Source organism: Ruditapes philippinarum, unplaced genomic scaffold, assembly GCF_026571515.1.
Source record: "Ruditapes philippinarum isolate M1 unplaced genomic scaffold, ASM2657151v2 ctg882_1_1_1_1, whole genome shotgun sequence".
NCBI lineage: Eukaryota > Metazoa > Mollusca > Bivalvia > Venerida > Veneridae > Ruditapes > Ruditapes philippinarum.
In genome coordinates, this window is record NW_026854959.1 from 22241 (window position 1) to 152675 (window position 130435).

Here is a 130435-nt window from a genome sequence, read left to right on the forward strand (position 1 = left end):
GTAAATATTAAAGGGCTTTTTACATGATGAGACTGAAAATATTTTTTCCAGATAAATGTACCATTTGATGTAGGTTAATACCACTAATCTTTGTGCAAAATTTCAGATCATTCGCACACATCGTTTTTCCTGAATAATTATTCAAATTGTAAAAAATAACCCAAAATGAAAAGCGTTTAAATGCTTTTCACTCAAATCCGGCTAAGAAAAGCATAAAAATATGATTTTGAATTTATTTCAAAGTATATTTCTTATCTATCTTTGCATATATTTCTGTTTAAAAGTTCCCCTGTTCATTTATGTAAGAAATTCAAATGTTATGTTTTTAGGCTTTCAAACCTCAGTGGAGTCCCTTTAACGAGAGAAAATATAATCAAAAGGTTTTATAGAATAAAAAAAAATTCTGAATAAATTGTAATCAAACTTATGGTTCATATAATAAACTTTATTTTCACTCATTCTTTATTTCGGGAATGGGGGCGGCAACGGGGGGGGGAGGGGGGGGTGGGGGGGTGGGGGGGCTATTATTACAATATTAAGTGTAATCAAAATCAATCAATTTTCTTTTCTGAAATGTTAGATATTATTTTTTCAAAACAGTTTGAATAATTTAAAACATTTATGATAATACATAAAAGCAACACTGAATAATACAAATAGTTTAAAATATCATATTCAGCATAGAGTTCAAATAAATATGAAAATAAAACAATAAACATTTTTTGTAGCAATAGAGTCTAAGTTCAGTACATCTCGTCCATTAAAGGGAAAAGAATTGTTTGAAATGTAATTAAAACATTTGAAGACTCGTAGAATTTCTTATTTCCGAAGAAATATTATGCCATATCTTTTATATTATAGATATCTTGTCCTTATTAAGATTCAAGGGATAAAAATTGAAATAATTGCTTCACAGACAATAAAAATGTGTAAATTTTATAATGCAGTAATCTTTTTAAAAAACGGGAACCCGTTACCCCATAACATCTGGGCGTTTGACCTCACGGGTCAAGTTACTGTTAGACAGTCGCAATTATTTTGTCAGAAGTTAAAAACCCGATCCCCTGATTATCGAAATTACCCATCATGCATGCATTGTCCCATCTTGCCGTCGGGTAAAATTAAGCTTGTTTTTAGAACCTGACATTATAGAACTTTGGCGTAAGAAGCAATTTCGTCAAAATTAATGCGAATCCGACAGTGTAAAATCATGACCGTTTTTGTTGTTTTTTCATTATTCCCGAAATTGATGTAAAAGATAAGGTGGCTGAATGAACTTTATGAATTAACAGAAGTGTTATCGTCCCCTTGGCAAAATATTAATGTCTTTATGACAGTTTGCAAATATTAAGTGTTCTATGAAAGGATGTCATTTTATTTGATGGCATGCACATTTGTATGATGTAATGGAATACAAAAATAGTCATTAATTTTCATGCAGAAATTTTGTCCTTGAAATTTCTTTATTTGCTAAGGATTGTCAGAGATTATGTAAGAACAACTTGTTGTTGATTTATTAAAAGAATATTCAGAATTTAAATTCCAGTAAAACATTTATTTTTCCAGAAATGGTTTGATTGTATCACAAACACTAATATACTAAAGTTTGGTCTATTGAAACAACAGCATATATATTAATTGTTCAAGAAATGTGTACAAAATTTGCTGTCCAAAGAACATTTTGCTAATTTTATGCACGCTCGATCCATGGTTGAGGCGAAATTTCTCTGTGACCATTGTATTTGAACGTTACAATGTAATTTTAATGGACTGCCAGAATGTTACCAAAAAGATGTATAAAATCTGCATTAAAACCAAACAAATAAATATAATGTATAATATCAGATATAGCAAATATTATCTAATGGTTGAGTTATATAAAGCTTACTTAAATCACTTTATTGATACACTTTGCAACAATTTTACTGATTTGAACAATGTGTAAATTTTCATAAAAATTAGCACAAATCTTAATGTTTGCCACTTTATGAACAACTAAAATGAGTATAATATATACAAAAAAATGTGTCTGGTGATTATATAACATGTAAATAGTCATCAATACAAATCCAGCCCTGTTAATAGAAAAATCTTTCAGTTAATATAAACTTTGAGTCCTTAAAAAGTAACAGATGTACAAATGGTTACCTGTAATTGGTGCTGTCCCATATATCTTCATTTGTAATAATAATGTGGGCTAATAATTATGGGGTCAGACACATGTCTTGCACATTACCTGGGCGGGTATGAGAATAGTTTTGTTTAAATTTCATTAAATGCAGAGACTAAAGAGAATAATATATGAGTCACTGTTAAAGCTGCAATTACCTCCAAATTAGTGTAGTCAGAATTTTAAAATGTTTAATTTTATAAAAATTTATTGAGCAAATCTTGCCCCTCGGCTTGCTTGCAGACAATTAAAATCTGGCCAGACCAGGATCATCCGGTATGACTGTGCTGTCTAATCATGGTCTGCACTCACAGTTTTGCCTTTTCAGTCAGTGCATAATCATATTTTCAAATTTTCTCTAAAAATGATGAATGGTTTTGTCCAGATTGAAAGATGGACTAATCAATTTAAGATATTTAGAGTTTTAAAGGTTAAATTGATGGCAAAGGAAAGACATTATAATAATAATGTCACCGTGTTCCTTTGAGAAACCTGTAAAGAAAGGTCACTTGTAAATACAGACCACTTATAGATAACCTGTCTTTAGAGGTAATCCTGTAATATTCCATCATGAATCTTAATATCTGTTCAAAATTACGAGATATCTGTTTAAAGGGACTACAATCTTGTCAGCTGAGGTCACTTTCCATCTCTTACTGCTAGTTTACATTGTTTGACTGACTGCACTTTCGTCAAGTCTTTTACAATATCAGCTCATTTCCCTTTAATGCCGCCATGGAAAATAAAAACAAACATGTTTTTTTCTATGAAATGATAATTCACCGCATTGCTGGCAATTTATCATTTTGCTATCTGTGTGAAATCATAATGATATCATTTTTTTACAGCAACAATGCAGCAAAAAAAACAAAAAATGGTCCCAGATTTCAGAGACTTCCTGAGAGTGTCATCAATTATAATGCATGCAAAAATGCAACAATAGCGCGCACTGTTTGAAATGATTGTTTGATTCTCAACATTTTTTTCCCAGCTTTATTCTATATTTTGTCAATTACTGGTGGGTGATATTTTTTTTCAACCATTTGACAACCTGCTATTTCTCCGGAAATGAGAGTGTGCAGAAGTTGAAATCTGATACTGTATCCCGGCCTCATGAGACTGACCACTTTCTCTGGGCACCGCTGGAATAGATCACTTTCATCCGTTTATACATGGCAGGAAATTTATAATATGAATAGGGGACATAACACCCCAGGGTGACAAACAATTGTTAGGAAATTATTTCCGTGCTAGTAGTATGGTAGTTAACACGGAGATGAACGTTTTGGTCAAAATTTACACTTTTATTACTGGACACATGTTTAAGGCGTATTTAATACATGCTTGTGTCAGAATTGGCACTCATCTTTATTGGCTGTCTGCTACTACAACATTTTTTTTTGTATGGAAATTAATATAACTAATTAGCACAAGACAATAAGAAATAAAGTTTTATTTTTCTACCCCACCCCTCACTGTATATAGAGTAATTTTTCATGAAATCTGGTCTTACAATCATTCTCAAATTATTAAAATGATCAGGGGTAAGTGATATGAGTTAATATGATTTTTTTTAGATGTACAGCTATTTGATATGTTTAAATATCTGTTAGAGAAAATTGTAATGCTTTTTTTTCTGTAAAATCTGTTAAAACATTCCCCATGTTAAGATATGTAAGAGAAAATCGTAAATTCTATTTGTCTACTCTTTTCGTATAATGTCTGGAAACTATCTTTAATTTAATATGTTAAAAGTCTTTTAAAGACTTTAAGAGTTGACTTGTGATTCAGTGACCCGATGATTGGCTCCTTAAGCATTGTTTTTGGTCTATGATTTTGCTTGCTTTAGCTGTTAAAATAGGTCTACAATTTCCCTAATGTCAGTTTATAGGCGGCTAGTCTAAATGATATGTGTCGTTGGCACCAGAATGACTAAAGCGGAGCAGAGCAATATTTTGTAAACACACATAAAAAACGCAACAGGAGGGTATATTCCATACTGTTGTTTTATAAACCTGTCAGATTAAATAGATAAAGGTCAAAGTCAATTAACATGTATACGTCTTTATATGTTTATTGATTGTTCCGACAGTACTGTAAAATACGAGGTAACATTTTACATTGGTGCAAACTGCAGTATGTTGAATAATACATGCAAGGGAACAATTTTGTTCGGTCCAATTGACGTAATTCCGTGTGATGCTTTGAAACCCCTTTGCAATTTCCTTGTAATATGAGAAGTTTCCACATTGCTTTAAATTGGAGCAGTGTTGTAATTTAATTTCTCAGGGGTGGAATTTGTTTCATTGGTCCGCTGCCGTGACAGTGACGGTAACCAATGAGAATGCCCGGTAACCTCGCTCTTAAAATCCATGTCATATATCATTGTTTTGTGTAATCAATGTTAATTAACAATGTATTACAGTACGGGTTTTTTCCTTCTGGAACTCAATTGCTTAGAATCATATGGTTCAAACGATGGCAAATAGCGCCAGAAATGTTGATGGAACATTTCATCTGTTTTCCCGCCTGGGGCGATAAAAGTTTGAAATAGAAATTACAGTTCTTCATAATAGCCAATAGAAAGTTGGATTTAGCACATGATATATCTTTCTGCAGTAGCTATCTTTGTTGCAGACGCAAAATTAGCAAAACTTGTCAGAATGAATGTATGCGGGTTTTGCATGTTTTTAAGTGCAGACGACAAAGTTAAGTGCATATTATGTCGGATAAGTCTCTCTAAAGAACCATTTTCGTTGTGAATATTTTCAGATTGCCTGGCATGAGATTTCATTTTAGTTTGCTTAATATGATTTTAACTTCAATGTTTATGCGGGTAGCATGAATTTAGACAATTCTAACAAGAATTTATTATGACAAGTATTCAGAAGATTTGGTTTATGACATTCATTTTTGCTTTCGTTAGGGAATGCATTCAGTACCCTCATAATTCCGGTCTATTTCTCCTTCTAGTTAAACTGTTAATTTTACCCCCTCATACAATAATTTTCATGTGTGAGGTTGTAAATCAAGTATTTATTTTTTCTTACATCGAACCCCATTTTAACGAACAAAATGTTTTTGCAAGGAACAGTACTTTTTCATAGAATCATCCTTAAATTGTTTCATTTGCAACGTAGATTATGAAATTCAAAGCAGGCCAGATTCATTTCGAAAGGTATGATCATTAAGTAAGAAAATCTCCTGACTGAAAATGTCATTAGTTAACTAATATTCATATTCTAGGGACAGGCAAATTTATATCGTTATATATATCTGAGAGGCAACCTCGAATTTGAAAACAAAAGTCGGGACCTCGGCAACAGCATCATTTTAAGAGGTTATATTGTTATAAGTAATATCTTTATAAGTGGATTTTTAGATTTATGCAACTACCATATAAGATTTATTTATTGTGATAATAAATTATTGCAAAACTGAAGAAAATCTAGTAACTGCTAGATGGGCATTTTAAATGTAATATCTTAATTATTAACCAGTTATCATTGAATTAAAAATGAAGAAAGAATGCGGCATGAGGCTTGAACGTTTTCAGACAATGCCCATAGTTTCGCCTCATCAAAATCTCGTTCATTATAGTTTCCAATCAATTTGGACAACGTTTCATTACATTACGAGTAACTGCTTACAATAGAAAAATGTCAGTAGGGTTCACATTTTTAATTTGTGGTAGTTTCCCTCAGTTGGGTTAATTTTAGAGCAATGTTAATGTGGGCCTCCCAATGTTTAAATGTTTAATCAGACTCGTACTGCATAAATGTACTGATAGATTTGTGTTCACGGCCATTTCATTTTGATAATTTGATTTGCATTCTCAGTAAGGGGTTGACATCTGTATCATCTAAATGCTTTTTTTTCTGATTCTTTATTTGGTAATTATTTTTGTGAAACAGTTATTTCTGTGAGACGATTTATAAATACAGGGAGTTCATCCGTGAAAATTATGATTTGATTGGCTGGCTTCTAGCTTAATATTACAGAGCACAGGAAATGTATGTGAAAAGAAATACATGTATACATATTTTCATTTTAGGTAGCAGACCCTCCAATAGTTTCGCAGCTCCAGATTAGTGAACAAATTCCTTGGGAAAAAAATAATTTATGAAATTCAGACACTTTTAACTTGACTATTTGTAGAATAGGGAGGTCTGTTTTACTCAACCAGGCGTTGCGAGAATACTATCACACTTTGGTTAAGTTTTTGCGTGCAACTTATTATCTCATAAACTAATAAAGGGAATGTGTGAAAATTTTACACACTTCTTTGAGAGCATAATAGAGGGTCACATCCAAAGATCATAACTCTAACATTGATTATGACAGAGTTATGGCCCATTTAGAATTTAGAAAATTCTGCATTATCCAGGCTCTTGTTTTATAATCAAGTACTGAGAATAGAGGAGCAAGCTATCCTACTGACAGATCTTGTTTAAATAAATGATGCATTCTAAATAGGTATGAGTCTCAAAGCAATTGGTGCTTTAAAGAAAATGTCTGTAAGTTCTAATCTTTTCCATGAATTTATGCTATCTTTTAAAAAACAATTTCCATGGACTCATCAGCATGATTTTCTGCCTCCCATGATGCATCGTAACCATCTCCCAAGCTCGTCTACATCTTCTAAACTTGTATAATGAATAGACAAATGTTGAGGAAAACTGCTTAACAAGAGAACATTATGAAAAATTAATATACCATTTAAACAAGCAATTTGTGATGCATAGCGTTAAATATGATGGAATGCGTTCACGCTAAATATAACACGTTATTTTGTGTTCTTTTAAAATTCGGTCCACATCTGTCATCTCTGCAGCGTTACTAAGTAAAGAATCTTTGACTGTAATTTTCAGCACTTGATTAAAGTCCCATGAGTTATGACAATATAGTTTATTATTATTCCTCTACATAACCAGTTCAAAGGAGAAGAGTAATTATTTGAATCAATGTTTAACCTACAAAAGTGGAGAGTTTGTCACTTTTCCCTCCCTTTTCTAAACAAAGGGTAGTTTGCCTGTCTTTATACCATTAGCATTATACAGATGCAAGTCGCGGAATTCCGTTGGGCAGCTTCCTAATGGCAATTCTAAAATTGATAGGAATTCACCGTCCGACGGCCACTTGAACGTGGCAGGAAATTGCTGGTAGTTTAGAAAGGCCGTCATAAAAACAATGCCAATCAAAAGCGTTTCCAGTGACAACTGGTTTAATGAAGTGTAACTGATAGAGTACAGCTTCGACTACGGAACACGGAATGTATTTTATAAACATGCCCCATAAAATAGCTATTCCTTCTTTAATAATTCTAAGTGCTCGGTCCTTTGCGACATAAAAAGGTCTTGAAGTTCTTTGTCCCACTTGTTATTATGCAAATAAAGATTTTCACAAGCTTCAGTGACACCAATATCTTGATCTGAATTTTCTCAAGATGCGAATAAATTCTTTCGAAAGAATTTATTGTAGTAAAAAAAAGCCAAGATCCTGTAAGGGGATGTGATGAAATTCGGTTTCCATTGTTGCTAGGGACGATGTTGTGTCGTACAAGTGTCATTACTGTTATAAAATCGCCATTAAATCATCGGTCACACTTTGTGACTATAAAAATTTAGACAAAATGACATGAGATGAGATAATTCTATTTTAAGATTTTTTATTTCTATATCGTAATCAATATTCCAAAGATGTAAAACAAATGTAATAATACTTGTTCCTAAAGACTATAACTAATCTGATCAAAGAGCAAAATATTATAAAGCAGCATGCCTCCAGATTCAAGGTAATTTTCATGAAAATTTTGAATTGTATTAAATTTTGTAAAAGTAAATTATTGTAAAGTGAACGAAGCAAAAAAATTTACACATTGCAAACAGCACTTAAATTCACAATAATTACCAAAAAGAGGTTGAAATATGCAAAAATAGCACTTACTACATTGCTTATATAATCCAAAGCAAAGTAAAATATCTTTATTCTTTTGATGATGATTCAAAGACTTGGTTAAAAAATCATATTGAAACCATTTTATGTGATATTATATCCCTCCTATCTAAAAACAATAATAGTAAAAAAATGTTTGCTTTAGAGACAGAAATAATATTTGCTTTAGAGACATTAATATTATTTGCTTTTAAAACAGAGATAAAGAAAAGCAAAAATATTTGCTCTAGAAACAGAAATAATATTTGATCAAAAGACATAAATAAATATTTGTATTTGAGACAGAGATGATACTTGTTTTAGAGACTTAAGTAATATTTGGTTTAGAGACTAAAATGATAAAATGTATTATAGTTTTGAGACAGAAAATTTTATGATATTGGCTTTTTAGACAGAAATAATTTTTGCTTTATAAATTATAATAATATTATTTTGCTTAATTTCCTAAGATGATATTTGCTTTAGAGACTGAAAAAATATTTGTTTTTGAGACTGAAATAATATTTTCTATGTTCTTCCCCCCTCCCCCAGTGTTAGCAATCTTTATAAAATGATGTTTAAAGCAACACCAAATTTATTCTGGTGTGAAATTTATTTTCTTTTTTATTTTAATGTCTTGTTTTCTTTCTGAAGAAAAAATTTAAAGATTTTAAAACAAAAGTTGTATTTTTAGATTATCTTCAAGAATGAAACAAAACAATGCAGATAAAAAGTCCAATAGCAAGTTGTCTCAAATGGGAATAAAAAATAATGTTCTAAAAGTCGTTTTAAATTTCTGAAAAAAAAGTCATACAAATAACAAGGTAAAAAAGAGGGAATTCTTTATAAACTTTATAAGCATTTTGAATGTTTCTTTTTGGTTAAAAAAGAATAGGGCTGCAACAGCCATATTGTAGTTATCGTAAGTATAATGTACCGGTAAATACATTTTATAAAAAACATTTAAGACAAAGTTTACAGCATAAAAGTCAATTCCACTACAATGAAGCGTCATAAGAAATGAATAACAGTATTGCAATACAAATGTAATTAAAGCTACATGTACAAATTTCCTGCCCCTTTGCTCAGTTAGGGAGAGCATCATATTTGTATTCAAGGGTAGATTTTTTGGTCCTTGAAGGATGTTAAATTTCTCTGTGACAATTGATCTTGGGCAAAGAGTTTTATGGCCATTTATCTGTCACTGTTGTTTCAGAAATCATGACTTTGGGATAAGTAGTATGTGACTTGTAGTTAGTTATCCAGGGATGTCGGTTAGGTGGATCGGCTGATGTACAACCAAAATTATCTTAAAATCAGCGTAATAACTACTAACAAACAAATTTATGGGATAAAACTTATATCTTATAATTTGTTAATTTCATGTATAGACAATAAAAATAACTACATACATACAAAACTAGTTCTAGTAACATAAGTTTCATACATTTATAGTTAAAGTTAAGCGGACATGTAAAAAACTAATGCTAAATGTTATTTATTTTTTTAGTACCATAACATTATCCCTTGCAGCTGTATTCACTAATATTAAAGTTATTTACAGCTATCATCTCATTGAATCAGAACCAATCTCAAATTATCTGTGTGACCACAGGGTAAATCTCAGGTCCATAAACTACCAAACAACAAATTGAGATAATGAAAACGACAAAGAAATCATTTTAAAGGAAGTTGTAATTGGCTTTACTGGGGCTATGAATTCATAATGAACCGGTACACTCTGTCATTATGTCAATTAAATCCATCCTTCTATTTTGGCTTAAGTTTTTTTTTGTCCTACAAAGTGATTTTATTGTGCTTCATTGTTTTTGTTAAGGATTTGATTTTCTTTTAAAGAAAATTGAGAAGAAACAGGAAATTTCCATGCAAATTTGTCATTATAGTTCTTAATGTTATTTAAGAAACGTCATTTTATTTTTACCATTTGACTTTGATCCTGTGAATGATAAAAGCAGAGGAAACAGATCTTCTTCTGTACATTTTAATCAAATGAAAGTTGTAAAATCATAATTTTTTAAGAAAATCTTTACAGCCCAATATAAGAGGCTATGACATTTAATGTGATCAAGTATATTTCTTGTTTTTCATGGCGGCATGGCCAAGTGGTTATCATGTCGAACCATGGATTTAAGGATTGCTGTCTGCATGGGTTCAAACCCCATCAAGGGCGAGCCATTGTTTCCCTGAGCAAGAAACTTTACACTCATTGCTCAGTACTGTTTAGTTACAGGAACGGATTCGAGAATGTTTCTATAAGGTTTAAGCTTCCTACAAAATTGAATTTTATTTCTGTTTAACCCTAAGCTTGGTTGCAGCAGCAAAGTCTAACCATGCACCCAGTGCAGAATAAATACCATGGTCTTGCACTATTCGCTATTCAGTCAGTACTGGATTTCCATAGTTTTGTCCAGATCAAAAGATGGACAAGTCCATTTAAGATATCTAGCTGAGAAAGCCTTAGGGTTACTGACAGTAAAGATCAAAATAGTGATCACCCCTGAAACTTTGGCCATTTCATTCTGCCTTAAGAGAAAAAAAATAGTATTGAATATTTAATCATGCTTTAGTAATAACTGTCCCCTAAGAATTTCAAGAACAAGCAGTAAATGGAGAATTAATAGCCTTAGTCTTTTTGTTCTACTAATTGACCACTTTAAATGATAACAGGTCCTGGTTTTATAAATGGTGTAACATGGGACACAGATGTTTGACCATCTCCTGGACATATTAATCTCAAATCTGCATCTTATTTAAGTCCAGTTTGATCTTAGCCAAAAAAATTAGTCATGCTTTTTTCATCAGTAACTAGATTATTCCACTTAAGAACATATTCTATGATTAAGTTTTTGATTGCCTGCTTGTTTTGTTTATTTCCAGGGAATTAAGTTAGATGCAAAAGACATTGAACAGAGATTGGACAGATACTGAGCTATTTTTTAAGGCATACCATGAATATCTCCACTACCAAGGAATACACCAGGGGTCAGTTTTATGCTCTTTATTGTTTGTGTAATTTATGTGTTTTGGGACAATAACTTAAATTTGTGATAGTAGCTACAGATTACAGTGGAAACTTAACCCAGCCCTGTATTGCTGTTTCACTTACATAATGTGCAGTATAAGTATTGATATAATACCCCCATCAAGTCACATTTTACTGACTTATCTCTGTCATAGATTTACTATCCCCTCATTTCAAACTTAGAGCTGTCTCCTTGTTCTTGTTTTAGAACTATCCCCTCATGCTGTCTTATAACTATACCTTCATCACAGTGTTTGAATTGTCCCCTTTTTCCATTTGAGAACATCTTCTTCCAGTCTTAAATATTTGCCCTCATTCTAGTTTCAAAACCATCTTTTAATTCATGTGTATGAACTAACCCCCTATCTTAGTCTTTGAATATTCCCCACTCAAGTATTAAGACTACATCATCAGTCATAGAACATTTCCCTTCACCAACTCTCCCCTAGTCATGACAGTCTTAGGAATATCCCCTTATGTTGAGCACCATACCGTGAAGAAAGAATCAGTTTGTTCAGTCAGGGAGTTGAACCCATGAGGCATATATTTTCAGAGTTACCTCCCTTACCACCTGAATATGAAGATGATAATCATTAAAGGGTTTCCTACAGTCATGCTACCATGATAATGTGATTTAACCATTTTTAAAAGATCGTACATGCTGCATTTTCATAGGAGGTCCTTTTTGTATGTTATAAAGAAGTACAAAACATCAAAAAAATTAAAAATACATTCATCCATCTGTACTCAGATTAGAACTGCATGGTATGAAATTAAGAATGGAAACTGTAAGCTGTTTTGTTTGTTAATTTGTAAGAAACATTAATTATAAGTCAGGGCACACAATGTGAGATTAAAGACTTATAAACTTTTTGCAACAAATGTTTGATGTGATGGACATTAAAATTTAATCTGTTGAAGAACGCTTCAAGAAAAGTGTCACTTTTTGTCCTTACTTTGTAATGATCCATTTGTGCAAGATTGCACGAGTTATTTTATCATGCGATTATTTGTCACCAAATTACACGGCATGCTGATTCACTCTATGGCTTGTAACTTGAAATAACCGGTTATTATTTTCATTTAAACACTGTATCGGTAGCCCATTTTTCGAAAGCATTACCAACTAGTGGGACTCTTTTTATGGAAAATAAAGCGCTAAAATTTGACTATCGGTGAGCAAATATTTCCTTGCAAATATCTTCGCAATTGAATTTTTCACTCAGAGCATCAGTGAGACACATTAAAAAGGGTCGTTATGTGTATCAAAGATGAAATAATGTTGCAATTACTCGTCTATGGTTTCTTTTTAATGTTTCATTTGAAATGATAATCAGTTTTTTTGTGCGTCTGCTGATGCAATCGCGAGTAAATTACCCATTTCTTTTGTGTTAGAAGTGAACATTAAGAAAATGAGATTTTATGAAAAATTGATATGATTTTCAACTGAATATGACGAAAATGTACAAGCCAAATGTGTTGATATAATAATTATATTTATGTGTATTAAGTTATAGGAGTTTGAGATAAATATTTTTAAACCAGACAAGCAGTAGATTTTTGACACTGCTCTGGTAGATTTTTGTCGTTTTTGGGAGTGATCTGGGTGTATATTGATTGATAATAACCCAATCAGCTAATGTTAACCTAATATGGACGTACCGTCCTTCTTTGAAAAAATTCATGAGACAAAAAAAACAGCTTCAGCAAATTATTTTTAATAAATACCATCCGATTATTAAGGTAGTTAAATGATGTTAGCTATTCCTGTTTAACTATCCAGGAGAAGTGAGATTTCCTGTGTTTGAAAAATAACTTTTGTAACTTTTATTGATAAGCACTAAAACATTTTGAATGTATGGGAAAAGCTTGCAATTTGCCTGAAATTTAGAAACAGGGGTACTAAAGTTAAGTTTAATAACTCTTGTGTACATTTTCTTTTATCCCTATGTTAAGAAATCTTGTTTGGTTTGTCTTGTAGGTGAATAGACTTTTGGTGACATTACACAAGATGACAATTTCCACATAACATATCTCAATTGTAAATTTTCAAAATCATGCCCCTTTTGATCTTTTTGATATTAAAATTTTAATGATATTTGATGTGATATTGACAGCTTCATAACTTTTTGATCACATTTAAATTTTGCAAGATTTACATTACATAACATACGGTCATGACTTTATCAATAGTAATCTGCAGTTTGAAAACAATACCATTATAAATCATTAATAATGTGTTTTATTCCATTTCATCTCAGAAGATGCAGCAAAATGGCTTTCCCCTGTCAGCATAAAACAAAGATAAAAGATGTCTAAAGATCAAAGAAAAACATCAAAGGGTCCACCCCTAATTAGGTAATCAATTTAAAGGAGATTGTATACACTTTAATTGCATCACTAATCAATATGAATGTTGACATTAAAATTCATAAAATGATCCAGTGTATTTGTTTTAGTGTAAGCTAATATTTGCCTATAGGTTGTGAGTGAAAGTTATCAATAATTTTATACTTATTAATTACAGGGTATTTTGTTATCAGCCGATAGATGGATAAATAGTTCATAAAAAGACGCTCTGTCAGTTTTCACATGACTGCTTAAATGTCATAGGCAAGCTGTATCCAAGGTTTATGATAAACATAATCTATTTCAAAAATATCTGGATCTTGATAATATGTATCATAATTTTTTTGAAACTAGACTGGTCCCAAGATTTATATTTGGCTTCATCTGAATCCAAAGAAACATTGTATTGAATACCAGTCTTGATTTAAGAATTTTAAATTCTAAATTCTATACCAGTCTGGATTTGATAATGTAAATGTTTGAAAACTAGTATGAATTTGGATCTGGTATTCTCCTTTTTGTTGAAACCATTATTAGGTAATGTAAAATATGATTATTGTCATACTGAAAACCAGTCTGTGTCGATATCCAGTCTGAATTGAAATACAAATAGAAAACCAGCCTGTATCTGGATCCTGGAAAACTGACTGGTCAGTGCAAAAGGTAGAGTACTGTAGGACTGAGTGGCGTCCATGGCTGAGTGGATAAAGTTGTCAAACCACCTGTCACTGTTGTAGGTTCGAGCTGTGAGAGAAGCCATATGTGTGTGAATCTGGCAAACTGGGTTTGATTTTGTATGGTGCAGGTCACTTTTGGTTTGATTGATCATGAAATAATTTCTAAAGTCAATCACACTGTATCTCTGCTCTGGCATGTTCAGAAGTTATTAGTTCCTTGTGAAAATGAAGGCAACTAGTACTGGTTAACTGCTGAACAGCCTGCCCAGGAACGATGCAGTGGCTGAACTGTGCTCTGATGAATTCGTGATGTCTTACTGTCATGATCTTGAGGGTAAACTACCAACTACCAACAGCCCCACCATATCTTGATCCTGGATAATTTGGTTAGGTTGAAATCAATTCATCAGTATTTTAATATATTGTTTTCTTCCTTGACCATAAGGGGGCAATTTTAATTTCACCAAAAAAAAAGAAAAAGAAGTCAGTTTTGACAACTCTTTTTTTTTTCAGATTTTTTTTTTTTCTGAATATTATATTAATCAAGGAAAAAAACAGCATACTTTATTTAAGTTAGGCTGTACCGTTTATTTATATCCAGTGTATGTCCTAGATAAAATAAAGATCTATAGTAATGGGATGTAAATTGTTGACCATTACAAGATGGTCAGTTGTTGGTCAACTAATTTGTCATATTTCACGCAGGTTGACAGTTCATAAGGTGATATAGATGCTGAAATTGCCAACAATATAAACAAGTGTTTAATAGCCTTCTCATGTTTGTGTTGGTAATTTTATACTCTTGTTCTGATAAAACATGTTTATTTATTTTGGATTTTATATATTACTGGATTGAAGTAGGGAAATATTTTGTTATTTAATTGGATATTAATATTTTATTGGATTGGATATTAATATTTTATTGGGTAAGTATTATTCTGAAAATGATTAATTTAAGTTTGCGATGTTTGTTTTGGAATTTATTAGATTTCTCAGAATTGAAAAAAAGAGGTCATTGGTATTGAGGAGGTTACATTTAGATTAATTAATGTTAAAATTTATTTTATATTGGTGAATTATACAATTTTATTGTTTTGTTTTTTTTGCATTATTTCTACTTGTGCACAGTTAAAGTACATATAACCAGTGTTAGTTGCCTTCATGTTAGCATGGATCTAATAACTTCTGTCCATGCCAGGGCAGAGGTACAATGCAAATGATTGAGATCAGTCACAACCACGTGACCAGAACCATCAGGGTTGTCCAATTTACAAACCAAAGTCCTACCTATTCAGCTAAGTTACCAGATGGAAATGAACTAACATTCTTTAAGTTGGTATGTAATAATATACACCTATTTCTTGCTGGTTGTTTGGAAATGACGTTGAGGATCATATTGCAAACAAGGGTTTATATATGGTCATATAACCTTAACAAATTTATATCACAGCAAACTTCCTTTTTTATAGAAAAAAAGTGAGATTTCTTCATATATTGACAGCACCTGTTTATATAAAACTAAATAAACATCACAATAATTATTGTCCAATGAAAAGCAATGTTACAAACCTGCAGTAGTATAATAAGAACTTTAAACTACCAGCATCTTTAGGCTACTGCAATTATTATGGAGCCATGCTGGCCTTTTGACCAAAATCAATATTGTTGGAATATTTTATTTTAGCTTTCTTATATCGGTTTAAACATATTTATTGATATATATATACATTTTGCATGGTGAACAATATTTACACAATACATTTTAGGGATTGAGCAGAAAGATATGAAAGCTTAAGAGTGTACTCTTTTTCTTAATTTGAAATTCCTCTTATTAACAGTGGACAATCCATAATTCAAAACAAAGACATGGCCTTTATAGGAATTTAGTAAGTAAAAGGTTAATGTAAAAGTGTCAGGTGCACCTTAAAACTAAAACTTTTAAGACAAATTTTCACTGACATATTTTTTCTCAGAAGGGTATGGTAGCTGTCAAAAGGGTGTTCTAATTAATAGCTAATTGTCATAGTATGACAATATTAATTATTAAGACAATCTAGTATAACTGTATAACTGCACTGTATTATTAGGCTGTGGGTTGTCACATCAAAGTGACCATGTACCGGTCAGATATGTCATTCTGGACACTAACTTCACACCAAAGGTGTCTGCCTTAACATTCCTCAAAGCAAGCCTGTCTTAGATCATATAAATATTACATGTCCGGCCAGGCAATAAAAGGTGATATTGTCCCCTTTGTTGTATATTAAAAAATTTTCTTTGTCTTCTCTCTTTAATTATAGTTTGGCATTTGCTTACCCCTTTCTCTTCTCTCTTAATTATAGTTTGGCATTTAAATTTTTTTTTACCCCACTCTAGGTGGAGCATTTAGATAAGCCCCCGTCCATCCATCTGTGTATGCTTTTGTCCGTCTGTTCCAAAATGTTGTGTCATGTGTCGCTCTAAAAGTACTTGAGCTAGAGTCAACAAACTTTCCAAGAATGTTGATCAGCATGTGAAGTTGTGCACCTTGGCTTTTGCATGTGGATAAATTCAGTTTTGTTAGAGTGATTGCCCTTGACTTAGTAAAAATTAGCATTTTTCAGATTGTGTCTTGAATAGCCCAAAAGTATTTGACCTGGAGTCATGAAACTTTTCAGAAATGTTGGTCAGCATGTGTAGTTGTGAATTATTATACAGAATTTATCAGTTCCTTATCAGTGCAGGCAACCAGTACTAGTTAACAGCTCAGCCTGCCCAGGAACGATGCCGTGGCTGAACTGTGCTCTGATGAATTCAAAGTGGCATACATAACATTACATTACAACATCGAGAAGGTCGATGGTTCTACTCTGATGCCAACTTGTGCCTGAAATAATTTTAAAGTAACACGTTAGGTCTTCCACCACCAGTAAAGCTGGATTGTAGCTATAGGTATCTGGACCTTTTTCGTGTTTTGATTCGACCTGAATCGAAATTAATTGAAAATTTCTGAAAAGTTCATCTCATGGTGAATTCTATAGTGTATATTTAAAAAATTTTCAGACTTGGCAAAAAGATTTATCAACACTTGTAGGATAGTACTTATGAAGACTAATTCGGTTTTCGTGTCTAGTTCCCTAAAATTGAATTACCGAAACTGAGGAGACGCCACGTAATGAAAATATATACAATGAATCACTTGGTAATATGTTGTTATTAAAGGAAAATTGTATTAAATATATTTTATGACTACATATTGAAACAAGAGTAGTAAAAATGTCTTTTTAGCATAGTTAGGATGTTGATAAGTGATTTTTTATTGCTCTGTGGCGCGTACGAAATTTGATCATATCGGTACCTTAATATGCATTTTATGACGGCTCATAATGGTATAGAAAACCACAAATTAATAACATGAAGTCTTATTGTCAGGGTTTATGTGAGAATAAAAAACCCATCCTTTGAAACATCATTATTATCTGAAATGCAAAAAAAGAATACTCGTCAGAAAATAAGAGGCTTGTTGGTTTGAGATTTTGAACTTTTGGGCTATATAATTTGGGAATATTGGGCTGTGCCACAGCCATGTTGCCTTTATGTGATCAGTGCACTTTGACAAGATTCAATACTGTTAGAAGCCCAGTTGTCACATCTTGATAATGAAATACCTTAATAAACAACAAATTATTAAAAAATGGAAGTATTCAGGGCAGGTCCATCGTATGACAGTCATAAGTTGTAGATAAAAATGTTAAAATGTTAATTGTAGTCCTATTTTAAGATTGTCTAAATTTTACTGAAGCAAATATGATAAAGAGAAGCTTAAAAGTTGTAAAATATAAAACATGTAATTATTTTCGGAGAAGACATTAAGTTGTCATTTAACAATATGATAAGAATTTTCCTTTTTCTAATAAAATATTCTAAAAAAATCAATTTGTCACTTAAATGTAAGAATTTTACCAAAAACAGGAAACATACACATTTAATACGCGCCTTTAGTGTAACACTAGCATTTAGCGCACTCTTACGCTATGATTGTATAATGCGATGATGTCACGTCCAAAATATATCAATGAGCGTGCCATACCATTTTTATGGAGTCGCAAAAGCCAAATTGGTACAATATGTGATAAAAGAAGTTAACCTATCACAACACTTAGGTGACAATATGAACTAAAAAGAAAAGAAAAATGTTATTAACGAGAACAGTTAGCAAGAAGCAAAAGAAAGGTGTTGTAAGAAAATAACTGGAGAAAAGGGTTATAATGAGGTTAAAGATACGCAAATCAAAAAAAATAATAAATAAACAAATTATTCAATCTATGAGAGAGAAGCTTTAACTAAAATGATGAACGAGGATTCGTTTTTAGTAGATTTTAATCTTGAAAATCAAACGACTCTATTTAACAAGGTAAATGACTAAGTTTTTGGGGTAGATTGGCAGATATTTAATCATCGTGATTCATAATGAATTCATTTCACTGTGGAAATTGAATTAATTATCATATTTCTTCATACCATACGAGCACAGAATGTGTTACTTTGAATTTTGTATTTGGTTACAAATTGAAAATTTTTATCTCGTTTTTTCCATTACTAGTATTTGATGTTTTGAGTCTATAATATTTTATAGCTACTGTATATGGCAAGTAAATTTGTATAATGTTTGTATGAAAGAACTGCTGACATGCCTTTGTGATGCAGCGTGGTCCTCCCATACATGTATTGCTGGATGTGTTGACATGACAGTGCTGGTTTGAATTCAAATCCCAAATTATCCTCTCCATTTATTAATAGCACTTCATTTTTTAGCTGCAAAAAATATATACACCACCAGTGATTTTCAAAGAAAGTAGAATGATATATAAAAGTGTCAGTGAAGTTTATAACAACATAATGCTAGTGAAATATCAATTTAGATATGTAGCAAAAGTTATAGTGAAATTTCCAGTACTTTGAGAATTTGAACTGAGGGTCAAGGTAATTTTGGGTCAAGGTTATATCTCTTTATATCAGACAAATTGTCTTGTTTAACCCTTATTCTGCTTCAACCCAAGTGACCAGTGCAGACAAAGATCAGACGGCAAATCTGTGCAGTCATGCATGTGGCAAATGCTCATTGAAATTCAAGACGATAAAAAATCCAGTTTTGAGCCCCCAAATTCTACTGGTAATCCAGTTTTAGGCCATTTTTGTCACATGTATATGTGCCATTTGATCTAATGGTCTGCACTATTTGGTATTCAATCTGTTCTTATTTTGTAAATTTCCCTAAAAAATGATGAAATGGAAGATGGACAAGTCCCTTTAAGTAATTCAGTGTTGTTAGAGTAAAAACACAATTTTCTGGACATGTTTTGCATAAAGGGAATTATCTGAATAATTCAGAGAATTATTGACATGTATAGAATGATACTGATATTTTCAAGTATCGTATTATCCTTATTAAATATTGAAATAAAACTGCTCTGTCTGCTGCACTACATCAGTCCTAATTATTCATGCATAGACACCCAGTATTGTCACGATCTAATTACATAATACACTTTAACCAATTGATACTTTAACATACTAGTTTATCATATATTGCCATGGTATAACATCAATGTCACAAAACTATCAAAATTAAAATTCCGATAATTATTAGATGTCATTCAAACAAAGACTCGTTAAAATAATATAGATGCATTATAAATAATTATATTATATAAATTATATCAATTTAAAATTCCAATTATAATTATTATATATCATTCAAACTAAGAGTAGTAAAAAATAATATACTTTATATATGCACGTATATATAATTATTTTCATTACAAAAGTGCTGTTTTGAGCCAGTTTGCAATATCAAACGCTTATAGATGATTAATTGATTTTTTCAGTGAATTCGATATATGACATTACTGCATGTTTCCGGTCTGTTGAACTCCGGCTTATGTCTCTGGTACTGTGTTTATGTCTGTAGTAGGCAGGTTTGGTAGCGCAGGTCGCGGGGTGATTTGGAGCAATATGATATGGTAATAATTATATCAGTTCATTAAAGATGTAATATGAGCATTTACTGTCTGGTATGACATGAGTTAATGCTGACAATTGTGTCAAATTAGCCAGATATTTGACACATCATTGTGTTTTGTTTATGCCCCCGCCATGTAATGGCCGGGGCATATAGTGTTACCCTGTTCCGTCCTTCTGTCATTCCGTCATTCCGTCCTTCCGTCATTCTGTCATTCCGTCATCATCAGTTTCCGTTCATTATCTTAGTAACGGTTGCACATATTCAACTCAAATTTGACATATGGATATGTCATTAGAAAATACAGGTCAAGTTCGAATTTGGTCATGGTTCGATGATTTTTGGCAGAGTTATGCCCCTTTTACTTTGAAAATAATATGAAATTTTGAGTTTCCGTTCATTATCTCCACAACGGTACAACACATTCAACTCAAATTTGACATATGGATATGTCATTAAAAAATACAGGTCAAGTTCCAATTTTGTCATGGTTCGATGATTTTTGGCAGAGTTATGCTCCTTTTACTTTGAAAATAATATGAAATTTTTAGTTTCTGTTTATTATCTCCCCAACAGTACAACACATTCAACTCAAATTTGACATATGGATATGTTTTTGGAATGCCCAGGCCCAGTTCGAATTTGTTCATTGTTCAATGATTTTTGGCAGAGTAATGCCCCTTTCACTTTGAAATTAATATGAAATTTACAGTTTCTGTTCATTATCTACCCAGCAGTGTTACATATTCAACTCAAATTTGACATATGGATATGTCAAAGGAATGGGCAGGTCAAGTTGGAATTTGGTCATGGTTCGATGATTTTTTTGGCAGAGTTATGTCCCTTTCACTTTGAAAATAATATAGATACAGCAGTTTAAGTTTGAATTTGGTCGTGGTTCAATGATTTTGGACAAACTTATCTTTCTTGAATATTGGAAAATTTTTGAACTTTCAGTTTCAGCACTCATACTTTTGTGGAAATGTATGTAGCCATTATTTTGGCTACAAATATGAAATATGCTATTTTCAAAAGGTTAAGACTGAATAATTTCAGTGCCTTGAACATTGTATGGAAATGGTTTGTGTTAACATTGAAAAGTTTTAAGGGCTTTGAACTTTAAATGAAAACAATAATTTGTGCAAACAAATTTGGAACTAAATATTATAACATCTGAAATTTTGGCTGCATGCGGGGGCATCCGTGGCATGATGACACATTTCTAGTTTATACAGAATTAAAGGGTTTTTTTCTGACAATAGGTAAAGAATTTTTTTATATATAAATGTCAGATATTATGAATTTCCTCTAGTGGTGATCAGACTTATAATTTTGGAAGTAGTGTGAAATGTGTTTGGTTTATTCACTCCAATTTTAGAGTTTATGCCAAACAGGATACCATATAAAATAACATTGAAGTTTTCAGTATTAAAGATTTCTTGAATGCATCCTTATGTAAATTCATGGTATTATTTTAAATTTGGGTTTTACGTGGCACCAATTCAGTAAAGGGTCATAATTATGGCAACTTTCTTGCTTGACTGAAAGAGGAAGACCTCAGGTGCCCATCTCTGCATTATTTCAGGTACGAACTGGCCGCCAAGTGGAACCACCGTCTTTCCAAACTTTATTTTTCAACCAATTTAAGTTTTGAAATCTGCCAAAGCTGGTTCTAGTGGGCTCCTAAGAAGCATGGACCCCACTTATAGACAGTTGCCACAATTTTTCAGAAAATACAGTCTCGTCCCATGTTTATACACAAATTAGACCATACATGTAGTAGAAAATATGTAATAATATTTATAATATTTGATCTAATTATAGTACATTGTGTATTTCAATAAGAAATAACTGAAGTAGAAAGATAAAAAACCTTCAGGTTTTGGCATGAAGGTCGGGCAATTTGATACTTAATTTTACTGATATCATCATACCGATACAAAATTATGCAGAAAGATTTTTCAATCGTGTCGACTGTTTAATTGAGATTTTCAGATATCCAGAGCTTTTTTATTCATACCGAATTAGACTTTACATGTATATACATCATTTATAAAAATAATCTATTTTTAGGTTATTTGTTTTCTTATGTAATAGAATATTCTCTTGGATGTTGAAGTGTTTAATCTCTGAATTTGGATTAAATTTGTTTTTCTATGAAGGTTAGAATAATGTTTTGAAATTGCTTTTTATACCGAGTTGGTGAGATGTAAAAATCTACCCTCAAAAAAGGAAATAATTTTTCTATATGAAATGATATTTGAATGAATTGTTGAATGAATCTGAAAATTTTTTGCCTTCATTCTGAAGATATCATAAATTATTTCTATTTTTGTACCACTGGTATGTTAAGTCATAATGGCAATGAGTACCACAGACTGGGCAAAGCTTAATGCACTAGACTATAGTAATGATGGACCTCCATCTGAGGAAATTAAATTAACCCATACTTCTACATTTGGATTTTTAAACCATTGGTAAAGGCCACACCCTAATATGGAAAACTATTGCTGCTAAAAGTACCAGCAGTGTGATTGGACATATCCCTAAGTATTTTGGCTGCTAAATAAAATTTCCATAGCACAGGAACAGAAGGAATGTAAACCATTTGCTCATTTTCCTGCTTTTCCCCCTACCTTTTCCAAGGGGTGGAAAGGTGCTATGGTTACAATATACTTGTGCATAAATAGACCCTTGACTGTTGCCTGCATTTTGACAGTAATTATTCACATTTTAATTCTTCTGAAATTGACAATGGATAGTTCAAGATTTGAAGCTGGGCTAGTCTATTACGTAAGTTAAGTTGTGGTAAAGTTCAATTCCACAAAACAATCGCCACTTTTTTACACTTCTGTATGTTTTTGATGAAATATTTGAAGAAAATCCTTGCACACCAGATGATCTGTGGCTCTGCCCAATTTTAATATTGTAGGACAAAATTGTCACATTTTTGTTCAGGTGTAATGTAATTTATAACCTGAAATAGAGTCGTTTAAATGCAGGCGTAAGATATAGATGATAGTGTTTTGTGAGCGGGAGGGGTAATTACGACAGTATATTGTGAAGAGCTCAATACTTCAATGATTACCAACATGCTAATGTTGATTTCAGGCTACCCGAACCCCTTTGAATTTAAATTGATGGTTAATGGCCTGATTTTTCAGACTGTTACATGAGCATTAATTATTTCGATGTTATCTTAATGCGTCTGTCTTCCTTCAAGAATAATGAAAGCATAATGTAATAGGAAACCGGCCATAATTGCTACAATATTTCTAACTTTCAATGTCATGTTTTGAATGAAGTCATACTGATTTATGCTAAAAGAAGGCAACAATTGAAACCAGCATTGAAATTATTTCAAAAGGAATATAAAGTATGTTTTGAATTACATTGTACATGCATGCAAGAGCTTGCGGCTATAAGCCATTGTCACAAATAGTAAGTAAGGCAAGCCAATGTCTCCAATAGTAAGTAAGGAAGGCCAATGTCTCCAATAGTAAGTAAGGAAGGCCAATGTCTCCAATAGTAAGTAAGGAAGGCCAATGTCTCCAATAGTAAGTAAAATGTCTCCAATAGTAAGTAAGGCAAGTCAATCTCACCAATAGTAAGTAAGGAAGGCCAGTGTTACCAACAGTAAGGCAAGGCAATGTCACCTATAGTAAGCAAAGAAGGCCAATGTCACTAATAGTAAGCAGAGAGGGTCAATGTCACCTGTAGTAGGTAAGCCAAGCCAATGTCACAAAATTAGTAAGTAAGGCAAGCCAATGTCACCAATAGTAAGTAAGGCAAGCCAATGTCACTGATAGTAAGTAAGGCAAGCAAATGTCACAAATAGTAAGCAAAAAAGGCCAATGTCACCAATAGTAAGCAAGGCAAGTCTGCTCATCTGAATAGCCAGATATCATGTACTCTATCTTTCAACAGCTTTTTGTGCCCCCACTTTAGTGGCGGGCATTTAGATTTAACCCTTGTCTGTCTGTCCGTCCGTCCTTCCGTCTGTCCGTTCACTTTTGTGTCGCACATAACTCAAAAAGGATTTGACCTAGAGTCATGAAACTTTACAGGAATGTTGATCAGCATGTGTAGTTGTGCACCTGGGTATTTTCGTCTGGATATTTTAAGTATTTTTAGAGTTATTGCCCTTGTCTTAGTAAAATTTTGCAATTTTCAATTTGTGTCGCATGTAACTCAAAAAGTATTTGACCTAGAGTCATGAAACTTAACAGGAATGTTGATCAGCATGTCTAGTTGTGCACCTGGGTATTTTCGACTGGATATTTTTAGTATTTTTAGAGTTATTGCCCTTGACTTAGTAAAATTTTGCAATTTTCAACTTGTGTCACATGTAACTCAAAAAGGATTTGACATAGAGTCATGAAACTTTACAGGAATGTTGATCAGCATGTGTAGTTGTGCACCTGGGTATTTTTGTCTGGATTTATATAGTATTTTTAGAGTTATAGCCCTTGACTTTGAAAATTTTTGCAATTTTCAATTTGCGTCGCATGTTACTCAAAAAGGATTTGACATAGAGTCATTGAACCTTATGGGAAGGTTGCTCAGCATATTTAGTTTTGCACCTGGGGTTTCGCTTGTGGATTTATCCAGTATTTGTAGAGTTATTACCCTTGACTTAGTAAAAACCGTTTCATTATGTTGTTATTTGTTCCTTGAGTGCTTGAGTTAGAATCAACCAACTTTACAGGAATAATGATCAACATCACTAAATTACAGGAATATTGATTCACATCTCTGTGAAGCTATGAACCTGGGACTTTGCATGTGGATTTTTTTTCAGTTTTGTTAGAGTTATTGCCCTTGACTAACAGTAGTATAAATTTGCAATTTTCAACTTGTTCATGCATAGCTCAAAAAGTATTTCACTTGTAGGCCTGAAAGTTTACAAGAATGTTGGTCAGCATGTGTACTTATGCACCTTGGGGTTTGCTCGTGGATTTATTCAGTATTTGTAAAGTTCTTGCCCTTTAATTAGTAAAAGATTTTTAGTTTTCAAAAAATATTTGCCCTAGAGTCATAAGATTGACAGAACAGTGGCGCGGTGGGGGCACCCGTGTCCTATGGACACATTTCTAGTTTTGAACAATTTGATATTGAAATCCCAAAATTAACAATGGTCAGGCTATAACATAATGATAGGGTACCTGTGTGTAGATTTTCAAAGGTTTTTGCTCAAAATCACCCGAGTTGCACAGTCTGCTTTTGATATTTCCTAAAATAATAACTCTGTTGGTGTTATTCCTTGAGCTTAGTGAATTTTCATGGTCCTTGAATTCACTCTCAAGACATCTTATATGCTTGTTTATTTCAGTATTTACTAAGCATAAGAAAATGTTTCTTGTCATGACTCTTGTTCATTGCTTTCCAAGCTCTGGTAAACACTGATTACAACAAAGAGTTGTGAATCACAATTTGAAATGTTCCAGACGTTTAATATTGTATTGGTTTCATCATGGTCTCATGATTGTATTGCAATAATTGAGTTAGTCCGTCAAAATAAATGACTATTAATTCTTTGCCTGTCAGAACCCAATGAACTTCCAATGAAACAAGTTTCATAGATATGTTTTTATAGATAAAACAGACATATTTCAGGCAATGCTTTATTTTGTGGGATTTTACCTTGACTGACAGCAGCCTCATTCTGATTTAGGTCTGAGACCACTAATAGTGACATGTGGAGCACATTTTGACTTTCGTTGAAAAATTGGTCATGTGATACCAATTTCTTTATACTATATATATTTAACCAGGTTTTCAACAAAAACCGGGTTATTGTAATGCCGAAGCAGCGGGCGGGCAGGCGGGCGGGCGGGTGTCAACTTTTGGTTTCCGGTCAATAACTTGAGTTTGCTTTGGCCTATTGACACCAAACTTGGTGTTTAGGTAGCTTATGTCAAAAGGCAGCTTGGGATTGCTACCCAGGTGTCTGTGATCAAGGTCAAGGTCGCTGTTACTAAAAATAGAAATTCAGTTTCCGCTTAATAACTTGAGTTTGCTTTGGCCTATTGACACCAAACATGGTGTGTAGGTAGCTTATATCAAGACGCAGCTTGGGATTGCTACCCAGGTGTCTGTGATCAAGATCAAGGTCACTGTAACTAAAAATAGAAATTCAGTTTCCGCTCAATAATGAGTTTGCTTTGGCCTATTGACACCAAACTTGATAAATGGAAAGCTTATATGAAGAGGCAGCTTGGGATTGCTACCCATGTGTCTGTGATCAAGGTTAATGTATTTAGTTTTCATGTTTTAACTTGAGTTTGCTTTGACCTTTCACCAAACTTGCTGAGTCTCAGGCAGCTTTGGATTGCCACTTAGATATCTAGGAGCAAGTTCAAGATCATTTGCTTACAATATAATTTTCAGCTTCTACTCAATTACTTCAGTGCACTTTAACCTATTGATTGCTGTCACATCAAAACTTAATCGTTGAAAACCTGGTTTTCGTTGCATTGCGGCGCTTCTTGTTTTATATATCTGAAATGATGAAATGGTTTTGGAAAGGTATTTTGAAAGAAGAATTTGATTACTTAGGATGTTGGTGCTTTAGAATCATTGATGTGCCTTTGTAGCAATGTCCTAAATGTCATAAAAGCGCGCCAATTGAATACACCTAGTTCTCTTGGCTCTGTTCTACCAGATGCTTAAAAGAGTTATCTGGCCCAAGGATCAAACAAGTTCAAATCAGATGCTCCCATTATTGAGTTAAGCAGTGGACCACTAATATAAGGAAGAAATAAACAGGCTTTCTCTATATATTTTAAGGTAAATTTTATTGATTTATGAATAAATGGCAGCATGGCTGAGTGGTTAACATGTCAGACTAGTAATGGAATGATCGTTAGCTGCATGGGTTCAAACCCTGTCAGGAGTCCTTTAGCAAGAAACTTTACTCTCTTTGCACAGTACTGGTTTGTATCAAACAACGGATTCGAAAGTGTGACTGTAAGCTTATTGCTTAATTTATACACAATCAAACTAAAATAAATTCTGAATATACCAACAACATAATTTTTCCTATTTGGTTAACATGTTAGAGCTTTTCCCAACTTGAGACAAAACATACCCTGGAATTTGAAAATTGCAGCCATGTTTATTATAGGTTACATAATATTTTACACAAATGCTCAAACAAATGAGCCGTGTCACGACAAAACCAATATAATGAGTTTGCGACCAGCATGGATCCAGACCAGCCTGCGCATCCGCGCAGTCTGATCAGGATCCATGCTGTTCGCTATCAGTTTCTTTACTTGTTATAGGGTTTGTAAGCGAACAGCATGGATCCTGATCAGACTGCATGGAGGCTGGTCTGGATCCATGCTGGTCGCAAACCCATTATGTTGGTTTTGTCATGACACGGCTCAAATAAATTTGATCAAAATCATGCATATCACTGAATTGTAATCCATTTAGAGTAAGCTTAATTAGATGAAAAAGGCAACATAGTGTAATATAACCTCAATTTTGTTAATAAATTGTACCAGGCGTCCTACTGTTTCAGGCATAAAACATCTTTTAAAATGTTATAATGTCACTGCGAAATATCTGGTTAACACATACATTATTTAGTTACTGCGTTACACCAGAAAATGCTTTTAGAAAACCCATTTCGGTCCCATGCTTTCACGTGTTTTGACGGAGAATTGTGTTTGATGGTGACGCCAAAGTTCTGTGGGTAGCCCGCCATCTGACAGCATAGGGCCATACATTATCGCAGCAAAGTGTATTTATTCTATACTTCAAAATCAATTAACACTGATCACATCCAGAAGAGTGGTTGTCCAATTATATACATTAATCATAATGCCCTCACAACTAACTGATAAAACTCCTTAATTGATTTTTTACTCGGGGAAAATTTATAGAGAACGATTCCCAAGATAAGGGTAGACCTTCGCTGAGAGCATTGTGTTGTGTTTTTTCTAAGTTACTATGTCAGATTTGGTTTAATATACCGTATTTTTTTTCTAGAAAATACATAGAAACAAGTCCCAAGAGTGAGCAAGCTCATAGTTTGGTACTTTGGACATGATTGTAAAAGATACAGTAAAATGAATAGGGGAAAAAAAAGAGGGGGAAGTATTGGGGTTCTTTTAAGGGTCATATTGAAATTGGAAAGATCAGTTGGTGACTTTTCAGCTTTGAGTAGAGGGAGAAATACCTCCTGGGGGCCCCATGATGCAGCATTGCAAGTGTGAGGAGGTATATTTCTCTTTAAAAACATAAGACCTTTGGAAATCTTCCTCCCTGTCAACGAGTTTGATGTCTCTTTTGGGCTTCAAACCAATAGCATTGAGTGGCAAATATACAAATGTACAGAATTTGGAAACCAGTAAAAGGACTTGATATTTCATTGGCTCATAACAGTGTCTTATAAGGTCAACTTCATTACCCGTTTATTAAGACAAACGCGAGTAACATACATCAATGCAAAGTAGATAATTTTGTTCCAGTGTTTATATTTCTGTCTATTTCAGTCCACTGATTTGATGTATCCATTCTCTGACTGTCATTTCTTTGAAATATTGGTGATTGAGTTCCATAAAAAGCTCTTGTGACTACTATCGGCTACTTGTGGCTCATTTACTTCCCATTTCCTGGACTGTCCATCATTTAGTGCTGGAAATTCATCATACTTGATAAAATATCTTTGATACAATGAATCTTGTCAGCTTAGTTCTAGATTTTGTTGTGTAACTCTTTTAAATACAAAATTTACTGTCAAAATTTGCTGTCACAGAACTTTGTATCTATTGAATGTAGTTACATTTTCAAATTATTTTTACTATTTCACATTTGTTGAAGGGATGAAAGACTTCACAAGTGATAAAACCTTAATAAGACTGATTTATAAAAAAAAGGAACGCAAAAAAAAAGAAAGAAAAACAGCCGCCTATTATTATTTTATTTCAATGGATTCAGCCACTTTCTACTTATTTTGGATAAATGTACATACTTTTGGTTACATTTTTATGTCCTATGGGGAACACATTTTTTCTAATTTCCTTAAAGTATCATATCCAGAGATCATCATTAGTGACATGGATATAGCAATAAATAAAGAAGAAAGCATATCGATTCCCGATTTTAAAGATTTCCGTTAACTGTAACATTATATACATTTAGGCATATCATGGGTCCCGGCAGCAGCAACAAAGTTCATATTTGGTGTACATTTACTGCAGAACTGTCATATAATGGTCAGTTTTAATAAGCATAATGAACATAACGGGCAATACCGGTCAGTAGCAATCAATAACAATGGGCTATGAGAGACAATCAGTAAAGTCCAGATGTCCGCTGATGTCCAGCGATAAGGCTATGATTCAGCCTTAAGTACAGGATGACCAGTGGTCAATTGTAGCGAAATAACAATGGAATGATAATGGACGGAAAGTGATAGCCCAACATTAATCGTGCAAAACGTGACACAACTCCTGTCAAATGCAAATGGAAGTTCTGTAAGAAAAATGAGTTTGTAGCAGGCTAAATTAAACCTCCTACATTTATTTTTCGCTTGTCATCGCTACATTTTGTTACTTTATTTCTCTATTTTCCATGATGCTTTTGATAAGCATTCAGAATTGTTCTCAGTAAAGATTTAGGATTTTCCCTATTTCTCATATATTTATAATCAACTTAGGGATTTTATGTACATGTATATCATCTGTGGAAATCAAGCTTCTTATTGATATAGATTCATAGACTGCTTCCATATCTTCTTGTGAAAAACACAGTCTTTCTACCTGTTTTTTGAGAATAGGTTAAGGTTAGCCTATTGGAACTTTTTTTCTTTTCTCTTTTTTTGAGCAATATTTATCATTAATGAAAAATTGATTTGAAATATCAATAAGTTTTAATAAGATCGTTAGATTCTCCTTACAACTTATACACTTGATGTAACTAGCCATTCAAGCAAGAATAAAATGTGCATTAAAATGCCAATTCCTACAATGGCAGTGCTTAATGTTCAATAAAATTGTCATTTTGATTTATGAATTTTATCATTTCTGCCTGGTTAGTGAGAGATTGCATTATCAAATTTTGCATGCAGTAGAATTCATTTATGGTCATTGATTGAGGATAATTGAAATAATTAGAGAGATAACTCGCAATGACCATTGAGCTATGGTTGACCACTATAGGGCCTGTTTCCCACATTTAATTATCAATTTACATAATTTATACATTTATGATCAGAATATAATTGATTAATTGATTGATTCATCATACTTGAACAATGATTGCTTTATTTTCCATTGCAGTAGTCGCAAAAAAGATGACTGTATCTGTATTAAAAAAAAAGAATGGAGCTTTTATTAATTTCATTTTGAAGAGTTCTTTTATGTAATAAACAACTTTAGCCAAGTATTATGGAAATAATGTTTTACTCACATTAATTCAGAATTAAGCTGATCTAGATTAGTTGTGTGTGTGTATTTTTTTTTAATAGAACACTGTTATTTGGTTGTTTTCTTCAAATTCGAAGGAATAGGGATTTTGCTTCTTTCTGGACATGAACTATGTGTCTTGTATTTGGCCACATTTTGATTCATTTTGTAAAGGATACTGTCTTTGAGTGACCATATGTCTTGGACGGTGACAGTGGTCATCTTCTTTATAATGCTTGCGGGTAAAATATGTGAAAACTGATAGTGTTATAATGCTTTTTTGCTGCGTGCCCTGTGGCCATTTTATAGTTTGTCCAGTCCATTTAAGGTGTTGAATTAGACTGATCATTGTTTTAGAAATGGGTTTCTGTGAAATACGGCAATTTTACGCCATTTGCCCTCGACTTAAAAACATTTATTGTCAATTATCGTGGGCCATTTCGGAAATATCATTTCCCTGATTTAAATGGGCTTAATTACTGAAATGAGAGAACTTAATGAAACGGTTTTGTCAGAAAGAATAATGTTTACTTTTGACGGTGAAATATTTTTAAAAGTGATACCGTAACCTTCCGCCAATATCAAAGAAGCCACCATCATTTGAAATGTGTAGATATTAACAGTTAATTATATGGTGCATTTAATTGTAAATTTCTCATTTAGTTTTTGATACGATATTTAAACTGTGCAGATGAAACCAAAATTGTTTTTGCATAATTATATTGGAATGTACAAATAAATTTTTTTCTTTTTATCACTTAGATAACATATTCAATATCTTTTGATGAGCGGAAATGAAACACTCTTGTTATTTTTTGTTTCTCAATTAATATTCATAAAGAATAAATCATTTTCCTGACATATGACATCTTTTTTTCTTGAGGACGTGTGTCCAGCATTTTCATATTGACAGTTTTTTCAATGCCCTTATTTCATGTTTAAAAAATCACTAGATTATACGTCTGCGGAGAATTTGGTTATTTATAGACCATGATTAATGAGATTTGTTCAAACATCAACAAACGTGTGTCCAGTCTAAATATTTTTAATTGTTCCCTGTCCGAGCATAAATCACAACAAAGAAACGAGGATTTGTCATAATTCACAAGTATCGCCACCAATTAAAACTTTCACTGGACCTTAATTAACTAATTATCGTTGCGATTAGCCCAGTATGAACTTTTGTCCAGTTACATTTCAATAAATCCACTTGGTACAATGTCCGCTATTTAGCATCTCTGTTTAAGAACGAATCTCATTTGGGTTTCATTGTATTGTTTGAATGAATCAAGTGAAATGATCGGCGGTCACCCAGGGAGTACTACGGGTGCGTTTTCCTTAGTTCTTCCGACCTGGGTCAAGTGTGATTATTGTTTGGCATGTGAATTATAAACACTGACCAGCGTCCAGTTGATCTATCGAGGAAGTTGTCACATTCTGGACAAATGCAGATGAGTATTTGCAGAAAATGCAATCACATGGAATCGTTTGCAGATTTTAAATCAATTTTGTGTCAGAATTGACGTCTGTGTTACAATCGTTGGTCAGTATCGTTGATCGGAATTTGTTCAGCTGTGAAAATGTAAATTTGCTCTGGTGTTTCAAAATTAACCCTGCGCCTGCAAAACAAAAGCACACAATCATTGCATGTAGACGAATTAGCTCTCACTTTTATTTTCTCTATTTTGACCTAAGCTTGTACGAACCAACCATTTTAAAATGGTCTTCAAATGCAAGCTTTTGATTGGCTGATTCAGAGCTTATTAAATTGTACGTAGATTAAATTGTAAGTAGGGTAGGTTGAGAAGTGTCTTCTAAATTGATTTATAGCATTTGAAATCAAGTAAAGTATCTATATTTAAGTTTTGATAGCCATTAAACTTATATAGACGGTTCATAATTCTTATCCATGTATAATCAGGGGTTTTTTTCTCCTGGGGTTGGGAGGGGTCTGTTAAATATATTATTAATTAAATAAATCTCACCTGCGTAAACTGTTTCTGTACTTACATTGAGTTACAATTATTGTTTCATTATTCAGATTAATTTTACTGCTGCTACCCATCTGTATGACATCAGCTTTCATTTATTACATGTATATCGGTATTCAGTTTTAAAAAATATTTTTTTTAACCCTTATCACACTATACATCTTAAATATTGATCTTACAATCAAGACAAAACTATTCATCATTAAAAATGGACTGCCTGAATTGTGAACAGTGCAGACCATGATCAGACGGTACAGATGTGTTGGGTGATCTTGGCCTGCACTGGTTGCACCAGTAGAATGCTGGCCAAAAGTTAATCAAGTGTTTTGTGTTTGTTTTCAGATATAAGTGCTGCAAGCTACAGGCATGGTGGATAAGGTGCAAATTTGACTATACAGTGGCTTTCTGAGTATTTAACAAGGTATGTTCTGGTGTTTTTTTGGTGTATTAGGGTAAAAAGGCACTACTGGTGGTGTTTTGGTTTGTTAAAAGATTTAATTCATGCTAAGATATCCATGTTGAAAAAAAATATGGTGTATAAAAAAGACATAAAATTAATGTTTTAGATGCTGATCCATATGTGAGCATATGATTGTACAATTTAGTTTCATTGACATAGTTTCATCTCTGCAATGCACTTGCTATGAACACTCTTTCGCTAAAAATAATAGACCTGAATTGTTTGTGCAATATCAAAATATAAATGGGTTTGCCACCCTTTCCCTTAGCTTGCTGGTGGGAACAGATTTTACCTATATTGCCATCTGATCATGGTCTGCACTGTTTGCTGTTTAGTCATGTACTTATTTTGATTAAAAGATGGAAAAGTCCATTTAATAAAAGATGGAAAAGTCCATTTCAGATTATTTTTTATGGTAAGGGTTAAATTTATTTCAAGCTTTTTCTTATTCTTCCTTTGAGTCAGCTTCTTTGTCAAATATTTGCCCAAAGACAGGTGCTTCACGAAACAAAAGAAAATGCTTTATATCCTTTTTGATCTTTTTTTGATAAAGGATTTTTCTTTATGAAAATAAAAATACCTTGAAAAATTTGATCATAGTTATTTAAATCATATTAAACTGCCAAAATGATAATGTCACGGGCCTTTTTGTGACTTTGAATAATCGGGGGATCATCTTTCAATAGCCTCGCATGGCATTTCTGTTTTGAAATATTTTAATAATGGACAAAAGGTATGCATTCATAATTATGAGATCACTTTTGTATGAAAGGCGTTTAATGGTATAAGTTATATAGGAGCTACTTGTTTGTAGTAAAAGGAAAAGAATGAAATTTCGGCTAATGTGCACCTTAAACGGTCTTTGGTTAGACTTTGATATCACAAAAAAGTATTTTTCATTTGTTGTGGTGATTAAAAAATATGGTTAATAAGTGGTGTTTCTAAAAATAGAAGCAGGCCTCTATCCCAATTGGCACCATTGTTGTGGTGTTGAAAATTAAAAGCCTTATGTTTTCTATATATAGAATTTAGTTACTTATTACCTAATGTTCTTAGTTTGCTCAGGAGGACTCTTTAATAGGGAAAAATTTAATCGTCAGGATGACACCACCCTTTGAATGCAAAGGGAAATAAAACACAAATGTTGAATAAATTTAAATCAACCAAATTTTTAATGAACTAAGTTTTTATTTACACTAAAAGTTACTTAAAACTAAACAAGTTGACAAAATGTACTTTAATATAAACTGTCTGTAATTAACCAAAAATATGAGAATAAAAATAAACTAGTGAATAAAAGATTTAAACCAGTTGAAAGTTGTTTAAACTGTTATAAATGAAAGTATGAAAAATAACCTTAATGATTCTGTGCTGTTAAACTAATAAATCTGAATAGTAGCAAGCCCTGTTTTAATCTATATGAACAAAAATAAAGATCTAATAATTCAAGATGGCTGCCACTTAAAACAAAGAAAAGATATTAATTAATCTTAATTAATTCTGTAAAAAATAATTACTTAAATTACTTACAAATTTATCAAAAATGTTTCAGTGAATTTAGATAATCTCTAAGGTTCATTTAAATGCCAAAGTGCCTAAAATAAATTAAATAATTAATTAATTAACCTTAGAGAGCTTTTAGAGATCTTACTTTTCCAAAAATTAGCAGCAGAATGACAAAACTGTTTGAGATGCTTGTATAAATGGACTTCTGAATCCCAGAGGGAGCTAGCATCTACCTACAGGTGGCACTGTATGTAACAACTTATCTGATTGGTCAAATTACAGCCAACCAGAGCTTACTTAACAAATGCTCTAGGCTTATCAGTTCTTTACATAACTATTCTAAAAATAGATTATGATTCATGGAAAATTTTGCAACAGTATCAATTGACCATGATCACAAAAATAATAAAGTGATAAACTTTATCAAAAATATTCTAAACAATAAAACTAGAAACTAATATCAACTAAACATATTTACAAACATATATAAATGCTAAATCAGTAACTTGTATCTCACTAAATTTAAAGGCCAGTGTAATTAAAAGTAGAACCATTCTCTATATGTTGTATATAAAGAGTCTTAGGCCATGCTAAGTAACTGTTAATGAGTGTATCAATAAGTTCTACAAACTATAATCAACATTAAACTAATGAATGATAAGAATGAAATGTCTATAAAACAATACAATATTCAATATGATTAAACTTTAAAATAAACTTAAATCTAAGTTAAAGTTTAAAGACTTTAATATTTCTTGAAAAATATTCCTTAAGATTATACATGTTATACTTCTTGAGTAATATTATGCAATATTATATAATAATTATATAACCTGTTGTAGTTGGAATCCAACTTTACAACACATTCAATAATATCATTCCATCAAAGATCATAGAAATTGATGCCCTTAGATCGAAATATTGTGTAATAACATTTGAAAATAAAACTACATCTTTTTGAGAAGGAAAAATATCTTAGTATTTATATTGATGGTCTAAAGGTTTGAAGTCTGGATGACAATATTTTGAAATGAGGAGCTTTTGTTTCAATTTGTTTTGTTTTTTGTTAGATTTAAGTCACATTACAACACACTAAAAGTGTTATGGCAACTTTCCAGCTTAGCTAGTTGGAGGACACTCCGAGAAGACTTTAGGTGCTCCTCTGTGCATTATTTGAGACACAAACCTGAGTAGCACCACAGAAATTCCGTAACCTAAGCTGGATAGCTTCCCCACATGGAAGAATCCAAAGTCCCTGGAAGGATTCAAACCCACAGTGGTGAAAGGCAAATAGTTTGAAATATGAAGTGGCGGATAGCTTCCTTCACAGTTAAAATAAATTCTTTATATTAAACTGATATTTTTAAACTTATCATTGTGACATAGAAATCGAATAATTATAGAATGCTTAGTTTATAATTATACTCAACAAAAGTTTTTGCTCTTACATAAATTCATGTTAATTATCTATTGGAAAGTGCCATTTGAAATTGCTTTGAGTCTGTTTATTTTTAACATACCCCATTCTTTTATTTATTTACCAGCATTTTCAATTTTCATAATTCTTGAATAAACATACTGCACCATCAAGGAATGTTATCTTATAATTTGTAAAAATTGTCCTTGAATGGCAAAAAAAATGCTTGCTGCATAATTCTTTATTTACTTTCCATTTACAATTAACAACAGAGAAATTTTATTTAATTAAATTTCTGGAAACCTGCCACTTTAAATACAACAGGCAATTTGTTGTTCTTACATATTTTGTTTTGTTTAACAGTCCTGACATCTTAATGATGAAAATTAGCAAAAAAAATAATTTATACACCTTAGCTTTTCAGTGTGATTATTTGCTGATGCGTTTACAATGCTGGTATACAGCCTTCGTTTTCAAAAACCAGGAAACCAAAATAATAAAACGAGATCGAACATCGCATAGCTTCAATTAACGACACAAAAGATTTATATTTTGCAATTCAGTAGATGGCGCTGTTTTTTTTATTCTCGAAAATTGACTTTCACGCTTTAACCATGTTCGGTATTTTTCCCGATTTCCTGATGAAATGTAAAACCCTCCCATCCACACGATTGAGCTAACGACAAAACAAACGTCAATGATTAGCTGCTAGTCGATCGCGGAGCATGTTCTCGGCCCGTCCCATTGTCAAGTAACGTGAAATTATTTGCACTTGATTGAAACACTGTTTACCTGTGCTAAACGACTAGAGATAAACCTATTTGGGTGATATCATATGGATCAGTAGAAGTTACACTTTGCCAGTTTTATAAATTTTGATAACGGACAGATAGTGTTCAGTTAAATAAGGACGTAAAAATGCGTATTAAAAAGGAGTAACATCTATGGGTATATAATTAACTCAAATGACTAAATTATATGGTTTCGGAATACAAGCAGTTTTCTGACTTACATTCAGATTCGGGTAATTGAGTTTTGTGAATAGTGAATAATGTATGTTTGTCATAAGGCCTGCAGCAAGAAATTGAAATTAAAGAATTGAAGTAGGCGTTTAGAAATTTTACGTTTTATCTTGAAAACAATAAGTGATTACAAATCAGACGGACTACGTGTCATGAAATATGTTCAAGGCTCTTGAGTGCACTCGTGAATTATCAATCCGATAGTCGAGTACTGAAAATATTTCATAATTGTATGTTTATAAGATCTTGGATGTTTATTTAGTGAAATTGTGATTGATTTTGGTGGCAGTCTGTGGCTGAAATTCGATATATTTGATGCGGAGTAATTTAAAGGTAGCGTGTAATTAGGGCCGCCTTTTTGAAATAAAGTTAACAGTTTAAACCAGTAATACAGCCTCCATGATTGTGACAAATGCTTTTCGGAAATTGAATTTCTAGGATTGACATTCTGTTATATACGAATAATTCTTGAGTGTGATATTTCTAATTTGTGTTTTTCTGGAATATATTTCACATAAGAAGGGAGCTGACTTCAGGTAATATTCTCATGTTTTTTAGCATCATAATGTTATAAATTAATGTTATATGAAAATCCAATAAAGAACTGCAGCCATTGTAAATAATCAAGAAAGTGTCACCTAAAAACAGAAGATCTTTGATTTAAAGCTGTCATGCCGACCGATGAAAAAAAAAAGGTTAAATATAAAAACTGTAGAAAGATAATTAAAAGGGTTAAAAAATGCATGGTAAATATTCAGGACCAATGGAAGGCTTTGCATGGTTTATTTGTAATATTATTTATTTACTATTCCCTCATCATATTTCTGTTTTTCCTGAATAATATTTTATTGCATAATTATATGAACATACATCATTCATACATAAACACATGTCTACACAATATACAAATGGGTTGGGCCAAAAATTTCTGTTATATTGTAAGACATGATTGTGCTTTTATGGATGCCATAAACTAGATAAAATCACTTATTTTGTTCACATGACAAATTTTGTTGTTGTTGTTTTTTAACAGTTTCTAAATATTAATAAAAAATTTCATGGATCTGGAGACAATTGCTGCTTTAAGTGTTTAATCAGAAACCAGGTGGACAAAGAATTAAAATATTTCATAAAAATAAGTGATTGTTAGTATTTTACTAGTTCAATATTGACTCAAAGTCTGCATTTTAACTTTGTAGACAGAAAAGCTTAATATTGCCCAATTTTAGCATATAACGTTAAATATTATCTTGTTAGTATTCTGATGTAAGTGTAAATAAATGGCGAAACTTAAAATGGTGGTATGCAAGATACTGCCATTTCTACCTTATCTTTACCTTGTACATGTACTATAAATATGATGTTTCTTTATGATATTGTTAACTTTTTGGTTAAAAAAATAAAGAATATCGATCACAAAATGCTTTACCTCATTCCAAACTTTCATTTTATTCCAAATATGGTCAGTACATAAATATACATGTAATATAAAGGCCAAAGCATCACTTTTAAATTCAATTTGAAGATGGATTTTTATTACATGTTTTGCAGTAGATTACTGAATTATAACGGTTAATTATATTCTGATAATTTCACAGTAATGATTACCAAATATAATTTCACAGTAGCCGAACTATATTTGGCGTAAAAATAAAATATTTATCATTAATGAATGTTTTTTTCAGCGGAAATGTAGTCAATCATAATAAAAAATGTACGTGATAACTGTAGTTCGTAAATATTTACGAACGTTGTGCTGAAAAAACATCTAAAATCTAAAAATAATCATGGAATAATATTTTGCTTCAACATTGTGACGTCATTATTTGATGACGTCATGAAGATAAGAGCATGGCGTTACGCGGCAAAAATCAGTAAAATGGTGTAAAAATCGTTAAAAAATCATGAAATAAACAGAAAATTTGTTTGTTTTACATGTAAGATCAAATAATATTTCACTCGTGAACCCCAGCTATTATATTTTCACTCGTGGCTACGCCACTCGTGGAAAATATTGCATCTGGTGTTCACTCGGTGAAATATTTTTCGATCTTACACTGAAACAAACAAATATCCTCTATATAAATTGTTTTAAAAATGTACCAGTATCAGGTCCATTTGTGCTAAAAAAAATTTAAATATAAATTTTAATAATAATATGTGAAGGTACAAAATTAATGTGATATTAACATTATGGTATAAAATGTATTTACCCTGACTTATGCTTTTATATAACAAATATCCAGGATCGGAAATTTGATCATGCAATTCTTAAAAATTTCTTTTTTTTTAAGGCTTTTAATAACGATGTAATAAAGAATGGGAACACATTTGTTGAGCCCTATATCTTATTCTGTCTTTGTCAGGTGATTTAGCATACAATTTATTTTTAAATACAATTTTATTTTTTTTAAGCGAGATGGTAAATTTCGATTCTAAAATAGCGTTTAAACAATATTTTGATATTTAATGTTTATATTTTTTATTGTAAATTAGCGTGATATGGATATCATATGGACATGTATATTTTTAATATCAGTTCTATCATTATTTTTTGTAACTTTTTCTTTTCTTTAGTATATGGCAAAGAAGTTAATTTTTCGGCTTTTTACATAATGACGAGACACGTTGATAGAGATTAACACGAAGGGGTCATTGTACACGGAGACATACTCATGTTGCAGTTTGAATGTGTTACCATTCAATTGAAACATTATTTTTTAAATGGGTCGGCCCGCCAACTGTTTGTTAAAGCTGTTATTGACGCGAAGGTACGGGAAAGATTGATTTCTGTTTAAATACTCGTATTACAAATAACTCGATGACACTTTTTGTAACGTCTTTTAATTCATCCACTTCACATTGTCATTAAGGATTATTCATTATAAAGTGGGCTTCTCTTATATGTTGACAATTTTAAGCGACTCATTCAGTAAAAATAGAAAGAAAACATTGTGTCGTATTTTAATTTTTCTGAAAATGAACCAGCAGGGTTTTTTTTGTGTTATTATTTTTTGTATTGAGGGTGTCAGTTCGTTTTAACATTGCAGAATTATTACCCTCATTTTAATTTTTGTTTACACATTTTCAATGTGTATGAAAGAAGTGCATTGTTGATTTTCGAGGCCATTTAACGAAATGTGTTTTAAATATTGTTGCCTAGTAATTATTATACCTTAAAAAGATAGCAGAAAACTCAAAAATTATACAAACCATTATTTATTTCATAAGATAAAATAATGTAATTTTAATTCTGAATAACCAAAATTTCATATATATATATTAACTTATTATACAGGCATTTTAATAGTTTTCATTTTTTTCTGCGTAGTATTTAATATATATTCAAATTATCTGGATGATTTTTTGTTTGTTGTTTTTTTATTGTTGTTTTTTTTCTGATTAAAATTCATTTATGTTGTTCTTTTTCTGATTAAAATTCATTTATGTTAAATACTTTTTAATGCTAGTCTGTTCCAAGAAATGACTGAATTTATGTATATACAAGATAATTCTAACAATATCTCAAGTGTGGAGAATTGGATACATATATTATAGGATGTAATATAATTTATTGTTTTATATAAACAAGTATAGTGACAAAAATAACTACTGAAAGATAATATGGGAGGAATCAATGAAAACATTGGAACAAGAAATTAGTTAAAATTTTATTTAATTCCAACTACCGGTAGATTCGGGTATGCACTACCTTTTTCCAAAGTAAAAAAATATAAGAATTTGACCCTGAAAGTACATTAAATCAGCGTGACCTTATTCAAATGTTTCTAAATATAGATTCTTGTTCTAAAAATAGTATATTAATAAAGTATAGTAAAAATCTGCTGGCTGGGACAGATTGTATCCATACCACCAGTGCAGACCAAGACCAGTCATCTAATCAAAAAATTGGTCTGTTGGGTTTGCTATTTAGTCAGTAAATGTTTTGAAATTTTCCCTAAAAAAGATAAATGGTTTCATTCCACATTGAAAGATTGACAAGTTCGTTTAATAAGATATTTAGGGGTGGTGAAGGTTAAATACATCAATGTTTGGAACAAGTTAAATGCAAGAACATTTGAAATCATTAAACTTTTTAAATAAGCAAAAAAATGTTGAAAAATTAGCAAAATTCACTATTTTGCAGGCTGTTTTAATATTGCATGCATGTATTCCGATATAAAACTGCCTATATGTAATGTCACTTTTCATTGGATAATAGAGATGTTTTTATTATTTATATACACAGCTGCCATTAAAGTATGGAGTTATTTATTTTATTTCTTTCTCAAATAAAGTAATTAGGTTGTTAGCTGTGTATAAACAGTTGTTTGCAATACAATCTGAGGTGCCATATAAGCTAACAACTGTTAATACTAAACCATATAAAATGACTGTCAGACATCTTTATAAATAATTTTGTAATGTCACTTTTCATTGGATAATCATGACAGTTATATAGCTATATATACACGGTTTAGAAATCACACTTTTTTCCATAAAAAAGAAAGTTGACTGTACTATAAATTCATTATAAATATTCCTGACATGTTATATGAAAATATATAAACAGTTGTTTGCAATATAACCCTTGCAGCAAACAACTATTTCTATAGGGCCATATAACCAGGTGTCAAAAATCTTTATATCTAATGATATAAAGGAATACATAACAGTTATAATACAGAAGAAAACAGAAAATTTCTATTTATTATGGTACACACTGCGGACATCATGCGATTTATGTATTTTCAAAAATATTTTTTTAAGCTTAATTATTATTATAACTATCTCTTACATTATTAGTCCCCTACCGGTTTACCGGAGGGGACTTTAGGTTTACCCTCCGTCCGTCTGTCCGTCCGTCCGTCTGTCCGTCCGTCTGTCCGTCTGTCAGTCCGTCAGTCCGTCCGTCCACAAAACTGGATCCCGCCATAACTTGAAAAGTACTGAAAATATTTTTATGAAACTTGGTATATGGATAGATGGCAGTATGGTGATTATGCACGTCTTTTTCTTTTCTTCCTATGTTGAAAATTCTGGTTGCTATGGCAACAAATAGGCTGAAAATATGGCAAATTTTACACATAAACTGGATCCAGTGATAACGCAAAAAGTGCTGGAAATATTTTTATGAAACTTGACATATGGGTAGATGGCAGTCTTGAGATTATGCACGTCTTTTTCTTTTCTTCCTATGTTGAAAATTCTGGTTGCTATGGCAACAAATAGGCTGAAAATATGGCAAATTTTACACATAAACTGGATCCAGTGATAAAGCAAAAAGTACTGGAAATATTTTTATGAAACTTGACATATGGGTAGATGGCAGTCTTGAGATTATGCACGTCTTTTTCTTTTCTTCCTATGTTGAAAATTCTGGTTGCTATGGCAACACATAGACTGAAAATATGGCAAATTTTACACATAAACTGAATCCAGTGATAACTCAAAAAGTACTGGAAATATTTTTATGAAACTTGACATATGGGTAGATGGCAGTCTTGAGATTATGCATGTCTTATCTGTTCTTCCTTTTTTGAAAAAATATCAGTTGCCTTGGCAACAAATAGGCTTAAAAAATGGCAAATATAACAATATTTGTGATAAGTCAAAAAGAGCTGAAAATTTTTATGAAATTGCATCTTTAATTCAAGAGTAATCTCCTGTTTAAGAATTTTGCTTTTAAAATGTTATATTTTGGTAACAGGGATGTTTCAAATATTAACTTTAGAGTGTCCTTCAGTCCGTCTGTCTGTCTGTCTGTTCATAAAAACTGTTTCCTGTGATCACTTTTAAAGAACTTTTCCAACAAATTTACTTAAAATAGAGAAAAATTGAAACATTAGTGAATGGCCCTTCAGAATGTTGATGGGGTTCTCACCGGTAGGGGACTTATGGATTGCTTGCAATACTATGATAATTGCTTGTTATAAAAGGGATGCTTGAATAAATTTGAATTTCTTGCATGAAACATTTATATCAGCGTTATATTTTATTTTGCCGCCAAATGACTTTGATTTTGTGATTTGATGTCATGTCACTTGTGTAATTATATAGTGTTATTTTTTTGGTGTGAAAAAGGAAAATAAGTAAAAAAAAAAATAAATCAGTTGTTAAGTTGCCGGAATATTAATGTTTGCTAAAAACATCAAAAAGATTATATGATTCAAAATTTACAAGTACTTATTAAAATCAGTCATAAAAATTGTTAAATAGGTCACCAATATTTCTTTAATCTGTACTTTTATCATCTGTGTTTTGTTTTTAAGATTTAAAAGTACTAGACATGTCATTGATGATTACATTTATAATATCCAAATAGTTTTATCATATTTTGTCAGGTGTGGGGTGTACACGGATAAAAACAGGGGTCAGATTTTGATCTTATATAGGCTCAAATATTTGTACAATATTACGACAGGTAATTGAGAACACAAACCCCGAGATAAGGCCATATGGCATTAAAGGCATCGAAGGTCGTTAATTCAACCTAGGCGATTTTGTCAGGTATTTAAATTAACTCAAGATATTTCTTATTTTTTGTCGCAATTTTATTTTTTTTAATTTTATTGTTTTACAATTAATTTTCTTATCGCAGGTGTTGATTTTTTTGAAAGAATTTCAATTGAAACAGTTCAGTTTTATTCACAAGGTCAAAGAGTAAAACGATTCGATTTTTTTTAAGCCAAAAAATTGAAAAATGCGAATGCAAATATGCACCATGCATAAGTCTTTCATGTTGTAAATCGATTTACCATTTTATAGATATTAACCTTTAGCCTTCAAGCAGCACCTGAAATTTTGCGACCTGACTATAGCCCAAGATCACTCAATAAGTACTTATATTAATTTTGATATTTTCTCAACAAATGATGAGCAGCCTGCATTTAAGTTCACTGGTGTGTCCGGTAGGTTAATGTTGTTGATTTTAAATTGCTTGCTCGTCACTGCTGTAGGTTTGAATCCCACCAGAGACTGTGAATTCTTTCATGTGAGGAATTTAATTGGCCAGCATACGGAATGGAACGTTGGTGGTTCAACTCAGGTGACTGCTTGTGCCTGAAATAATGGTGACATAAAATGACAACTGAAGTCTTCCTCCCCATTGAAGCTGTGCGAAGATATCTCGTTAGACAACAACAAAAAAGCAGACAGTATACTGTTAAAATGTTAATAAATCTTATTTCAATGTATTTTGCTATTGAAATACCTTAAATTAACAATGGAATAATTTGTAATCAAAACAGGAAAAGTCCATTATACAATTATTATTATTATACAATTATTATTAGACTCAATCCAAAAAGCAGTGAAGTGAAACATATTATTAAATTGATTTTCAAAAAAAATTAAAAGTTTATGAATTAAACTCTTGATATATGGAAAATTATTTTAGTTATGAACTAAAAAAAGAAAATAACCTGAAAGTAGGAGAATTTTAAGAATGTTACGTAATGGTAAAGGCGATGGCTGGCTGCTTCTTATTATATTCATAATCAAAGTTTTACTGTCTAAAAATGATTAAAGATTTAAAAAAAATATTAAAGTTGAGACACTTGTTAACGAAATCCCTCATTTTTTTATGCGTTAACTCGAGTGATTTTCATAACAATGATTGTCATCTTCTCCAGAAAAAGCTCGAAGACAGCTTTATTTTTAGAACATTGTGTCAGATTATTACGCAGTTTTAAATGTCAAACCTCTCGTGTAATTTTGGCAGAAGATGATGTAGTAGCTGTGGCAAAAATAAAAAAGACAAGTTCGAACATGATCGGCAAATCTTGCATAATTGTACATCGTACAAAAAGTGTCCGAGTTAATGTAAAAAAAATATAACGCCTGTTGTCTTTGGTATTCATGAAAAATAAGGGTGTTTTTTTATCGAAAAGAAAATGTTTAGTTTCCGAAACCTAATGAGCTGTTTGAAAAGTTTCGGTTTTTCGATGCATCACAGAAAATGTGGCCGCAAGTGAATACTGTCTTTTGAAATTTCTTGAAAAGTAATTTAGTAATTACTGCATAAATGATATTAATAAGATTGATGTGATTGGTTAACATAATAAAACGTTCTAAAATTTTTGTTGTTGTCAGTAGCGATTTTGTTTGAACCAAAGAATTTTGGGTAAAAAAACAAAAGCAGCAAAATTTTCAATTCAGAGTAACACAATTTGATGTTGTTAGAATTTGTAAAGTGACACTTGTGGTTTTTCAAACACAAGACAGGTGCCTCTAGTGAAAGCTTTAAGGAATGATTGGAATTTGCATGCAATTTTCTTGTTTTTTTGGTCTTTGTTTTTGTACTTCTTCACAAGTGATGTGAACAGCCTTATTGAGCCTTATTTGGTCAGTGTTTTAATTATTTTCATGATCTGGTATACATTTTTGATTACAAAATGAAACAAATTGAAACTTTCTCCATAATATAACTGATTGTTTTTGCAAGAATATACTATGTTGAACATTCTTTAAGTTATATTCAAAATATAATTATAGAAAGTTCCTTCTGAAATTCATCAGGGGTGACCTTTTTTAGCTTTTTCAAGATATTCCGAAGTCCGAATTGAAAGAGATATAAACATACGATAATCACCGTCCTTGGATTATTTTTATAACATTTTTACACATAGGATGCAGACAACCCTGTAGCCAATCAGAAGACAGGATCATGAATGCATTGACAAGACAATGCATTTAGTGATTTAAGAGCTTTTCATTGGTTGGCAAAAAGTGTTGGATGCACAAAAAAGTCATGTAATTTTTCATGCAAAAGAACAAACCAATCTTTTGTTAGCTAATTTGAACTTGCATATTCATAGATTTGAAATATGTTTATCAATGTAAATACTTAAGTCTAAGGGAGGTCCACTTAATGTGGGGTCCATTATGTCTCTTCCTTAATTTTGTTGTCACAACAGTATTGTTTAGTGTTATGTGGCGGGTTTTGTGTTATGTGGCGGCTGTAAAAATTCTCCCCACTTTGGTAGATACAGGTATGAGTAACTTGGAAAAGATAAATTGATATCATAATGTCATCTAGAAAACAGGATGACATTAGGGTCGTAAAATGTGAGTAAAGATTGATAAAAACTAGCAAACTTTACCACAATCTGTTTGCATAACACAGACAGGATGTTGCTAAAGTCCCGCAAGAATTTCAATAAAGTTGAATAAAATGAATAACGTAAACCAAAAGCAAACACTTTAAAATGGTACTAATCTCCCCTATAACAAAACATGGGTACTTTGCCCTCGAGTTTCAAGTACTTAAAAACAATAACTGTTAAGAAACGGGAACATATGTACCTTTTTAATTAAAGATATGATAGTTTATTATGCAAATTGAGAATTTTTTTACCAATGTGCTGCCATTTATAGTAAAAAGATTTCATCGTTTCTATGTTAACCAATAGTTGGTTTGAACATTTTGAATTGCTGAACTTCTTAAATGGAATTGTTCATGTAACATTGTTTGGAATGTCAATCTGAAAACTTATAAATAAGTAAGCTTACAGTATAGAGTCTGATCAGAGTGCATGGGCGCGCAGGCTTACCTGGCTTGATACTGCTGGCAAGGTTTAAATCACTTTCGATTCCAGCAGGATTTAGACTCATTAATCATTTTATTTGTTCAATTTTTAACGTGTTTAATTTTCATTTTATAGCTTGAAAAGTATGCTTCTTTTTAAACTTTCCATCAGTTAGACAAGTTCACTTGTTATTTTTAATTTTCATGGTATATGTCCCGAATGACCAAAAGTATGTTGTCTGGTTTTTTAAAATGACTTGACTTTCTGAACATTGAAGTACGATATTAACTCATTTTCTGTTAAAAAAAATAATCATTACCTTTTATGTATACTTTATACAATTCAGTGTTTTGGCTCAACAAATAGCCGTGACAAAGCATTATTTAAATTTTCTGGTGATATTTTATTGATTGATTTTAAGATATAATGTTGAATTCTTTCAGTGTTGAAATATTGGACTATCCTTTATTGTAATATAATCATCTATTAAAAACTGTCTAATGGGGGAGTCCTTTCATTCACGATGTGTCAATTTATTATAATATGAAATTTATACCTTTTAACACATTAGTATTGAAAACATTTTAAAAGGGTACTTCAACTTATAAAACTGATGTTTCAATGGTATGATTATTAAAAAGTTTTCAATTTTTGAGTGTCTATATATTCCTACTGATATCCGGCCTCATTTTATATCTAAAGGTAATCAATTACACAAAACTACATGTATAACTAAAATATATAAAATGTTTGAAAATATCATTGAAAGTAATAAATTTAACTCTTTCTTGCCTTCTCTTAAATGAGAAAATACGGTTTATTTTTTGTTAATTATGATTACTATTTCATAATTAAGATTTAATGGTTTGTCTTTTAGTTGACCCAGTGATTCCAGTCTTAAGTGGCGGAGAAAAGTGTTCTGCATTTCTAAACCAGTACTGACCAATTTGTATGCCATATTTACACATATTTTGTCCTTACCACACTAAATATCTTCAATGGACTGGTACATCTATTTATGTGGACAAAACTAATTCATCAATTTTAGGAAAATTTTCAAATTTAGTACTGACTGAATAGTGAACAGTGCAGACCATGATCTGCCGGATGATCTTGGTCTGAACCGATCAGTAAATTCAGTTTCTGCCAGCTGCGTTAGGGTTTAAATCATTTAACAAAGCATCATAGTTTACTACATTCATAAAAATGACCTTGAACTGCCGTGACATTACATTACATATGCTTTTAAATTATGATTCAAGCCTATTATTTTCGGATATATTCCCTTATTTGACCGGTTCTGAAAAGGACATTTGTTTGCGACACTAGAAAAAAGCAGTGGGAATCCATTACAAGTGGCAGATCATTTCATATCGACAAATTAAGCGCTCAACGCAGTAATGGCATAAGTCAATGGAGGTGAAGAAGGAGCTGAGACCATGTTATCCTAAATGGAAGATTTTATATTGTCATTTGTCCCCGCTCAGCAGTTAGTGAAACGATTTATTCAGACCACTTAGGAAGTAAATAAGCGCTTTGTTAAATTTAACTGACCATTAAGGTGGACACTCTAATAATAAAACCAATTGATATAGAATGACCCTTCGGTTAGGGTCGTAATAAATTATGTTTTTCGAATCGAAAGCGATAAAACATGTGTGGGGAAGAATTTAAAATGGATAAATATTGATATTAAATGCAATTTAAAAACAGATTATAGTGGAGTTTTAAAATTGTGTGAAAAAGCCGTTACTTTTGCTTTTTGCGACACTTATAATATGGCGTTCATGTGATGTCATATTAGGAGATTAGTAAATTATATCTTTAAGTATCTAAGCTTTTAATGTTAAACTGTGATTTTGCAGTTTTTTGACGGATTTGTTTACAAGATACAAATGTGTTTCTGTTTGGCCTTTGTTAACATAAAATTATATAGTAGTTTGAATAAATAAAGTGAAAGAATTGTGAAATATAAATATATTGTGAAATTGGAATTTTCCAAATGGATTAAATATGAATTATTTAGAAGTACATTGACTTATATTCAGTGGAATTAAGAAGAATCTTACAGCTCTTCAAGTGATTGAAGGTAATGTTTCTTTAAAATAAATAGATGTTTAACATTTATATACAAATTGTGTATTCGAAAAATAAGGAAGGATGAAAACAAAAAATTGAATATAAAAATAAAATCTTGGTAAAAGTTATATAAATTTAAGCATAGGAAATGATAACTAAAATTTTATCACTCTGAAGAAAGAAAAAAAACAAACAAAAAAAACAAAAAAACAAAACAACACAACAACAACAGTGAATTACTTTTATCATAAATACATTTGGGGCACTTTATGAAGAAAATGCTATTCCTTTTATCACAATTCTGGATCATTGTTTTGTGATTATTAAATGGATTTAAATAATTGCTTAGTCATACTGACTGAAAGCATATTTTGTACAGAATGGTGACTTATAAGCCCATTGGGCTGTGTGGGTTTTTTTTGTAAGGATATAGGTCTTATAAGCCTATTCGGCTGGATTTTTTTCATATTTAGTATTTCATCTAGTCACTTTGATAACCAATTTACATGTACAGGTACTTTTTGATGACTTGACTATTATTTTGTGACCTGAGGACAATATCTTTGGGACATACCAGTTTATATAGCATATTGCCCAGTTGTAAGTAATTTATTAACAAATTAAGAGAACTGTCAGAATGACCTGGTGTTTATATACAACCATGTTATTACTGTCAAATGGTCATTAGTAAACTGACCACTATCTAAATTACTTACATGCCCAGGAGCGAAACCTTTGACACTAAAACTGTGATTTGACTTGGGATATCACTAAATTAAATAAGAAATGAAATGCTAACAATTTGAAATTGGCTTTTAGATAAGTTTGGGCAGACCAATGGGATTTTTTTCATGGTTTAATTAGCTACTTGTTTAATTTATTCACTTGATATATTCATTGGAATGTTTCAAGGTAAAAATCTTTGTTCGAAATACTAAGAGAAGTCTCTCTGAAAAATGATAAAATGGTTCCAGAACTCTTTTGGTTCATTAAAGATATTACCTTGGCTTTTTTTTCAGTTTTTTTTTTCTTTCTTTTTTTTTAACTTTTTTCCCTTCTTTTTTTTTAAATTTCTTTTTCCCCTAATTTTATATTAGTTGGTAAAATAAACATTTGAGATTGGGTGAAATGTTATGAAATGGGTTTCGTATATATTCAATTTTAATTTAATTTTTGTGAATTGAATAAAAAATCGACATTGAAATATGGTTATAAAATTGCAATTTCATTTAATACCAATTCAATTCATGAAATTAATTAAAGTTCGCTTTTTTATTTGTAACAAAATAGTTCATCAATGACTCGGATGATGTCTGTTTACCATCTTTTATACACTTGTTTCATATCAAATATTTGTGAAGCGGTGAACATATGGCTTCTGCTAACATATGGATAGAAATTCAATATTTGAGATTCATTTGATAGCAAAATTGGACATAATTATTGTATTATATCATAGTGATTTAGACTTGAGGTGTTGAATTCAGTGTAATTTTATAGATCGTAGATTACGATGAAAAAACATTGAATTTAGGTGCATTAAAATGGAAAAAAAAGTAGGCGACAAGCCTCATGTTTGGGCTTTATCTAATCTTTAGGGATAAATTTTGTTTGTTTTTTGGTGTAATATAGGGTTGTTTTTATTTTTACGAGCGAACGGGTGATCCGATGATTATGCCACAAATAACCACACATTTTATATGTAAATGCCAATTTCCTTTAGAAATATAAATAAAGCTTGTTTCATGCTAGATTTTATTAAGACTATAAAGTTAATGTTAAGTACTAAGTAAATATACCCAAACATTTAGATATTTGTTATAATATGATGTCATCCCAATATTGGAAAAATCCATGCTAAACCGTTCTGCAACATAAAGGGGAAATACTCCTGATATCATGTTACAGGTTACTAAGTCAATAAAGAGTTGTCTTTCTTAATGATTTGCAGAGTTCCTATAATTCATACCATTGTTGGATTGTCTGTTAGCATTTTAATAGCGATATAAATTGATTCCATCTTCATCAAATGTAAGTTTAAATTCAATATCCATTTTACTTTGAGACCGTTTTCCTTTTTTCACCCTTTCATTCCCATTCCCCATGTGTTTCTTTTCCTTTCCGATATTTGAAGATGATTTGGCCACTGTATGAATGTAGCGAAATATGCAAATTTAAGAGAAACAAGTGCAAGCCTTGGCAGCAGAAATATTCCCTCGAGGTCTTTATAGAATATACAGTAGTAAACACTTGGCAAACACTTTGCATATTTATAAGTGTTGGAGGTGTCGAACGTGAGAAATAGACCCAGCATATAGGAGAAACTTTGTCGGAAAAGAAGAAAAACAGCAAAAAAACATTAATTTTATGGTGCCGAAGGTATTGCGGAAAATTACTTTGACAAAGTAGCGGGAGAAAAAGTGGTACAAAGGACTTGTACGTAATTGTTTGGACTACATATAGGTGTCAACAATTAACATAAAATATCGGAACTGTCAATGTCGAGAAGTAGCCAACTTGAAGATAATTGAGTCATTGAATACGTCTATTGTCTTAGTCGTTTATTGAATAATGGTTTTATATCAGTCTGTTACATTCCAAGATGTTTTGGCATGTTGTTGTAACGGCCAGGTTAAACAGACCAAGTTAATATCTCGTCAATGAAATAATGCATAGAGATATACAGTTTGTTCAGTTGAAGAGATAGAATGTTAAAGTCGATAATTTGGCATCCATCTTGCATAGAACATAATAATTCTAACAAAATGCATTTCGATGTAAGACATTCCTGTAAATATGTCGCAAATTAGCGAAGTGTACCCAAAATTTTCTTTGAAATTTTAAAAACTATCTGTAGTGAATGTGACAGATTTTAATGTTAATTAAGCAGCCGACAATAAAGTGCCGGCCAAACTTTACGTCTCTAAATTGGTGACTAATATGGTAGATGTTATAATCGCCTCTAGAGTTCCGGTAAGGAAACTGCTTATAAAACGAAACATCAACATATACAGGATGACTATTATTTTTTCACCCAAACCCTTTGATGTTTTTAAACATTTTAAAAACCAAAAACTAAAAATCTCACCCTCTGTGCTTTTTTAGTTCCAATTTTCAGTGGAGATTTTAAATTTATTTTCTGACTCTGAGTCACCTAGGGGGACGGGAACTCAAACTCAAAATATTCTAAAACCTTTTCCCGGGGTTTTTGGTCTAAAAGCAATTAATGAGGGGGTGGTTTTCAAAGCTGGGAAAAAAAAAACCGATTTCAAATTGCTTTTTTAAACCTGTTTTAAAAATTTTGGGGAAAAGTTTTTGAGCATCTGATTTCCCGATGTGTATAATATAGAAAAGATTTCAGTACAGGAAGTTTCCGTTAAAAGATATTTTTCGCTGTTGCAAATGGTTTGGGAGTAAAAATTTTAAAACTTTTTCAGATAAAATTTGTTTTCTGCTCAGTCTAAGGCAAAGTAGTGTTGCTTCACATGCGAAGACAAAAGCATGTCAAAAATCATTTCTATTTTTTTTCCAACTTTTAGCAAAAAATAATAATGAAGTTTTGAATAATGTGACAATAATGGCTGAGAGTAGACAGTTTGGCAATCAGAAAAATCATTTTGAATAGATGATTTGGACTTGACAGAATTGTGTGGTCATTATATCATGCTCTTGATATCAAAATACCCATAATATCTCCCCTGCTTCCTGCTTAATGATTGAATATTTTCATGAAAATGGCGTCAATATTTTCAGATTTCTTCCTCTGTGTTGTCCCGATATGACTTTAAGAGTTGTTTTTTTTAATCAAATAAATTTCGTAGTTATACCATGAGAAAAGTTTTATCGAGCTGTTTCATTTGAAAAGGCGCCGTGAAAATTTCTAATCTTGCACAATTTGTCTGATTGATTAAATGAACCCAACTTGCAGAAAATGATCCCAATGTGCAAGAAAAAAAAATGAACTCAACTCTCAGGAAATGAACCTAACTTGCACATTTTGTAAATATTTGCAGATGAATTGATGTTTATACAAGTGAATTTTATAACTGATTTGGATTGATTCTTTTTTCTTATTTATTGCAAGTTAAAAATGGAAAGGATTATCTGAAATTTATAGAATATTTCTCTTTTGCAGAGATTATATTCAAATTCTCATATTTAGTAGAATTATTCATATCTAATTGTGGTAAACTTAAGTTAATTTGTGATTCATTTATTTGAACTAGGACTATAAAAGCAAAAATTACTGATTTTATTCTTACTGAGTAAACATGAGAGAGTAAATTTAGATTTCATTATTTTCCATATATAATGCTATGGAAATTCTGTACTGCTATGGAATTTCAATGATGTTTCTGAAAGTAATTGCTAGCTATGAATATTATAGCTAAATGATGTTGTTTTGTCAGTATGTCAGTAGAACTCCCATAAAGTCCCATAGATCTAGATGTTGTTTAACCTCCAGATCACAGCTGTAAGGCACACTGTGACAGAATGCAGCCGCATTGTTCCTGGGCAGGCTGTCAAGCAGTTTACTAGTTCTAGTTGCCACTGTTCATGCCAGATCAGAGATAGAGTGTGAATTACCATAGAAAGGATTTTAATATGATCAAATTAATAGCACATTGAAAGTGACCTGCACTGTCCAGTGCCAGAAATGCACAAGTTTTCCTCCACCAGTTCCATATGGCATTTACAATGTCTGTGTTACTTAAAATCCAACAAAACAGACAAACCCCTGTCATGCAGCCATTCTCCAATAGGTAGAAAGTCATCTCCATTTTGCCACGATGTTCGAAAAGTTAAATCCAATTTCATTTGTTGCCATAAACCTTTAAAAGTATTTCTAATTCATTATGTTTGACTGTAAAAAAATGCTAATTTGCAGGTATCTTTTTACTCATGATAGTATGAACTCTTCAGTTGAGAAGGAAGGAAAGGGGGTATCGCAATTAGATCAAATGGTATCCCATTTCACTCCGATGTAAATAATTCATGAGATCTGAGGGAAATTTTCCCTTTTGTGCAATTGTTCCCGTCAGTATCAGAAGGTATTAATGGGGGCGATCGGGTTTCATTTGTTTTAACTTTTGCATGAACCCAGGATAAAAGCGATTTTGATGTGATTAAAATAGTTTCTTTTTGTATAAAATGAAACTTTGGCATGATTCAGACATCTGACACATTTTTGTTATGACTAAAAGTTTTACAATTATGTATCCAATGTTTAGAAGAAGGAAACAATACTTCAGGAAGCAGATACCATGACATTTGTGGAATCAATTTAGTCAAACAAATTTTTTTAAGTCGAAAATTTTTTTACATGAAGAGAATAATATATAGGATGATTACACTTCAGGAATATAATTGCCATAATTATATATATATAAAAATCGTGCAATTAGACTATGTGTGATTTCCTGTTCATGACTTCCTTTCATATATAATATATATTATAATATATATAATCAGCTCTGAATGTAATTTATTCTGAACTAAACAGAAACAATAGGTAGGGATGCTTTCATCTTTTAAAATAGCAGTATTTATTTGTCATTCATTGTTAATAACAGATTAAATGCTGTGGAGATGGGACAATACAGTTACAATCATTATGTTACTAAAAGTACAGAATTTCTGAGTGCTGGAAATAACATGCATGTATGAATCCAAAGAAATGGTGAGCAACAAGTATCACAATATTTCAGAACTTAGGATTTAGAAGTTTTAGAAGTTCGAAATATATATATATGAATGGCTTTTTATCAATTTTGAATTCTTCAATTTTAAAATAGTTTTGATTTACCCTTTATCTATGTTCAGCCAAACCAGGCTCTTTACTCTCGACTTACTGCATGTATTTTCAAATTTATATCATGATATGTATTGATAAGATATACTACATTTCTTAATATGAGGAAGCTGGTCAATATCAGGGGGGGTGGGGAGTGATCCCTCAGAAGCATTAAAAACTGCAAAATTACATGAAAATTGCAGACTCGGTTTGATTGCAAGTCTGTACATGAGGGATAATGAAAAAGTGCAACATCCCTCATACCCCCTTAGCACCGGCTTGAGGAGTACTCAATTCTCAACTCTTTAAAAGTGCTTGACTCATTGAAAAAAAAATCAGCAGATTTACGATGAATAGCTCAAAAGTACAAGAGAAGTCATTTACATATCTCCAGTAGAGCGAAGGTTAAATAACCTATCAAACAAAAATGATCGAACGAGATTATGTAAGAGACTGCCTTTTGAAAACAAATAATATTGACACTAATGTCATATTTTAATGACACAAACGCAAAAGGTTTTTGCGAACTGTTATGAAGATGCGAGGCAGTCGCGGAGACATAAAGTCTAAGCTATTAACCCGTTTTCACTTGATTAGATATTTCCAATACTGAAATGATTGCTAAGGAAAAAAGCATTAATTGAATTTCTTCAATATTTTATTGCATTCTAATTAAATACTGCTGTTATAGATTTCATATTAAAGCTTTGCATACACACCAGATTTATTATCTGTTGAGATAAATGAGATTTTAATGGTATCGAAGGTAACAAGAATGGCTGGCTGGGAGGCGTGTCATTTTCATAAGGGGTGTGTCATCTGTAATTAGTAATGAATGCATGAATGTAGGTTTTTGTTTTATATATCCATGTTTTATATAAGAGATAAATGTTTAGCGTGACTAAAGAAAAAGTTAGTTTTCTCAATTGAAAGGGAGTGAAAGTGTAACCTTATTCTGTTTGTTTGTATCTAACATTTACTTCTTTGATTTATTGCAATGTGCTTTCTTGCTTTGAACTTAGCCTTTGAATTTCATTGCTAAGTTTAAATACTCTTCATTACCAGAAATGCTGGAGCAGAACATGGTTAATACCCTGTGAGGGGCCAGCCATGGTTTCCTTGAGCAAGAAACTTCACATTCGTTGCTCAGTACTGGTTGGTTCCAAGAATGGATTGGAGAGTTTGTTTATAAGCTGATAGCTTCATATGAAATGAATTATAAATTCTGAAGTTACTAAATTCTTGATTTTTAAGCTAGACTCATTAGAATAACTTTTACTTTTTTATAAAAATAAATACAAAATTGAAGGCATGCGGCTTTAAAGAATATTGCAATAGTTAGAGTTGCCCTTAATAACAAGTAGTGGTCGGCCATTAGAGGGGAAAAATCAAAATTTGGTTGTCTAAAATGCAAGGGATTTTGACGTGAATGGGAAATGTAAAGAGGCTATTCTGATCAGTTTTTTTCTTCTTCTGAATCAAATATGCCCATATTAGGACACATGCATAATGCAAGGTCAGTTATCATCTATTGAACTATTTTTTTTCTTGTGTGGGGTTAATTACCACCATATAAAAATTCTGTAGCACTCTCTAAAAGAGTTCACGGACAAACACAGATAATGGAAAACAGCCACAGTCTCCGAGGCCGGCCGGGTTCAACAACGTCTCTCTGACACGTTCCATTGTTTGTCGACGTAATGCGATAGCAAATATGGATTATTACCTCTCATTTAGCTCTGTTGACAAGATATTTGTTTCGTCTACTTCACCTAAGAGTTTCTCTTTGAACAAAGGCTTTCTAGATTTTATTGTAAACTTTGAAAAATTCATAATTTAGTTCCGCATTGTGTATCGGACACGTTCTATTGTTTGCTCACATGTTAATAACAATTTCCCTAGGCAAAATCTGAAACCAGAAGGAAAAATTTCATTTTCTCATTTCAGGGCAGCGTCTTTGAAGTACGTTTTTTAGCGTCACTGATACGAGTATTCATTATCATTAATTGGTCATGTGACTCCTCCCTATCTTCCGTTTCTACGGTTTTTTATTTACGATAAAAGCATGAGATTGTCCCCAAAAATTCATTGAACCCTTTTTCTCTTGATCATTGCTCGCAAATATAATCAGCGAAGTTTTACATTTCTGCAGCTTCACTTAAACGGTTATTATCGGGAGACTATACGGGGACTATACGGCTGATACCTTATCCTGTCATATTTGTACGGCACGTTTTATTGTTTGTGTTCATAATTATGATGATTCATAATCGGTTAAGATAACGGCTATCCTCCGTTTGACTGGATGTAGTATAAAAAAGGATGATTCAAAATCATTGTCGTATGACAGGTTGTTCACCTTTTGTAATCAAAGGGGTGTTGAATGAAATTGTTAACATCAATACTTTACTGGTCAATCACACTTTACTTCCTTACTCTTTTATGGCTGCAAAATGTTACTTGTTGTCACCTTGTGACTTTTGTCTCATCAGACAGTGTTCCTTACCCTACTAAATGTCTTAAATGGATTTGCACATCTTTCAATGATATGGACAAAACCATTAATAATTTTAAATGAAAATTTCAAATTATTTACTGAATGAATAGCTAACAGTGCAGACCACAACTATGGTAAATTGGTCTGCACTGGTCACATTGGTAAAATCTGTTGCTGCTAACACTAAGTAAACTTCGTGATAACTAGAATTATCAAAAGTAAATGGTGACCAAATGATATAGTTGGTAAAACTTTAGTTAAGCATGAATTATTAAGAAATTACTAATGGATATTGTTCTTGTAAAAGCCCATATCAGTTTTTAGAATGGCCAGTGGTAGAAGTTTTAAGTTGACAGAGACTTCTCTTCCAAGGATATATAGCTATAAGTGGCAAAGTATATATGAGCCGCATCACGACAAAACCAACATAGTGCGTTTGCGACCAGCATGGATCCAGACCAGCCTGCGCATCCAGGCAGTCTGATCAGGATCCATGCTGTTCGCTATCTGTTTCTCTACTTGTAATAGGGTTGGTAAGCAACAGCATGGATCCTGATCAGACTGCGCGGATGCTGGTCGCAAACGCACTATGTTGATTTTGTCATGACGCTGCTCATATCAAGAAATTTGAAAATGTGTACAATTATGTTTTCATAATTCATTAGACCAAACCTGGAGTAAGTTTTTATTAAAAGTCTGCCTGTTATGTTTATTATTATTTTATGAATTATGATTATACAGTCGACATTGTATTAAGAGACCACTCAAGGGACTGCCAAAAAGTGGTCTCTTAATAAAGTGGTCTCTCAATAGAATTCTGGAAAATTCGAGACTTTTTATTAATTTACAAGTCATAGATATAATAACATCTTTTTTATAAAAACAAAAGCTATACAATATTATGTATGTATTACAGTTTTATAATTACATTTATGCCTTTTTAAAAAAAAGTCATCAATATTGTTTGTTTTTTGTTTTTTAGTAGAATTTGTGTACAAATGTCATTTTGACCATGAAACAAAGCATAATGTCTTATATTTTTAATATGTTCATACTCATCTCCTGCTGAACATACTTTAGAATCATCAGCCAGAGCTCCAGATAATTTTTTATGCAATGAGTTTTAAACTTCTTGATTTTTTCAACAATTAGTTTTCACACTACCCCGATTTCAAATTCAATAAGATTTTTAGAGATCTAGGATTTTTTGTCTTTTTTTTAACGAAGGGTTATATTTAATGGGGTACTACATGTATTTTATAAAGCATTAGAGGAGCACCTACACCATCAGCAATGAAAGGTTCGGTTCTGTAATGTTTAGTCCACTACGTTTCACGATTTTATTTCGACTACAATCGATGACATTTGCTATTTACTCAGACTCAATTACATGCACGATTTCCTCATACAATTTATCCGGTCTTATTAGTTGTCTGTCTTTTTTTTCGCTCAATCCGACGTCATTTTCGATAAGGGGGGTCACTCTGAACACATGACAAAACTATGCAAATGCGGTGTTGTGATACGTTATTGCTCTGACAAAATATGTCACAATAAATATTACGATCGGAAAATCCGATTTTGAAACGATTGCAATTGCTTTTCATTTCGTTTTAAAACGACAACTATTTGTGACCAATGACCATGAAAAATATTTGTTTGTTTGCTTGTACACATCTAACCTACTCGCTAATTACACAGGTGAGAATGCCCGCAGGGACGATTGTTTGTCACGGCCGTTTAATAGATACTTTAACACTTAATTTTGTACATTTGGGCCGACATTCAGTGGCCGCTGGCCGCGATATAAAATAGTCGTTTAATGGAATTAAATTTAATAGTAAAAATCATCGGGAGGGATTTTATGCGGCCGCTAAATAAAAAAGTCGCTTAATAAAGGTGGACGCAAGTACGATGCCGACTGTATACGAAATTCATTCAGCATTGATATATTTAATTGTTTTAGCCATGATAGGTAGCTTAAACATGACATTCCAAACACTGCATTCCTTCAATTAATGAATTTTGGGTTTCAGTTTTTAGCTCACCTGTCACAAAGTGACAGGGTGAGCTTTTGTGATCGCTTTTCGTCCGGCGTCCGTCCGTCGTCCATCCGTAAACTTTTGCTTTAAATGACATCTTCTCATAAACCACTGAGCCAATTTCATCCAAACTTCACAGGAATGTTCCTTTGGTGGTCACCTTTAAAAATTGTTCAAAGAATTTGATTCCATGCAGAACTCTGGTTGCCATGGCAACCGAAAGAAAAATCTTTAAATATCTTCTTTTAAACAACCCTAAGAGCTAGAGCTTAGATATTTGGCATGAATCATCTTCTAATGAGTGTCTACCAAGTTTGTTCAAATAAAAGCCCTGGGGTCAAAATTGGCCCCGCCCCAGGGGGGTCATTGATTTTCCCTATATGCATATAGTAAAAACTTAAAAAATCTTCTTTTAAAGAACCCAAAGAGCTAGAGCTAAGATATTTGGCATGAAACATCTTCTAGTGAGTGTCTACCAAGTTTGTTCAAATAAAAGCCCTGGGGTCAAAATTGGCCCCGCCCGGGGGGGGGGGGTCATTGATTTTCCCTATATGCATTAGGTAAAAACTTAAAAAACTTCTTTTAAAGAACTGTTAGAGCTAGAGCTTAGATGTTTGGCATGAAACATCTTCTAGTGCATGTCTACCAAGTTTGTACAAATAAAAGCCCTGGGGTCAAAATTGGCCCCGCCCCAGGGGGTCATTGATTTTCCCTATATGCATATAGTAAAAACTTAAAAAATCTTCTTTTAAAGAACCCAAAGAGCTAGAGCTAAGATATTTAGCATGAAACATCTTCTAGTGAGTGTCTACCAAGTTTGTTCAAATAAAAGCCCTGGGGTCAAAATTGGCCCCGCCCCGGGGGGTCATTAATTTTCCCTATTGCATTAGGTAAAAACTTAAAAAATCTTCTTTTAAAGAACCGTAAGAGCTAGAGCTTAGATATTTGGCATGAAACATCTTCTAGTGAATGTCTAGCAAGTTTGTTCAAATAAAAGCCCTGGGGTCAAAATTGGCTCTGCCCCAGGGGGTCATTGATTTTCCTATATGCATATAGTAAAAACTTAAAAAATCTTCTTTTAAAGAACCCAAAGAGCTAGAGCTAAGATATTTAGCATGAAACATGTTCTAATGGGTGTCTACCAAGTATGTTCAAATAAAAGCCCTGGGGTCAAAACTGGCCCCGCCCCAGGGGGTCATTGATTTTCCTTATATGTGTATAGCAAAAACTTAAAAATCTTCTTTGAAAAAACTTTGAAAAAATAGCTAGAGTTTAGATATTAAGCATGAAACATCTTTAAGTAAATATCTACAAAGTTTGTTCAAATAAAAGCCTTGGGGTCAAAACTGGCCCTGCCCCAGGGGTGTCATTGTTTTTAACTATACATGTATGTGTATAGTGAAACTTAAAAAATCTTCTTTTAAAAAACCCAATGAGCTAGAACTTAGATGTTTAGCATGAAACATCTTCTTATGGGTGTCTACCAAGTCTGTTCAAATAAACAAATAAAAGCCCTTGGGTAAAAATTGGCCCGGGGGGGATGGGGGGGGGGGCTGTATACAGGTAAGCGACCTCAGGGCCATCATGGCCCTCTTGTATTAATAAAGATACAAACAAATACTCTATCACTTATACAGACAGTCCAAGCTCTATGTCCTTTAATTTTTGTTTTCTCGGTTTGGAATATATTAGTTCATGGAATTAAAGACAGTTGAAGGTCTACGTTTATAGTCTCAATATAGATTTATACAATGTCAAGATGATTTGATTTGTGCTAATAATATTGACTATGCGGTTTATTGAAAAGTTATTTATTCTTTGTCCAGTATATTATATAAGAAAAACAAATCCAGACCTTCGGAGAAATGTTGATTTCCATAAACCTCTCTGGAAGTACTCCTACGTGAAGAGTAAATTCGGGTTTTATTTTGGAATTATTTAGTGTTTCACAACCTTTTAATAGTGTTTTCACCATAACTGTAATGCCAGTTTATTGTCGAAACCTCAAAAATGCCCGAGCTTCTTTATTATCTTTATTATCATCCTGTCAGAAAAAAACTTTCCGTATCCTGATAGTGCCGGCCCGATTGAACAATAAAAGGGCAATAAGAGATACCCAGTTAATCCCTGTTAGTGTCTAAACACAAATCCACTCCAATACTAAGCTGGTCAGAACCCCTGTTATTAATGGCCGTCGCCACAATTAAATTAAGCAAACAGCGGTGAGATTTGGAAAATAAAACTGCGTTTGGTAATCACAATGGTAATGTTTCAAAATCTAATATCTCACCCAACGTCTCTTTGATCCTTTAAGTCCAGTTTTATCCAATTTCGGACCCGTAATTTAAATTAAAAAGACTTGTAGTGGCATTAAACAAAACAGCTTCGGTATTGCTGTCGACAGCTGTTGACGACTGAAGCACTTCAAATGGTCTCGAAACTGATTTTAGATAACCGTATATACGTAGTTTTCAGTCTCGTCATGATGGATTTTAATTTAATAGTTATGTCTATTACCGTCTGCGATTTGGCTTTTCTTGTATCCTAGTTTATTTAACTGTCAGCTACACAGCCGAAATTAAATAAAAGAGGTGAAAGTAAAATCAAATTAAATGATACAAGAAATTTTTTTACCATTAATGTAGTTAGATTAGAGATGTTATCGGAATGGGAAAAAGATATTGTGAAGAATACAAAAGTTCATAGCATGACTTTATATTAATAACTTTAGCTGTTACTAAATGCTGATATGCAAATTATTTCGATAAACTAGTTTTTCAAAAGAATTCCAATTGTCTCTGATGAAAGTTCGGTATAGAATTGTCATATTTCTTAAAATTAAAATTATTTCAAAAATTCAATTGTCAAAATACTTAAGTACAAAATATTTAAGCATTTATTTCAAAAGATGTTTTTTCAGCAGAGTTATGTAAATATGTAACCTATCGGTTCAAGTTTAAGTTGGGGATTCTGGGGATTCATGCAGGATTGCATTCGAAAGTAAAACATTGTCTTGCAATTGTGAAAGCGCACTATATATTTTTACCATTGCAACTTTAAAATTGAAATAAAAAATGATTTAGCTTTCATTTAATGTTACGACCCAGATCTATTTAGAGAATAATCCGCTTTATTGTTCGATAAATGTTTATATGTAATGTTTTGCGTTCATTATATTTTTTTCGCCTCTTCCATCCTTCCATTTGGTAAGGTCAATCATTACCACTTTAGCAACTTCTCGGAATTACCTCTGACAATGTCATGTGAATCGCAAAAGCAGTGAGGAGTAAATGACGAAAACATTTATTGACCATTTCGACGGCTTCTGTAGAGATAGACACAATTAGGCGAAAAGCTGATTAAGTAAGCTTAAATAAGGTCTTCATACGGCATGTGAGGAGATTGGATTTTGTGACGCGCAATTATCTCAGTAGTTTTATGTTTTGTTTACAAAAAAGCTAGATTTTCTTGTTTAATTGAATAGTTTAACCACATTTTTATTGAATCTGTGTTAATACCTTAATAGTATGAATTGCTTCGGGTTTTTAGTTGTTGATGTTTTTTATGAGGTAGAAAGAGAGCATTGAAGGAAAAAAATAATTCTATATCATTATAAATTATGTGCTATTTCATTTTAAGGTTATATCTTAAAAAAGGTCTAAAATAGGTTCCATTTCAAACCTTAACAACACCCTATACCACTCAAACCCCTTATACCCCTCTACCCCTTAATATGTGAAATGGCCATGTCCTATTTTCTATCGTGGAACAGTCTATTAATATTAGTTGAAGTGATTTCAATATCAAAATACTAACATTATCAAGTCACATATATAATATATGGTCAACTAGCAGCATATTTCATAAAACTTCACTCAGAATTAATTACATACTTCCTTTCTTAGTATTGGTGGCATTCCATGTTAAACACCTTCTGGCCCCATATGATGGCTATGCTTGGTAAAAACAGTAAAGAACAAAAAGTATATTAAGAAATAGAAAAACATCGGTCAGTCTTTAGAAAGAGAAGTTGCCATGTACCTATTGTTGATAAACATGTGCTTGCAGCAATGGGTTCAGGCTCGGATATCTTAGTCTGCACTTAGTTGGCTATTGAATCAGTACATATTTTGAACCTTTCCCCTAAAATTGATGAATAGTTTTGTCCAGATTGAAAGATGGCCAAGTCCATTTAAGATATTAAATGGGGTAAGGATGAAATTAAAACATAGCTGACAAACTGAATGATAACATCCTAAAAAAATAAATCCTTTAAGTTTAACTGTGTTGATAAAATTGTAATTTTTGTCTAAGCAAGCGTGATAGAAGGCAGCTTACTCCCTCTGGTAATACGACATTTTCCGAGAAAATTCTCGAGCCAGTGAAAATTTGGTAAAAAAAATATGTTGATTTAAATTGCTTTGGCGTGCCTTTAAGACAAATTTGAGTTTTTTTCGCTCTCATGAATAAATAGCGACTTGATCAGAATATGTTGGAATAAGAGGTATTTGTTTTGGTTCCTTGTACAGAAATTTAAAATAATGCAAGCGGAAAACCTCAGCAATGGTAGTATTATAAAGGGAAGCTTTTCTACAAGGGGTTTATTATGTACACTAATGGAAGAAATCTGATAAGGGATCTGAGAATCTTTCTTCTTTCTTTGAATAAGCTAGATTTTAACCCTGTGACCTTGATACTAACTATGGTCAAAGCCCAAGATGTATTGTTTGGCGTGGCCGAGTGGTTAACATGTCAGGCTAATAATATAAGGATTGTTGGCTGCATGGGTTTAAACCCCATCAGGGGTAAGCCGTTGTTTCTATTAGCAAGAAACTTTACTCTCATTGCTTAGTACTGGTTGGTTCCAGGAACAAATTCAAATGTATTTCAATAAGCTTATAGCTTCCAACACAATCAAACTGAAAAAAAAAAAATATATAAACTAAGATGTAATAAAGAGATTCCAATAACTTGGCAGTACCAAACTCCCAAGTATTTGACATCAATATTTTGTACAATTTGTGCATTAGCACAAAATGTTGAGACATATAGATTACGATACTTAAGCTTGTTTAACAAATTTCCTCCTTTAATTTTCTGTCTCAATGATATTTACCGACAAATATTAAGTCCTTTTTTAATAATGTTCACCACAGAGAGAAAAAAAAAATACGATATAAATTTGTAGACTTGTCATATATTGTTAATTAAATTCAGAAAGTGCTGAAGAAAAATAATTAATAATTGAAATGCTCCTAAGTTTGTCTAATGATTAAGGACCGTATTCACATAATTTATAATTCATGACAGATATGGTGTTCTCATGATTCTTTAATCTATTTGAACCAATTTCAAAAGCGGTATTTTCTGATATTTTCTTACGTTAAACAGTTGTACTGTTGTCCGATCAAATTGAATATTTGAAAACGACGTGTTACTTTAATCAGTAAAAGCAATATGTTTTTGTATTGTCAAGCATCTCCTGACAAGAGTTACAAATCGGGGACAACATCAATTAGGTACTGCAGTAGCTACTAACTTTGGCTTTACAATTTGATAATTGATTATTGTTCGAACAAGTGAAAGAGTTCCTATTAAACACCATAAATCGTCATATTGATCTCTTTTACTCTCGCTTTGTCATTTCACAAGCTTGGACGCCTTCGAGAGCATCTTTTCAAGAGCTACAAGTTTGGTGTTTAATGTAAATAAATCAGACTTGGATATATTGGACTCGTACAGTGACGGCGATACAGCGCCAGCGTTCACTCATTCTCGTGACGATCGGCTACGATTTTCATTTGATTTTTATTTCCCCGAGTATTGAAGGATGGATGAGCATCTGGTATAAAATCGTAGAGCTGCGGCAAGATTTGCTCATGTTACAACTTATTTATTAAGTTTCGGTCGAACGAGTCAAAGTGAATGTGGTAATGGAGAAGTATGAAGGAAACTGATATAACGTTAGTTTAGTGTCGCTTTAATGAAAATTTCTCGGGTTAGGGACAAGTGTGTTGTGTTATTGAAAAATGATTGGACGATTTTCGCAACAGTATATACTTATTTTAACGTGTTAGGGTGAAAATACTGTAACATTAAACATGTGATAACAAATTAAAATGAAATAAATGGGAGATTTTGAAGCGTAAAAGAATTTTAGAGTGTGTTTACATTGTGAAAGCAATAGGTAGTATTAAACAGAAAATACCTTCTTTGCAAAATTAATTTTTGTTTATCCGAATATGGATTTATTAACCTTTCTACAGTAAAATCTGGAGAGTGTTTTGATTAGAGGTTGAATCATTTACTGGAATATTATGACCGTTATAATAAAATACATAAATATATATATATATATGGAAACAAATTATAGTGGAAGTACTTTTCAATTAATGCTGGAAACATAATGGTAGTGTTACTGCGGGAGATTTGATTAAGTGGCTGGTAGAACCAGTTGTCTCTAATGTTAAGATGCTTAAAAAAAATCTTGTGGTTGAAAATAAATCTTCTGGTGTGAAAATATAGATTGTAAAATGATGTAATCAGGATTTCTGTGTGAAAACGGGAAATCATTTCTTCTTGATATAACAGCTTTATTTGGATTAATAATTGACTCAAAGGTAAGCTGTTATTTTTGCTAAATGAGGTTCTTTGTTTTGTTTCTTTAATCTTTATCTGGCTTTTACTGTCGAATGTGATATTTTCCTTAATATGTGGTTTTTTGTCGAACTGGAAGTGATTTTCCTATCTCACCAGTATAGAGCCATGCCAGCATTCACATCCAGACAGTCTGAACAGGCTCATAATACTTCAAATTTACTTTTTGACATCCCTTAAACTGATAATGGACAGTTCCAAAATGAAAGATGGACAAGTCTATTTGTAAATTTTGAGAAGGTTTTAAAGAAGGCTTGAATTACATGTCCCCAGTATGTTGAGAAGTGTAATTTTTTTTCACAATAGGAAATGCTGGAGATCTGATTTTTCTTATTTACCATTTTTGTCAAGTCGGCATGCATTGTAGAATTGATTTTAAAAAAAGCTGATTTTATTCAGTCTCTCTCTCTATTTTTTTTTTTGGTTTATGAGGTTTAAATGGAAAATTTGGCTGTCTGTATGGCAATTTAATTTCAAGGCAAGTTTGTTTTATACAATTCTGTTTTGTTATGAAACAATTCAATCCAAGTTGATCTTCTGGGAGTTTTTTTTTTTAAGGAAAGGTTCTCATAATAGTTTGAAAGGAGATTTTATAAAGATTGGTCAATGATTTTGTTCAAAATCTAATTTCAGAAATTTTCTTGAAATAGTTTTGTGTGATGATTTTGCTTAAAAGATAAAAATTGATTACTGGAACAATGATATAGTTTTTTCAAAGGTGAAATTTTCTTTATGATATTATATAATTAAAGAGAAAATAGAAGAGCTATTTTGTGAGTTAGTATTGCCTTATTTTGTGAACTAATGAGAAACTTCACTCTGCAAGCCAATGTATTTGGTTTTAAGCTTGTTTGGTTTGAAAATTAATGCACAAATATACTTTGTCAGAGAGTGATTTTCTTGCATTATTTTATTAAAATTAAAATTAATGTAATTTTATTCATACTGCCAATTTTTAAAAGATGATTAATTTTGATCATCATATATTTATTATGGATTAATTCAGTTTTTACACTTGTGATAAAATTTCATAATAAAAAATTAAGAAATTTAAAAAATAACCCCACCCAGTAAAAAAAATAAAATAAACCCCCAGATTCTGAGAGTGGATAGCACAAACCTGAAATGAAATTTAAAAGGTAAATGGGCAAGGTTTCAGACTCCAAGTGATTGCCAGGTGTGTATACAGGAAATTAGCTTAATGGCCAAGAATAAAATACACAAATAATGAATTTAAAAGTTCAAAGTCACACTTTTCCAATCGTTTTCATCTAAGATGTGTAATAACTCACCTGTTGGTTTTCATTTCTAGATCTCATTTCCATCATTTCTATTCAATTACATGTTTTTGGTTTGGATGACAGATAGGAATTTGCATAAACAATATTGACAAATAGTCTTAATGTATTGGGGGTACACGGTTCAGAAGATTTTAATAAAAGGGTCGATGGTCGGAGCATGAAGGATCGTTAAATTAAGCAAGCAAATCTGACAAGATACAGTATTGGTCAATTGGTACGGTCGGATTGTTGGTGACAACACGGGAACCGGAGGTGGTGTTTTGAATTCAAATCTTCCGAACGTGTTTCTTACTCATGGTCAAGAATGTGATAGAAAATTATATGTACATACCAGTATATATATTTATCCTTTCCGCTTCTTAAACTTAAAATGTTTACGGATGGTTTTCCTTATTAAAATATTGACAGATGATTTAAAGTATAGATTATTTTTAGGTGTCTCCTTAAAATTCAAGTTTTTGTTTTAAAAGAACATTATGCCTTTGAATTAGATATATTTTTCCTTCCTTGAAAAGGGCCAATTTGTGTTTTTAAGGTATATTCAATGGTTTTAGAGCATGGATATAGTATCACCTGAGAAAAGTAATGATTTGTCAGCAGAAAGAAGCAAAATGTAAATAAAGTGGGTTTTTTTGACTTTCATACAAAATACTAAAACACTTTAACTGTTGTAATTGCCAAGGTAAAAAATTCAGGTAATTTAATTGGCCAATGAGGAAACTATAACAGGACACTAAAAATGAAAAACCTTTTGAGAAATAAAAGCATTTCCTGGGCATTATGGGCCTATAACAAGTAATTTTGTAATTTTATTTATTTATGAAGTTTCAGTATCAAATGTTCAAAGATTTTTGTTCATCAGAAAAAAATATGAGAATGAATGTCTCTGACGAAGTTTTATTGGAAAGTTATGAATGGAAAACAAAGTGACCTTTTATAGATACATATGGAAAATATATTATTTGGATTCATAAGCCTGATTTCATTATGTTTAACAAAAATGAATACTGTCATTTAAGGTCAAGTTAGGCTTCTGGAATGTCATTTAGACATCATTTAGACCTTCTCTAGCAGCTGGTTCCTAACTTTGACTTATATATTACATACTCAATAAATAAATCTTGGAAAATATAATCATGTTAAAAGCTTTTATTTTCCTATGTATTACACCAGCGTTTGACAGGTATCAGTTTCAGATGGGGAGCTAGGCTAGACACCTACTTTGTTAAATCTCCGTAATGGCTCCCCCCACATCGGCTAATTGAATGTATAGTATGTATTTTCTGAGCCCACAAGTGCTTATTAAAGAAGTCTGTAAAATGAACATGTTGTTTACTGAAACTACAAATTGTTTCCACCATTACGTTATATAGAACTGAAAATTATCTGGAAATGTACCGCCACTAAAGACTATCATTTTCTAGTGATGTATGTATGTATATAGATATACCATCGGAAATTGGATAGCATTAAGACATAAGACAATATTGTGTCCTGCTCTCCTTTTCTCTCTCTCGGAAAAAGAGCAATCAAAATGGCTATTTAAGTGTCTTGAACAATTTGTAGACAAAATAATGCTTAAGTGATCTTGAATAAGAGACTGGTTTTTCAGACTTTACCATTGCTTGGATGCTTGAAAGTTTTGGTACCAGTCAAGCTGATATGGGGTATATGGGAGTGATTACAGTCTGTGAGTCCGATCACTTCATACTGGACTTATCCCTAAAAAAGAAAAGATGTTTTGACCCTTGCTACTAGAGCAAACCAATCTTTGTTGTCTATTTATTATACCCGTTATTATGCATTGCTTATATATATTTTAAAATTTTTCCCTAAAAATGATGAATGGTTTTGATCAGACAAATCTTTTGTTCAAGTCGACATATCTGTTTAAGTTATGAACTGTTCTAAATTTAAATTACAAGTTGTTATACAAATTCAGCAGGGTAAAAGGGGTTGAAAGAATTGTGCCAAACTTTCCAGCGTGGAAATAATGGTAACATATTTAAGAAACAATGCATGCAGGGAAGCTTGTCTTATTTGATTCAGTTTAACCCAAGCGAAAAAAAATCTCTTCTTTTTTCGTCTCAGAACTCCCCCGATACCCATTGTACGCTCTCAGATCAAGGGCTTTCTTAAAAGCCAAGTAGAATGTTTTCATTTACGAGATATTCCGCTGAATATCGACTTTGCCATTTTGTCATTTCAGAACTTTTGATTTCTTCAGTCTTCATAGTCAAGATCTGGTCCAGTTTTACTGAGTCAAATGGAAACTTGTTTTGGATTTGTGAAGAAAACATCTTATTTTGTTCTGTATCCATGTCATAGTCAACGAAATTACAGTAATTTTGACACTCTTTCAAACATATTCGTGCTCATTTTCTGATGCAAACTTAGATGCAGGGGACTGCAATGTTTGAATTGAATTCACATACCTTTAAAATTATTAATACAATGTCTGTCAGGAACGTGATTCTTAGAGATTAGCGTTTGCACGCCGGAGGACATGAGTTTGAATTCCAGATGTAGCAGAAGATTTTTTTCTGTTGCATTTGCATCTTTGCGCTTCTTTTTAAAAGAAATTAAATTCATTGTGAAAATTAAACAATTTAATTAAGTATTTAATCTTAAATTCGCTTGAGGAGTAAAACAGTGTGAGTTTCATTTTTATTGACCTGTCATATTTTCTTGGAAAATCGTAAAACATTTCTTCACTGTTTGTTGATATTTCATTTTCATCTCAATCTAAAATGGGTCCAAATTTGACATCTGCATGTCCACAGTATGTCCCCACTGAGGTTACTTAGTTAAAGACTGCTCATGAATATTCATGAAGTATCCATGATTAATGATTCCTCAGATAGGATGTTATCAGGTCAAAATCATAACGTTGTCTGCAATAACAGGCCAAAACTATCTAAGAAGTTGGTTTCTGCGTGTCCAAGAAATTGGTCAATTGTGAAATTTGACTAACTTTTCTAAGCAAATCTCTTATTCATTTTACGCATTTGATAGTTATGATTACAGACTTCTAGTAGTCTCTTGCTACTGGGAATTCTGTCAGATAGTTTTGTTTTACTTCTTTGCCCTTTCTATAATGTTGGTAATCCACAAAAAAGAAAAAAAAAATCATAATTTCTTTTTATATTATAAGTTTTATTGTTGCATATTGGTGAAATAAAAGTCAAGCTTTGAAGGTGGCATCGTCATATACATTTGTCATATGATCTATTCAGATTGATTAACTTGGTTGAGTGTAAAGTTGCATGACACTTTTTAAGGTCATATAATTCCTCTAAGGACGACATAAGGTCACATGTCCTATCTTAATCATATGGCTACTTTATAGTTTATAGTTTTATAGTGGAAAAAGACCCCCAGCTGCCTTTTGATGTAAAGCATTTGAGCTCATATATTTTCTACAGTGGATTTTGAATCTACAGGTCATAAGTTAAGCGATTTTAAGAAAGCAACACTATTCATATACTCAGCTTCAGTTTTACTTTAAACAACTTCTTGCAACTTAAATAATCGCATAATCACTTTTCAGTACCACTTCTTGGATATTACACATGAGTACTGGTGTAATATAATTACATATAACTGTGACCCAAGTAAGATTCAAGCCCATGATCCCTGAATGTAGAGTAGACTTAGGATATAGTTCCTATTAAATGCCTCATTTGTAAGAGGGACAATTTCAAATCAAAGAGTAATTAATTAAGATGGAGGTCATTTACAAGAACAAGATGATGGAAAAAACAAACATATATTTAAGCATAGCCTTAACAATATTTCCGTTATTATCGATTCCAAAATATCACAAGAGCTGCATATTGTTTTATATATTGCATGTCAAATCAAGGCTAGCAGCTGCCTGTCCATGGGGAACAGTATTATATGCTTGTGATAGATGTAACATTAGATGTCTAACTAGATAGCTTTATATTTAATACCTTATTTGTTTGATTTTGTTCAATTTTTTAAGTGGAAACAACCAATAGACATATCCTGATTGACACACTATTTTTTCATGTTTTTAAGTCATAGTTTACTCACTGTAATAGGCTTATATTTATACAATGGTTCTTGCAGTTTTCTTGCATAGCATCAAGCATTATATACCAGCTATTTGTTAAATTTCAAACCCCCCTCCCCCGCCATATGAATAAATCAAAGTAATGACGGAAGGGGATTGTTTGAATTTAGCAAGAGAATATTTGAGCCGCGTCACGACAAAACAACATAATGCGTTTGCGACCAGCATGGATCCAGACCAGCCTGCGCATCAGCACAGTCTGATCAGGATCCATGCTGTTCGCTATCAGTTTCTCTACTTGTTATAGGGTTTGTAAGCGAACAGCATGGATCCTGATCAGACTGCGCGGATGCGCAGGCTGGTCTGGATCCATGCTGGTCGCAAACCAATTATGTTGGTTTTGTCGTGACGCGACTCATTTATTAATGACTTGAAAAAAGTTCAATTCTTTATTCTAGCCCCAGCCGTTAAAGTGACCATATTAAATTATGTCATCCTTAACTACTGTTATCAGATCAGGGGAATGAATTGCTGCATGTTGAATGTTGAAAATATTTAAGAAACATATTGTAGTATCTTATGGAACTTCAGCTGTGATACTTTATATGGTAGTTTTTTTACAAAATGCCAAAAATGGTATTTTTTCCCTTGTGCAAGATTGTTGCACTGATTTACTTAAATGGCATCAAATTATATTATTTATCACAAAGACATTGTCAATCTTGGGCTTAACATCAGGGGACCAAACAAAAGTGTTCTTAATAAATAAAATCAATCAATAAATAAAAATAGACAGTTGATTTGTTAAAATTAACCAGGTTTTTCAGTAAGTTGAATCATAAAATCACATTAGATATATCTAAATCTGAATGTCATTCCTAATTAGAAGGGTGCTTGAGAGATTTAAATCGCCCAGAATTACACATTGCTCTAAAAACCTACATCTAGAAATTACTAAATCCCATTACTAGAACTTTACTAAATAAGGTAATCCATTTTTGTACAGTCTGGTCTAAATCCCAGTAGAATTACACAGTCAAATTTTGCTTGATCTGAAATGAGGTGAAATGGCTTGTTTTTTTTGTTTTTCTTTTTCAACATTGTATAAGAACCAGGTCCATTTGTACACAATGTGAAAATTCAGAAGTCTCAAAATTGGGAAATTTGTACAAAGAAGATTTTTGATGACAATGATATTGCATATATTGTGTTAAACCGTAATAATTCTATTTAGCGCCCATCCTCTAATAGACGCCCACCCCCCATATTTTGGACAAAAAACGGCCATTTTTCAGCCCAAAGTTGAAAAATTAACTGCCCCTTTTAAACGCCCATCCCCCGATTTGAGTACAATTCAGCTTACCTTAACAATTCAAGTTTCCTTATTTCCGTTTTCACGTAGGAACGAACTTCCTTTTTCTTGTCTTTTTTTCCGTAAAGTTTATATGTACACGGTATTTCAATGCCACCACCTTTTACAAAAGTTCCTTTTGATGACGAACGCGGTTCTCCAAGTATTTCGGCACTGATAATGATTTCTACAATAAGTCCATCTTTGAATAATTTTCTAAGAGGCTGACATAATCCCTCCGGTATATGTCCAACAAGAGATCCATTATTTTTTACGATAATTGCGCTATCACTATGTTCATTTTCTGGTTCCAAATTACACTGAAGTATAGTTCCGACTGGGCATGTATATTTGTGTAACGTGATATCCCTTAATAACAGATTTTATAGACACAAAGCATACTGGTGTTGCCATAATTCAATGTGTTTTGTGTATAAGATATATCTAATGTATAAAAAATAACCATTCCGAGATGCCAAAACTCACGCGCCTATTCCATTACGTCAGCAAGGTCAACGTGCGTGGTTCAATGTATTGGGGCCCAACATGGGAGATTAGTTCTGATTAAAATTATTTTGAACAATAGACGATTGTCTTTTTATATCAAAAATCCCGCATCCATCCCTTTAGGAACATATATGCTTGTGTCAGTAAAATCGGTCAGAACTATTCTTACTTTTTTTTTAACAATTATATTGGCGGGTAAAAAATGCATAATGATCGGACTCAAAATATTCCATTGACTTTTTGAATTGTATAGAACATCCCAGATTAGCAATTAATTGGTAATTACATAAAATATATCGTGGGAAAAAATCAATAATAATTTTAATAATAAAATAAAGCAGACAGGTGATTTTTAAAATTTCCAGTTTTCAGTAAGGATCTAAACATTGCACGGTATTAAATGCGAAAAGAAGAGGGCTTTGAGCGATTTAAGATACCCGAATTACTTTAGCTTGAATACTCTGAATTATAAATCAACAAACTCTTTTCTTGGTAATTTCCCTTTTTGTAGGGGCCAGTGGATTACATCAAAGTCTTTTCTTTTGAAATTAAGTTTGTTTTGGTGCTTTCTTTTTAATTAAGACCATCCCCAATTTGAAAAATCAGATTCTAATTTAAAGAGAAGGGAATGACAAATAGAATATATTACGGTATTTAACACCAATAAAATATATGTATTTTTTCTCTTTTGCATATAAGATCAACAGCTACCTATCAGAAAGATGTTGTGAACAGGGTTGTAACTGTTTTATCATTTAAAAGGTTTTGACAACATGTTTTGGGAAAGTGCTCGAGCATTGAACTGGACTCATCTAAATAAAGAAAAAGAAACAAGACAATATGACTATATAATGTGCACTGTTACATGATGATGCCTGTATGTTTCATGTTTAGTTACATGCAGTCATGTGCTTCAAACCCTCTTGTTTTAGCTCTAAAGACTACTTATAGTGTGTCCTGGGCTGAGTGGTTAAGGTTGTTGACATCAAAACACTTGCCCCTCAACGCTGAAGGTTTGAATCCTGCCAGGGACTTTGGATTCTGTTATGTGAGGAAGCTTTCCAGCTAGCTTAGGGAACATAGGTGGCTTAGGTCTACTTAGGTCCCCACTTGTGCCTAAAATAATGCACAAAGGAGCACGTACCTGAGGTCTTCCTCCACCTGGAAAGCTAGAAAGACCCCAACCTCTACTGTGTTGGTGCAAAGTATGTCCTAACCAACACAAAAAACAACAACATAAAACACCACGGATTTATATATAAAAACAGATGCAAAAAAAATGATTTTGTTTCCAAAATAAATTGTCTAAAATGATGGTCTGAAAATAAACCTAATTCCTAAAATAAGGTGAAAATTAACGACATAGCAGACAGTTAAAACCTGGTTAAACCGACTTCTCTACCATTCTTATACCTTGTAGACAGAAATAGTGCCAGGGACATAAGCAGATTGTTCTGAACTAAAGAAAAATTATGGTAAGTCCCAGACAGAAATGATGTGTGTAATTAAATTTAATGGTGATAATAATTTCACATTGACTTTAGATGTCCTTATATGGTACACTAGGTATGGGTTGACCAAAAAACAAACAACCTCGTTTTAAATTGACATTTCAACTGATCAAATATCCTTTGCAAAATTGATCAGATTGTGTAACTTTAGAAATAAGAAAAAATAATGTCACAAAACTGTTTTAAGAATTTGAATTAATGCTGACATCTTGATCTTCTTATGGTACCTTTTGATGTAGAAACTGTTTAGGATTTCAAAAAATAAAAACGATTAGATATTTCATGAGATATTTTAGGAAAATGAAATTCCATTTAAGGAATGTATCAGACACACATAAAAAACTTGACATAGAAAATGTAAAAGCTATCACTTACAACTGTCAGTAACATGTAGATAAATTAATCGGTCAACTCAAGCTCTTTGTTGACTGTGAGGACCTTTGTTGATCTTGAAGACATTCTGGTGTAAAGTAATCAAGAATTAGTGTTTATTTTGTGGTCGGTCCTTGGGGGGAAAGCTCCGTGGAATATATTCTGGATTAGGTAGATTGCAATCATTATTCTATAAACGACAGATATAGTCGACAGATATAGTCGGGGAATCTCCATCACTGTCAATACGAACGGATATAAATAACTGTCAACAGAAACGGACATTCATAGTACCCTTGGCACTGCGAGAATATCCAGAAATCGAGTTAAGCTTCTGCGATCAATCAAAGCATGCAGTCCTCTGTTTCAACGATGGTTTTCAGTATCTTCTGTAACAGTATATTTGTTCACTGAACACTGGGAGCTTAATCATCATTATCCCCTTACTGTTAGGCTGCGAAATCTCAAAAGAATTGTAACATATATATTGAAAATTCCAATGATTTATTGATAATACAGCAGGAGAAAAGCATTATGATAAAAACTGATGGCATGACTTCATTAGCATTGACTTTCTGCATTTCTGTCTGTCTCTGTCTTTTGGGCATTTAAACCATGACTGTGAAAGCATTCATTAACACTGAGCATCCCTGGTGTGATATTGGCCAATTACTTTTGCAACATGCATTTTTAAATGTCCATGTTACATAATGTTTTACACAAAGTGTCATTATGCTAAAAAAGAATTCACTGTCAAGTTGAGATATATTAGTTACAATTTTTTTAAGATTGACCATCATGATGGTTATTGACCAATAGTAGATAATGCCAAATGTTATGGACAAAATGCAAAAACTGCATAATATGTAAAAAATACTGCCTTAATCTTGTTATAAATTGAATAATGTTGATAAGTTCTGAAAGATATGTATAGAAGTTTCCTTGAGTAGCGTTAATTATTGATAATTCATGCGAAGTAAATTATGAATTTTAAAAGCCGACAAAATGTAAGGCTTTCTTGACTTTTACCTGCGTCTGGTGAGGCTAGAAAAATTTGCCACCCAATTTTATAACCACTCTGATGTTGAAGAATCTGATAACATGAATGGACACTTCCAATATCAAAAAAAAGTGGAAACAAAAAAGAAAGCCCAAAAATGATAAAGTTGAAAATTTTGGCGACATGCAGGCTTAAGATAATGTTACTGCCTTTCCCAACATAAAAAAAAATTCTAAGCCCAGGAATGTGACTATCCATCAAAACTGATGACAATATTCCATCAAAACATGCAGACATTTGTGTATCTTGATCTCTTTTTTCCATCTCTTTCGTTAAATAAACTCAATTGTTCTACAGTTTTGCTATTATTTGATTAGAAATGATATAACATAGGTCTAGACATTCATCTCTGACTTCTTCTCAGGATTTCTCTTCATATAGGTTGACCTTTGGCTTCACTATTACCAGAATTGGAGACTTCCTTTCTTCCCTTTTGGTTTCTTTCTAAAGATATTGCACTGAGAATAATTGTTACTGATTGCGTGATTACAAAAGACAATTTTCTAGGTGTCGTTTTTCTTCTTCAAACGAGAAAGATTTACAATTATTTCAAAAAGGAAGTCATATCATGCCGTAAAAACTGAAACTCTTTGATGTGAGTTGTAAATTGATTCCCATATATTAAAGTGTCAATAGAAAATGACATTGTCTTTTATATTTGCTAGGTTCTGTGGCTTTGAAAGCTGAAGATTCTGCCTATAAATTGACAGAATTTGCTGTAATTTGACAAAATGGAGGCTGCTTGTTTACTAAAATCATTTAAAATCTAGACTGAAAACTTAGTCAACATAATTTTGCCTTTACTGGTTGAGTCATCATTTGCAAAGTCTTGCAAAGGTCAAAAAGTAATAACTGACATTTTTTCTACTTCCAACACTGGAGTAAACACAACAGTTTTAGGAATGTCACTGTGTAGAACTTTTCTTTAATACAGAATGATGAAAATGGGTAAGGAGCTGGCTAGTTTAGTCAGATGGTTCTGAGGAAAGGTATTCCACGGGTCCAAGGATCAATTCATGGTTGGACTGCACATTGTTAGCTTGCCTGTTTCAAAGAAAAAGTAGAGCTATTATGATTGCTGTGTCAACAATGTGGTGGTTGTTGTTGTGCAAAAAATGGATGGGAAGTACATGTATGTCTCTATATAGAACTGTGTTAAGTTAAAATATTAGTGGCCGTTGTAGCTCAGTTTGTAGATCCGCAGATCAGTATATAGAGGGTCTCACATTCAAGCCCCATTCAAGCTGCACTGAGTTTACAAAATATATGGCATACATAATGGTTATTTGTAGTTGCAAACCTAAAATTGAAATTCTAGCAAACATCTATTTTTGTTGCTTTTTTCCATGTTGAATGAAAACTGACAGTTTACTAATATTATCTCCAGGCAGTGTGATAAGAACCATATGATGTCCTTGGCTGATGTTGTTAACATTGATTTCTTTCTACACATCTTTGATTGCTCTGTAAGTGACTTGCATGTTTCAGGACAAGTATAAATTATTCTTTCAATTCTCCAATAAGTCATTGTCATCACATTTCCTGTTGGGTCGTGTCTAATTATTAGTCTTCAAGTTAATGGATGGATGGATGATTGAATGGGTCATTTGAGGAGAGCATTTAAGACTACAGGTAACCTTAGTTGACCATTGATGGCCAGAGAGATAAGTAAATGACCAGATAATTTCCATTTATGGTCAGTTTGTCAAACAAAAACAGTGCTCTGTGATAATTAGTGTCCTTGCATGCAGACGGGGTCACTAGATGGTCCGAAAGATTAGCTCCGATGACTTTCGAGTGCTTTGAATGCGTAAAGAATTGTTGACAGTATTTTATTGATAATGGTACTGAGTCATACATTAAATAAATATAATAATATTCCTTGATTGAGATTTATTTATTGTGATATTCCCTTCAGATATCAGATTTTCAAATTTTCTCAAATTATACAATTTTGTTTTTATTAACATACACCTTTTGATGCTTATATATTTCATAATAATTCAACATTGTGATACTCTGACCACAAGTAAGTTTTGTCTTGTAACAATGAATTTATATTTACTTACTGAAAAGCACAAAAAATTCAGCAAAGTTGATAGAAAATCAATTAATAACAAGGGATACGTCTGGTCTGCATGCAGTTTGTAAACATTTTATTTCTGCTAACAGTTTTTCAAGTGTTAGCCCTGTCATTAGCACATGTTTCCCTTAGGCGAAGATTTCATGCTAATAGCTTCCTGCGAGATTACTTAAAACAATCCTTTCAACAAGTAAAAATGCCTCTTATAGTCCAGGTGGTATTGACAAGTAATTGTGTCTTCTTTAAACAACATGGCAGTCTTTTGTTTTGGTCTTTTGTTCAAGAGGATTTACTTTTTCTTCCCGTTAATCCATCAGCATTTACTTTTTTCTGTGTGGGGCATGCGTTTATATGCTCGTCAGCTGTTGCGTTCTTCCGCCCAAACAATGAATATGATCTTTTTGTGTTGACAATAATTTCTATGTCGATCACAGTTTGAAATTAATAAGAAGCTAGGCAAATAGCAACGAAGTGTTCACAAATTTAACACTTCAGTATTGTTCAGATAATATACTAATTAGAGAATAAAATATCATGTCTGTTCTGCAATCCCTGTAACAAAGACCTTTCTGTGCTGAACGTAATGTACTTTTTCCTGTCTTGTTAATGATAGAAAGTCTAATAGATTTCAATATCATAATAATAAAAATCTGGAAACAAAGTAGCATTAATCACAACAAAATTACAAGAACACTGAAGTGAAGTACGGGGCAACTTTTTACAGCAGTAATAAGTCTTGTCAGACTGCTGAGGTACATAAACTTAAGCTTTCTACATTTACTGTTTCTTACATTTTCCTATCAGTGTAAAGCTCTTTGAATATATACAAGGCTCTATCAGCCTAAAGCTGTTTCTTTATGTACTGAGCTCCAATCAGTTTCAAGCTCTTTCTACATTTACTAAGCTCTATCAGACAAAAGCTCTTTCTACATTTACTGAACTCCATCAGCCTAAAGCTCTTTCTACATTTACTGAACTCCATCAGCCTAAAGCTCTCTACATTTACTGAACTCCATCAGCCTAAAGCTCTTTCTACATTTACTGAACTCCATCAGCCTAAAGCTCTTTCTACATTTACTGAACTTCATCAGCCTAAAGCTCTTTCTACATTTACTGAGCTTTTATAATCAGCCTAAAGTTCTCTACATTTACTGAACTTCATCAGCCTAAAGCTCTCTACATTTACTGAACTATGTCAGTCTAAAGCTCTCTACATTTACTGAACTCCATCAGCCTAAAGCTCTTTCTACATTTACTGAACTCCATCAGCCTAAAGCTCTTTCTACATTTACTGAACTCCATCAGCCTAAAGCTCTTTCTACATTTACTGAGCTCCATCAGCCTAAAGCTCTTTCTGCATGTACTGAACTATGTCAGTCTAAAGCTCTTTCTACATTTCTGAACTCCATCAGCCTAAAGCTTAAGCATAAAGCTCTTTTCTATGTATTGAACTCCATCAGTCAATAAAGCTCTTTCTCCATCGTCCTAAAGTATGTTCTGAACCTTGTCAGCTTAAAGCATGAAGCTCTTTCTCTGTGGAGCTCTATCAGCTTAAATCTCTTTCTCTATATACCAAGATACATCATCTTAAAGCTCTTTTTACATACTAAGCTTCATCTGCTAAAAGATTTTTCTGCAGCTGAGCTGCATTAGCTTATAGCTTTTTCTACTTGAACTAAATCTGAATCAATGTCAAAAGTATTGTTTAAAGATAGGCCATAAGTTTCTCATGTGGGAAAATTGCATTATATTTAGATTGCTTTAGCTTTTATTCTAGTTACACACTTGGGTATTGTTTATTCTTGAGCTCTGTCACTGTTGAAAATAAATCCCTAGGATCTGCTCCAAAATCACATATTATATTCAAAGAATGATGTTTTCAGAGCCAGTCATTTTTTGTTTGCACAAGCATATATTATTTCATATCACACGGACATGCTCCCAGAGCAGTAGTATATCTTTTCTGCTCAGCATTAGATTATTGTAACTGCATATAAATAAAGAAGTTAATATGATAGCCTTGTGTTTAAGGGGATGATTACTGATGTAATACTATAAATATTGTCATATACATGTGGCTTTATCTGCTCCCATAGCAACAAGTGTCACATATATCATGTACATAGTTCCTGATTTATGGCTGGTTCCCCCAGTGCGACCATTGTTCCATGCACTAATGATATTGTGATGTGTTTGATCGGTGACTGGTTCCCAGAGCAACTTACGCCATATAGATCATTGTACATAACGTAAAAGATAGCATCTGAAGCATTTTTCCAACCAGCATTATCATTATTCTGTCGGTGACAGAGTAAGCTTGGCACACTCCCTCGTGACCGCGCGTCTAACTATTTCATCACGTTGGTGGATCCCTCGATCACATATCTAATGGAAATGCATTATACAATAACCTTATTGTTGCATAAAATCAGAAGAAAAATCTTAAGATAAGAGAACATATTTCATTTAATTACAATCTCATAATATGAATATTATAATATTTACGAGACCTGCATCAAATGCTTTCATAGCTGCAGAACATAAATGATTGCCTGTTCAGTTTAAGTACTTTGATCTTGATATATCCTTAAAACTAAAAATACACTTATACATAATTATGCAATGCAAAACGATGGAAGCAGTCGCTGCATTTCTATGTAAAATTATTGCAAGTCCATTGCATAGTCTTTGAGGGGAAATTCTGGACAGATTCAATGGAACCAAATACAGTATCTATGGGGAAAGGGCTATTGACCTTATTCTGTTTGTGAAATGGTAAAAACAACTTAATCTAGAAATTGATTTCAAGATAATATTACTTGATCTTTCTGGTCATTTGTCAGTTATTTTACTGTGAATTTGATAGAAAAGGTCAAATTGTCTGTAAGAAATATCTTTTATTGTTATTTTCTCTCTAGATTTTATCATTTTCTTAAGTGGTTTTCATGTTTTTATACAATATATCTCATAATCATCCCATTTCTTCATTAAATATATCTGTATTTTGTTGTCTGCTTTCACTAGTGACCATTACAGAAATACATCATATTTAGTGTTTTGAAATTACTTTAATAAACATTTGATTTACTGACTAATTATAAGGTACCCGATTTACCAAAGTTAGTGTGTTATGATTCTTTTGAAATACTGCAATCTTATTGGACAAATAATGTCAGACACTTAAATATGATATAATTGTGTTACATCACAATTAAGGCAAGGCAGGGCATGTTTGATTAGAATTCTGTTACTTTAAGTGTGAAGTGTCACTTATGATAGATGGTGTATTAAAGTAAATGTTATATTTTAAGCTGTTAAGGCACTCCTAATGTTTCTTTTAAATGTTTAAGTGTGCAGAATGAATTGTGGGTGTATTACTGAAATATGTTTCTGAATTGAACTGTTAAGAAGAGTTTAAACAAAGAAAATGGCTTTTAGTTACGTCAACATAGTTTAGGTCATATCTTCACTTCCTGGCTTTGATAGGTGGGGTAATGATGACAGTTGCTGATTTGTACATTAATTATTGTACAGACTGACACTTTTTCTTTTGAAATATTTATACATCCCTACAAAGATTCAAACCTACCGCATTGACAGCAAAGCATTTTTATGCTCCCCGAAAAATTTCGGGGGAGCATATAGTTGGCGCCTTGTCCGTCTGTCCGTCTGTCCGTCTGTTATCTTGTCCGGAGCATAACTTGAAAACCCTTGGAGATAATTTGTTGAAACTTTATACAGTGGTAGAGGGCATCAAGGGGGAGTGCAGTGTCAAAGAACCATAACTCTATTTTGCCCGGTTTTTGAATTATTTCCCCTTATAGAAAAATCTTGTCCGGGGCATAACTCTAAAACTATAAGAGATATCAACATGAAACTTTGTAGGTGAATAGATCTCAATGCGTAGATGTGCAGTGCATAAGAACAATAACTCTTTTTGTCCTAATTTTGGAGTTATTGCCCTTTGTTAATTTTAATACTTTGAACTTTGTCCGGAACATAACTTGAAAACCCTTGGAGATAATTTGTTGAAACTTCATACAGTGGTAGAGGGCATCGAGGGGGAGTGCAGTGTCAAAGAACCATAACTCTATTTTGCCTGGTTTTTGAATTATCTCCCCTTATAGAAAAATCTTGTCCGGGGCATAACTCTAAAACTATAAGAGATATCAACATGAAACATTGTAGGTAGATAGATCTCATTGAGTAGAGGTGCAGTGCAAAAGAACCATAACTCTGTTAAGCCTTATTTTTGAATAATCTCCCCTTTTAGAAAAATCTTGTCCAGGACATAGCTGTAAAACTATAAGAGATATCAACATGAAACTTTGTAGGTAGATAAATCTCAATGGGTAGATGTGCAGTGCATAAGAACAATAACTCTTTTTGTCCTAATTTTGGAGTTATTGCCCTTTGTTTATTTTAATACTTTGAACTTGAACTTTGTCTGGAACATAACTTGAAAACCCTTGGAGATAATTTGTTGAAACTTCATACAGTGGTAGAGGGCATCGAGGGGGAGTGCAGTGTTAAAGAACCATAACTCTATTTTGCCTGGTTTTTGAATTATCTCCCCTTATAGAAAAATCTTGTCCGGGGCATAACTCTAAAACTATAAGAGATATCAACATGAAACATTGTAGGTAGATAGATCTCATTGAGTAGAGGTGCAGTGCAAAAGAACCATAACTCTGTTAAGCCTTATTTTTGAATAATCTCCCCTTTTAGAAAAATCTTGTCCAGGACATAGCTGTAAAACTATAAGAGATATCAACATGAAACTTTGTAGGTAGATAAATCTCAATGGGTAGATGTGCAGTGCACAAGAATCATAACTCTACCTTGCCTAATTCTGGAGTTATTGCCCTTTGTTTATTTTTACTTTTTGAATTGTCTAGGACATAACTCGGAAATCATAAGAGATATCATCAAGAAACTTTGTAGGTTGATAGATCACATTGATTAGAAGTGCAGTGCAAAGATTTGTAACTCTGCCTTGCCTAATTTTGGAATTATTGCACTTTGAACTTTTTCCACGGACATAACTCTGAAACTACAAGAGGTGTACTTTCCTGTGTCCAAAACCTATTCAGGGAGCATCACCCGGGTCAAACCGGACTCTTGTTATTGTTAGTCTGCAGCCTCACTCGGCAAACAGATGGCCCTAAACTCGAAAAATTATATCGGCACCTTCAGTTTTAAGCAGTACATGAATCACTTAGCTCAGCAAAATTTTAATATGCCATGATCTGTATATTTTTATGATGAATACGGTACTAAAATCATAAATGGCTATAAGAACAGTTAATTAATAGATCCTTCAATTTATGTTACATTTATATAATTAGCAGATATCCGATTATTAATGTTACCACCAGTTATTACCTGTGAATTAAAGGTCGTCAACAAGGTATCAGTTTAATTTCGCTTGTAATTGAAAGTTGGCTGGGGGTGGACATTTTGTGATAAATATGGTACTGAATAAAAGACATTATCTTAAACAGTATCAGTATCATCTTACATTTGCATGCCAGTCATTGATTTTTGTGGGGATATCAAGTTACATAATTTAATTAATTGTGTAATAGGAGACAGTCAGGTGATGTGATGTTGGTTCTCCGCTGATATACGAGTATTCACCGAGTATTCCCCGAGTCTTCGCTCTTTTGAGGCTGATAATATTAACAATTAGTAAGTATTTAGAGGCAGATTTATATGTTAAAGACGTAACAGCTTTCAAATCGCACTTCTTTTTTAAAATTTTTTAAATCGTTACATCTGAAATTGGATATATTGGTTAACATCTCGTTGACTTGTTGGTAATATGTCAATGGCATTCCTTTTCATTTCGTTGTAGAGTTGAATTCGAAGCACATTTGCTGAAAAAAATCGTGCATTAACCGCATTGAATTTATTTCCTTTGATAGTTTCCGTTTTAACAGAAGCAACTGCAAATTTTTCTTCTGCCTCTTTCTTGTTGAGTGTCATTAGTAGTGACTTGAAGTAGCATGAGTAAAGTTCAGTAGAGCTTGAGAAATTGCCTTGTGAACTTCCATCAATGGTGTTAGACCATTCCATAATTAAATTATTTAACCTGATCGTTTTTATTGTTATAAGAGCATGTTTTGAAGTGAAAAGCATTTAATTGCTTTTGATATCTTTTGCATGACTCGCATAATATTACAATAATTGTATTTTTGGATTTATAACCAACGATGTTTCAATATGAATGGACCTTGCATTTACTGCACTGATCAGACCCAGTTTATGACATAGAGTATGGGCTTACCAACATCTGAGAGGCCCTGGAGATTACAAATAAGCATATATAAAACATATGAGCCCTGTAGAATATTCATTCTTCTTGATATCATACATGCTTAATTGGCTTTAAAGTTAAGAGCTGGATGAATTTTCTGTTGAAAGCCAACAGAATCAAAAGGATGCAAAATAAGATCTCCTGGGTAAAAAAGCATTGATGTGTGTGACAGTATGAAAGCAGTTTAGCATTTGGCCATGTGTGCCCCATCTTACGCAACCAATAATCACCACGGGTTTTTTAAGCTGGTGACATAACTTGATACTTTATGGTGTTGGTGTGACATATGGTAAAAGCTACAGTCATTATTTTTTTTCTGAGTCAAATCTTTATTACATTATCCGTTTGGCATACTGTAAACTCTTTCGATTTCACAACTACAAATTTTCGACATTTTTAAATTTTGTTTGTTTAGAAGAATTTTGCATTAATTTTGATAAATTTTGTGTTATTACTGTTAATGAAAGGCAATATCTAAAAAAAAAAAAAAATTGTTACATTATTGTATACTTGTATTCATTTGAAAAAAATAAAAAATAATGTTGAGCATGAATTTCATTTTAATTAAATAGTGTTTTCATTGTCTTAAAATTTTATTCCCATCATGCTGTTCTTGTGAGAATTTGAAAGGGAATGAACAATACAAAGTAATTTCAATTCAGTTTTCAATCAACGTGACTTTAGGCGGTCCATCAACGAGGCTATCTGTCGTGAATACTCCTGCCGCGGAATGATATTTTACCGAGCTTTGATCATTGTTGCACATACAGATGGCAGCCCATAATGCAACAGTAGGAAATGCAAAATTAGCATGTGAAGCAGCGTGTTGAAATGTTCTTTTGAAAAGATGTTGAGGAAAATTTTGCAATTTTAAAAACGCTTTGTTAGGCCATTGTGTAATGAGCCGTCAAATTCTGCTGAAGACATTGGCTTTATTGTGATTTTTGTTGTCTTTTTTTATATTTTTGTAAAGAGTTATGATCACTGAAAATCAATTATATTTAATGATAAATAATGATTCCTAATGGACGAATTTCATAAAAGTTGCTTTTTTCAAATCAATTTGTACCTCGCCTTAAGATTGTTACGAAATTATATGTTTTTTCATTTATATTTTCAGACTGTGAGTTACTTCAACAGAAAAGGACAATTGCTCTGATCACTGTAACACAGGTAAGACAATTAAATTTTGTAATCAGAAAATATGGGTCTTAAGCATTACAAAATAAATTAAATAGAAAGAAGAAAATGTCTGTAAACATATACAAAATTCTGCCATTATGTTCGAATCCAATGACAAAGGGTTGTATTTTGAGAAAACTTAATAAGTATTATACGTATTATAAGAAAGGTTATGAGAGATTCAAATTCAAATAGCCATCCGGTTAGCTCAATGGGTAGAGCATTGGACTGTGAATCGTTTGACCCAGGTTCGATTTCCAGACGGCGCAGGTCACTTTCGTTGTGATTGTTCATGAAATCTTTTCTACGATCATTTGGACTGTACCTCTGCCCTGGTATGTACAGAAGTTTCAGTTCCTTGTGAATGTGAAGGCAACTTGTACTGGTAAACTGCTTGAAAGCCTTTCCAGGAACGATGCGGTGGCTGAACTGTACTCTGGTAAATTCAGTGTGGCTTACTGCCGATGATCCGGACTGAAAACTACCAACACCACCACTACGAGATTCTAATTCAAAGTCACTTTTTAAAAATGTGATTTTAGGAGTTTAATTGAGAAATAATTGAATCTCGGATCTATTCTTTTACTGTTTTTCTTCACCTTTTTCAGTTGAATACTCCTTTGCTTTTTTATATTTGGGAAGAAATAACAACATATACATTTTTCATCAATTGGCAAATTAATTTAAGAACACAATCTAACAGGAAATTATTTACCTTGCCAATGGCAAAGCTCTTTTTATTTTCTCTGACCAATTCATTTCCCCCTGCTTAAATCTAGTTCCGCAGTGAATGAAAAAAACCAAATTTAGTACCGCAGTGAATGAAAAAAGAAAATCTTGTTCAGCAGTGAATAATATGATTTTTGTACATATTTGGAGAGAGTAAATAAGTGTGTATACAAGCATCGAAGACAGGGATTTGCCGTTAGGCAAATGGTAACGTAATGGTTCTCTAGCGTGCCTGTGCCTAATCAAGTGAACGCACTCTTGATAAATTCCTTTTGAGGAATTTTTCCATGAAGTATTCTTTTAATCAAATTTTATTAATGGTAAAGCAACATTGATTGAAATAATGTCAATAAAACGTCCTGTTTCAAAAGAAAGACTAAATTTTGCTCGGTGTGTATCATTCATAGATAATAAACTAGTAATTGTCCATTTTGGTTGAAATTAAATATAGCTACAATGTAGTATCTGCGTTACATTTAAGTAGCTAATGTAGTAGTGGTGACAACAAAATTAGTTTAAAAATTTTACTCGGCATTACATAAGAAACTTTCTCTTATGTCACAGGAGAAAGAAATTGAGTGCTATTTAATTCAACTTTATTTAAATACAAGAAGTCTCAATGGATGATGCTTGGATCAGATTACTTACAGACTCATTTTTGTTCCTAAGGAAAACGGAAACAAGAACAAATAATTTGCATGTTTTTGCATGTAAATGTTACATTTTGATTTAAGAGTTTATCCTCAGAGACGATGTGTGATCGGACTAGATTATGGCACACCTCCGCCTGTTTCTTCTAAGATGCTTTTTAAAGAAAAGAATTATTCAAAAGTATTGAAAGAACTATATGTTTGTTAATACCCTAAAAAAGCAAATGGCCCATGATAAACAGTTTAAACTCCTACTTGCGCAGCATAATATTTGCACAATATTCATGTATGATGAATAACACAGACATTCTATGTAATAACTCCTCGAGAATATCACCGAGAATATCACTGAGAATAATCACCGGCTCACTAGCAGTGTGGCAATACCACGTGATATTGACGTCATTTTCGGCATCATTTCCAAGACAAATGTTGCTCGATTCGGAAAAGAAAATAGCCGTAAATATTTTATTTCTGTACCAATTTCTTTGGGATATGCACCAGTCTACGGGGAAAAATATAAGCTTTCAACAGAGTATTGGATCTTCGTCAGTTTATAAGCCGTTTTATCAAACACTTTGCCTAACCTTGGAAGTTGCTTGTTTTAGAGCGGGCTTCAGTTGCAAGCTATTTCGTTTTCTGACGTTATCTGGTCTACGCCATGATTAAAAAGTCAGGTTTACATCAACCGGGAGTACGGAAGGCAAAACTATACCTAAATATGTTCATATTTTTATTATGAATGACATAAATCTTACATTTTTCTTCAATTGTCAAATCTGGCACCAGTTCCAAGTCGAAAAAAAAGGACTACAGTTTAAAGCCGATTTTAGAATCCGTTGCAAATGCGAAGCAACATGTCTACCGTTCTCTTTCTATAATTATGTTAACCATGAAAAACTTTTTATTTTCTATACAATTTACATAAACACTAATGAATATTTAAATATTTTTTTCCTCGCTGCGATATTTAAGTGATTTTAAAAGTAGTAAAATTGTTGTCTGTACTGCAGTATTTGTAAAAAAAAATGATTTACTCTTTAATCATTGTTCTTTCACGGTAATGATTATGAAACATTTATTTGTGTCATGTAGCAATACTAAACATGGAATAGAAAACAGAAACCCTAAATTTCCCCTAAAACGGCAAAATTGAAAATGTTTCAGGCTCTGATTGACTTAGCTAGCCTGTCCAATGAACGTGCACATTCCGGATCACTTCGATTTGTATGCTGTAAAAAGGGTTACGCCTCGACGCGGCAATTTTAAAGTCAAATGTAATTCTTTTGTAAAGAGCCTTTGTATATATATAAAGAACCTGTAGCAATCTTTTAGTATGATAGATTAAGCTTTTTAACACAGTGGCACTCGTTGATAAAATATATTTTTATATCCTGTTTTCATACCCACGGTAACCGTTTTCGTGAACTGGATATAACTTCGTTAACTTAAGAACACTATTAAACACTATCTATTTTATAATTGCATTTATTTCTGTTGATGAACTGCATATCTGACAAATTTAGTTAATTATATCAGTCAACTCAGCTTTATCAGAGAGCTCACCAATATACATTGTAAAGAGAGGAAGGGAACGGAATATTTGTGGTTTGAAAACATTTAAATCGAGTAGAACTTTTTTAACAATAATGTCTCTTTCAACTGAATAAAAACGATAGGGCTATTTGGGACTATTTCTTATCGATGTGGTCATTGGCTGTAAATGCATGGATTATTGCACGCGGCATGACCTGCAAATGTCCTAAACAGGCTTTTTGTAGCATTTTAAGATTTAAAAAGGATCGCACATTAAAATCTAAAACATGATAAACGTGACGCATATACTTAATAAGTGAATTATCTGATATGTAAATAAAGAAGTAAGTCATTTGACAGTTGAAGGATAAGAATTGAAATTACTCTTCAAATGTTATCGTAATTTTACTAAGCTTATGTTAGCTATCAATTATTCAATGGACGCATCAGTGGCATATGGACCCCAGTCATAGATCTTGCCGATGTTGCTATTACAGATGTTAATGTAAATATTTATATAATTTTTGATAATCATTGTTATTTCCGTCTTGTTGAATGTTTTGTTTCAAGAAATTTGATTTTGATCGATGGATGTTGGTTTGTAAAATCATTTATCTGTTAACTATTTTCTACTTTGTTTACTCCACATGGCGTCCATTCTCGTTCTTATTCATGGCTATTTTGGGTCTTTTTGATAAATAGAGAATTATAAGTAATGCAACTAAGTAACAATTCTATCAGATTTACAAGGCAAAGTTCCAAGTTCAAATTGTGTTTTAGTTTATCAAACTCTATAGAACTTTATTATACAACAATTCCAGAAAAATATATACCTTTTAAAAGTCTCTCTTTTGAGGATAGAAAAACCTGTTCGTCACATTCACGAGTGTCAGTGTTTGTCAGAATAAACTGAAAAAAATACCTTTAGCTTAACAACACTCTCGTTAAAGTGTAACACTTTCCATATCATACAAAAGTGTTTTTATATTAACTCTTTCTCTCACTGAGAGCACATATATTTCTTATCAATTTCGCCATTGTGAAATAGAATAAAACACATTTAACTACATAGGATAAGATGAGCAATACTTTAAACATCTTCAAAACGAAACCAAACATTATTTTCCGACAGGACTAAATCTACGTGATTTGACGTGCACTATTGCGATACAAGTAAGTGTTGTTGCTTTAAGGAACAATCAGTTTTTTCATAATCTCCCTGTGAAAGATCAACAATGAAAAACTAAATTGTAGAAAGAGAACGGTAGGCATGTTGCTTCGCATTTGCAACGGATTCTAAAATAGGCTTTAAACTGTAGTCCTTTTTTTCGACTTGGAACTGGTGCCAGATTTGACAATTGAAGTAAAATGTAAGATTTATGTCATTCATAATAAAAATATGAACATATTTAGGTAGAGTTTTGCCTTCCGTACTCCCGGTTGATGTAAACCTTACTTTTTAATTATGGCGTAGACCAGATAACGCCAGAAAACGAAATAGCTTGCAACTGAAGCCCGCTCTAATACAAGCAACTTCCAAGGTTAGGCAAAGTGTTTGATAAAACGGCTTATATACTGACGAAGATCCAATATTCTATGGAAAGCTTATATTTTTCCCCGTAGACTGGTGCATATCCCAAAGAAATTGGTACAGAAATAAAATATTTACGGCTATTTTCTTTTCCGAATCGAGCAACATTTGTCTTGGAAATGATGCCGAAAATGACGTCAATGTCACGTGGTATTGCCACACTGACTAGGTACCTGAGTAGAACCTACAATAACTTGCAAAAATTGTTATACATCGAATCTAATAATCCTCAGGTTATCAAAATATGACCAGAAATTGTCCAAAATAATATAACCTACATGGAATTAATTATGTAACCTACAAGGAATGTATTCGTCTTTGATGATGAACCTTTCTGTAAAGTGTTACATTCACACAGTATTGTAATGGCCTTTATCAACTATGTTTCTATATTGAATCTTTATTTAGAAGTTGCTTAGATCACAAGTTCGATAGTGTACAAAACTACATTGAAATAACCCTATTTAATAGCATTTTTTTCCCATACATAAGAAGTTTTAAAAAGAGCATAAAAGAACATCACTTCGTCTAATGGACCAAAATAGTGCTAAGAAATTACTCATACAAAAGTAATATTTAGATGTAATACTATAACGTCTATATGACAATAAAGAAAATGCTGGTGACGGAATGGAAACCTGCATCTTGATGTCTTTCTTCCCCTTAAATGGTCATAGATATGGAACTTAAGCGTTCATATTAGCGTAAGCTGTGGTAAAATTGAAAATACTAGAGGTGTTTTATTGTCTAATTATGATGAATGCGTCTGGGAGGAAATCTTTATGAAAACAAGCATCTACTTGTACAAATATTGAGGCAATATATTGGTTATTGTGTATAGGCTAAAAAAAAAACGAGGAAAAATTTAAATGTTTTATGGCTGGTTTTTTTTTTTTTTATTACCTAGTCTTATATAAGGCAGAGAAACTGCGGGTCTTTATGTCTCGGAATTTAATGTTTGCTTTGGCTGTTTTTATGGCATGTTTTTTAGCCCCGACTGTTTTGAAGAGAAATTGAGCTATTGATCAGAGTGTAGCAACGTCATTGTTGTCCTTGCAAAAACTTTAATGGAGCCCATTTCTCAAATAATTTCGAAGGTATCTATATGAAACCTGAAATGTTTGCTTATCATTGTTTAGTTAGGGGCATCATTCTGAAATCTCTATTTTTGGAGTTATGCCCCTTTTTAAGTTAGAATTTTTAGGAGACGAGCGTTACCACCGCTTTGCAGTACTCTTGTTAAAGTTTAACCTTATATTTGTTTAACGAGCTTGGCCTGCATTGACTTTTAGAGTTGTTCTTTATAAAACATGCACATGAACATACAGTGATGCAAGATTTTAGAATTTATTTCACAATGGATATTTCATATGTTGTAGAAAAACACAAAGCTCCTTTATTTGTAGTATGCCATTTTTTGTAAAAATTGGGTTTAACACATTACCTGCTTTTGTGTAATGGAAGAAGCTTTTAATTTAGAACATTTAATTTGAAGTTTGATGTATGTCTGTCTGTATTCTAGGCTTAATGAGGGTCCATCCGCCCTTTCGGGTACTGAGAGTACAGACCCCTGAAATTTGATGTATTTAATCATATCATATCTATAGTGTAGAGCCTGGTTGACTCAATATTGATGGCAAAGGCTATAATCATGTTTGGTTCCAGCATTTTATGGCATTAATGCTGAATCCATGCTAAATATGAACAATTTGCAAGATCAATACATGCTTATTATTTACATCTACAAATGAAACAATCACATACATGTATATACCATCGTATTCTTTTATTCTTTTACTGGCTGCTCTAAGAAGATTACTTTTACCATGGTAACACTGAGTAAAAAATAATCAGTTTTGTCAATAACTGGTCATTGGTTAGGTTTTTGTAAATAGGAATAATTGCTTATTACAAGATTGCTTTAAAGTAAAATACATTAAATATTGTTTGTTTAGTTAGGTTTCAAGTTGTTCTAAAACAGATAAAAATATGGCACCTTTGAAGTCTTCAGTTGGTAAATGGAGCACCTTAGGCTCCTCTCATGTATACTATATTAGGAGATGACCAGAGCCCAGTGCATTCTACTCTTGAACCTATAGAGAGCGGGGTCCCTATGAATCTACTTTGCCCGTTATTTCAGATTCTTGCCAGACCCCTTTCCTTGTACAGTCAGAGATCTTCTGCAAGTCAGCAGGATGGCTTCTTTGCATGAAAAATTGTATTGTTCTTTACAGATACTATTTGATGGATTTAGGCGTAACATTATTCTTGTCATGCGTTGACTCTAGAACTAGTCATTGCTACCTTGAGCATATCAACAGCAGGTTATACCCATGCAACCAGTATAGGTCAAGGTCAGCAATGCCATCTGATCATAGACTGCACTGTTTGCTTTTCAGTCAGTATGTATTTTGAAATTTTCCCTATAAATGCTATTGGATTGGCCAAGATTGAAAGATAGACAAGTCCATTTAAGGTACTTAGCATTGTAAGGGTTAAATCGTGCAGGGTACAGTATAGAGCCAAGGCACTGTGCTAAGTCTCAAGGGGTAGTCAAATACACTGATGCAAAGTTTCTGGGAGATATAGTTGTAGCCCTCATTAAATTTTGTAATTCGTTTTTTTCCCTCAAACTATGGTTACTTAATGATTAATGTAAATAAATATATGTGATCTTCAATCAAGGAAACAATTGGAATGTTTTTTGCTTATTACAATAGATCAATCATTTGAAACACCAGTTTGACATGTATTGTATTGTATAGGAATAATTTGTTTCCAGTTTTACCCTACATATGAATACATCATATTAAACACATAATTGACTGCTACGAATGAGATATGTATTTCATTTTTCTCCGCCTATATTCATATATCATTTTACAAACACCATATTGACTAGTTTTAGAAGAGATACGTTTTTTCAGTTAATTAATATGTCATAATAATTGTTATTTACGTGCACAAAAGTTTTCCTGAATTTTCGATATACAGGGCGTCATCTCCATAACCGAAACCAGATCGTTGGCTTGATATACTAGATAATAACGTTTTATGGGCCGAATTTACCATTTTTCTTGGAAAAAAAGTAACTGTGGTCTATTTAAAGTAACGATGCAATGTAATGTTACGCTACAACTGACTGATGGGATTTTTATCGAATGACCATCTTTTCTCCATTAATAATGGCGGAACATCTTTATTGGAAGTGAGAATGATTTAGTATTACGATGCCATGAGATTTTTATTACAAAGAAATGGCAGCAGACGCAAAACAATAATAATATGATATTACTTTAAAAGGGTTTTATATACACTCTAATAAAAAAGATTTTAGGGTAATTTATTTCTTTTTAAGGCCATAATAAATCTGTTTATTTGTTTGTGATTTTACTGTGAAAAAATTGGTGTACGTTTTTTATTTGAGAAAGTGTTAAACTGCTAGAATACAAAATTAAAGAAATTTCTTTGCTTTTAGTGATATAAGGTCAATCTTTCCATACTTTTTGATAGAAATGTTAAAAAACTTTGCTCTTTGGTTGCAATTTAGATACTTATTTAATATTCTATGAAACAAAATAAAACTCATTATACCCCCAAAAACGAAGTTTGGGGGGGTATATAGGAGTCACCCGGTGGTCGGTCGGTCGGTCGGTCGGTTGGTCGGTCGGGCGGTCGGTCGGTCGGTCGGTCGGTCCAGACGTCCGTTGCATTTTCCTTGTCCGGAGCATAACTTGAAAACTAATGGTTGGAATTCAATATAACTACATACAATGGTCAAGCACATTGAGAGGAAGTGCAGTGCACAAGAACCATAACTCTATCTTGACTAATTACAGAGTTATTGCCCTTTGTTACTTTTCCTTGTCCGGGGCATAACTTGAAAACTACTGGTTGGAATTCAAAACAACTTCATACAATTGTCAAACACAATAAGGGGAAGTGCAGTGCACAAGAACCATAACTCTATCTAAAGTAATTACAGAGTTATTGCCCTTTGTTGCTTTTTCATTGCTTTTTTTTTGTCCGTTGCATTTTCCTTGTCCGGAGCATAACTTGAAGACTAATGGTTGGAATTCAATATAACTACATACAATGGTCAAGCACATTGAGAGGAAGTGCAGTGCGTAAGAAGCATAACTCTATCTTGACTAATTACAGAGTTATTGCCCTTTGTTACTTTTCCTTGTCCGTGGCATAACTTGAAAACTACTGGTTGGAATTCAAAACAACTTCATACAATTGTCAAACACAATAAGGGGAAGTGCAGTGCACAAGAACCATAACTCTATCTAAAGTAATTACAGAGTTATTGCCCTTTGTTGCTTTTCCATTACCTTCTTTTTTTTGTCTGGACCATAACTTGAAGACTAATGGTTGGAATTCAATATAACTACATGTACATACAATGGTCAAGCACATTGAGAGGAAGTGCAGTGCATCTAAAGTAATTACAGAGTTATTGCCCTTTATTACTTTTCCATTGCTTTCTTTTGTCCGGACCATAACTTGAAGACTAATTGTTGCAATTCATTATAACTTCATACAATGGTCCAGCACATTGAGAGGAAGTGCAGTGCACAAGAACCATAACTCCATTTTGACTTATTACAGAGTTACTGCCCTTTGTTTCTTTTCCAGAGCATGACTTTAAAACTACTGGTTGGAATTCAAAACAACTTCATACAATGGCCAAGCACAATAAGGGGAAGTGCAGTGCACAAGAACCATAACTCCATCTTGACTTATTACAGAGTTATTGCCCTTTGTTACTTTTCCATTGCTTTCTTTTGTCCGGACCATAACTTGAAGACTTATTGTTGGAATTCATTATAACTTCATACAATTGTCAAGCACATTGAGAGGAAGTGCAGTGCATAAGAACCATAACTCCATCTTGACTAATTACAGAGTTATTGCCCTTTGTTACTTTTCCTTGTCCAGAGCATGACTTGAAAACTACTGGTTGGAATTCAAAACAACTTCATACAATGGTCAAGCACAATAAGGGAAAGTGCAGTGCACAAGAACCATAACTCCATCTTGACTAATTACAGAGTTATTGCCCTTTTTACTTTTCCTTGTCCAGAGCATAACTTGAAAACTACTGTTTGGAATTCAGTACAACTTCATACAGTTGTCAAGGACATTAAAAGGAAGTGCAGTGCACAAGAGCCATAACTCCATTTTGACAAAATACAGAGTTACTGCCCTTTGATACTTTTCCTTGTCCGGAGCATAACTTAAAACGTACTGGTTGGAATTCAAAACAACTTCATACAATGGTCAAGCACAATAAGAGGAAGTGCAGTGCACAAGAACTATAACTCTATCTTCAGTATTTATAGAGTTATTGCCCTTTGTTCTTTTTCTTTGTCTTTCTGGACTTATTACAGAGTAATTCAATTAAACTGTATCAATGGCCAACCATTGAAAGGAAATGCAACATACATGAACCACAATTATCTTTAATTGCACACAACCATAACTCTATGTTTCAATTCTATTACAAGGTATTCTGTTACTAGTAACATCCTCATTTCCGAAGCAGACTTGTGGGGGTATTAATCACATTTAGTGATAGTTCTAGTTTATTTCTATTTTTATGACATTTGTTATATGTTCTGAATACAGCATGGCTTTAGAAAACAAGACGCCCTTCTTTTATTAGAATGGTCTCAGATGTGATCTTTTATGCAAGAAAAAATGACAAGTTGAACATGGAGAGTAAATTGGGCAAATAATATCATTTATTTGTTCACATTAACAAAATTTTATGACATAATAATAATAAATTTTGTACATGTAAAATAATCATTAGATAATAAGGCATATTTTGACACTTCCTATACAGTACAAATATTAGTGCTGAATAGCAACAACAGAATTGTGCCAACTTAAGTCCTTTCCAGATAAATATCAGATAAACAGAAAGTACTGAATTTGACCTTATTTATGTAAGCTGCAAATGGGAAAAATACCTTATTGTATATAACGGTCGCAAATTTGTTCCCGAAATAAATTCTGCCGTATATGGAAACGTTTTTGCTGTTTGTATTCTACAAGTATTTTGAGAGGTCAGTAATTGATCGAAGAGTGATTGTAGTCACGAGAGAATACAAATCTTATTATCGGGACAGTGTCGATATGTTTGTCACAGACGTTCTATCTATCTTTATCTATTCTGCTACTGTTGTCATCAATATAAAGTATGGTGCCAAATAATGACCAAAATGTTGATATATAAATAGTAGGAATTTTTATTGTTTCAAATTTCACCTTAAGAATTGATGTGTGATGCAATAAAAAAAGTCCAGTGTTTATTGTTTATTTGTGATTTAAATTAGCTAGCTACAAGTTGTGTAAATTTGTGGTGTTCTACCTTAGTTCCAACTGGTGATGCCCCCCTCCCCATGTGTAAAATTGTGGTGTTCTGCCTTAGTTCCGTCAGGTGATGCTACCCTCCCTGTGTAAGATTGGGTGTCATTTAACAAGTATAGTGATATTCCACCAAGCACTTAATTGTTAGCTCTTTGGAATATTTTTTATTATATGGAGGCTAATTTTGTTACACATAGCAGAAAATTGTTCTGGTTTGGCACATAGATAACTTAAATTTAAAGTACATGACAGAACACTAGATATTAATATTATAAGGTACCGTAGTTCCCACATACCAACTTTAAATTTGCTAATATTTGCTGTTATACCAAGCATATACTTGGTACCACTGGGCATTTGTTTTGTACCACTGGGCATTTGCTTCGTACCACTGAGTATCTGCTTGGTACCACTGATCATTTGCTTGGTACAACTGAGCATTTGCTTGGTACCACTGGGCATTTGCTTGGTACCACTGAGCTTTTTCTTGGCATCACAAGGCATCATTCTACTTGGAAGTTGGCACCAAGGTATCTCTTGGTAACAGATGTTATGCTAGAAATAGAACCTCAGGGAGCTCCAGTGGCCATCTTTGTCTTGGTATCTCATAGTTTAATCATGAAGCTTCGTTTTTTGTTTTTTTATAGAGTGGGTGCCCCTCCATGTGCATTATATTATTCCGAGCACAAACAGGCACATAGCTATGTCATAAGAATTTATGAAATATTGTGTGTACTTTATGAACAAGGAAACAGTTATTTTTGTAATACACTTGTCTCAGACTAATTTGTATGATTGCAGACTAATAGCAATCAAAGATTTAGCCAATGGCGCCACGTTTCATTATGAATGCAGCAAAATAATCAAAGTTGCTATCTTTTTCATTTATCGTATAATGTTCTACACCAGCAGTGTCAGAAATATCACTGGTTACACACAAACAATGGCCTAAGTTATGACAACTTTTACAGTCGGTCATTTACTTAGAACATTTTTTTTTCTGGCAAAATAAAGAGTAATTATATACCTCAGCCAAGACAAACTATATTTTTTTGCTTCCCTCTATCTAATAAACTTGTCTGATATTATATGGATTACTATTTAGAGCCGTGTATACGATATATATTTGGTGTCATAGTCGGACCGTTGCCACAGACAAAATGACATCCAGTTACATAGGTCATAGTAAAATAGAAGACCTAAATGTGGATTACAGAAGATTATTATAGCCCTATATATAAATGATAAGTTTGTGATAGATATCATTTTTCGGTCTAGTCTACCCTCGGAATGTTGTGCCTTAATGGGCAATAAAACAGCCAATAACTGTTGCTTCTAATAGAAATGAGACTGTCCTTGGTAAGAAAATAATGTGTCATTTTATATTCTAGGTCATTGAGTCATTCTTTTAGCAATATATCACTGAAATGCACCTTTGCAAGAAGTATTTATAAATTCTGTTTAAGAAAGACATTTGGAAAGGGTAATACAACAAACTTGCAAGGAAAATTGTAAGAAGTAATACATGTATTTTCAAGTGTTGCTTTGAACAGATTTTCCATCTCTATAACAGATGCATTAAGAGCTTTAATTAGATCATCAATTTTGTATGTAAAAAGCACAATGGTTATAGTAACAGGCAACAACTGGCTGGCAATTAAAAAGAACATAAATAAGAAATGATAGTACCAAGCACTGCTTACATCTGATTTACTCACTCTATAATTGTTGCATTTAGACTATATTACTGTTGTTTTGAAGTTTGTATCACCCGAGGTAAGCCAAAATAATCTTTCCTGTTCCAGCGCCATACCTAAAGTGTGTTGGTGGGCTTTTAAACCAAACAAACAAACTTTATTAGATCTGTTTTTGTTTTTTTGTAAGTACAATGCACAATGATTATAGTTTAAGACAACAAGTCTCCTTGCCCTGACTGCTATTGTTACAAATCCAGCTCATTTTGGGAAGTATTTCAGCTGCATTGGTTTTGCTAATTAAGGCACCCTCTCATACCTAAAGTCTAAATGTACAAAAGGGTGAATTTTCAACGAAAAAAAACCCCCACATGACCATCAATTAATCCTTGACATAAAAAGCAAGTGAAAAGAATAAGTGTGCTACAGCCGCATTAATACAATGCAGCAAAATATTTGACAAATTCATCTTAAAGAGAATATTGTAACTGGCTCTGGTTTCAGGAATGTTGTAAAACTTGGATCAAAACCAAAGACATTTTAAGCACATTTTATTGACTGATAATTCATTTTCATTCCAGAAAAAGGACAAAAACAACAAACTTTTCCTGGTGGATGTCTAGAAATGTGAATAATTATGATACAGCATTTTACACCTGAACTGAGGTCACAGACATTTTGACATTCTCATGTTGAATGTCACCATAATATGTGATACCCACAATATCAACATTAAAGATGAATGATATTGTCTATGTAATCTATCTATTCTTTAGACTATTCCCCTTCACTTTGAGGTTATTTATATTCACTTCGGGTCATTTCTATTCACTTTGGCTCTTTTCTTTTCACTTTGGCTCATTTCTGTACCGTTTCGCTAATTTCTTATCAAGTTAAATTTTTGTTACTGACATTTCAAAACAGTATGTTTTTCCATGTCATGTTTTTTTGTCTTTCTTTTTGCTATATTTCTGTTCCACTCTGGCAGCTGTCAAAAAATTCTCCAGGGTAATTTGGATAGTTCAAGAATGTAGCAGACTTGGCCTAATCAATTACCCTACTGAGTCAGTGAATTTTGTTTGTAAAGTCTTAGTTGTTTCAATAGATGACATTTTTTTTAAAGAATTGGGGCCAGGGGTGGGGGGTATGTATTATATATGGAAGTGGAAATGTTTCTGAGTTAAGTAATATCAGGTTAAACGGTTACTTGTAATTCACTGGCCAGGTTGTAAGAGACCTAATGCTCCTTTCTTTACTGTTTTAACGGCATGAATCAGCAGTTCTGTAAAACCAATCAGATATATTATGGTAATTATTAATTAAAATGCCATGTTTGTTATTAGAACCAACAGTAGTGAGGTAAATGTGATTTGATGTCCCAGTGACACTGTAACTTTGTCCCCTTTTTGTTCTATGACTGTTGCGTCACATGCGTATCATGATATTTTTTCCTTAAGTTTTCATTTTCTCTTTAATGTCTTTAATTGTCTTAAGAATCATTTTTTGTTTGTTACATGTCATTCTTTCATAGTGACCCATTAATTTATTCTCGCCTGTGACACGAAAGAGTGTCACATGACATTATGTCTTTCACACCAATTATGTTTTGTCATATATAGGTTATCCCCTCAATACTTGACATATTTGCCAACTGTAAATGTTTTTCTCATAATAATGTCATGTGACAATGCTTTTTCTCATAATAATGTCATGTGACAATGCTTCTATGTCACATGACAATTTAATGCAAGAACCTTGATATTCTCGCGATTTTTCCAATGTCACAAACATTTGTTCTCCTTTAACACATGACAGTATAATTCTTTATCACATGACAGTATTCCTTTGTCACAAAATAATGTTCTTTTGTCATATGACAATGTTCCACTGTAACATGACAATGTTCTTTTGTCAATTCACATTTTTCCAGTGTCACATGACAATCATGCTTTGTCACATGAAGACTTATCACCTGGTTCTATATCATATTCCTTGAAAATAGCCCATTACTTCTGCAAATTGATAAAATATCTGCATATATCATATTTAATTGATGAATTATGATATGACAATTGAATTTTGATGAGTGAATAATGGCTTAGAACTGGCTTATCTATCTTCAGCAAGGTGATATAGCATCATTCAGTATTTGATCTCTCAATCATGTGATTATCATTTGTTATATGCAAATACACACCAGTCATGTGACTTGATAATTATTCCATATAGTCCAGCCATTATCTGTCTTTTGAACTTTTGACCATATAGTATGCTGTCGAGGCTAGGCTGCATCTAGTATATCACAGAATATTTCATTTACACATTGTTTAAATAGAGGAAAACAAGGATAAAAATAATAAATTAGACATATCACATGTTATCTGTTTGATTGATTGACCTGCCGTGTTTTATCACCATGTATACCATGCTTTGCTGTGTTTTTCCAGGATAAATTGAGGATGTTTTATTGTCAGGAACACCTCTAGGAGGCGCTGTTATAAGTGCCCTATCTATAAGTTATTAATGGTCTTGTGGAAAGCGAAATGTAAGACAGGCCTTTGCTGCTGATTGAAACATGGTGAACAGTGCTCCTATTTTGTTAATTGATGCAAAGCTTTTAGGTGATTGAGATCAAACATGAGTATGGTATGGTACCTGGTTTTAGGCAAAAATGAATATAGGAACCGGTTAATCTGCAGAGAAGATCAGTTTTATATATAAAACTAATGTTTAATCATTTTTATGGACATTTGTGTTCATTTGAAAGTTAAAAAATTTAAAAGTTCATTCCAATAAGACTTGATATTATAAACCTAACATTCAAAGATGTATTGAATGGTTTAGTTAATTTAAGATAACCTACTAATACTAACGTCAGTTTGGGGACTAAATTTTTAGGAAGGTTAGTCAATGTTCTGTTTTGAGTTTGGTTAGGTTTTCAAGTCACTGAGACTCTCAAAGTTACATTAATATACCGCATGTGCCACTCTTTGTATTATTACCTGAGTAGAACAACTGATATCATGTTAGCTTGCTGAATGCTTTCATCAGAAGTCCTTTACAGGATTTGAACCCACTGAAGTTTAGGCAAACAATTCAAATTCTGTGACTTAAACCACTAGGCCGTTGTGGCCCCTGTTTTGAGTTTGAAGATTCAATTACTTTCTGTAATAAATGTAATGATGCTGTTGCTATAAATAAAAACTTCATTGTTTTATTGATATCATTCTTATCGTTCTATGGCCATCATGACTAGGCTATCATATACACTTTCGGCTAATGCTGAAATAAAAAAGTGACTCAAAGAAATAAAAAAAAACCTGAGCGTTGTTAATAATTAATAGAGATTGACCGTCTGCTGTCAGGTTTGTTCTGTTATTCAGATTAAATGAAGAAAACATTTCAGTAACTAGCTGCTATAATGACTTTGTCTATGGCACCAATACGGAACCAGACCAGCCTGTATGTCTGTGCAGTTTGATAATTCTGACTCGATACTGTTGCCTGTGCTTTGATACTAAAAATTGACTAAAATTAATTTTAATTAAAAGTCCAAAGTTCAAGGCAGTTGAAGTCCATCAAACAGATTTAGTGGTGTATGTTTTAAACACTCATATTTAGTGTCATTCCTGCAATGAAATATGCCTCTGTTTCAAAAGTTGCCATAACTTTCGCTCCAGAGAAGCAGGTATATTTAATTAAAAGGAAAATTGTTCTCCTCACGAAGTTCGTCGTTAAATGTAGCGTTTTTTGGGGCTTACCTTCAGGGAAGAACGAAACTGATCATGATAGGAATTGAATTGAGGTCTTGCATGCTACAGTATATTAACACTTTATTACATTAATTATGCATCAATTCGGCCATGTAAAATACAAACCGTAATTAAAACAAGAGTGCTTGCCATAACTTTCAGGCTATTTCTGTGTAACCAGACTGACGGGACAAATGTCGTGTTTTGTTTGAATGTCATAATATCTTATAATAATAGTAAATAGTCTCACAAAGTTTTGCTTAGGGACATACTTTTACAATTATGTTGTGTTTTTAATCTATCTTTGTTCATGGTTAATGGCTTCTTATCAAAATAACGGTGAAATGATGTCAGTAAAAATGCTGAGATTATATATATATAGTGGGTTGCTTTGGTGAAGCCACCTGACCATGACCATTTAAGATGTGATGCCAAGGATTCTGTCAGTTTTACCATTTTTCTATTACATTTTAAACAATTAAGATCACAAGATTTTGCATTTTTGATTTTTAATGGGTGTCCGTGGCCGAGTCATTTTGGACATTGACACTAAACCACTTGCATCATACTGATGTGGGTTCAAATTCCATCAGGGTTTGGATTCTTTCATGGGAGGAAGTTTTTCAGCTATTTGGTGGAGACTCTTTGCCTACACAAAACTAGCGCTTCTTTAAAAATATTTTTTATATTGACAAAAACAAAACTTGTTTCACATGACAAAAATTTAAATTTAGCTTTGAAAATTGAAGCAATCTTATTACGCATAAATTTTTTAACCTTTAACTAGTTGCACTGATTTATTCTGTGCATTAGAGTAATGCATTTCCTGCGGGGCAATAATGGCCGTCTCCTTAAACTACTGGAATAATTATTCTATCAATATCTGGCTATGTTCTTTTCTGGAGGTTTTATGTGACTTGAAAGTCATCTTAATGCCATGGGCTCCCTCGGGTAAACCCATTTATCTATCTTGTTTGAAAAGGAAGATTATGTTACAATGGGTACATGAAGAAAATGAGGTTGTTATAAAGTTATTCAATGAACAATAAAAAATATGGCCCTATATGCTAATAAAATGGATTGTTAAAATTCCAGTAAATTGAAACCCTTGCCGTTTATTTAGGATTCTTAAAATTTCAATGAATTGAACTGCATGCCATTTATTGAAACTATCATTGATATTAATTATATTTACTGTTTATAAGATATATTTTTTTTACTCATCATAATTATACTAACATGATAGTGGCTTAAATTATGTTGTAAAAACTGCCAAAGATATAAAAAAGACTGCCCCAATCTTTTTATCAAGAACTCACAAATAGAAATTCCTATTGGTCACATGAGTTATTAATTATTTATATGTAACAATATAATACACTGAAAACAATGACAAAATTTTAAAAGAAATAATGACTTTTTTTCAGTCACGTTCATGCATTTGCTTTTAGTATATGCTATTTATAACTTGCTCATTATGTTAGAAACTATGTGTGTGTGAAATAAGGTCACAATTGCGGCAATATGAAAAATAAACGGCCAGCAATTATTAGTGATTGAACACTTCTCCCACATGCAATGTCACATGTGAGACCGTATGTTGCTTGGAAAGCGTAATTGCTTATGACATTTGTTTCCACGGAAACAAGTCATCTTTTTCTGATCTCTGCTACATTCTATGAAAGCAAGAAAAATAACACATCATAGGGGAATATGTTTTCAACTGCAACTGTGTCATAAATGTGAAGAAGAAAAAACAACGCGTATCGTGTAAAATTCTTATAAGGACTAGTCCAGTACTGAACATTATCTTCTTTTTTTAGACCAATCAAAATGATAAGCCACAAGGGTAGAGCCTCTTCATGCTGCCTTGTTGCTTTACCATGGACATAAGCTATTCACTTCTGGTTCTAAAAATAGCAATATCTATTGAAGCCTTATTTATGATATAAGCTTCGCTCACTGAAAAAGGGTCAAAGTCACTCATATTTGTTGAATTGATAAGTGTATAGGCAAATTAACGAAACAAACAATGATTTACTAAAATTGCTCTGAGAAAAATATATATAACCTCAAGGTAACATGCTACTGTAAATTATAGTATAATATTTTAGATGAATTTAAAGACACTCTTAAAAACTGTTCTTCCCTATTAAATGTTATAATTTTTTAATAAATTTCTGAATTTTTTTAGCAAATCTCCTTTTATGATCTTCTAAACAAGAATTGTGATATAGCAATAAAATTTTGGTACTTTTAATAAAATGTAAGTTTTCATAAAAATTTAAGAGATGCTCAGACTATTTTATGTAATTTTCCTCAGTTCTAAAATCTACAAATTGTTGTCATAGCAATAAATAATTGTATTATGTTTAAACTGTTTTTCTTTTAAAGTATCATTACAAACTGTCTGATAGGGGTAAAGGGATGAATCTTAAATGAAATTAATGAAATAGTATGTCTTTATATTGTGTTATTGTTCAAATATTATGATTCATGATTGTAAATTGTACAACACTGAAATTATTTCCCCTTAGTTACATAATTATTAAGTGATCATCAAATTGTCTCCCTTTGATGCACGTGTTTTATGTTTTATTCCCTGTACATAATTTTGAATTATTTTGTTCCTATGTAAATTATGGTCGGCATTAATTTTATTCATACAAAATTTATGTTTTATATCCCATTGTGATTATAAAGATAACTGCTGCTTCCAAACTAGGAATTTATGTTTAATTCCAAAAACATCTCACTGCAAATTAAACTGAATTAATATTGTTGTCTCTTTGAGATTTAAAGCTTCCTTCCAGACCTTATTTACGACTTTAATTTCCATTGCACAAAAATTTGTTAAAAATTTTAATGTCTTTACGTATGTATCAAAAGATATTAAGTGTATTGAATTACGGAAACATTCTTAGAACAATTTATGTGTTTTTAAAACATGCTATTCTTTTACTAAACCCTTTCTGCCGCCTATGGTTGAAATTAATCTTCAGTCTTGTTTAAACTTACCCTCGGGAATGATAAATTTCACGTCCCCCTGAGGATCTAAGTCTTGTCCAATCATTCTCCTGTCTTTTCTTTTAAGCTTTTATAAATTACTTATTCGGAAGAAATTGGATATAGGAGTACGTCTGAGTTTACAGCAGTAATGTTACAAGAACAAACTTGATTAATCCATTTTCTAGTCTTGCTTGGTTAGAATAGAATCTCCATAATGTTCAGACATTATGAATCTTTATAAGAAAACGATGGAATCATTCAGTTTAGAAAGGGCGATTTATTCAATCAACGTAGGTATGTTTACACACAAGTCTCAGTCTGTCTTCTTTCAATCTGTAATGAATAAATGTCTATATCTGTTGATACGTCTGATGGAAACGATTTCGAGAGTTTAGTCTACAAAAGGCTTTTACTTCGGGAATTGGACGCTGCTGGAGTTTTGATTGTTGTTCCATTGTTTGTTTAAGTCTATTTGCACACTTAAAAGATGCTTCAGGCACGGCGCCATAAGTTGTTCGAAGCTATTGCCAATTAATTTCTTACTTTTTTCACTACTTTTGCCGGAAAAGAAAGAAAAATCATAATGTTTGCATTTGGATCTTCCATTGTATTTAAGATTACTGGAAACCATGTTAACAAGCATGCTAATTTAGTTGCCATGGTAACAAGAAGTCTTGCTGCATCTCAAGCGCTGGAAACAATAATTATTGTTAACTACAGACAGTAGGTAAATAAATTCTTTAAGCCTCACTTAAGACTAAAGTGTATGGTCTACTAGTAAATAGCAGCCATTATGAATGATGGCATTAGCAAATTCAATACGAACTTCATATGTCTGTACAGAGCTTTCACAATTATTGACTTGTTTCAGCTTTAATTATTTCAATTCACTCTTGAAAACTGATAATTGTGATATTTTAAATTGACTTGAAAAATGACAATTTGTTTTGAAAAGTGATATAATCTGTTGTTTATACAAATACATCACATTGAGGGCAAGTTATTAAACGCATGTTTGTTTCCAAAGTGTAGCACCTTGAAAATCACTTCCTTGACTATCATCTACATTTCTAGTCAGCCCGTTTAGCTCAATAGGAACAGCATTGATCCAGGGGTCTCCATCAGGATCCCTAGGCGAGGTTTTTTTCTGATCTTGAATGTAGAATTTAAGTGTCATTTTGTCTCTTCCGGCTGATTTAGAAAACATGTTATAGTTGTAGTCAAAAATAAGGAGAAATTAGTAAAAAAATTAGTAAAAAAAACACTTGTAAGTTGTGGTAACCATTTTGATATACGTTATCGGACAGTTAATTTCAAATAAAAGCTTCAAATGCAAGAATGGCAGTCTTTAAATGGGAGGAAGGATTCAAACATTTTATAATGCTTACCTCATATTAACATTGGACAGTTCCAAATTAAAAGCAGGGCCCAGTCCATTAAACAAATTTCACGATGAGATTAACTAATGAGAATGTTACTTTGTAAATCTTACAGTTTTCATGACTCATATTGATAAGCTCTTTAACATTGTAATGTTGAAAAAATAAAAATGTTGTAAGAAAAAAAAGCAAACATGTTTCGCAGATTATTTCCTAAAGCAATGTTATTGCTCTCATCTGCTTCGATTCTGTTTCTTCTAAAATCCCAAGTTGCTAAATTCCGTCATTTGATTTCAGGCTGACAGATATCCATGCAATTCGTGTTTCTCGGGGAAAACCTTTTCGGAAGCTCGCGAAAACGCCAAAATAAAATGAAATTGACATTCTCTGATTCCAATACGTGTAAGAAACTTGCTATGTAATTGATTATAGTGTAAGCAATAATGTACGGTGTGATTGAAACGTCCCTGAGTCATTGTTTTAATTTCGCGAGATAAACGTAAATCGAGGGAACAGGTCTTGTATGGTGATAATGAAATAATCTGTCAACGTGTCACACGACCGGCTACTTGTTGTCTTTTGTCACAATCCCTGGTATTAAACATGGCTTTGCAATTCATGGGTCGTCTTTTGTTTTTCTAGGATTGTTAAGCAGACGTTTCTTAAAGTGACAAGTCGGATATCTCTATAGACATTTATAGTGAAATTATTGATAGTAGACTTTAGTAATTGACCTATTAATTTGCTGCTGTAACAGAGTTTTCTGTCCTTCGTGTTGCATTTGCAAGAATTCAGACCTCTTAGTTTTATTCAAACAACTTTAAAGCATTAAAATAAAAAATCAATTCTTTAATTAGAACAAGAGAATTGTCTGTTGTCTAACCAATCAGTGAAGCATTTAAAATTTGATTTTAAACGTTGATAAATGAAAAAGTCATTTTCAATGATAGAATTAGCATCGATTTTTTCCCAATGATTCCTGGATGGTAGAATAAAAAATCTGCAAGAAATATGCTAATATTATTAACAGAAAGACTACAAAATCATTGGAAAGTATCAACGTGGAACATTTTATTGGCTATAAGCAAAGGGTTCAGAGGTATATTGTTACACATTAAAGTCGCTACACTTGAAAGGGTAATGAATAATTAATTCTTTTCCAATACAGACACTTCCTTATTTAGTTCTAATTGAAGTGAAGAGTTAAGTCGGCGTATTCTGCCGAGTGAACATCATTAAATGTGTAACGATATAAGTGGATTAGTGCCTTCGTGGATTTACTCAGTGTTGGAGAAGTTACGTTTGTTTTTGTGTGTTGTTTATTTTTTCTCGTACAAAATGACATTGGTTCACGGAATTAATATAGTATCAATAGGATATTACAGTCATGATGAATATGTTTATACTTGTTGGATGATTTAAAACAATGGAGTAAGTCTGGTCTAAAATATTTAACTCATTAATACTTATAACTAAGGGTCAGAGGTTGCATGAACTCATTCATTAGTACACAGCAGTGTCACTTGAATGTTTTTTGTGAGCACATGATTAATGGGTAAGAGAGCAAACATTATACCAATAAATGAAAATTGGATCAGAGGGGATCAGCCATTAATGCACTTGATGTTTTTTAAGCAGTTGACTGATCCCTGTAGTGCGGAATACTTCTCCAATGGTCACTTGAGTTACTGTCTCCATGAAACTCGTGGCTACTACTGCTTAATGAAATTAGATTGCATGTCCAGTTACGAGCTGCGAGAAAAGTAATTTTTGGTGCGAAATCTGCATTATGTAGAGAGCAGTGGTCGTGGGAATCGCGTGAATTTCCCAAGTTTAACTCGTAAGATTTGCATTAGTCACAGTTTATAAATTGAGTTTTCTACTTTGCAGATTTTTTATACTGATGGCATTGTCTACTGATTGATATAAATGCCCATCTCCTTTTATCTAGATGACTTTTTTTGTTTGGTATCTTAGTAATGGTCAGAACAAATGTGATGGTCAGTGCAGAAACGGTTTTAGATAATATCGCATGTATATAAAAGTTAAACAAAAATAATTCAGAAAGAAAATGTTATTTTAGGATCATACTTCAAACGAGTACTAAAAATTATATAATAAATTATGTTTGGAATTTTGCATAATAATATATTCCTGGATTAAATTTTTATCATGCTTCTTTGTAATGAAATAGGTAAGTCATTGGTTTATGGGAGAAAAAAAAAGTAAAAGTATAGGCTTTTTTTTTTTTAGAAGTTTAGACTATGACTTTGTGATGTGCCATACTTCTACCCACATGTTTTCAAATGATTGCTGACATTGTTTAAACATACATTACAGTGATGATGACATCATTATTTTGTTTACTGTGGTTTAGTAAGGAACAATCTGATTGGCTAATATTGTCTTTAGCCTTTTGTTTGTCCTTAATGCTGATAACTTTGTCACATTAGTGCAAAACTAACATATTTCCCTACCTTTACACTATAAATAATTAAATAGTTTGGCTCTTCCATGTGGAAAAACTGTGTACTATCATTTGCAGACAGTTTGCAGTTCGATTACAAAGATAAAGGGAGATAAGTGGAGATAAACCCCGTGTACTGAGAGAGGGATCTTAATCCTGTCTTTACATTGTCAGAGCTAAGATAAGGGGCTTAATTTAGGGGCCAACACAACAAGAAAGCATTGTTTAGGGGCTATGTAAACATTTGTCAGGTGCAAAAGTTCATAGATGTGGGGAATATTTTGGATTCCACTCTTCTTTGTGGATAAAATTTTCTGTGGATTTTAAAAGGAATTGAAAGCACAGTTTCATTTTCAAGCGTCTTGGGAGAAATGATATTAGTAAGAAATACTTGATGTGTCTTAAGTTGTTTTTAGAATAGATCTATTTTTTAAAGAAAGCTTTCAGTATTGTTTACATTAAGTGTTTCCAATGCTGTCTTTTCCATACAAAATAGAAGATGATTTTATCAGGAATTTTTATATTGTCATGGAGATGATGTATTGGTAAAATGACATTTTAGAAAACTTTCTACTTATATTTGGGTGATTGATTACCCAGGAGGAAGGTTCTACTTTTTGTGTGCAGTTTGAACAAATGTTAAGAACCGCAACAATGTTATCTTTTGTGTTGTACAATTATAACATGAATTATGTTGTTTTAGGGATGTTATTTGTCTTAGATAAAGTATTGTAAGTTTAGTAGAAAAAAAAATTAGCATTTTTTTAAACTTTCTTTTTGAAGTTGATTGATTTTGTTAAAAGATATTTTTACATGAATGGTGTTTTCCGTACAAAAAATAGCATAAGATTCGTTTTGATCTAGTTTCAATAAATTATCTCCCTTATGACTTAAAATGTCTTTTCAAGTTTTTTCTACTAAGAAACGCCCAGAAGTTTTTTGTTTTTTTAAAGATAGCTACCATTTCTTTTCTTATTATTATAATTATAATTATTATTATTATTATTATTATTATTATTATTATTATTATTACTAGGCTGTTGTTTAGTTGTGAATGTCGACTGTTCTATACTGGTTGGAGAGATAACTCCGACACTAAATCACATATTTTTTGTAATATCTTAATTATCTTCCTGTATATTTTAAATATTGAACCACCTAAATAAAGTTCAGTTCAAAGACTTTACATTACACTACAAAAAATATGTATGAAAATGAGAATTGGTACTTCTTTAAGGTCCTGAATGGGGTATACAAAACATGGTCTTTTTACCCCTCAACAGTAGATAAAGTCGACACTTGAATTTTTTAGTAAAAAATGACAGGAAAATCAGCATCGTTAATTTATTTTTACATTTTTTATGTTTTATCTATTTTTTGTTGATGTAAAAACAAGTTTTCAAAAATATTTCCCAAGTCAGTGGCCTGTGGTCAATACATTTCTAACTACCTCATTGTAATTTAGTAAAAAGAACGTTTTGAAGCAGTTTTTGCCAACGAAATGTTTCAGTTAATTGAAAAATATTAAAAAGTTTACAAACTTACAAAAAATCATCACATTCTGTCCTGCTCCTATACTTCTAGGTGACCATATGCTTTTTTGTTGAAAAACAAAGTTATAAAAATTATATTTATCAAGTGTCGGGGTTATCTATGCGTCGGAGTTATTTCTCCCACCAGTACTGATTTTTACCATGAGTTGATTTTTACCATGACTCTTGGTATGATATGTTGTTATCCATACCCAGTGCCCAGTGAATGATAAATTTCTTCAGGGTTTACAATATTTGAACACCCCACCCAACCCCATCACTCCCCGCCATTAAAAAAATCCAAAAAAAAAAATCAGAAAATTTGCTGGAAGTTTACATATCTCCTACTATTGCATGACGTATGATGTATTATGATTATATTTTGAGATACTGCTGAGAAATCTTGAGAAATTTTTACAAAAAGCATGTCTGAGATGTCCTCGCGTACATGATTGATGAGACGAAGTAATAATCATTCATTTTCTACTCATACATGTACAATATTAAATAAACATGACAATTGACCTAACTCTGGTTCATATGCTAGCGTGCTGTCAAACTTTGATCAGTCGTACATGTATCGAGGGAAGATGTTGCGAATAAATTTAATAACATGCATTGATTGCGACTCGGAGACTGCATCGTGATTTACTGCCGTATAGGTTCCCAAAGCTCATACTATAAAACGAATTTCAATACCAAATTGTGATCTGTATGCTCCGAGAAAGGCAAGATAATATACGATTAGTCGAACAATGCTATAAATGGTCTCATCTACATTCTAACCACCGAATTTTAAGCGAAGAATATTAAAATAAAACATGTCTCTAAAGTAATCTTTACATTTAAAATATACAGGATATTGTCAACATTGTTTAGGTGGATTATATCTGAACGATCAAGATGGATGTATGGTAGGTACAAAAGTCTCAAACCCTTATTTTGGTGCTGTAACACTGACAGGTCAAAACTTATAGTCAAACTATCAAACTATCAAACTATCTTACTATTAACCCTTATTATACCTCAAATTTCAATTTGGACAAAACCATTCATCATTTTTAGCTCGACTATTCGATACTATTGCAGTCACCCGAGCGTCCGCGTCGGCGTCGGCGTAACCACTTATGTTAAAGTTTTTGTAATAGTTCAAATATTTTCAAAGTCCATTGACATATGGCTTTGAAACTTTGCACACTTGTTCACCATCATGACCCAAACCTGTAGACAGGAGAAGGTAACTCTATCAAGCATTTTGACAGAATTATGCCCCTTTTTCGACTTAGAATTTGCGTTAAAGTTTTTGTAATAGTTCAAATATTTTCAAAGTCCATTGACAATTGGCTTTGAAACTTTGCACACTTGTTCACCATCATGACCCCAACCTGTAAACAGGAGGAGGTAACTCTATCAAGCATTTTGACAGAATATGGCCCTTTTTCGACTTAGAATTTACGTTAAAGTTTTTGTAATAGTTCAAATATTTTCAAAGTCCATTGACATATGGCTTTGAAACTTTGCACACTTGTTCACCATCATGACCCAAACCTGTAAACAGGAGGAGGTAACTGTATCAAGCATTTTTTTTACTATCAAGCACTAAGAATAGTCGAGTGTTGCTGTCCTACTGACAGCTCTTGTAAGGGAAGATTAGCACTGGTCGGTGCCACAAGGGTTATGCATCTGAATTGAGGAAGGCTTGCTAAAAATATAGTTATAGACTCACTTTTATTTGGTCTTTTCATACAAGGTCTTTGATTGTGTCCCCACCCAGGATTTGATACTCTCTAATAAATCAAATGTAATGTACTTTTTATAAATGTTGAGAATGTAGTTTACCATATATAAATGTCATTCTGTTCTGGTTTTCTTGCAATTAGACTAAATACGTTGAAACCTGCATGTAAACACGTCACATGTAATGAGTATTTTATCTTAAGAACAGGCTGCGTTGTCAGCTAATGTAAACTATAGAAAATGGATGGATTGTTTCAATCTGATTGCACTGAATTTGTTGAATTTCAATGCCATATGGCATTTCTCAAAATTAACACTTTCCGAAAACACACAAGAAAAAGTCGGAAAAAGCAAAAGAAAAAGTCGGAAAATGTACAAGAAAAAATCGGTGAAAAATAATGTTTTTGCCAATCAAAATTGCTGCCACATCAAATAACTGAAATGATGTTACTCTGCGATACTTGTGCGAATATTTTCTGTAAAATCTGAAGAAAGTTTGTTGATCGAATTTATAGTGGTAAACACGGTTTTTTGCTTGTTGATTAAATTTATGTAAATTTGTAAAGTGAAGGATTAACTAGATGTCAGCATATATATCCGATCTGACATTCATCATTAAATTGCTGTTAACTTGGTGTAAAATAAGATATTTGAAAAATGTGTCTAACAGCATTGAAGAAATTTTTTTATTTTTTTTTTCAATTTTCAATATACATGTAATTCCAAAGTTTTGAACACTTTACATGGGTACTTCAGTTTTATTTCTGTATTTTGAAGCCCCATAAAGAATAAAAAAATATTTCATTTCTGTACAGTAAATTTCTGCTTTGCAAGCATATTTGAATGGCATTATAGTTAATTTAATTAATAACAATATTTTAAAAAAATAATCAAGGCTTATTTAAAGCTGATGGCAGATGTTCAAAGGCAATGCTTTGCTAAAGAGCTTTGATTATGATTTACCTAATTGAAAAGAAATATAGTGCTAATAAATAACAAAAAATAATCACAGAAAAGTACATTTTGATGTCCTCATAGTACTGTGGGACAAAGATAGCATTAAAAATTATTGAAATATCTGTTAATGTTTTGTAACACATGTTAATCAGTAAAAACGCTATTCTTATCATCTGTTAATTACCTTTATTATAATATGGTAATTAAAACTTGTATTTTGTTCAAAGCAAACTGTTCTAATTGGTAATTTATTGTATTACACAACTTGGCCTCACAAGTATACCACTTGGCTAATATTATGTGCCAATGTCTTCAAATGCATTTTAATATACATCTTTTCCAGTCCCAAAAATTTCCTCAACATTCTGCTAAAAATAGAATTTATGTCTCTTTCACTTCTATTTACTGCCTGGCTTCTGATTGGCTAAAAAGTTTTTACAAACTCCAGCAGCACACTGGTGATCTGTGACAGCCAGATGCTTGCATGCTATTTATTACCTATGCATAATGAAAATTATGTTAGACCTGTAATTACATGTTTCTGTGTTAATTATAAAAGTTGGAATATTTATATGTGTGTCATAATTAGAACTACATGTATTTAATTATGCATAGAGGTATTGATTTACTTTTAGTGCCTTCGTGAATTACTTATTTAGAGATCTTTGATTGAAGCCCCATAAATTATCCTTGTGGGGTATTTTAATTGCTGATGCAATAAAATTTTGATGGACAATAAATAATCTTCAACTTGCGGTATCTATATTTTCAGATATTGGATTTATTTAGCAGAAGTGAGCAGTTTTAAAGGAATTTTCTCTGACTGACAAATAGGTAAGCTATATTATATTACTTTTGTATACTTTGTAAAATGCAGACATTCACCATAATTCTGAAATTTTGGGGTTAATAATATTAAAGTCAAATATTATCAAATTATAGCAAGAATTGTTGAAATTTGGGACTGTAAATTTAAATGCAGTCTCAAAAGCAGGGATATTTAGAGCTTTGGCTGAATTATATAATATTTTGATGTTTGTTGTTTTGTTTCAGCAGCTTTAGTCAAAATTAACATTTTGATAAATATATTTTGTAACATTGTTTTTGTATATCACACTATAATTATGCATAGGTGGACTAAAGTAACATGGAAAACAAATTTTGTCTCTATGTTGATCTTATGTAGTAGATCAGCAGCTGATCTATAATTTATGATACTTCCTGCTGTTGAATTAGTTAATTGTTTATAGTATTTAGCCCTGAATGTTTTAAATGGATTTGTCCATCTTTTAATCTGGACAAAACCATAAATAACTTTAGGTAGCATTTCAAGATATGTTTTTCATTGAAAAGTAACCTGTGCAGAAATGAACATGATTGAAGCAACTTGCATGGGTTACTTGCAGTGGATGGGTTAGATTTATTATCACAAGAACTCATAGGCTAGCTGTAAACTAATTTATTATTTAGAGAATACAGACAAAAAGTTTCTACTACGCATACAATTAAAATCTTGCCATCGGGTATATTAAGGCTTTTAAGATATAAAAAATTATTGAGTTACTCCAAGTCTACATCTTTTCAGTTTTATTGGCTTTTTTTTTTAGGGAATGGAATAAGACAATACAGGAGCCGGCATATGTTTTGCATCACATGCTGGAACTGTTAATGGTGCCGAGATGTTTGTAAACTGATCTTTGGGGTCCTCATTAACATCAAAAATTGTAGACTGCAAACAACAGGTGCAACTCTCTTATATATTTCAAACTTAACAATGTTTTCCTCTCACAAAACAAAAGTACAAGACTGTTTGCTGGGTAATTTTGTTTGCTTGTTCATTTAGCAATCGTTGAAATATTATACAGTTACTGTCGGAATATTTTTGGAGTTTCGTGCAGAATTTTTTTGCTCTCTTGAGGAGAAACACAGATGGATGGAGACTTGTTGTTTTTTTTTCAGTCTGTGCAAGAAAGTGAAATTGTTAAAATTAAGACTTGGATCTACCGTTAAATTCCTAATAAACGCCCCTCCCCTAATAAAAGCCCCCCCCCCCAGGCTTTTTGATATGGAAAAAAATCTGCTCATCAGTGGTGAACTCTTTAATTAATCCGTAATTTTATTCAAATCCTTCAGAATCCATTTTATTTCATAATAAACACAAAAATGTATCACATGAACTTTAAAATCTTAACACATTTTAATGTTATTACCAACACTTGTTAACACTAAATATACTTTCAATGATTTTTGGATTTAGGAAAAAACGTGTTGTAATAATAGCCCCCCTTTTGGAAAATGTATAGCCCCCGGGGGCGTTTAATAGGAATTTTACGGTATTTTGTAACAATTAATACAGCAATTTTTTAAACCTAACTGGGAATGAGTCTGGTGATGATCGAGAATTGGTCTGTTTACCAGACCCATGTCCCGTTTACTAGACCCTTGTCAAGAAGGGAAAAGAACACTGGTATAAATTTAGAACCCAGACTGTGATATATTTTATATTTTAAATGGACATGCATCAACAGAATGGTAAAACAATGTTTTTAAATATGCAAGAGTCAGAGAGAAATGTTAAAATAGCTTAATATTCTATTAAAATCTACCAACTTCTGAAATCCCTTGTCTTGTGGGCTTGGGCTCATGCTTCTCTAGATGTTAACAAAAGTTAAGTAGAGTCTATGCAAGCATGGCTTTTTACATGGCATTTGCTTGTCATTTATTTTGCCTCCCAAAAGTTAAAAATGTATAATTCTTTTCCTTTACTTTATTAAGATGTCACAAGAATAAACCAAAAAATACATAGAAATTTGTACAAGAGCAATCATATTTTATGGAATTTGAGGCTTAAAAAAACCACTTCTTTTGTGAGATGAAACTCAAAAAGTACTGGGTTTAAGATAATCCATTTATTACTGTAATAAGATGCATCTGTTTGATAAAGAAGAATAAATTTGTCTGTAGAAGAGAGGTCTGAACTTGCAGACTGATACCATCAAACAGAAGTTTAAAATAGTTGATGATTAGTTGGATTTGTTAATAGGTAATCAATAATGTGACAGCAGGTGTCTTTTGATTTATAACAGTTGAAATTGATCTTTTTGATATTCTACTGTAAAACAAGAGAAAATTATGAATTGTTTATGTCAGTTTTGATAAACGAAGATTTTAAGAGACATATTCAATCATAATCGATTGATTGCACAATATATTCTGCAATACGAGGATTAAATTCATAACTCGCGTAACTCTTTCGAATTAAAGTATGAAATTATCCCAGTGTTGCTTTGAGCTTTTGAATTATGATTACATTTCCACGGCAATGCCCATTTTGTTTTATATCGTTAATAGCCAGCTATAGTTATTAGCTATTTATCATTTTTAATAGGCTTTGATGGAAAGCATATGAATTACTGGATGTGTCAGGAAACCCGTGTAAATTCTATGATTTTAAATTCTAGGGCCACAATATTTATAAAAGATGGCAGTCAATCTCCTTTTATCACAGATTTATCTCCCTCATTTGTTGAATTGTTTTTACATTCTAGCTTTGTAAATATTTTTCTTGGCTAAAGTTTTTATCGGGGAAAGTAATGGAAACTAAATTTATTGACAGGAAGTGAAGGGATTAAGCCCATAATGCATCACTGATGTTTAAAACGAGTTCTAAGGGGATGGTAAATAAACGGAAAATGGATTCCATTGATTACTGATTAGATTAATTTCTTTCGAATGACTAAAAGTTTTTGTATGTTCAGGCAAGTGGATTTGTTATTGAACATTTGTATTATCAGTATTACTGTATGTATAGGTGGCCACTCAGAATTTGTAATGTCAAAATTTGAACAGGAAGATATATATTTTTCTCTGTATATTATTAAGGAAATATTTATTTTTTTTTTTGTTAAGGGGGGATTTTTTTTTTTTGCCAAATGATTATAATATCATGGATCAAGAGGGAAAAAAAAAAACATTTTGCCCAACTTTATCATATCAGTAAAGAAAATAATAATGTACTCTATTACTTTTAGCAGGGCGGAGAGGTTTAATGAAATTTTGGCACCATTTTGATATTATATGACACCCACCCCATGCCTTATCTCTGTATCAGAAGACTTTTCGTGAACTGACACTTTGACTGGTGAAAGGGTGTAAAAGTGAAATAAATTTCTTAATCATCACTTGCCAACATGTTGCTTATTATTTTTATCAGCAAACACGTTCTCGGCAAAGACTCCTGTCTAGATCAACAGATCATAAAAGGGGAGATAATCTGTCCCCTATGAAAGTTTTATGGGTTATAATTTGTATGTTAAGTGGTCACATGGGGTTGTTTTATTAATTGGAGTGGGTGCGATGGTATTATTTTTGAATTAGGCATGGACCAGATATGTTCCATGAAAACAAATAACTGTCATCCAATAGCTTTGTAAAATTAATGTACTTATATTTTACAATGCTTGTTTACCCTGTTGTCCCCACTAGTCTTATATTTTACAATGCTTGTTTTCGCTATTGTCCCCACTAGTCTTATATTTTACAATGGTTGTTTTCCCTATTGTCCCCACTAGTCTTATATTTTACAATGCTTGTTTTCGCTATTGTCCCCACTAGTCTTATATTTTACAATGCTTGTTTTCGCTATTGTCCCCACTAGTCTTATATTTTACAATGGTTGTTTTCGCTATTGTCCCCACTAGTCTTATATTTTACAATGGTTGTTTTCCCTATTGTCCCCACTAGTCTTATATTTTACAATGGTTGTTTTCCCTATTGTCCCCACTAGTCTTATATTTTACAATGGTTGTTTTCCCTATTTTCCCCACTTGTTCTTTGTAATCTTTTCCCCATACTTCGATATTTTGTTTAAAAATTGCTGTATTTTCTATATTTTTATGTAGTTATAACAAATAAAAATAAATAGTTTAACTTAAAACTATTTTTAACATAAATTTGACCGCATTGCTGCATTGTCAGATTTTAACTGCCCATTGTTCACCTGTATATTTAGTTTTCTGAAACCGGACTGTTGAAGGTAAATGCGTAAATCCAAACATCTGGTGAGATCACAGGCTATCATGTTTAAAGGATATTTGTGTTTTCCTGCCCATTAAAATTTCAAATGTGTTATGACAGAGTCTGTAAATTTGTTCAAAGCATGGAAAGTATTTGTAAAGTGAGCAAGATATTTGTTTTTGAATCCTTGAATGTTTGAGACAGTACTGTATGCTCTCTAATAAATGAGACAATTACTTATGGAACTGCAAGACGAAATTCCAGGATGCATTGCCGCATATTTTGAGAAGAAATTATAATAATTCTCTTGAACAATAATTGTATGTCCAGGCTTAGTATTTTAGCAATAGCATAGCATAGCAATTAACATATGAGTTAGAAAGGTGTCAAGAAAATAGCGGAAATTAAATTCCTTGCTATTTCTCAATATTCAACCATATAATTCATAAAATTGTTTTTCATTATCCAAATTATGTTCAATAACAAAAATATTAAATCAGCAAAGTTAAACAGATTTGCTTTAATCAGAAATAAAAATAGTCCCAATGGTTTTGAAAAATCATTATCATAGGAAAAAAAATCAGCGGTCATTAAAGATCCTGTATGTTTTGTGATTGATATTGTTACTGTCTGTATACCACACTTGCAAAAAAATATATATGCATATAATTATGCAAGTAAAACAATTTTCAAACATCGAAGAATATGTAAAATGTGTACTGCAAATATTTAAGCACATTATATTTAATCAATAAATATTATATGCATTCATTTCTTATTAGAAAATTTGACTTAGAATTTATAGAAAATAAATTTCTAATTATCTCCCTTTATTTACATGAAATATTAAAATCGTTAATATCTTTATAAATAATGCTTATTGGAACTTACAATATTGACAAATCTTAATTTGAGCATCATATTTATGAAATAAAACCATGGAAAAAATGTGTTACAGGATCTTTAAGGATTATTATGGTAGTATATAAAAGAACCAATAAATACCATATAATGTTTGCCTATTCTGTACCATAATGGTTACTAACTGTTAAGTCAACATTTAAACTTTTCAAATTGGTTTTTGAAATCGAACTAAAATACGTCTTTATTTGGTTAATGTAGTTTCCGATTTTACATGATTTGAAAATTGCTTTATATATAAACAAGATTGGTAGAAATAATTGCCCTTTTAGTGTATACCATTTAAGGTGATTTTGGAATTTTCGATATTATCCTTGAGAGTGTTATAGTGCAAGGACGTAAAGTTTTCAAGATAAGTTTTGTGATGTATATATATATATTTGATAGAGATATCATAATCAGATGGATATATAATATAATACAAACAGGTAATCAAAATTGTTTATGAAAAACTCTGATGTGAAAAACAGTATTATTCTTGTTTTGTCATACATGGCATAAACATTATGGTTTCTTAAAAAAAAAACCACAAAAATAAAAAAGACCTTAATGATTCATCATTACTTTCTGTTTCAAATTTCTGATTTAATCATATGATCAGGGGCTTTATCAAGAATACAATAAAGTTCCTATTGTTTATCCAAACTTAAAACACTGCTGTATTTTAATCTTGGACTTCTTGATATGATTAGTGGGCTGTTTAAAACTCTAATAATTAGAGTTGGATAGTCAAGTCAGTTGGCATGAGCATGTCTTTATTTGGTAGCCTAAGCCTTCTTGTTTATCCCTTTTCGCTGTATCAACTTTGACCATTTGTGGATGACAGGTCAAAATATGAATAGAAGTTACAAAATTTTGATACCTGAGAAATTATAAACAAAATGAAATGGATTGTTATTCTCTTTAAAAGTTTTCAATAATTCAAATGTAAACTTGCAGCTTAATAATTGTCATGAGTAGCTTAAATTTATCAAATACTGCTGCCAAAAAAAATGAATTTATTTCATTATCAGTTAATTTTGTTTCATCCTTTTTGCAAATTTCTTTCAACAATCAGAAAAAAGATTGCATGGTAAACAATACTCTGATCATCTTTTTAATGGACAAAAATTGTATGGTTCCTATTTTGGTTCTCCAAGCATTTAATTTCTGTCGTTGACTTATGCATTAGATTAGGAGAAAACGAGAATGAGGAGAAAAAGTTTAGTTTTCTGTTATATTCACAATTTCGTAGAGCAGTCTGTTATTGCTGATTGACCTGTCTTCACTTTTTTATTATTCTCTCCGGATAATTATAGTAATTTCATTGCAAGGCAGAGGGAAAAAACTGCACGAGAAACATGCTAAAAATGAGCAGAGCGAACTGACAGCAGACTGGTACTCAAACACCATGTTTTATCGACAGTCGTAAATTGGTATCTTGTTAGTGAGTTACCAATCAATGAAGTCGGATTCCAGTAACTAACTAGTTGTTGCCGTTCTTTAACAACACATATTTTTGTGTGTTTCTGAAACATTTTTTTTCTTCGTCATCATGGTGTGTGAACAAATTGCTAGCTTCCGTTCTTGTACGTGAAGGAATTTATTTTAGAATTTGTACATTTCTGATGAAGGGTGTGATTATTGCTGACAAATGTTTTAAAAGTATGAAAGGCGTTATTGTATTGTACCATTAGCTTCAATGCCGCTTTCGTCGTAATAAACAACCTCATCATCATCACAGTTGTCATCAGTCATGTTGCTCTCATTCTCCAACCCATCATCTTTCTTTGTTTCATTATCGTAATCATTATTGTCATTGTTTTCTTGACATTTGTCATCATCATGTTCAGGGGTCAGATTAGCATGTAATTTGTTATTGCCAATTTTAGTTTAACCAAAAACTTAAGATTTCCTTATTGTCTTTAATGGATAGTTTTTAGGCTGCGAGTGAGTTACCTGGAAATTATTAGCTTGAAGCTGTTTTGATAAAATATTATCATTGATCATCATTTTGTTGTTATCATCATAATTAAAACTTTTTCTCGTCAATAACTGATGTCATAAATATATAAAACCTCTAAAAATTGAGGTAACTTTCGTTAATTCTATGGAATGAAAGCTATATTACTTATGGGAGTACCACAAATCAAGATTTCTTCAGACTTTTCAAGGTTTCAGATCCAATTTATTTTCGCAAATGTCGATAAACCGGCTTGTCTGTTTTCAATAGTTTCCTCCGCACAAAGAGTATGTTTGTTTATATAGAAAACTATAAAAAGAAATAACTTGTAAGACATGAATATACTTTATTACATGAGAAGTACTTCTGATAGTTTGCCAGGGTAGTTTGATCAAATATATATGTTCACTATTACATCAAGTGTTGCCTTTGAATTAATCCCACATCTCTTATAATTTTGTCAAGTAGTTTCACTTTGCTGGTTCCTTTGTGAATTACTAACTGGATCCTGGCTTCTTGGAGATAAGTTTCCCCGATTTCTGGATAAATTGTTTAATTCTGTTGAATTCTTTGCATTGTTCTTGATACAAAAATGTCAGGTTTGTTTATAAGTTTGTTTGTATAAAGTGAATTCTTAGAAATTTTTCATGTATTTTACTTGGATTTGATTGAAACATGTCGTTTTTTTTGTTTCTCTACAAATTGTTGATAGATATTTTCCGGAGATGATATTGTACAATTTATTTAGGCTGAATACAAATACAAAAACTGAAATTGGAATTTCTGTGAACTGCTGCGAATCAGACATCCAAACTTGTAGAAGGTTAGAAATTGCAACAGGAGTGTTCCATGTTGAATGATTTTTGAGACTTTTGCTATTTCTTTTTCTATGTGTGCAGTAAACGTCTCGCGGAATAAAATTAATGATAGAAAATAGAATACTTTTTACATTTGAAGTAAGGTGTTGAAAGATGTTTTTCAAGAAGGCTGGTATTGAATGCACATTCCTGTTTGCTAGGCTGGTCTTATCAGGGCTATCTAGAAATGCATGAAGGTGTTCCAAGGTGTCTTCTTTCACAGCTGGATAATTGGTATTTATCTAGATATTAGATTTAGGCATGCTTTCATCTCCTAGTGCCTGTAATATGCTTCCTGTCTACATTGTTGACATGATACAGCTTTATTTCCCTCTCATACTGTTAATATTTAACTCTTCTCCTTCAAGTTACACACTAAAATTACAAAAATTGTGAAAACTTGTTACATAAAAAGATATTACAATTTCAAGTGGTGCTGTATTAAAATGGTGTGCGTACAGGTAAAAGCCAAATAACTTTACATTTTGCCATAATAAAGTAACTCCGAAATTAAAGATATTTGGGTTTTTCCCAGCTTATCCATAGGTACAAGTTACAGCTTTCAAAAATAAGCACAACCAGTTTAATAATCTATTGTGACGGGCAGTGAAGCTATGATGGTAAAAGTTTGTTTGTACCTTTGGATAAGATGGGGAAAACCCACATTTGCCGAGAACCAGATGACATCTTTTTGTTTCCAATTTTAAATTATGGGAAACAAAAATAAACAATAATTAACTCACATGGCCCACGTTTATTTCTATAAATATCCTCTGTAATTTATTGGTAATGTTCACTTGACATATATTTTTTAACTACATGATTTCAAAGTCATGACTATTTTCTGGATTTGCTAGCTGATTCTAAACTTTTAATATTGAAATGAAATTTTTGATTATGTTTACTTAGTTTTTACCTTGTTTGAAAGCTTGTGAAGCACATTGTTTATTTGCAGTAATCGGGATACAAACTGGGGTTAAATTTACATTGTTAAACGTCTCAAAGATGTTAAGAGTTTTTTTTTACAATCAACAAAATTTACTTCTTTAAATTGAGACATTACTTTGTTTTTATATTTTTGAATAGTTTTCAAAAATATGAACGGCATTTTGTCTGGTTTTACACCCGCAAATGAGCGTTATTCCAGCTCATTATTAGGGATAAAAATAGAAATAGGCAGAGATCTTCGCAGCAATTGTATGAAATATGAATTACTCTCATAGTCATAATAAACATCCCGGTGATGAATTTAAGAAAAACATTTTTATTTCGGAATTCTCACATTGCAATCAACAAAGTTATGTAATCTTTCCATTCATCGCGAGTTTTGTCGAGTGAGTCAGGCAACGAAATTAATGCTTTTAATGACATTTGCAGAATTGGAGAGACGCAGATGTAAAAGGAAATCAGTGATATGATTTTCTATATCTTTTGAAGTCTGAGACCGAGAGTTCATTGTTACGCAGTAACGTAATTGTGTATTTCATTGAGTTACGTCAATGTTGCTGCGAACAATCGCAATAGGTGTTAATGTCTGAGGCAAAAGTGAGAATCGTAAATCGGAGAATAGAATTATTTGTAAGTCGGATTTTTTTCATACATTAAAAAAAAAGCAATGACTTCCGTATGGATAAGGGTTGATTGAGAATATGCGTGTTAATTTGTAACCCGAGTAGATTGATAGTAATTAGATGGGAAAATGTATTGATATAGAAATTCAATGACGTTCTCATCAGTTATATCATCTTTTACGATTTACTATTTTCAGTGTAAATTGAACATGAATAATTTTATTGTAATGCTCAATAGTAAAGAAAGCATGAAGCTTATTTGAACAGATCACGAGTCTTTTCCCCCGGATTTAACCAGTACTGGTGTCAAATGAGGCAACATGGTCATTGACTGTAGGACTTAGAAACCACAAACCTTCGATAAAGAGGAAGCCACTTTAGGCACTAGGCCAGCACTTGTGTTTCAAGTGTGATAATTAGTTTAGTTAAACTTTGAACATATCATATTGCTCTTACTTCTAATATCTTATTATTTAATATCATAATGATACAATAGAGGAAATAATGTTAGACAATTAAATTCTGTTGCCAACTTATCATATTGTAAACATAAACATCATAAGTGTTAAAACAGTTATGTTTTTCATATATTTTGCCATTTTAATGTCATCTAAGAAGGTTCAATAAAAAAGTTATGAGTTTGGTTTTGATTATAGTATAAGATTATGAGAGACTGATCTGATTGCGTAAAGATTAGATGATGGTGTGATACTTCAAATAAAAAGATGACTTAAGGAAAAAAATATCATTGGTGTAGAAAATCTTCACATCCTTGGTAACATTTGAGAATCAGTTATCATTTTTCTAGTGGAGGCCCAGCAGAGATGATAGAGGGTATGGGCAATAAATATGATCTATAAAAGATATAAATGTCAAATCATATGGTGTGCAGTCAATGATATAAATACGACCACAAGTAATAAAACGGAAATTAATGCATTGATAGATGTAAAGGAACACTTCAATTAATTTAGGTATAAAGTAATTTCTAGAAATTGGATGGGATTTTTTTGTAGATTTTTAGGGATTAGTGGTAAAGATATATGGAGTATCTTTTGGTACGGGGACCGAAAGATGGAAATGGTTGGCACGATGTTGGTGGCTTCAGGAATCGGAAATTACAGAATTACGTATCAAGTGCAAGCCAATAAAGACTAAGTGTCATGGCTCGTAAAAAAAAATTCCCGTTATAATCTCTGTAAATTCTAGTTACTCTCAATCTTGAGAATTATATTTTATTTTCTCAGAAGTTGTAATTGGATTATTAGACATACACAAGTGCTGCCAATCTTTGTCTTGGTAAATTGGTATGATTTTAGAGACATCGCTCTAAGCAAGATCAAAGAAATAGCTGTAACGATATCATAATTATAACCAAATAATTATGGATGATCAGTTTAAATTGCCTGTAATGGTAATCTATGATTGTTTGAATTTCTTTGAAGGCGGTAAACGTACAAGCTATTATAAGACATTTTTGTAGAATTTAAGTAAAACTTTATAAAATATATTTAGCATCGTCATGGAATTAACCTGTTGAATTTGTGTCATTTATTTACCCAGCTTTGAATTTGGAAATAGACCTTTTAATGCTTATTAATTACTTTCAATTAATGAGTTAAATAATGACACTTTGTTCTACTTTTCTTTAGGAATGAAAATTAAAAACTTGGATAAGATAGCAGTAGTCAGAACTTTTTTAAGTGTTTCAAAGCACCAAGTTCTAACAATATTTAAGCATTTCAAAAACATGAAGTTCAAAGTATTTAAAGGGGTTACAAAGCACAATTTTCAAATTATCGAATTAGTATTTTCTTTGTCAGTCAAAAAATTTTTTTTTGTCTATTTGTCTTTTATTTTTTCTGTTGACCTTAGAAAAAAGAAAGATTTAGTTTCAAAATTTTTAGAACATCATTTATTTTACCTGTATTAAAATTACCTTTACAACCACCTGCTTTGTCCCTGTCAAATCTGATGTTCATTATAAAAGGATGAACTTTGGAAAGGAATGCCACAGACCACACAGGTCTATTATAAATAATAGTTCTCAATGACCACTCATTTGTCTGTAATACCTCAGTAATTATGAGAAAAGAATATATAGTATGCACCCTAGGTCTATACCCTGAATGTTTGTAGCTTTAGCTAATATAAACTAACAGTTTTAATGCTAGAACTGTAGAAAACATATGATGGGACATGAAACTCTTAAGTGACTTGTCGCATAGCAGACATTCTTACTCTATGGCTATGTAAATAAATCTTCGAGACTCGAAGCAAGTTCTAGCCGATCTGGAACTGAAAGTAACAGAAGACAAAAGATAAATGTGTGGTATAAATCATAAATGTAACAATAATAGTATATTGGTTGGGAGAAAATAAGAGTAAATAGTAAAGGCATGAGACCTGAAGTGAAGCATAGCATTGTAAACATTGCAGCATTTATCTTAGCAGAGAAATCACATTTCACCTGGCCTACAGTGCTACAGATCACACAGGATATCATGTCAGTGTAATAGATGGTACTTGCTTGATACTATGTGTGGAGCCAGCGGAGAATTTATAGTATTGGCATTATAATAATCTTGTCCTTCATCTTAGGAATTAATTATCCTTATGCTTTTGGCTCCCTAAAAATTCTTGTTCTTTAGTAAGCTCCTTTAGTTTTAGTAAAAACATAGTGAAGTCTATATTGTTCTATGTCACATGCTTGTTTTAACCTCCCTTTGCTTTTATCCTCAAGTTATCTCCCTTTGTTTGGTTCATTCATCCCAGAACAATGTTTAGCATTTGTGGTTACTTATTTGTGGTTATGGTCACTTGCAATGCCATGTGAACGACCAGATATCCCTGGATGATTAATACATATGAAGTTACCAGAATATCCTAAACTGATGTACATAATATGAACTACAAGAAAGGTTTATATTCTAAGTACACAATCCTTTTACATAATAAACCTTGGGTGATTAGAATATAAATTAAAATACATTATTATCAAGGCACTCTGAAAGTTTGCTTCTATCATATACCAATAGAGTATCCTTCCTGATAAATATATAAGAACTACCAGATTACCTTGAATGATTAGTACATATGAAAGGCGTTACCTGGAAAATCCTCATAGAAAGTTCTGACAGTTTCATTGTGAAGGCTAAATAATAGAGAGTATTACATGTGGGGCAGACAGATGGATAAGTTTACATAGGAATTGTGGGTAACATGTGGCACACATAGCATGGTGATATAAAAACAGTTTTAATGTGAAATTAATGGTTCTTTATAAATTATGTGAAAAGGTCCAAGTTGTCAGGACAACTGATTTGTGGTATATTTACAGGTGATAATAAAAGTTGGATAATTAGAGGAATAATCACTTTGTAAGTATTCTTATAATTAATTAATTATTTTATATATACAAGGGTATGTGATTCTTACAAATTAGTTATACTTCATTTTTTATTTAATATTATATATACAGACATATATTTGTTTCATAATGCATGTATGTCTTGAACATAAATTGTAAAGTCGATCACTTGGCATATGTTTTTCACAAGAATTTACTTTATACTTTAAACATAAGAATTAAAATTGGTGACCAAAAGAAAAAAAGAAAATTACAATAAATTCTCACTATGTTATGGTACATAAAACATTTCTACACATTATGCAATTTCATATTCTTTACAATGGTTCCAAGCAGACATGCTTCCTTACAATTTTCATGCGTTCTGTCTTCATAAATGTCATCAGTTGTCGATATATATATTTTAATGCCCAAAACTCAAGACGCTGTGTCTGAGAGTTATACGCATTCCAGTTCTAAAATAGCTTTATAGAAGTATAATTCCGAATTTTATTGCCCCGTTCTGTACAATTTGAGACAGATTTTGCACGCTTGGTTTAGTTTCATGTAATTCTGTAATTGGTCATATTTGTAATGGGATAGACTACGAATACCACTATAATGAAAGTTTTATAACTAACATGTCTAGCCCATTCCTGCTGAAAATATTATTTATGATTTTTAAAAATGCAGTGAATAGAAGTTAAAGCTATAAGTATGAAAAATATCATTTGTTTGCTTTATCTGCAGATGAAATAATAATTTAAAGTTAACTTCACCGACTTGTTATCCGGACCTAAGTGATACCCAGTTTTGGCCTTTTTCTGATACAATTTTAGATGTTGTGATATAGTTTTTATTTTATTTTTATTTTTCTGATGTGAAAATTTTCTGCTTGAAATAGATATTAGTATTAGTTGAGTGGCCATCTTGGGGTAGGTGTTCCCAGGGCAGATAGCAGGAAAGGGGGTAGGGAACAATCAAAAACCCTATGTCAAAATACCAGTGACCAAAATCATGTTAACTTGGCATAAAACTGAATATAAACAATCTATTTATTATTTTGGTTTGATAATTATATTCTTGGCATGATATTATTTATTCAGGAACGTCAGTGAGCATGAATAGAACATGTAGGTGTATATAGATCATGGCTTGTATGATTTGGCTCATTTACTTCACCTCATTCTTCACCTTTTTGATTTATTTCCAAATAATTCTTCAATCTATACCTGCAGGAAAAGATTTCCAGTATTTATAGTACATCTGAGATTTAGATAGTCTTTGATGATGGTTTTGCACTTCAGTTTTTAAAGCCCAACATAACCCATGCTGGGTTATTGGCTGTAATATTAATTGTATCTGGGCTCCGACAGGGTAATGTTTTTCCACCTAACTTGTTTTTAAGACTTTTCATAATAGATGTGATCTGTGCATTTTAATTACGACATGAAAGTGTTTCATGTGAACAATTTTATAACTTGTGATTTTGTACAATTAATGCCCATGAGTGGCATAAAATAGCCATGAAAGATAGCATAATTGAGAATTAAATGACAGCTTTACCAAAACAAGTGAAATGTGATTGTTTGAAGGTTGATGGGGGTCCAGGCAGTTTATAGATATTTAACATGCTACTGCTGTAAATGGCAAGGCATCATAAAGTACCAGGTCATAAAATTGTCATGAAAATATGCCTTGGTCTCCAAGTGTAACATAAAATACCCATTAAATCAAGCAGCAACCACTATAGACTAGATAGCACTTTTAGTGTCCTGCTAGTAAACCAGCTACTAATCACTGATTTTTTTCCCCTAACTTTTTTTGTGTTAAATTAAAAACCATTTTCTTCCTGGTGATGTAAAAGCCATTATTTTTATTGGATTTTTTTTGTTCCACTAAAATTTAACAGCCTTATAAACCAAGACAAGCTGTAGTGTTGATGACTTTATCTAGGGAGAAATGAATTTTTTTAATTAAAATAATTATTATTATTGCTATGATTAAAGGAGTGCTAATCACAGGGTTTTGTGTAAAACATTTAAAAACTCGCATTAGCTGAAATGTGTATTCAACAATTAATATTTTCCTTAATTTAATTTTGAAAATAGTTTTTAAATGTTCATGCTATTTATCATTTTAAAGTGTTTTGTGTTTTGGACACTGTTCAAATGTGTGTTTTAATGGAATTTCTGAATGGTTGATTAAGAATAACAGTTTTGCTTTCTCATGTTGAATCAATTATCTATATGGGTAAGTGCTGGTGGTAATAGGTGTAAATATTTACAGTAAAATTACCAATAAGCTATCAGATAGTCTTAATGTTATTATGTATATGCTGAGTGTATGATACTTTGTATGCAATAGATTTAAAAAGAAAATGCTGAAGAAAAGATATTAGAATATGATTGTGGCTTACAAGTATGTTTCAAGGGAGGAAAAGTAACAATGTTTTGGTACATAAGCAAGAAACCAAATAAATTTTAATTATTTCCAAAAAACTACATTCTGTACAGAAAGAAAGAAATCTTCGTATTTTGCTGTAGTTAAAAACTCAAATGAATTTGACAATTTCATCACTTCAGAATTGAATTCACAACTTATTCAGATCATGGTCATAATAATGCTTATTTGATTATGCACATTTATTGATCATGTTGCTTATTTCATTTATTGATGCTTATTTCATCTTGGTCATATTGATGCTTATTTCATCTTGGTCATATTGATGCTTATTTCATCTTGGTCATATTGATGCTTTATTTCATCTTGGGCATTTTGATGGTTATTTCATCTTGATCATATTTATGCTTAAAATCTTGGTCATATTGATGCTTATTTCATCTTGGTCATATTGATGCTTATTTCATCTTGGTCATATTGATGCTTATTTCATCTTGGTCATATTGATGCTTATTTCATCTTGGTCATATTGATGCTTATTTCATCTTGATCATATTTATGCTTAAAATCTTGGTCATATTGATGCTTATTTCATCTTGGTCATATTGATGCTTATTTCATCTTGGTCATATTGATGCTTATTTTATCTTGATCATATACATCCTCATTGATCTTGTAGGACTGGTGTTTATTTGATATTGATCTATGCCAATGTATGTTTTATCCTGATAAGACACTTACTTAAAGTGGCAATATTTTTTGAATGTCTGTTGCTTATGGTGGAATTTATCACCGTACTGTACAAACTTGATGAAAAATATATAAACCTTTGAAAATAAGTGATTTCCAGTGAGTAATATCGATTATCTACTTGACTTAGGTGTCAAGAAATAATTTTCTCATTTAAAATAAATAAAAAAATAACATAGAAAAATGACATGATTAAAAACCAGTGAAGTGTAACAGAAGAAAAGTGACATAAATGAATAAATTACTGTAACAATATTAATATTCTTGTTAAAATGGAGAGAAATTTAAACAAGTCATTGACAGAAAGATTGCATCACAATAGAAATATAGGAAATTAACAGCGTGTATGTAAAACATTAGAATATAATCCATAAAGGTCTTGAATTTAAAAAAGAAAATTTATTCAAGTTTAACAAAATGACATAGCGTGTTTGATTAAAAGTAATGAGGCAAATAGAGGAGGCATTTTAGCATTACATGAACTCTTCAAGTAGAAGAGTCTGACTGAATGATGGGTAAATTATATTTTTAGCTGCAGGCTTTACATTCTTAATGCTTTAATTTCCCCCAAGATTCATTTTCTAACAAAATTAAAACCATTCATATCTTGAATCTATCTTGGCTGTATTTCTGATAGGGACTGAACGATATTAAATTCATTCAATTATCAACCTGCCTTGAATGTTATATCAAATAATAAAGGCTAAGATGCCAGTGGTTAAATTAGTTTAACATTAAAATCTGCCATGAAAACAAATATTTATAGCTCAGAAATGTCATAAAGCGGTCATAAAAAATAATGCATTCTGAAGCAGAAACTGTAGTGACACCAGAGGCTTGCTTGATTGGCAAACTCAGGTCATAAAATTGTCACACAAATTGAATGCGCTAAAAGTTTTA

At 32.2% G+C, this 130435-nt stretch overlaps 2 long non-coding RNA genes across 2 annotated transcripts; both read left to right on the forward strand.

The window, feature by feature from the left end:
- The first annotated feature begins 10724 nt into the window (after positions 1-10724).
- On the forward strand, positions 10725-20166 carry LOC132741618 (uncharacterized). The gene is made up of 3 exons (XR_009627305.1): positions 10725-11107; positions 13409-13505; positions 20041-20166. It is a non-coding gene; the product is annotated as an uncharacterized LOC132741618 (long non-coding RNA).
- Positions 20167-36661: 16495 nt separating this feature from the next.
- LOC132741619 (uncharacterized) lies at positions 36662-113564 on the forward strand. Its single transcript, XR_009627306.1, has 3 exons — positions 36662-37524; positions 85251-85303; positions 113499-113564. It is a non-coding gene; the product is annotated as an uncharacterized LOC132741619 (long non-coding RNA).
- Positions 113565-130435: the final 16871 nt, after the last annotated feature.